General features: G+C 45.0%; 1 protein-coding gene across 1 annotated transcript; it reads right to left on the reverse strand.

Annotated features, from left to right (window-relative positions):
- Window positions 1–477: 477 nt before the first annotated feature.
- Window positions 478–64,361, reverse strand: LOC142791138 (oxytocin receptor-like). Its single transcript, XM_075885434.1, has 2 exons — window positions 64,230–64,361; window positions 478–2,984 (listed from the first exon to the last, which is right to left on the reverse strand). Exon 2 carries the CDS (start codon window positions 2,752–2,754, stop codon window positions 1,297–1,299), a length of 1,458 nt encoding a protein of 485 aa, XP_075741549.1. The 5' UTR covers window positions 2,755–2,984; window positions 64,230–64,361; the 3' UTR covers window positions 478–1,296.
- Window positions 64,362–144,179: the final 79,818 nt, after the last annotated feature.

Genomic DNA, 144,179 nt, shown 5'->3' on the forward strand with positions numbered 1-144,179 from the left:
AACTGATATTCGAAAAACAGGAAAGTACTTACAGCTGATGTCACTCAGTATGTGTTGCCAGTTGGGCGATGTTCCTAGGTTTCCGGTAATTTCACGCTGTCAAACATACCTGTGCCACACGGCGCTTCAAAAGGGCTCAAGGTGATTAATTATGTAAGGTTTGAATTGTTATGCTAAGACAAAGGTTCAAGAAATATTGACGCGAAAATTCAAAAGTACCCACCATCAACAGCACTGCATTTTCTAAAGTATATTCCACGTCATTCAATAAAGAAAGCAAAGACAGCACACTGACCTTAACAATAAAGTGTGGCAGTTTGGGCTATTTGGTATGACATGACGATAGTTATAGCGCGAGAACAGAACGACGACAAAAAGACAGAAATAAGACGAGCACTCTCCTTCTTGTCTCTTTGTCGTTGTTCTCTTTTTGCGCTTTAATTATTGTCATGTTAACAATGAATTTCTGAAGACAACTTTCATATTTTATGATAATGACCACGTTTCCAAGAACGAAAATAGGAATTAAGGTGTTAGCACTATTTCAATTAGTCCAAGTTCCTGAAGACATCACAAATCTCTTGAATTTGTAGTGCTGGTAGTTTATTTCATTGTTAAAATATGCGTATACGCCCCCTGGTGTCGCAAAGGTACTGGTTGTCCTGACAGAATTTTCACACAGCAACTGTACATTTCTAAAGATTCAGAAAGTGAGTTTACGAAACTATGGATGGTAAAATAGAATGACAAAGTGTAACAGGTAAAATAGAACTTCTAAAATATGCCAAAAGTACGCCGGCTCGAAGATACTGAGTATGTGCAGCAAACATCCCGCTTGATTCTCGTAAATATTTCACATTGCAAACGTTCCCCATATTCCTAGACTTGAGAGCATATGCAGCTTAACTATCTCTTGTTCTTATATGTGTGTTTTTTATTTCGACCCGTTTTACAAAAGGTGTGTTTTTCAAGCGACAGCAATCACCATCAAGGTGATTTATTGACGCACTGCCCATAATTATTGCTAAACCGTATAGTCGGGAAAGATATATGAGTAAGATCGGTTTTGTAAACACGTGAGTAAACATGTTAGCCAGTAATTTAACACTTCGAACATGTTCATTGAAATTGAACACTATGGAATAGCTGTTGCTGTCAATTACCAGGCCGAATGGTCCCGCCACATTTCTTATGCTAAAATGAGAGTAGGCAAATTCTTTCTGAAATATTCTGTTATGAGCTTTCGGCATTCAACATTTTGGAAGTAGATGAACACCTGTGACCAGCCTACACTTTTCACATCTTTTCCTCTGGTGTTTCAAGCTCTCTGCTACTTCTGCATTTTTGCTCAGACAGATGCCCTTGCGCTGTTATCAGTCGCTTACGGCGACGTGTAGGCAACGTCGAACAAGAGGTGCGGAACGCAATGGTAGTGCGTTTCGAACCGGAAGAGCACGTCAGCCTACGCCATAAGCCACGCACTCGAGCGTCGCAACTGGTACCCGCCGCTCCACCATTGAATGCCAGGTACACGTACGGGTTGACGGCACTATTCGAGGCAGAGATGACGCCGAACACGGCCACCATGTTGGGTCCAAGCGAAACGTCTCGCGCGAAGGCCAGTATCACCTCTTGAATCATGTACGGCAAGTTAGTCACCAGGAAAGCCACGAATATCACCACTGCCATCTTGAGTGTCCGCAGACGCGCTCTAGGCAGCGTGCTTCTGTTTGATGTCTCGTTGAAAGCCATCGTTGTGTGTGATGACCTCGACGTTGGAGTCGTAGTAAGGGTCATGCGATTGCTTCCTGGCGTTCTAGTATTGGAGGCGGCCATCTTCCGCATCCTAAATAAGATGCTACTGTAAAGTGCCACTAGCGCACAGAGTGGGAGGATAAACACAAGTGTGAACACGAAAGCCATGTAGATCTGTCGGACGGTAGTGGTGGTGTCACGATAGATGTAGAAGACTGAGGCACAGTAGCACTTATCCCGCACCACTACCACCCGGAACACGAATAGGTTGGGAAGGGAAGGGAGCAGCGAGAGCAGCCAGCAGACCACAGCCACTGAGCGAGGTCTGGGAGCCAGCACAAGTGGCTTACAGATGGCGTAATGGCGGTCCACCGCGATGCCCACGAGCATGTACGTAGATGATACCAGCGCGAACGTTTGCATCACCTTGAATGCGCGGCAGAGCTCGTCTCCGGCGATCCAGACTCTTCCCATGATCTCCCACAACAGCTGCGAGTTCATGGTGACCACAGTGACCAAAAGATCGGCTAGGGCAAGGTTTAAGAACAGTATCTGAGCCTTGAAGACCTTGTGGCGCCGTGACGTCAGGAGACGGTAACACACGACAGTGTTTCCGACGAGAGACAAAACTAACATGATGGCGATGAGGGTGATTCGCAGATTGCTGGTGTACACTGGGCCGAACACTTCGTCCGCCATGAGCGTCGTTGTCGTCGCCGCCGCCACCAGCGTCGTGTCGTTATCGCTGTCGGGAAATACTGTGAACGCGGGAGGCATGAGGGCGATAGTGCCGTTCCAAAGGTGGAGACTTGTCCCATTCTCTTTAAGGCTAGCCGCAGCGTCAATGAAGGCCGTGAAGCCGGAGTCATTAGACCTGTACGCAGGCGCGAGTTTGGATGAAATCCCCGTCGTATTGAAATTTCTAGTCACTCTGCTTAGGAGGACAAGAGAGGGGATGCTGTGGATTGCTGACTGGCCTAGCCTTGCAATGCACGGCATGCCTAAACTTTTCAGGTGATAAGCGACGAGTGTATCTTTGTGGGTCACTGCTTGTGACCAGTCCTTCTCTCTGGTGCAACATGAATGATGAAGTTGTGGACGTTCTTGTCGGCATCATCGCTCGGGATTTATAGCATATTCTTAGATAACCAATCTGTTTTCTTGCATTCAGAAGTCATGGCCACCACAGTAGGGGGGAAGGGCGTCTCACTTGCAATGTCCAGAAGAATCTGAAAAAAACAAAGCAAACAAACAATTATATATGAATAATCCCTCTGAGCTAGACCGATAATTAACTACACTTATAACATATTCTTTCAGTAAAATGGCTGTAGCATGAATCTTCTCGAACTTAAGTCTGTGGTTAGAGCGGAAAAAATATAAAGGCTTTATTATGACCATCTCTACGCCTGGGATAAGTTGGTCGTCAAATACGAATGGCAAGAAAAAATCAAGCAAATCGAATTTTCAAATTTCACCATATGACACAAGTTACAAGGAACTCGCGCATATTATGTATTTCGTCGAAAGCAATTTAGCCAGCAAAAGGCATTTCAGAGCTTCTATAGAAAACTTTTATGGAGTATGTCATAATTTGACACAGTGTAAGGACGAGATATACGTCTGCTTGTTGGTCTTGGGGGCTTTAGCAGTTCAAGTCTTTTGTTTTACTCCCATTACATCCATGCCAAGCACAAGGTAGCGATCAGTTGTCTGAGACCTGGCTACTGTTTTTCTCCTCCTCTTCCGCCTTCTCCTTCTAAGTTTGGCACGCAAGTTTTACTATTTTGTAGAGCAGTTGATCCCCAGAACCACAGTGTAACAGGCGTGGAAAACGAAAATGATTGTCGCATTTTTCTGAAAATAGTTTACTTCAGCATCGACCACTTAGCGTCAAATATATGAAAGCCTATGAAGTAAATCTTTATTAGATCTACATGGTCCGATAGTGCCCTCAGTTGAACGAGAAATTTAAAGCGTATGTACCATATTACTCGGGGAAGTATATTTTTCTAGCAATATTATTTTTCATGGGCCTGCCAAGCTAAACAGCAGCTTTCCGAAATAAAAGGCACACTGTTTCAAGCAGCACGATGGTTTTAGCTGTAATAATTCATGCACGGCGACACACTCAGCGTATAGATCAGTACAGTCTCCACGTCATGATCTTCTATATAGGCCGACATGAGAATGGTGTATTCTCCACAACGACTTCTATTCATCGACACCGCCACCTCAACGTCACTGGAGTATTACGTTACGGACGGTGGCTGCAAAACCAATCGACTAAGCTGCCAAGCTTGGAAGATCGTCTTTATTGATACGCTGCTTCAGACGAGCGCAGCGTATAAATGCTCGCTCGTTGCTACTGCTACTTAAATTAGCAGTTATGTTTTTATGTTAGCATTCGTCTTTCTATAGACATGGCATCCCACAAACGGCGCAAATGATTTTTCAATTACATCCCATGTTTTTAGCTTTGCGAATGCAACACTTAAGTGATACTCCTACAAAGTCAAAGCTTGATGGTGAGAGCTCAATCACTTCTCTAAGCAAACTTTTCATCGACATCGGAACAATATTCATTCACTGAAAAGTTTCATAATAGCGCTGTTGTAAGAAACACGTGTGCGTTAACAAGGTAACAGACAAATTTCTATTTTCAACCCCCCGCTTTTCAGGATATTCACAGTCACATTCGCTCAACCTTTCGCTCAAACCTGTTCTCGTGAACGTACAGCACTGCACAGTCAAGGCATTCTTTTCTGCCCAGGTGGCCATGAGAGCATGCCTGAATGAGCAAGACAAGTCTCTACTGCGAATTCTGGGACCCCATGTTCGTGTGAAAGGTCATGTCACCTTATAGGGCTACCTCTGAAAACTGCCTCTTACAACACAGAGCGAGCGTGTTATTCTCCCTCGACATCTCCCGTCTTTGCAGCACAATTCGTGACGCCAGCTCTTTGTTCACGTGATGTCAGGATAAATTAACCTCTCTATTGGTCAATAGGTGATAGATATATGTTGGGAATTGCCTTGTTCCCATATTTTCTGTGCAGTAGCACGCCCGTCCTGCCTTGGCTGGCAGGACATCGTGCGCTATAAACTGATTTCACTTCGTTTTCTGCGTTTACGACTGCGCAAGCGAAGATGACATCGTCTAGTTCGAAGGCGCAAAATCCTCACTGGCTCAGTGCAGACATTCCACATGTTTTACGAACAAATAAGTGGAGCGTAAGCTGGAGCGCTTGTAGGAAGGGTAGCGAGAAAGAAGCTACTTTCTCGCCTTTGAACTCTGTGTGGTTTAGTAGCCCTGTAAAACCAACGTAACAGTTCATTTTGGATAGCTAATAGTTTTTTAGGGGTGAAGCTTTCTAAGGTCGAAGGTTGTACGTTTTCCACGTTAGCTTGTGCCGCAGCCGCCGCTGACGGTGATGCTGATGACGATGAATAACAAGCGCGTTCCAGACCGCACGTCCTCTTTCTGCCATCCCGGCATATCATATCCAAGGCACCAACTGTAAGCCACGACGATGGCGATGAAGATTATGACGATTATGGTCACGGACAACGACTGACTTGTGCGGCAGATGACGTCTCGATATGCTCTAGGATACATTTCGCATGACTGTAAACAACCAAGCTCCACAAGGAAAATGTTCCCAAGCCTTTCCTTTGCCGACTTCAAGCTAAATTCGATACCACAAAGCAGTAATAGTAAAAACAGAACAAAAACAGCAGTTATGAATAATAAAGACGCATTGTATATAACGGTACATCGCTTGGCACTCAGTTACATGCCTGATTGGCTAAAATCACGGTTGATGTGGTAACACCGAACAATCCCATTTCTTCACCCACTCAACATCATTGATTTCGTGAATAGGCCGTGCTTTCTTTGTTAAAATTCCTTGCCTTCTATAACTATCAATGCCCTGGGTATATGCCTAACGACAATTAAGCATCGTTCGGACTAGTTTTATTTGCGGTGTCTGTCATTGTGTATATTACGACCCTGCTTCTATTAGCCACAGTTTCTGCCAACAAATCGTGACTTTCCTTGACGCTTTACTGTCGCCATATATCAACAACTGGGCGTCCTTGAAAAAAATCTATTTTGCTTCCGTAAGAGCTATTATCGATTCGTCGAATTGTATTGTAATTTGTATGTGTATTTGGTAATAACATCTCAAGAGCTTTGATGAGTCTGAAACGTCCTTTCATTCACGTCTCTTTCCGTTAACTGTTGCTATTCCCAGAGGTAAAAGATGGTAACTCTAAGTGCAATACACGCTATTATTAATCTGAAGCAAGAAAAAAGTTGTTGCTTACGAGCCGAGCAAAGCATTCATAGTAATATCTATGCATGCTTTGCACAAGCATAGTAATATCTGGAGCGGCCTAACTAGAGCGGACCTTCCTGCTGACACTTCGCTACATTCACTCCGCAATGATTGAGTGGCATACTGATTGAACATTGTACATGACTGCGGCGACGTGGCCATCTCCATTAGAGAGCGTTCCGAGTAATGCGCGCAGCACGCCATTCTTCACGGTGGGGCTGATTTATGCCTCACGAGCCGGTAAGGACAGGGCATCCAGTCTTCAGCACTCTGGCATTGATCAAAAAGTCCAGGCCGCAGCTGCAATCGGGTCACGCGAACCAACTCCTCTTGCACTCGTCTGGGAGTGGCTGCGTGTTATTCCAGTCTTGCGAGGTTAATAGACTGGAAACCCCCGGTCTGCTTGAACGACTCAACGACCCCTGTCCCTAAGTGCTTCGCTTCAAAGCCCAAGCCATCGGCGTCAATTCTGCGCCGCCAAGCGAGCCCGTAGCGCGCTGAGTTCTTATCTCAGGGTTCCGCGTACGTATGTGCAATATCGCTCGGTAACTTTTGTTTTTTTACGTCAGGTTTGTGTTTCATTTGTTTACTATCACGTCATTGGTGGCGCGTCGTGTGCGTGAATATTTCTCATATTTTCGTTTTCCGAGTCAAACAGTTAATTGCGATAGCATCTTTAGAGCTCCCGGAAGCTGGTTTTGTTCTTAAAAAAATACTGTGTGAGAGGACTGGACACAAAGAAAGATAACAACAACAAACGGGCGCAGCCTCAAAACTAATATATTTAAAAAATCAACCTTTACTAGGTGCAGCAAGGATGATCTGTCATGATCATCGAAGAGCAGGAAACTAGTTTCCTGTCTGCTCCTGCTTGTCGTTTCTTTCTTTGTGCCCCGCCCTTCTGAAGATGATCACGTACTAACTAGCCCCACTTTCAACGTTGATTTCACTCTGGCTTTCAATCAATTTTAAAACGTCGTAGTCATAGTACCTCAACATTCTTAGCTATACCGCCAGACACTGCATAAGAGAAAAAATGGCAGCATATCCACGGAGTGAATGATGAAGAGTGGGGCGAAGCATTCGTCCGTCCATGCGCCCATCTGTGTGACCGTCCATGCGTCTGTTCGTGTGCCCATCCCTGCGTTCGTTCATTCATCCGCCCCTGCGTCCGTTCATGCGTCCATACATGCATCTGTCTGTGTGTCCATTCGTCCATCTATTCAACACTCCAAGTACCACCATATCGCATCTTTTTATCATATATTCCCCATATAGAGGCACCGCCATTCAGTGGACATTCCAAGGACTAAATGAGAGGTGGCACGCGCACACTTTCTTACGGCTTGCGCTTCGGGTCTACTTTCCACCTTCAACCACCTTGAGTTCATGGTATATACTAGTTCACTGTATTCATGGCACTGCGGCCCAATGCTCGCTAAACCTTTCTAAAACCAAGGAGGTTACGCCCAGCGAGTATAACGTAGCAACCTTTTCCTGTCAGATAGTGCTCAATGTACATGCCAGTGGCTGCTAATGTGAAATGAGAGACAGGAGGATTCAGCTTTTAATTTCTTACGGCTAGCGCTTCGTATCTGCTTCCCCCCTTTAACCACCTCGAATTCATTCATGGTATATACTAGTTCATTGTATTCATGGCCCTGCGGCTCAACGCTCGCTGAACCTTTCTAAAACTAAGCAGGTCACACCCAGCGAGTATAATGTAGCAACCCTTTCTTGTCCGATAGTGCTCAATGTACATGCTAATGGCTGCTAATGCGGATCGCAGCGTGCGCGTTGACTAAAAGCCGAATGCTCCTGTCTCTCATTCCCCATTAGCAGCCATTGGCATGTACATTGAGCACTATTTTTTATTGTTAAACAATGCACAGAAGAAATCTCTCACCGGCACCTCCTTGGAGGTCAAATGTTGTACCTATTTCGGGTATGTGCCACTGGTGATTACGTACTACGAGGGACGCACAAGCCACGCCATAATGAGCTTCGCCCCTAAAACTGTTGTGATTTTTGCCACCACTTGCATAGGTGTCGCGAAAACCGGTGCAGTATTATGCGCAGTAAGTTTTGGAATGTTATGTTTCGTATTGCTCACAATTAAGTTTAAGTATGCTTGCGCACAGTCTACTTTTGGGGCGGAAGAAAAGGATAAGAAACAAAGTATAATGATGAATGTGTACAAGGCGATACACATTTTTAAAACAGTTTACGCTACGCGTGTAAAGCTGAGAATTGCCAAAGCTGGTTGATCTTGGGGGCTTCACGTGGCCTTCCTGGCTGATGCTAGGTCTTTTCGTGTTGACAAAGCAGAGTCAAACCACAGCCTGTTGCATGCCATGCACCATTCAATGCACCGCAAGTGTCCAGCACAAAATGAACGCTTGTCTTCTACCCGGTGACACCCTCTAGTTCATGTCTGCAGTGTCGTCTCTGCTGCCATCGTAACATAAAGCATCGCGTAAACATGTACAGTATATCATAGAAAGAGTTGTGAAAGAGAAGTGATAGTGCGGAGGAATGAGGTGAAGATTAAGAGGAGTAAAATGTGGAGAGAGTCCAGACTTCAGCGTTAGGAATAACACGCAAAGCTGCTTGTAGCGCCCCGATAGAAGCGCGGGCCTTTCGTGGTCCGTACTCTGCTCGCTTGGCTGGCAAACTTGGCGCGGCAGTTGCGCGGACTGTCTCAGTCGGTGTGCACGGTTGTTGAGCAACGGCGCAGGTGGTTGTTTAGGGCACGTAATGTTTTACCTCGATGTTCAAGAGCTTCACTACCTAAAAAAAAGTCTATAGTGGGGTCCACTGATAATTCTCTCATACTGACTGTCACGGAAGTGATGTCACAAAAAAACAGGCCTGTTTTCTAGCTTCCCCGCAAGATGGCGTCATTTTGCCTTTCTTTGAGTTCTCTTCACTGACCGTTTGTGGTAATGACACAATTTTGCCACGTTGTCACTGGGATTCTCTCCCGCGTCTGATTAGCCTGGCTTCATCGCGAGTGCACTTTAAACACGCAACAGCACTGTTTACATGCTGCCCGACGCATCGCTCGTAAAGCGCTGAAGAACATGCTGCAGCATTAGGAGCCGCAGAAAGACAGCGTAAACAATGAGTGAACGTTATGAAACAGACCGCATTATAGTAGCGAAAGACTAGCCAACGGGAAGCACGTTGTATTCCCGTGTGCCAAGTGGACGTTAGGAGCCGTGGCATTGACGTGAAGCTCGGCGTGTCACAATGTAGAGGGCTTCCAGATGCACTTGAGAGCCCAACAACAAGAATTTCGCTCGTGCTTCTGCCGCTGGTTAAAACAACGCCCCTTGCGAAGTGCCGCAAGAAAGCCGCTAACTAGCAAGTATTGAGCTTACGATACGATGCACGGACAGCAGCTTCTAGTTAGCTTGTGTGATTTGAGAGCGCCTGGGGGTTTCGCATTTACCATCCGCTGGGTTCAGTTTTTACACTCCCATTAATTGTTGGTCGTCGAAGTTATTCGTCGAGATGAGAGAGAATTTCGTCTATGTCCGTACAGGTTTGTGCATCTATGTTAAAGGCAGTCATGCCGGCACAAGAGCAATACTCATTACACAAAATTGGTGCTTCTTAACGTCCAGCATGGCTGCAACACCTTTTATGAAAGCCGGCGTCTTTGTGGTGTTATGTCTTCAAAAAGAGTTTAACATTGAAGTTTCTTTACAAGCGGAACAGTTTAAGCCTAACGAAACTCTGTCCCGCGTCGACAAGAAGCTCTCACCATCAGCGGTCAGCGCGCCTTGTCTCGACCTCTTCTTCATCTTCTGCTTCGCTGCCCGAAAACGTGGGCTTGGCGCGCACTCTCCCGCGGCACTGATTCGTACGGCGAGGGGGGGGGGAGGAGGGAGGACAAGAATAACAATAGAGAAGGCAGGGAGGTTAACCAAACACATGCTCGGTTTGCTACCTACGCTGAGGGAATGGGGAAGGGGGCATGAAGATGAGAGAAAGACAGAAAAAAGGATTGTCAGTCGATGGGCTGACGCGTATGCAGCAATGGCACTAGTCCTTTCTCAGTTAACTGCATCAATCCGGCGAGAGATACAAGTAGCTCGTATAGGCTCGGGAACGGGCCCAGAAAGAGAGAGAGAAACAGAAAAAAGACAAAAAGGAGAAGAAAGATATAAAGAGAAAAAAGGGAAGGAGACAAAAATGATAAGGCTGAGAGAGAGAGACAGAGATGAATAAGTCATAAAATAATTGATAGAAAAAAGGCAGAGAGCGAGATAAAGAAAAACAGACAGAATGAAAGAAAAATAAATACACAATGTAGTATAGCAAGTGGCCGGGAAAGTGAAACGAAGGTGTGCTGGAGTGACGTAAGGTTCAGAAGGAAGAAGGTGGCAAGAGGGTAAAAACATGCCATTGTCTTGCATAACAAAGTTTATCAAGAGGATCCGTGGGGAGACCAAGGTTGGATTTGCCTTCGGCAAGTTGTGGCGCTTGCTTGCCAACTACGTAGTTTATGCAGATTGCGGAGGCGGGAAACCGGCCCTAATTTTTCCTTTTATTAAGTTTTATCCAACCCTCGATAGCATTACTGCGCCAGCCAATAACGAAGCCTAGTGCTGAATGGACATCGAAACAACCAGGATGTAACATCCGCCGTCACAGGTATTGCTGTAATATGAAACTTCATTTGAACCGACCCCACTTGTGATGGCGGTTATGCGTGCTGATTAGTTGGCATGCAGAGTCCCGTCCAGCTAACCACAGTATACTTCTTCGCTCGACTTTGGCGTTGTGCATTCTGTGTGGGTTTTCGTGTGGTACAAATGCGCTGAGAATAACGACATTGGTTCGATTATTAGGAAGAACATTGCGTGGTATTGTTTGATTGTTCCTAAATATAAGACCATCTTTTATTTTTAAAATGATTGCTTTAATTGACGTTATATTAGGGCTAATGGACTGTTCAAATAAATGCCGCTTCCTATGATTGTTCCTGAAGCTGGTCTGACATGTAACAAAACTCGTAGGGACATGTGCCCTGAACGTTTCTCATAATCCGGGAGTGAATGAATCACACTGTATCAATGGATGTACTTATAAATTTGAAACAATAACATTTGTTTCTTGTTTTTGTTTTTTAGGGGGCTTAGTATAAGTGATACGCGTAATTGTCTCGTATTTCATCTTTCTTTATTCTTCCATGCAATGACAATTTTGCGTGGGGAGTCAGTTGGATACGATGTTGTGAACACAGTCGAGCATCTGGCAAGCTATATGCTTTCCACTGCTGTTCCCAATGCAATCACGTCGTCGTGCTGCCTAGACAAGCGCAATACTTCCACGAAGGTTGAACCAATGCAGCGGAGCTCGACTGTGCGATGCGCCAATTCTATTGAATTAACCGCGCGGGCCATGCACTCGCGCGTTTTTCGGGCTGCATTCTAAACTATGCGTGCCCACTAGCCAATGGTACGGCTTACTCATGCTTTCGTGTTTATATAGCAGCTCTAGAGCACCTTTTCACGAGTTTTTCGTCGTCCTGGTTGTTGACACTGGACGAACGAATGAAATGAGGGAGTAAGATAACTCTTTGTTCGGCGAGTTGGTGTTCGTTCTTAATTTAATTGAAAGCGCGAAAAAAGAAAGCAGAGCACAAGAGAGGACATGGGACAGTGACGCTCTGTTTCGTGTCCTTCTTGTGTTTTTGGTTTCTTTTTTTTGCACCTTCAATTCAATTAACATGTAAGGGATAATGAAAGGGAGCAAATGCAGAGCGCAGCACAGCTTGAGTAATAGCAGCAGTGGTTGCGATAAAGCTTTGGACAAGCTGCACATGTTTTTCGACGTTGTAGCTCCTCATACGTTAACGTTTACGTACATACGTAAACATATGCCTTTACGTTTTTGCGAAGCATAAATGGTGATGCTAGCTGCATTGAAACTATACTTAACTTAGGATTGAATTAGCGATCACTAGACTTTTATTCGTGTACAGTATCCTCGTATGCGCAAAAGGTTGGAGATATACAAGGTTGCTCCCACGATGGTGTCGACATCCCATGACACTTCGTGCAACCACAGTCATGAACACGTTAGTTTACGTTTAATGTCTTTCTGGTGAAAATGATTAAAAATAACTCATTCGTGATAACGCAGAAGCCAGGTTTCTACACCGGACGTACAGTGCACGATGTTTCTTTAATAACAATACTGTGACTGCTTGGTTCATTTTGATCCCACTAGATGGCGCCAGCTATCCAGTCATTTGGGGGTTCAAAAGCTTGCAGTTTCGATGTTCTAGACTATTCTACCTTTGGTAGTCTGGCTGAAACAATGTGATCACTATTGGCACTGGCACTTCGGCTTATGTTGAATCGACGGCTGGCGCCTCCGCAATGCGAATATTGCGGGTTTATATGAGCGAAGGTGGATTGGCGATTTAGGCAGCGAAACCTATGGGTTGTTAAAGTTACGCAAAGCTTCATTTTCCGTAAAGACCTGTGCATGCGCAGATTCCTTCTGGTATCCGTTAACGTAAAGAAGTATGCGTACAAGCTAGAAGCCCCCATTTAAGGAGCACGAGCGTGGTCTAACAGGCCGAAGGTGCATGCGTGCTGTCACTTTTCATTTGACAGTGGAGCTCTCTGAGGCCAAGGTGAGTACCTGAAGATCCGTTGTCTGGAATTGGCCGAGTAGGAGGTGAATTTTTTCAGTACTTTCTTTAGTGTGCTACTAATATAGGCTAGAACTAAGTAACATAGTGAATTTAGGTACGAATTATTATTGATGAGATATTTTAGAGATAAAGACTGTTTATTTCTCGAAATTCACGCACGTATTCCCGCGGACATTTTCGAAAAGCTTTCTTCTCGTTTGCCCAAATTCTTCACCGCGTTTATGTTCTCATTTATATTGTTATCCTCGGGTCTTTTTTGCTCTCTTTAGTTTCTTTGAGGTGAGCGTGGACACGCAGGCGTCTTTTCTTTCTTAACGACTCGAGCACACAACCTTTATTCTATCGTGTGCAGTTATTTCACTCTCTCAAGGAGAAAGCAACTAGCCAGTGTGTATTTGCATTGGGAAAATTTGCCTCGCTCCCGACAGGTGGCTTAATTACGCCTTTTCTGTCACGCTAGAAAAGAATATGTGGCCTTTTCACTTGTGGCTAGTTTACACAAGTGTTTGGCCCTGAAACCCAGGGTGCCCTTCTTTTTCATTTATTTTCCATATTTCTCCCGGGTGCCACGGGTTAAATATAGTCGCAATTCTGAAGCGCGAACACTTCACGAAAACAAGAGAAAAAAAACGTGTCCGTGCTCGAAGACGTACGGGACTTCATCTTCCACAGAAAGAAACACTGGGGCACAAAATAGGCTGCCAAAACACAGTGAACGAGAAAACCTGACTTCATCTGCCACTGAAAGAAAGACTGGGGCACAAAATAGGATGCCAAAATATAGCTAGCGAAAAAACCTGCCATGCACTTTTCAAACTAAATATAGAACCTTTACCCTCTCGAAGCATCTGCATTATTAAGCACTTCATCGGGTCGCTAAGACGTGCAGACACGTTACCGCGGGTCTCCTGAGCAAGGCTTTAAAGTATTTACCATGCACAAAGGAATCAAGAACCCATCTAAGTTGCCACCGGCTTTAAATGAACCCAACGCGCCGATATTTCGGAAAGTTCTTGAAATTAGCGTCGGCGTTAATGAAATTACCCCGTGTCGCCTTTACGAGACTGGAGTTCATACCACGGTTGAAAAATAAAATAGAAGGTGGGCTAAGGCGTGACACATGTCACGGCTTCTTCATTGATTGTAGCATTCTCTTAGTACGTACTTTTGCATCTATTTGCCGCTAAAGGTAACGAAAAATTCGTCACTTCAATAGAGCCGCGAAGGAGTAGCAACCTTCTAAAAATGAACAAGAAAGCAAAAAAATTCGCAGTTGCAAGCGATGCACAGAGATCGAAGGTTATCGACTTTGAGAAGCGTGCTTGCATGTAACTTTCATGAGCGAAGTACTCGAATGTGAATGCAAATGCGCGAAGGTGAAATGCACTTTGTCCGTCTGTACGTATACGTTCCGCCTGAGGACGTATTGCGCGAAGTTTCTCAATCCTGATGTCAAAATCGGTGCGCGTGTAACTAGTGAAAATGAAATACGTAATATTTTTCAGGGCATCTTTTATCGAGGCCTCAAGATTATAGAGTGAGCCGTCACCACGAAAGTCATCCATTAACACTTTGAATTTCAGCCAAAATTGAGGGAACTGGAGGACTTGGAGCAGGTGAAATTTTCTATCTTCAGAAAAGTTGAAATATGGTCGCCGCCCACGTTTTTAAATTCAAAAACCAGTTCGCTTTTCTGGTAAATGAGTGAGAAACCGATGTAAAGTCCAGGCAGCTAGTGCAGGCTGATCCGCGTAAATATGTAGGGCTTCCATCATTAAGAGCGCAAAGTTCATACTCCGAGGCAACGGATAGCAACTTCCTTTCTCTAGAGTGAACTCTGGAGCTTTCCCGTAGGAAATGGTAGGCATTAAAGTCACCAGTCATCCCCCATGGGCGTAGAGTCAATATCAGAATACCGTGTAAGCACTCACTGTGTAGGCGGCTTGATGGAGATACGTCAGCTCCAAGAATCTTGAAAGTAACCTTATTCTTCTTCACATTATTGCACACATATTGCTTCTTCGTCAGGCGAGACACCGTGTGGTGAGCATAAGTCAGGTCACAGCACATGATTACAATAACAGTGCTGCAGCCTCCATGGAAGGAGTATTTAAAGCACTCATACCCAGATAGTTTGACTGAAGCGCATATGTTCAGTTCGCAAATCACAATGATGAGGAAACGGTTCACAAATACAAACTGCTGTCTAAAGTCACATATGCGCGACTCAAAACTTTTGGCCTTCCACTAAATAATGGAAGCATTCTTGACTTCCTCTCAAAACGATGGTGCCTCGCTATCCACGGTTTTACCCTTCAGCTGCAAGCACCGGTTTCAGGGGGTCCAGTACTTGTGGTGTGCTCTGCGCAGACGGAGCCTTCATGTTGCTCAGTATAACACGCATGGCACTCATCAGCAATTGCAGCAAGCTTATCACTTATCGATCTTCATTCGTCGCATCAGTGGTTTGAGTGGTCGTAGAGGGCGGTGGGATTCTATGCGACCCCCTAGCAGGTTGACCTCGTAGAAGGGAGGTCCAATGTTCATGAAGTGTGACTGCTGTCCCTGTTTTCGGTTTCGCAGTATCCGTCTTCATTGAGTTCAATGTTCGTAGCGCAGCGGCTTTGAAAAAAAATGACATCTCTCAATCGGTAGAGCACTCTTTTTGCGATGTTATTCCGCCTCGAAACTGTCATCGGCGAAGTGTAGCGGCAGCTTCCCTGTTCGTTGAATTGCCCCGTACCTTATGCTTGAGTACCACGTGCTCGTTTCGCACCCGTGGGCTATCTTTATATGAGGCTTCATGAGCATCGTGGCAGTTTGGAGATCGCAACACAGTTGCGCCACAGGCGTCTTTTGAATGAAATTCAGTGCACTGTGGGCACACAACATTGTTTTCAGACACCTTTTACGTGTCCTATCTTGATGAAACACTTTTAGCATTGCAGTGGCTTCGGCACGTATCGACGTATTGAGTGCAAAATGTGGCCAACTTTGACGTGTGAGGGAAAGCTGTCTCCCTTGAACACATGCCTCAAGCAACGTCAGTTGTCGAGTCTGGAGACGTGCGTGATGTGAGTGCCTTTTGTAGCTGACTTTATTATTATTGGCAGGTCGTCAGCTGAGATCGAAAGATCGACATCATAAATGACGCCCAGAATACCGTTATGACCTGTAGCAACCATTGTCCTAACTTTAATGTTTCCGATAACTGTTATGTTATAAAGGCCATGTAGCACACTACGGTGCATAACGCCTACGGCAAGGACATTCTTCCGTGCAATGACCCTCGCGTCTTTGATCTCATTCGGTGTGGTTTCCTCTAGAAGCACAAAGAGAACTTGCCTTGCGGAGTCGCAAGCTGGACGCAGTGTCTTTGGGCATGAACAACATGGTGTGCGGCCAGCGCTATGGTGGAGTCTTAAAGGTGGAAACACTTGCCGATAATTCGACTCGACCATGAAGTTATCGTCCAATGACTAGAAGCCTTCTGAGTACAAATCAGCTGCCTCACTGTCCGTGTCGCTCGACACGTTTCCACGTTTTATGGTTGGAGCGTGACGTGAGGGTTGCCAACCAGGAACATTCTCAGGTAAGTCCTGAAGCATTACCGCAAGGAGGAAGCGATAGCTGCTAGAATTTGCTGGAAATCAAAATAAAAAATATCGAGACATTAGTAAAAGCGTTATGTGAAAGAATGATTTGTGTATAGAGGCTCATTAAACAATTTGGATTGACTCGCCCTGCTCGTAATCGATAAATTCTCGTTTTGTGAAACACCAAAGTGATCTTGCGATCTCTATTGAATTCCTTCGCACGAATTCGGTCGACATATTCGTAGCTCCTTCTTTATCTGCGGAACAGCTGATGCAAACACTAAAAAAACGCCATGTTGCGCAAACTGACCTCATGTCGAAACACCTCGAAGTTACTCTAATGAGAAGAAATAAAGATAACAGAATTCACTGGTGCGATTAAAAGCCTGCTTTGGCGCTACGGAGTCTCCTAAAGAAACCACGAACCAGGGGGACAACCAGCAAATACTCTCCGACTTTACTGTACTAGGATCACTTCATTTAAGAGCCCACGAGGTGCCCCACAGCATCAGTAACACCTTGACGTGATGATAAATTGGTCCCACCTTGCGTGAAAAAGTACTCCGAACGGCTCTAACCAGTGTCACGTACGCAGAAAATGTGGGAACTGTATCTACATTCGCAGCGTACAAAAGCCACGCCTGAGAGAATGTTTTGTTTTTGCGGATTTCTTCTGGCAACAATGGGAGTGAAGTACGTTTTCTACGGTACGCCATGGTTAAAATGCAGTGCACGTAATCTCGTTCCCTATTGTACCACATGGAAGGAGACACTTGGTGCTGACGTGAGCTCATTATTCACCGCGCGTGCGGTGCGGCCAGCGATGTGTGTGAAACTACTTCTAAGAGGCGTTGGTCTCAAAGCAGCGCTTCTCCGCAACCGACCTACTTTGCGCACTCATTGAAACGAGGTACCATCTGTCTTCGCGTGTTCAAACCAAGATGCGATTGTGAGACGTTTCGTTGGGGAGGTAAATACAGGTATCATTTTGACTGCTTGGATTTCTCTTCGATGTGGACTTGAATCTAAGTACAAAAGCTTCCTTTTTTCTGTCAGTACTTTTTCTTTTAATTTTTTTTATTTTTCAATTTTCCCATCATTCGAACACGACTAACACGTTTCACTTGGTTTATCTCGGTTTGTCGTGTTTCTTAGAAAATTGAGAGCACAGGTGATACTAGTTATGAAGAAGGCCCGCACGATTTTCACAATGTTGGTCTAAATTGCATTCTCTATCTGGTCAACTATATTCAATAAATTATGCCTGGAATACTGCGTACAGTCTGCTTGAGCTTGGTTTGGGTGATCCTGGTGTTTCCATTTCTCGTACTATATGCGTGCATCCCAAAACCTCGCAGTTGCTGCAGTTGTCAGACCGGCTCACTACCGAGGACTAATTTTAATGTCGAGCCCTATGTGATTGCCGGACTCTGTCGGTTTAATATGTTGGAGCAATCAGATATTTGCATAAAGTAACTTACTAATACTATTACATAACACTGCAGTAGCTTCCAGGTTCCTGTGGCATGGTGACCTCATCAGTAACTAACATGTCGATAATGTATGTGATGAAGCGAAAGGAACTAGTTGGTTTATGTGGACTGGTGATGCCCTAAGGGTAGGTAAATGCTACAAAGAACACGGGGCGACGCTAAACAGAGTGAGTGCTCGTTCTGTTAAAGAGGGTCCTGTGTTCTTTATTTGTAGCGTACGTATATTGTAAGCGCGTTGCCAAGTGAATGCTGATAACGCTGCTAAGAATGGTCATGAATATGGCGTGCACGACACAATCGCACTATCGTGAACTGAGACAGCAGCAACAACTTACATGCTGTTGCATGATGTCACACACTCTACGCGAAATACCCCTGGTTTCTCACGTATCTCCTTTCACCACCTCTACTCGTACCACCATCTCCGAATTCCATCACAACTACCGCAAGCCAAGACAGCCATTCTCGGCTAATGGTGGCTTGTACTGTCTTTTACCAACCACCTTTCCTTGCCGTATCGGGATGGCTGAGAGCACTGTCTGTGACGTTTGTAACCATTATGACCACGAGTAAACCATTGAACACATCATCTGTCATTGTCCTCGCTGCCGTTCCTCGTGGACAGCTTCCCTTGGCAGCGTTAGCAAGCCTTCAATATTAGACACTTTTTTTGGCTATCAGTCTTAGAATTCCGATGCGTATGATCTTTGCTACGCACGTGTGTGCGTGCGTGCATTTGTGTGTTTTTTAGTGCGCATGCGCACGTGCTTGCGTGTGTGCGCGTACGCGTGTGTGTTACAATAGCGGATTACTTCCTGTTTCAAATCGTTAGTTGGACGGAAATCCGTCTCGTCAGGAACAGACGTGGAGAGAATTGAAACAAGACACTGACGAGAGTAACTAGAAGAATAAGAATGGGGTGGAGCACATTCGGCAGGCACTCTCAAATTATGACAAGTAGATTGCCACTGTCCCTCAAAAGGAAGGTATATAACAGCTGTATCTTGCCGGTACTTAGCTACGGAGCAGAAACCTGGAGACTCACAAAGAGGGTTCAACTTAAATTGAGGACGACGCAGCGAGCAATGTAAAGAAAAATGGTAGGTGTAACCTTAAGTGGCAAGAAGAGAGCAGAGTGGATTAGGGGACAAACGGGAGTTAAGGATATCATAGCTGCAATAAAGAAGAGGAAATGGACATGGGCCGGGCATGTAGCACGTAGACAGGATAACCGCTGGTCATTAAGGGTCACCAACTGGATTCCCAGAGAAGGGAAGCGGGGTAGGGGGAGACAGAAGGTTAGGTGGGTAGATGAGATTAAGAAGTTTGCGGGTATAAATTGGCAACAGCAAGCACAGGACCAGGTTAACTGGCGGGACATGGGAGAGGCCTTTGTCCTGCAGTGGACGTAGACAGGCTGATGATGATGATGATGATGATGACTGACGAAGGCAAACAAGGCTGCCATACACAAGGCTTCCGTGCGAGGCCGAAACGTCTTGTTCCTATGAAATGCGAATAATTTTTTTTTGCGAACAGCTAACACTTTTGGCATCCACTTATCTATCTATCTATCTATCTATCTATCTATCTATCTATCTATCTCTATCTATCTATCTATCTATCTAAGCAGTGACGTTTGGGTGCTCTTTTTATCACCCCCTAACTTGGCACAGTGAACCAAGACCAGTATGGGAGGGTGAGCTGGTTTGACGAATATGACACGCTGGTCAAGACATTAATAATGTTACAATCCCGTCACGTACGCCATCAAACACTGTCTGCCAAAGAGCTCGTGCCTGAAGGCTCTCTAAAGTATATGCCTTGAGAATATGCCTTGGCCTACCACGGTGCACGTCCACCTCTGGCACTATAGAGGAGTCCCACACCTACCCTATACAGGTTCACACGTCCTGTGAGCCTCTTCGAGTGCACCTTCGTCTGCTAACCCGACATGCACAGCACCCGTTGTCTTCGCTACAAGTGGACCGACCAGGCTGTACCTATTCGCGATGCCTCGACACGCATAGGCACATGATCCCTTCAGGCTTTGCACCGGCCGTAATCCCTGCAGTGCCTCCATGGACATTGACTAAACCGCTGGTGTGCCTTCACATACGTGGAATTTCGTATAAGTCGCGTGTTTCTTATATTACCCTCAAGCAACTCACCTTGGCACATTTAGATGACCGATACAGTGACTCTGTGCACATTTACACCGATAGATCCGTAACTTCATCCGCCTCAGCTGCAGCCTTCGTGATCCCTCAACTCAGTATTTCCCGACAGTACAAATTAGATCATAAGTCATCTTCGACAGCTGCAGAACTTGTTGCTATACAAGAAGCCATAAAATTTGTGAACGACCAAGCACCGCGTAAATGGACGATTCTGTCTGATTCAAAATCAGCGCTTCAAGCTATCCATTCTTGCTCAAGAAGAGGCCAATTTTACGAGTTAGCGTTAGGAATCGTCCAAGCATTTGACCTAACACACAGGAGCGGTCACTTAATTACACTCCAATGGATTCCTGGACACTGCGGCCTGGTTGGCAACGAAACAGCCGATAGCGAAGCAAGAGCGACAATATACAACGATCATATGTACGTCAAAGTACCATACTCGCGAAGTGACATCAACACATTGTTGAGATCACTTATGCGCGAATGCGCTGCCACTTACTGGTCGCTGCCAGATCACCGGAACAAGCTCCTGCGAGAAATGAACCCCGGTATGACTTTTCGTCTTCCAGATAAAATCAGCCGACGACATGCTAATATACTGCACCGAATTCGCCTGGGCGTCGCCTTCACTCGCCACTACACCCACCTCATCGGCCGTGCGGACAACCCGCATTGTGAACGCTGCCAAGTGCGTGAAACGATAGCTCACACATTTTGTGACTGTGCATTATACGTGGCGCAAAGAAAAATGCTAACTGCAACGTTGGCACGCATTGGACGAACACCATTAAGTGAAAGCCACATATTGTCAGCAATGAACGACCAAACAGTGTCAAAAACTGTTTCAAAGGCTGTTCTAGACTTTATAAAAAGCGCTGGACTAGAAACTAGACTGTAGGGTACTAGGCTAAGTGGCTACTGTACATACGCACTACTTCTTCTTGTCCCCATCATCACCCTTCACCCCTCTTTCCTTCCCCTTTCCCTTATCCCCTGTGTAGAGTAGCAGGCTAGAGCGAACTAGCTCAGGCCGACCTCTCTACCTTCTAATAAATTCTCACTCTCTCACTCTGCCAAAGAGCGGCACATATCCGCGGGCGTGTATGTGCCACCGGTATATATGCAAATATATACCACAGCTGATTGATTGACAGTTAAAATCTACCCGGGAACGGCGAGTACAAGCATGGCCCGTTTTAACGCGTGAGCGTTGAGAAAAACCTGACATTGGCAGCGTTGTCCCGACGAAGGCAAAGAATAAAGGTAAGGGTCCCAGCAGGAATCGTAACCAAGCATTCCGCGTGGCAGTCAACCAGTCTACCACAAAGCCACGCCAGGTCTCAGAAATACTTTTCAAATAGAGCCTAATGTTGGTCATCATTATCATCACCATAATCATAATCATCAGACTGAGTACACCCACTGCAGGGCAAAGGCCTCTCCCATGATCTCCCAATCAACTCTGTCTTCTGCTTTCTGCTGCCACGTTATACCTTAAAAGCGTACTTGCTTGATTGAGTTCGTATCTATTTACTGTCCGTCTAGTCCTTCATCCCAAGTGGTCGTATTTTAAGCAGCGCGAAATAAGGTAACACGTTATACCTGCGAACTTTGTAATCTCATCGGCCCACCTAACTTTCATTCTCCACCTTCATGTGTTTGCCTTCTCTGGGAGTCCAGTCAGTTACCCTAATGACCAACGTTTATCTGCTTACGTGCCACGTGCCCGGCTTATGTCTTCTTCTTGATTTCAACTATGATATCATTAACCCCGGTTTGTTCCCTGACCCACTCTGCTCTCTTCTTGTCTCTTAAGGTTGCACCTATTATTTTTCTTTCCATCGCTTGCTGTGTGTGAACCCTCTTTCTAAGCCTCCAGATTTCTGTTTCGTTGATAAGTACCGGCAAGATGCAGCTCCATTCCTCTTGACGGTTAATGGCGGATTACCGTTCATGATTTGAGAATGCTTGCCGAATGTGATCCACCCCATCTTTATTTTTCTAGCTATTTCACTCTCATGGTTCGGCTCCATGGTTACGACCTGTCCTAAGTAGACATATTCCTTTACAACTTACAGCTTCTCTCCACCTATCTCTAACTGCTGTTTTTCGCCGAGACTGTTGCACGTTACTTCAGTTTTTACTTCAATTTTCAGACCTACTTTTCTGCTTTTTGTGTCCATTTCAGTATACATAGGCTGCGATTTGTCCCCTGAGTTACTCATCAAGGCAACGTCATCAGCGAATCACAGGTTACTAGGATACTCTTCATTGACTCTTATTCTCTACTCTTCCCAATCTGGGGTCCTGAAAACCTATTCTAAACACGTGAATAGCGTTGGGGAGATTGTGTCTCCCTGCCTTACATCCTTCTTTATTGGGATTCTGTCGCTTTCTTTATGGAGAACTATGGTGGCTGTGGATGTAAGGTATGTAGATTTCTCACAGTATGTTTATATAGGGTTCTTAGAAGCCCTGATTCGTTAGTGTCTGCATTACTGCTGATGTCTCAACTGAGTCAAACGTCTGCTCGTAATCTATGAGGACTATGTAGAGTTTGGTTATATTCCACGCATTTCTCTATTACCTGATTGATAGCGGGAATATGATCTATTGTGGAGTAGACGTTAGGTTGCATCCTCTAACCAAATGTACGTTAAACGTTACCTGTGGTTGCAGTGCTGGCTGTCCAATTTTACAAAAATTACATATGTACTCAAATTATACAGCTGTCACATCGGCTTAACGTCAATTGCAGCTAGGGGTCATGCTCTGAAGTTGATTTTTGTAGCAGTGTCTACTACCCTCGCGAGCACCAGCGCTTTATGTCAGCTTATCGCTTCTGGTGTTGTTAATACTCATGTTCCTGTTGGCACGTTGCGCAAGTGCAAAAAACTAGTTAAATAAACATTGGCAAGTTTTTAACACATGCCTGTGCCTGTAGCATTCATACATATATTTTGCGTGATTTCATAACGTGTGGCTCAACGAAAAAACTATACAGCATCGTCGCTTTCCGTCCGCATTTCGCATGGTAGATGGTACCTGCGAAATGTTTTTGGTTTTATTATGGTCAGTGTCTTGTTTCAATTGTCTTATTTTTTGTTTAAATCTGTAATGCACCGTGCGTAATGCCGTTTGTTGTTGCAGGCATGTTTTGCACATTCCTTTATTTTACTTTGCACTAAAGAAGATTTGCTTCTTCTTTGCTACAGAATCGAAAATTGGGCTAGTTCGATATGCAAGATATAACTGCAGTTTGAGAGTGCGAAAAAATCGAAGAAACAGAGGACAAGCGCTTTCTCGCAAATAAAAGAGCTATTGGAAAGAGAAGAATATATAAGTGAGCAATCAATACAACGCATGCGTTGACATTAATCCCCTGCTTATACTTCTCCTTGCAATATTGTTTTTTTTTTATTGCGAGAGAGTGCTTGTCCTCGGTTCCTTTGTTCCTTCGCGCGCTGAACCCTTTGAGACGTAAAGTGCACAATTGTGTACAACACTCGTTTTTGCAATTTTCATCAAGTATAGGCAATGAAAGAGCAAAGTATATTCTAATACGGAACAATTGAACCTCTTTCATAATAAATTTGTTTTAATTCAATCTAATTTTGCAGTGTACTGGTACATATGGTCACTCTTCTGAAGACACTACCCCGTTCGATGAGTGGTGTGACGTGCCGCTTCTTACGAGCAATGTGAAAAGAGGAATTTTTCTTTTCTCAACATGAACATCACCGTAAATGAGTTTGCACTTTATTCCTAGCCTGAGATATTATTCTATCTATGCAAAAAGTGGGCATCTATGACTTCAGGGTAAAGGGGTATTTTTTTTCAATTTAATTGCGGTGAGTTGCTATAAAACTCATAAATTCAAGAATGATCCCATTATTCTTGTTACAATAGAATACTGAATGCCTTGAAGTAACGCAGAAGCAATTTGACACATGTGCAAACAGTTCTCCATAGATAGCGTCTAAAAGGGTTAAACTGCAGTTATACCTTGCTCCTTCTTGTTGTGCCGTCAAATGCTTTTACTACTTAGCCCTCTTTTTTGCACATTTTCTCGTGTTTCTCGTGGTGCTCCTGCTCATTCTACCCTGTCACGTTGTTGCATTCAAGTAAGATGACATCCGTCGCTTCATCACCGTCATACAATCGTCATGCTGAAGTCATTTGCTTCGTAATCACGCCGTCGCTTTCATACCACTTGTGGTTTTGTGTGTGTATGTGTAATCACGGGTTCTACATTTTTTTTTTGGATTTGGGCACTACCTAAGGAACCCCAGGTGGTCAAAATTTCCGGAGCCCTCCACTCTCATAATCATATGGTAGTTTTGTGACGTTAAACCACACATATCAAAGCAATCATTATTTATTTTTTAATTTGCTCTTCTCCTAACTGAATCAAGGCGGTATGATTGAATGGTTGACGGAACGAACAGATAGGGCCTACATAATTGCTATACGTGATAACTGTTTCTCGTAAAAAAAAAGAAACAACAGAAACGGCTTTTTATTTTTTTTATGGTGAAAAAGGCACGCGCTATATAGTATGAACGTTTCCGCAAGTGTGCGCCTCTCGTACTAAGTCCTGTACTGCTGAGCGAAAACCAGAAATTGGAAAGATGAACAAGTGCCTCGTATATAATGGAACTGAATGCATCTTCACAAATTGCTCCACAGTGGGTCGTCGGACGAAATGCTCGTTGTATTTCACGTAACGTGAGGGCCCGCTATTCCACGCGTCCAGTCCACTTGCCCTCTTCTCATCTTCGTTTTCTATATAATGATGTGGGTCGATTTGTGTGGCCGTATAACTTTATGCGCACGATGTTCAGAACGCACTTTGCGTGCCAGGCGCAACTCCGCGTGCGACCACACACAAGAAAGAAGTTGGGGGGGGGGGGGCTATAAATAAAAAAACATGTGAGGATAACGTCTGTGCTATCGCTCAGTGAAGCGTTCACTGAGGGCACCACCATTTTCGCAATACTGTTTCAGGCTTCTCAATTTTTTTATTTTATATGCAGTCGCACACAAACGAGTGGAGGTAACATTGAACATCACATGCAACTTATTGCTTTATATCACCGTCTCCCCACAGGGAGCCTCACTAACAAATAGCCTCAGAGACACGCTGGATCGAGGGGACGGTCTGATAAATGTCCAAATCTCTACAGTGGACAGCCTGTTTTGGAGCGCGGCCATCAACGCGATATGTCATGCCGGCAATATCTTTTATATCTGTGGCTTAATCTCTTCTTGCTGAACTATGTTTCTTCTATAAACAATTTTCCAGTGGCTTTTAGAGAGATCACGTCGACGCGCTTTCGGTGATCAGCGGAAAACTCCAATTATTTCAGGAATCGAAAATAAAGTACAGATAAATTCACATGCAAAGTTCCCTGCGTGAGTTCGGGCAGTCATTATGTTTAATGATATATGCCCAGCATCGTGATAAGCTACAACTTTGTTCGACAAAAAATTCTGGGGCGTAAAAGATATTGTCAATGCCGTCTTGTGAATGCGGTTTCAAGTGATAAAACAACCCCGATGTTATATTTGGGTACGCTCTATCGAAAGGGGGAGGGTAATGCATATTAGCTTTGACAACTTCGGGTTCTCCAAAGCGCAGATAAATCCAAGTATGAAAACCGGGCACGGGACTAGATATAGCTGATACTGGTCGCGGTGAGAAGACATCTTTTAGTAGTGTAACGACTGCCCATTGATGGAACGTTTCAATGTTGCCTAATGGTGTCGGGATTTTGTGGCCCTAATTGGATTTTAGAGCCCAGCAAACCAGCTGCTTGTGTGAGGCCACGTCCGAGATAAATACCTCGAACTTCCATCGTTCTAATGTTGGTGAGTTGCTATTCGTATATGATGGCTAGTACTCAGACCACCTTTATAGGTTGCGTTGTAAGACTGCCGAGGTTCCAACGCAGAGGTGCACATGTATTCAGGGGAGAAAATGCCAGTGGTTCATGAGAGCGAGATGAATATGATAGAAAGGTAAGAGATTGGAGCCGGCACCAAGTCTCACACTCGTGTTCAGATACGCGTTAGTGGAGAAGGTAGTTGATGGCTGGCGATAAAGTGAACAAGAACTCTGTCGATATCACGAGCTACTGATTGATTGATTTATATGTCGGGTTTAACGTGCCAAAACCACCATATGAATATTAGAGACGCCGTAGTGGAGTGCTCCGGAAATTTTCACCACCAGGGGTTCTTTAACGTGCATTCAAATCTGAACACAAGGGCCTAGAGTATTTTCGCCTCCATTGAAAATGCAGCAGCCGCAGCCGGGATTTGATCCCGCAACCTTCGGGTCAGCAGCCGAGCACCTTAGCAACTAGACCACTGTGGTGGGGCCGAGCTACTGATCTCCAACATAGCTCTCGTCACGCGCGCTGGTGATTCGGTCGGAGCTCGTACGCATGCAGCACTCGCACGTGCACTGCGCTTGTCTTCGCTTGCTGTAACGGGGCTGTCAACGTTAGTACACGATAGTCGCGGCTGATGGATCCACCGGCCGTGCCGTAGCCAACGTAACACTTAGTTCGCGAGGCCTGCAAGGCACAAAGTGGTGCGAGCAGCACTTTCTGCGTCAATGAGGAACGGCATTGGCATACCACTGCGGATATCCAAAATTTCCAACAAAGTAGACGTTGTCCAAACACGAAGCTGTGCTCAGAATTTGCATTAGGCAGTACCATAATCCTCGGTAATTTTTTTCTCTGCTACAACGTGCACTTTCCTGATCAATTTTGTATACGTTTCTGCGCGGCATAGTCTCCCGTTGTTCCCGTTTCTCTTCCTTTCTTTCCCGCCACATACTTTGCTGTTAGTCGACTGTATTCCCAAAGAGTGCAAGTATACGTTCGCTCCGCCAGCAGGTGTTCTCGTTTTGCACGAGGTGAATTCGCGCGGTGCATCTCACACGCACGCCACGTTCGTCGCATTATTCGGAGGACGTGGTGAACGTTGTGCCTAAACTGCAACATCGCCTTTCATGCTTCGCACTTAATATGTACACGTTTCGCGTACTCTGAAACTGCAGTTTCGGCGCTGCAGCAAATTATTCCCTGGCAAAATCCGCCCTATACAGCGGCAACTACACACCCACTTCATATTTTGTTTCGTCCATCGTTGCCGCTGCATTGCGCCCGAGTACTGTTCTTCGTGGTGGCACTGTTTGTTTGTTTTTTTGTGCTCGTCCACGGCTCACAAATCTTGTAGATTAATGGTAACCACGTGCAAGTGTTGAAGTATTCGCGGGTGTTCTACAGCGCTGGTGCACGTCTAAACCTAAACCTTTTGTCTATGTGGTTTTGTCTCAGTCAAGCATAAATATGCAATTTTTTCCCTCTTGCTCATTGCTACTGCTAGGTGCTACGCTTGGATAAACGTAAATGCCCATGTGTCCATACACGTTCTTTATAAGTACATTTCCAGCCTTGATCTTCCCAAGAACAATTTGCCTTGCAGACGCGCAGGCTAATAGGGAGTTGGACTGGAGTATGCATTACGAGATGAGTATAAAGTATGGAGTACGAGATGATGCGTTAATCATAACGTACTACGACAGCCGTGTTTCGATGGGAATAGAATCCGTAAATGACCTTTGAGCCCACGTAAAGTAACCCCGGAGGGTCGAAGTTAAGCCCTCTGGTATGATCTCCGCTATACTGTATTAACTCTATCGACGAATGAGCTTTTGTACTAAACTCAATGCAAAGAGAACGGTCTCGTGTACCCTTCACGAATCCAACAGACAAAAAAAAATTGCTTTTCGACACAGGCGATGCTGTGTGAATCCATGTCGTAGCTTTAAGTGGCATTTTTAGCTATGACTTTTTTTGGGGTAGAACTGCTTACTTTTGGGGCTAACGTTTTTTTTTTTTGTTCCTATTTGTTACGTTTTCTTTGCACCAACAACCACGTGGGCAGTAGCAACCTTCACCGGACATCTTTCCTTCCCATTCATCATTCATCGGGTCACTGACCTTCAGTGAGTGAATGAGTGTGTGTGTGTGTGTGTGTGTGTGTGTGTGTGTGTGTGTGTGTGTGTGTGTGTGTGTGTGTGTGTGTGTGTGTGTGTGTGTGTGTGTGTGTGTGTGTGTGTGTGTGTGTGTGTGTGTGTGTGTGTGTGTGTGTGTGTGTGTGTGTGTGTGTGTGTGTGTGTGTGTGTGAGTGTGTGTGTGTGTGTGTGAGTGTGTGTGCGTGTGTGTGAGTGAGTGAGTGAGTGACCACATAAACCCTCTTCTAAATCACTCCACAGCGGCAGTACTTTACAAATTTGTTCTCGAAAAACACGCCATCACCCACATAAGCAATAAAAATGAACACTGCTCTGACCGGCAGCCTGGAAAACGAGCTTGAACAATACATACTGGTGCAAAAGTTCATAAAAAAATGAGAGCGAATCTGTGCTGCTGGATTATGTCGGCAAAATGTTCAGCACTGAATAGACAAGGACATTCTTCTGCGAAGTTCTGTTGCTGCCTTAAATGGTATGTCTTTGATCAAATGTAATGAGTTTTGCTCTTGTGAACAATATTAATGCAAGACGTATCTGTGACAATAGGCTGTCATTTTTATGGCTTCTCCGATATACAATAAAATGTGCCCTGGATGAGACATCCCGACCATCTATTCTTGCATCGTTCCTCCGTCCTACACACCCTTTGTATGTATAACTTTGCGAGGATTTTTGCTTGAAGCAGTTACATTTTGTGCATATGCACCTTCATTATTCTAGGAGTTTGCTGTATACAGCTCGCTACGCTTCTAGACTATAGAAGCAAGGACGACTAGTATTATTGTCCGTTTGACCTTGAGCTTCGCTATTTAAAGGCCTATTTCATTTGTGAAGTTGTCTGTGCCCCACTGTACAAAGTAGCTGAAGATGTATGTTCTCTTCGCGAAGTAGCGCAGTTCAATCTCTTCTGCGTAGAAAGAACAGATTTGTCATTTCTGCGTGAAAACGACAAGTTTCAAAACAACCAAAAGAGAGTTGCTCGAGCGATCGCTAATGCATGTCGGAATATGGCGTGCCACGCTTATAGTGTTCAGCAAAAACCACGTCGAATGGACGCAGTCGCAAGCATCCAGCTGTCGTAGACAGCAGTGAATGACTGGGGCGGGAAGCCAAGGTCACACAAGCAGATATTTATAACGGAATGAGTGGATTCGAGCACGGAAACGTTTCTTGTTGCTACGCTAGATGTTGGGTGAAGTTGCAATCTGCCCTAAGACGGCTCCAACTTTTCTTTGTAGTGTTGCGAACATGTTCAGTTTTGATAAATGTACTCGCTACGTGATGTTTCGAAGCCTGATTGAACGAGTACTGTAAAGCAGCCTGTGCGGAGACTTCGCCTCGCATAAGGATTATTGCACAAAGACTTTTGCCTGGCTAGTGAAGCCTAACTGGTCCTTGCCAAAGAAGGCGAGATCAGTGCTCAAACTGCTTAAACTATCGACGTTCATAAACCAGTGACAATTTTTTGCTTAACAATCTCCCAATTCAATCAACGAAAAAACATCCTAATTACACAAGAATGCGCAACATCCAAACGCCCTGCTGACATCTGTAATATAAAATTATGGGCACCTTGAACACTAGGACCATCATTAAAGCTACTTCGGCAGATAAACAGGATCAAAGCTTTTTTTTCTTCATTCTCCTGTGTAACTTAAACAAAACTTGTTAGCCGAACGCCAGTATAATATCCTACAGCTATATCAAATGTATAAGAGCGATGTGTTAAACGGCTACGCCCAATCCAGCATTAAGGTGCCTTTTAGCTAGATTTATTATATCTTTATAATTGCCCTAATCCACAAAAGAGCTCCCACTTTTGTTATTGGATATTTTGTGGTCAAAACTACGGATGCGGTGCTTTTACTGCCTAGATAATCCAACTGTTTGTTCAAGACAGAGCAAAAGAGACTCACTTCCGCTGATTCTTCCTTAAGGACCTAATTTTGAGATAACCCCATTATAATTTGTTGCGCTGCTACGCACGCATGCATAGCATACGGCTGAAACGTGACTACAAGGAGGCAGTCAAGGCGTCGTTGCCGATGCTATTCGTGACCCCTTGGCGCACCAAGTGTGGCATAAGCAAAATTACAAGAAGATGTATTGTCAGTATTCATTCACTTTGCTTTGTTGGGCTTTACTAGCTCTTTCCTGTCTTGTCGTACTTCAACCATTGTTGCTTTTATAATAAATCGATTGATTGGCGTATCAGTATATAGTAGCACGTAACTAAGGTGGTTATGGACATGCACGTGTGGAATGGAGAAGAAAAAAAATGCCAGAATATCCACGGAGTGAATGATGGGGAGTGGGGCGAAGCATTCGTCCGTCCATTCGTTCTTGCTTCCGTTCGTCCATGCGTCCATCCACCCGTCCGCGCGTGCGTCTGTTCGTGCGTCCGTCCCTGCGTCCGTCCCTGCGTTCGTCCATGCATCTGTCTGTGTGTCCGTTCGTCCATCTCCAAGTACCACTATCTCGCATCTTTTCATCATATATTCTCCATATAGAAGCACCGCCATCCAGCGGACATTTCAAGGACTAAACGGGAGGTGGCACATGCACACTTTCTTACGGCTTGCGCTTCGGGTTTACTTCCCACATTTAACCACCTCGAGCTCATGGTATATACTAGTTCACTGTATTCATGGCACTGCGGTCCAACGCTCGCTAAACCTTTCTAAAACCAAGGAGGTTACACCCAGCGAGTATAACGTAGCAACCCTTTCTTGTCAGATCGTGCTCAATGTACGTGCCAATAGCGGCTAATGGGGATCACAGCGTGCGCGTTACCTAAAGGCCGAATGCTCCTGTCTCTCATTCCCCCTCGGCAGCCATTACCATGTGCATTGAGCACTATCTTTTATTGTTCAACAACGCACAGAAGAAATCTCTCACCGGAACCACCTTGGAGGTCAAAATCGTAAAGACCGCTATTTCGGGTATGTGCCACTGGTGGTTACGTACTACGAGGGACGCACAAGCCACGCCATAAGGAGCTTCGCCCCTAAAACGCGAGCTGCACGGCTAGCTGTTTCCATCACACTCTGACCCTTGTATCAATAAAAAATCGCCAGAATATGTCTTGTTGTATCGCGGGTGACTCCAGTGGCTATTACCATCCAGGCCACATTCTCTTGAAAAGAAATGCGCAACGACGAAGTGTGTAGGTACCGTAATGTTCGCGTTCAGTCTGTTTCACATGCCGCTTTTGCAGTGAAAAAAATTGTTCTGTTCGCTCCATTTGCTTTGTTTGCAACCGCTGCTAATGGCGGTTTCGTTTCACATGAACTGCAAATGATCCGAGCTTCTCGCTCTGCGACTTGAGCAGCGAGTTCTTGCTCCCGTTCTTTGTGGCACACACGAATGTAATGTTATGAACTGTTCATTATGATATTGTTAAGCTTCCATTAATGGTAACAAAGGGCCCGCTTGTTTCGCCATTTAAGAACACTTTGCAATCTAAATTCAATTTAAAATGCACAGCATCGCCATTACCAAAACAAACACGTCGACCCAATTTCAACGGCTTGGCTGGCACGGCTCTATTTAGACAGATCCCGATCAAAAATCGCTCCCGCCGCTGCGATCAAAGCGAACAATTTCCAACATTCTGGTCACTCGTGCAGACCACTGTGGTGGCAGTGAACTGCCTTTTTTTTTTGTCGCTGTAAGCGAATTCGCAGCCTGAAAATTGTTACTTTCTGGGTCGAGTGAAACGGCCTTTTCTCTTTATCCCGACTATACACACATACTTCTGGGCCCACTGTTTAAAGGGGTTCTCTCAGGCATAGCAAACGCGAATGTAGCTGTGGTATTCTTAGCTAATAGTTGAGGATGGCTGTTTTTGACTACTTTCCACACAGCTGCTCAGTGGGCGCACAGCATGGCGAGGTGAATATTCGAACGTGTCCTTTAACAGTTGAACCTGCTTTGCAGCTCTCTGCTGGACAGAGTTGTTAATACCGCTACTATTGCTGAGCCGCAACCGATTTCACATAATCACGGATGCTTCGTTCTTTTTTGCTTGTACATAGCCCAGGGCGCAACGCAAATAACGGCACGTTACGTATGGAAGACTTCTTGTATGTAAACAGACCAGATGTCATATACAGATGTAAATATTGATCCTACGGAAAACGTGACTTCAACGCCGAAAATCGCGTACTTATTTCTGCTTGCCCTACCAGAAAACAGTAAGCTGCTTACTTAGCAAGAAAAATAGGAATACTTGAATACTTAAGGAAGGATATTAGGGTTCTTGTTTTTACAAAATATTGCTTCATCGTAAAGAATTTGCAAGCCGTTACGATTTACGAAAAACTTGAGCGTCTTTGCTTTATTTTGTACTTTCTCAATTTTTCTGAAGTGCTTATTGGTTATTTTACTTTATTTCCAGGCAGCTTAGGACATTCAAAGGCCCACTTAAACGTTTAGTCAAAGGCGCCTTAAAAGGGTCACTCGACCAAGTTGCATGCTCTGCAATTCAAACTTTTGTAAGGTTTTCGTCGCCGGCAAGAACTCTTTTTATTGATTTCGGACGTGATAAGTGGCGCCGCCCTTCTTCCTGGCGGCAAAATGCTAGAATTTTTTCTTTCGGTTTTTTTCGCAGACATGAAAAAATACTGACACGGCTTCAGGAAATCGATGAGCATTGCTCAAAATTGAAAATATAAGTCCCAAATTTAGAAATCTCAGCGGAAACTACGATAATATAAAAGTATAGGAAAAGATGGTCCTTCTTTAGGTCAACTTCTGCAGCATTTTGATTTTTAAACAAAGCAAATGCATGCTGTGGTCCCCACGAGTAGCTTTCTGCGGGTCTAGGTAACCGCTTTCACTTCTGTTTTATAACTCACTGTGGATTTATCAAACGCGGCATGTGTATCAGCAGCTGTGGGGCCTTTATATTTCTTGCAACTTTCAAATGTGTATTTCTGTTACTTGGTCTTCTGACTTACTATTTTAGGGGTTTTCGTTTTTACATATTTATATTTTATTAGGTTATGCGCTAATTTGTGTTGGTTGTGGAGTGATAATTTATAATATATGTTTCAAATATGCCTTATACTTCTTGCATTAGGCTGTCGTATTTTAAAAAAAACAATCTATCCATTTTTGTTCCACTGCATCTGAGCAAATGCAAGGGTGGAGGTACTTTAGTCAAGCAGAGGTAATCTGCCTTTATTCTCTTCAACCTAGGAAACGTTTTGCCTAAGTAAGTTGAATTAATAATTATTTATTGAGAAAAAACTTGAGAGCTTCATTTGTTCCTCTGTATTCGCCTGAATAAGGCGAAAGTTCTGAACAACGTAGACTCGTAGGTTTCTATTTGCGATCCTTACGTGAAAATGTAAACAAAAAAGTACTTTGCTCCTGCTACAAGCGGAAGGTGGGAGGCGCCTGCAGGCCACTCTCTTTATTTTTAATTTATAGCATCATGTATCTACTTCATAGGTAGCATGCTTATTGCAGTTCTCGAAATACCAGAATATAGGCGATGTGGTCGCACGGCCAGCATCTAACAAAATGTTTTTCTCGTGAACGACGCATTGGCAAAATAATTTTGAATGGTTGTGAACGTACATTCTTGATTTTATGTGTGGTATGCCGTCTGCCCATGTCTGACTAATAAAGAAGGCAAATGTATCGAGAGGCTCTATTTTTTTCACGAAAGTGTTTTATACGGGGTGCAACAAGACTTCACCGACGCAATTCTGCCTTGTATGTGACGTTGGTAAAATGTACACTGACAGATGACAAAGAAAAATATATAAGTAAAAGTAGAACGTACCACCAGAAATATAACTTGCAACTTCTTGATTCGTGGCGATAAGCGTTTGGCGCATCACCATCCACGTGCACGAGGCTTCACAAATGCAATTTATATCCCTCACGCACTCTTGCACGCCACTCCATGTTGGTGGGGCTGGGGCAAGGTGGAGCGAACTGGTGCTGCCGCCTGGTAGCGGTGACCCTGTGCCTTGATACTAACAAGGACACCTAGGGATCTCTTCTGTGACGACGCAGTCCTAGACGCAATTCGTCTTAGTGCATGGCATGTTAGTGCAAGACGTGTTAGTGCATGGCTGCTCATGGTCGCAGTCACACAGCTTTTATGTGCACCAGCAGTACTCCTCCGCCGCCTACCGCTTCGAGTGTTATAGCACCGATTAATCATATATCGACGGGGGAATGTCGTGTCTTGGGGGGGATGCCATAGAGAGATGCCAACGAAACGCCTTCGCACGTCCATGGCTCAAGCCACGAACGTATGCCTCCCGTGTTACTGAATCTCAACATAGTGTATTAATGAGCACAGGCGTAGGTTACCCTATTACTCCGAAGCGTACGCCGTGCATTTCTATCCTCAACAGACGGCGCTTCGAAGAAGTGCATGTCGAGTACCAGTATATATTATGTGCTTGCCCATGCAACCTTTGCGCGGTATTTACGATATGCCGGATCTAGGTCTATGTAAAAACTTCAGCTACCACAACGGTTAAATCGTCATCATCGGCTTTAGTAGTCGCGATAGAAATTTGGCACTGTTTGAATGAAAATGCACCCACCTTGACCCCAAACACCAATAGACATGGAACAAGCTTTCATATATGAATACACAATAAATGATTAACTAATTCTGTAGGAAAAAAACACGCTTCGTTTTCGTGTTATGCCCATCTCTATAACATAGAGATCAACCATGTCTTTTTTGCTTTTGTTAGACATATATGTACAAATGCGAATCAAACCTTTAATGAAACCAGAAAAAACATAGGGAGCATTAATTGTAGCTTTGTTCTTCTTGTTGTTGTATCGTGGTAATTATCAAAACAGGAAAAATCAAGTTGTACAAAACAAATAACACCGGCAGGTACCAAACCAGCACCTTCGTATTACATGTGCGATGCTCTCACTACAAGTTTTACTACCACGTCAGTCAGTCCGTTCATTCATTCATTCATTCATTCACAAAACTTTATTAGTGTTCTCAAGCCCGGTCTTTTCAGACTAAGCGGGCGGCCTTAACGTTTTTACTGTCCCGCCGAGCCTTATGACGCAATCGGGGACCTTCTGGACCGCTCGTAACTAGTCCCAATTTGAACCGGTTCGCACCACCTTCTGCCAGTAAAGCCACTTTTCTGAGTGGTCGGTGAGAGTCGCGGGACAGCCCGCCAGCATGTATCTCATTCCAGTGATGCCATTCCACTGGAGTCTTTTTTTTTTCACTAACCAAGACATACCGGTATTCATAACATCGAGCAGTTTATACTGCTGACAACATATCGTAATGAGCAGTACGAAACACGTGCTCATTATCCTTCGTTCATCGCTCCATCGTTGTCTATACATTTTCCTTTCCGCTTATACCTTATGGTTAAGCCATTAACCGAGTTTCTCCAAGCAAGGGACGTGTTTTTGTGCCACGTGTAGAAGTGCGTCCGCTCGCCGTTAGATGGAAATCACCAACTTTGATACCACCGCGTCTCAAACCACCAGCTTCAGTGCTTTACGAGGTTCAGTTTTTTTTTTCTTTTCTTTCGTCATCATTTTTTGTTCATGTTATCCCAGCAATACCGAACTAAGAGGGAATAGCGGAACACCTGCAGTCGGCCATACCGTGCGCAATCAATACGTCGAGGTACAAGGCCCATCTGCACACGTTTACTTATGCTGACCACGCACCAAGTAGCAGTGAATGCTAAAGAAAGCACCCCAGTGGACTCGTTGCACCATGGTATCAAGACCTTGTACCAGGTCGAAGTTCTTGACACAAGGCGGTGGTGCCAAGTTCGAATAACGTTCCCTCCGTACTGTACTACATGTCTAGAATGTGGACACGTCAGTCCTATGGATGTTCGAGAGAGCGGCAGGCAGGCGGAACGCCCAGCCACTGAGTGCACCTATAAGACCGAAAAAAAATAACATCTTAGTGGGAGCTCGCCATCTGGCGGTGGAATCGGGTCACCGAACACAACGGCAACCTCTGGGGACCTCTGCGACCATCTGCCTAGGGTGCCATGAAATCGTTGTGTAAGCAACTGTTAAAGAAAGAAAGAAAGAAAGAAAGAAGGAAGGAAGGAAAGAAAGAAAGAGAGAAAGAAAGGAGGAAAGAAAGAAAGAAAGAAAGAAAGAAAGAAAGAATAAAGAAAAAAGAAAGAAGAAAGAAGCAAAAAGAAAGAAGAAAAAAGGAAGGAAGGAAGGAAGGAAGGAAGGAAGGAAGGAAGGAAGGAAGGAAGGAAGGAAGGAAGGATTCCCTTTTTTATAGCGTAGCTACCCTTAAAGAAGGAAATAAGGAGAGAAAGAAAGAAAGAAGGGGAGATAAAAAGAGAGGGAGAGAGATGGATGGAGAGATGGAAACATTATTTTTATTGCATTGGTGAAGGAAACCATCCAAATTCCGTTCAGGTTACTGCAGCCTTGACAGAAAAAAAACTAGAGAAAAACGAAATAAAAAACACAGACGATAAACCGCAGCTTGGCGCAATGAGAAAAGGCGAATGTGGCTTAAAGTGCTAGCTTATGACTGCACCCAGCAAATCTAATCATTCTTGCATGACTTGTGGTGGCACGCCTGGTTGCTACAAAAGGCTAGTCGCCTTTTGTAGCAACCAGGATTCCGCTCTCCATTGGTTTTATCATTGTTTCGTGCATCGCATTGAGCACTGTTTAGGTACGGCCTTTTCATAAAGCATCACTGCTCCACTGTCTCGTGAAGTATCAGATACCTCTGTGCTCCTTATGCGTGTACTAAAGTATAGTTGAATATTACGAGGGGCTCGTTTCCGGTATGTTTCAAACGAACAGACAGTTCTGCCAAGGATGTCATAGGGACTTCACTTGCGACTTCTTATCGTTCTTAACTGTTTTGTAATGATTCTAACGATTGCCCTCCATGAACTCTGTGTATTGGTGGAAATATATATATATATATATATATATATATATATATATATTATCATCAGCCTGACTACGTCCACTGCAGGACAAAGGCCTCTCCCATGTTCCGCCAGTTAACCCGGTCCTGTGCTTGCTGCTGCCAATTTATACCCGCAAACTTCTTAATCTCATCTGCCCACCTAACCTTCTGTCTCCCCCTAACCCGCTTCCCTTTTCTGGGAAACCAGTCAGTTACCCTTAATGACCAGCGGTTATCCTGTCTACGCGCTACATGCCCTGCCCATGTCCATTTCTTCTTCTTGATTTCAGCTATGATATCCTTAACCCCCGTTTGTTCCCTAATCCACTCTGCTCTCTTCTTGTGTCTTAAGGTTACACCTACCATTTTTCTTTCCATTGCTCGCTGCGTCGTCCTCAATTTAAGCTGAACCCTCTTTGTAAGTCTCCAGGTTTCTGCTCCGTAGCTAAGTACCGGCAAGATACAGCTGTTATATACCTTCCTCTTGAGGGAAAGTGGCAAACTACCTGTCATAATTTGAGAGTGCTTGCCGAATGTGCTCCACCCCATTCTTATTCTTCTAGTTACTTCAATCTCGTGGTTCGGCTCTGCGGTTATTACCTGCCCTAAGTAGACAGTCTTTTACAACTTCAAGTGCACTATTACCTATATCGAAGCGCTGCTCCTTGCCGAGGTTGTTGTACATTACTTTCGTTTTCTGCAGATTAATTTTAAGACCCACCTTTCTGCTCTCCTTGTCTAACTCCGTAATCATGAGTTGCAACTCGTCCCCCGAGTTACTCAGCAATGCAATGTCATCGGCGAAGCGCAGGTTACTAAGGTATTCTCCATTGACTCTTATCCCTAACTGTTCCCATTCTAGGCTTCTGAAAACCTCCTGTAAGCACGCGGTAAATAGCATTGGGGAAATTGTGTCCCCCTGCCTTACACCCTTCTTGATTGGTATATATATATATATATATATATATATATATATATATATATATATATATATATATATATATATATATATATATATATATATATATATATATATATATGTATGAGGAGACATGCAGAGCCCGAAAACATGCATGGTTTTTTCCTACGTTTCATCCCGGGACCAGCCTTTATCAGGCTTTCAATCGGCACCTCCTCTTGGTAGTATCTACTCGAATGAAGCCATGCCTCACAGGTAATTGAGGCACTTTTAGATATTTCAGTCCTCTCGACCGCTTTCCCTGGAACTCCGCTCGTGTCGTCCACCATATTGTTGCGACTATATCTACAAGATATTTACAGAGTGATATTGCCGGACAGTCAATATGGTCGCTGCGTTTTGACGGAATACGTCGTCCATCTCTTCTTCCCTCCCTACAGCTTACAGCTTAGTGGTAACGGTGACACATCAACAATATATATATATATATATATATATATATATATATATATATATATATATATATATATATATATATATATATATAATTCAAAAATAAAGTGGACGAGAAATCACCCTTTCAATCCGTGGGATCCGATCCCACAAACTTGAAATTACGCGTGCGACGTTCTAACATTTCAGCTTGCAACATAAGGTGCTCCTTCATCCGTTTTTATTTGTTTTTTTTTCATCTTGTACCTATTTATATGTAATACCTGAGAGTGATCTTTTTGTCATCCTCTGGCGAAGAAAGGTTGTTCCACACTCGCCTCCTAGGCCAGGGTGGCGCTGGCTGACACTACTTAGGGCCCGACGTCAGCCGAAGCGTTGTACCAGAAAAAAACCTTTCGCATGTTCGTCCACTCAAATATTTATTCACCAGATTTGCTGAAGAGATTGACCTGAAGATATGTATTTCATTCACTAATTTTCACTATTCCTTCCTTTCTTTGTCTCTCTTTCTTTCTCTGTCTTTCCATATATTTCTCTGTTTCTCAATATTTCTATGCTATCTTTCAATCTCTCTTCTCGTTTTTTTCCTCTCAATCTACAAATTCTCTGTTTCTCAATCTCAATTCCCTTTTACACGCCTTACTGTCTAGTGGGAAAATCGCCTAGTGGGAAAATCGCCTAGTGGGAAATTCGCCTAGTAGGAATATCGGTCGAGGACCGTCTACTTAGATATGCGCACATGTTACAAATTGAAGGACCCTTAAGCTTCGTCTTCATACGTTTGAACATGATACCGGTATTCCTTTCCTAGTGCGTACTTCAAACACTTAGTGTATGAAATCTTTTCGAACTTCCTATGCACCCACTAAGCTATCTCAAGGGTGCCGTAGCACGTGGGCCTTTTGTAGTGGGTGACTGACTTTAAACTATGACGTCATGGTAATCGCATGTTCTGACGCCCCATCGCAATGTACACTTGTACGACGCATTATTACGGCACTATTTAATCTATTGTGAAGCATGTATACAGGACACGTATGTTTATCAAGCATGAAAGTTACTTCCACTTCATTTCAAAGCAGAGGAAGTTATTTTCACTGTATTCACGAGCAGAGGCGTGGCTGTGTGGTAGAAAACATTCTTGCCATGCAAACCACCCAGGGTTTGATCACACTCTGACTCGAAATTTATTATTCATTTTATTCACATCTCTCTCAATTTTTCGGTGATGCGAAAATGCTCGATTCTTCTCCGTCTCACAAAAATGATGATTTGTTCACAATGAAAGACGCCAACGCCGACGCTGGAATTTCGCGAAACCGTGCTCTTTAACGCTATCACGTTAAAACCCCAGGTGGTTACAATATCCCGAGATCTCTACTAATGCATCCCTCATAATTATACTGTGGTGGCTAAGGTACTCGGCTGCTGACCCGCAGGTTGCGGGATCAATTCCCGACTGCGTCGGCTGCATTTACGATGGAGGCGAAAACGTTGCAGACCCATGTGCTCATATTTGGGTGCACGTTAAGAACACCAGGTGGCCGGAGCCCTTCACTACGGCGTCTCTCATAATCATATCGTGGCTTTGGGAGTGTGGTCAAGTTATCCATGTACGCTGACGACATCTGCGTCTGGGCATCTGGCGTGACAAGACCTCAGGTACGCGCAAGACTTCAGAAAGCTGTGACGTTGGTATCAGTGTACCTCAAGAACCAGGGTCTGAAAATCTTGCCAGCGAAGTGCGCATTAATTGCTTTTAGTCGAAATCCAATGAGACCATACGCTATATCTATCGACGGCCAAGTCATACCATATGCCAGGACGCACAGATTTCTAGGCGTATTCATTGATAGAGACCTCTGCTGGGGCCCACATGTGGCCCACTTGAAGAAGAGGCTGACAGAAATTGCTAACTTATTCAAGTATCTTGGAGGAAAAACCTGGGGGACTTCAGTACATGCAATGATGCAATTGTACAAGACGCTTTTTCTTGGCTATTTGCGCTAAAGTTTGCCTGTGCTGACCAAAACCTGTAGAACCAGCATTCAGACTCTCGAAAGCATTTAGGCTATGGCTCTGCGAGTTTGTCTGGGGCTACCGCGATGTTCATCAACAGCTGAGACAATCGAGATCGCTAATGAGTACCCGCTCGGCTACCGCGATGTTCATCAACAGCTGAGACAATCGAGATCGCTAATGACTACCCGCTCAAGATGCATATCATGGTGGAAGTGCTCAGAGCACACGTGAGGCATCTTACTCGTGCCCCTGCCCATCATCTAGCTTCACTGCCAGAAGCCCAACCTCGTGCCTCATTTTGCCAGACAGTCTTGTCATATCGCACACGCATTCCTACGGGATATACAACTCCATCCAGAATTTCAACTCCCCCATGGAGTATGACCTATGCACATGTTGAACTCACGGTTCCAGGCATAGGGTCAAAAGCCCGGCTCTCGTCTCCAGCGCTAAAGCAGCTTTCTCTTCTCTTGTTATATGAGAAGTACAGTGAGCATACTCATCTATATACTGACGCTTCAACTAAAGTGGATGGGTCTGCAGGGTCGGTGATCTTTCCTGCAACAGCAACAACGGTGAAGTTTCGGTTATCCCACCAGACATCATCGACAGCTGCGGAACTTGCTGCTCTACGTAGCGCGATTCAAATCATTAAACACCAATAAGCCAAGAAATAGAGCGTGTTCACGGACTCTAAGGCAGCACTACAGTGTTTGATATTCGCCTTACGCCGGGGACCTCATGAACAACTAATGCTGGAAATTATAGAGCTGCCCCACCACCTCTTGGACGAAGGACCCAGAATCACGTTTCACTGGCTTCCAAGCCACTACGGCATATTGGGCAACGAACATGCCGATGCAGCTGCTCGATCAGCACACGAAGAGAGTGAAGCAGAATCTATACCATTTTTAAGGACTCATGCTGCAATGACAATCTGAAAAATCGCTAATGCAGAATTAAAATCCCTGTGGAACGCCGAGTGCTTACGGCACACGCGACTGCATAGACTGGACACGTCTGGTCGACTCCGGCCTCCGTCTGGACTCTCTCGAGTCGAGACAACGGTGCTTTGCCGACTATGGCTTGGTGTCGCCTTTACCAAAGCTTTCGCCTTCCGAATCGGCATGGAAGACAGTGCTGCTTGCGGTCATTGCGGCAGCAATGAAATTATAGAGCACGGTCTTTGTCACTGCCCTCGTTACAGCGTTCAATGACGGCAACTAGCTGCTGCGTTAGCTCGCCTAACGACAGACCTTTGTCTGAACAATCAGTGCTGGAAAGACGACATGATTTGTGTGCTCACAGAAAATCAGTGAAGGCCTTACTGAACTTTTTGCGTGGCAGCGGCCTATTGTATAGACTGTAGCAACTCAGCCCCCCCCCCTTTTTTTTTTTGCGCGCGCGTCTATTTCCCTCTTCGCTTTTTTTCCAATCTTTCTTCCCCATTCCCTCTTTTCCTAGTGCAGGGTAGCAAACCGGATGCTCCATTTTCTGGTTATCCTCCCTGCCTTCCCTATCGGAAAAAAAACGAATGGTGGGCATGGTGGAAACCACCACCCACCATTATAGTGGATTAGTGTAGTGGGTGAATGGTGGGAAACGCCCACCATGGCGCATGGTGGGTATGGTGGGTGCTGCAGTGCCGGCAACACTTGAGCGCGAAATGACGTCATAATCACCGTGACGAGCTGCCACAAAAAATAAAAAAGAATTCTATAAAAACAGTATAAAAAACACCCGTCCCGTAAAAACGAAAAAAACACAAGGCGCCACGGAGGATTGAACGTGCAACCTGCGGATTCCCATTCGAAGACGCTAACCACTGCGCCACACCAACATAATGTTGTACGGGTGTTAAATACTTAGTTGGCATACAAACTTACGGTTCAACTTATGTTTGTTGTGTACACAACGTAGACAAGATCTACACCTTCTACTAAAAATTGCACATTTATTAAACACAAGCAACTGCGGCCTGTAACGATTGCCACTATGTTAACGGCACTAGTGCAATTGTTTTTTTTACAATTCACAACTTCAAGAAAAAAACCAAGTGAACTGAGGAGCAGCAACCGTTTACCGGCGGGGTCTGCCAAGTTTAATATCCGTTTCGCGCTCATTCTAAAGGGTGACATCTGCTCACGCTTTATGACGCCTCTAGGCTCATTCCATAGATACGACCGCCTAATTTATTTGATTGAGTATTGGGATGCTTTTCGCGCAATGTATAGGGCGGTCGCGCCAGCGCAATGCTGTAGCTTTTTCGCTAAAGCAACTTCATAACGGCTTAGCCAAAACGAATGCAGTGTGCCGGAAACATTACGATTCATGTTGGTTCACCAAGCATACCAATTGCCACGTCTGAGTTCTCGTACAAAAGCTAGAGAAGTGCCGGAGAGTGCGACCGGCGGCTGTCGGTGAGAAGACAATTACGTTCTCTGGGAGTGCTTTAATCGCGTCGCATCGATGCTTGTTGCTTCTTGAGCGGACACCATACACAATGAAAAATGCTTCATTTAGGTTAATTGATGCCCTGGCTGCGCTGTATTGTCATACTTAATCGTCGAAATCGTGTATTCTGAAACCCGGAAGCACGGATAACACAATTGTACGGGCTCGGTCGGTAGGCCTAACTTTGATGGAAATCATGGTGGTAGAACATGTAGTGTACTGATCCCAGATTGGTACACTATATAAGTTGCCCGCCATTATAAGCACACCCATCATCTGCTTACTGCTTCCCAGCATTATCGCAATGGTGGGCAGAGCTTCTCAGCTTGGTACACCATGTGGCCCACCATAACAAGCAGCACCCATCATCTGCTTAGTGCTTCCCAGCATTATCGCAATGGTGGGAAGAGTTTCTCAGCTTGGTACACCATGTAGCCCACCATAATAAGCACCACCCACCATATGCTTAGGGCTACCCAGCATTATCGCAATGGTGGGAAGAGTTTCTCAACTTGGTACACCATGTAGCCCACCATAATAAGCACCACCCACCATATGCTTAGGGCTACCCAGCATTATCGCAATGGTGGGCAGAGTGTCCCATTATTGCCCACTATCTAGCCTCTGCTTTCCACCATCATTTCCACTTCACCCATCATCTGTACACCATACCACCCAGTATGCCCCGGCATAACCACCATATTTTCCACTACGTCCCACCATAGCCATCATAATTTCCACAATGCCCACTATTATTTCCACCATGCCCACTATTATTTCCACTACGCCCACCATGTTTTCCAGTATCCACCATGGCAATTTTTCCGATAGGGTTTCCCTCAGTTAATTCTCTTTCTGGGATGTTAAGCCCCACAAATCAATCATAATTATATTGTGGTTTCGGGACGTTAAATTTTATCAATAGATATGTTATCCGAATAGGTAAAATGCTCCCCTTCGGTGGGAACGCGGGCTCGAATACCACCTCGTCAAGAGATACTTACTGAGTGACAATTCGTTTTGTATATTGTTTCTATCTTCTGTTTCTTTTCTGTCTTTCTTCCTTCGTTGTTATCTTTTTTATGGCTTTCTTTTTTTTAGTCCTTCTCTCACCCATAAGTATTCTGTTTTCTCCCTCATCAGTATTCGGTTTTCTTACCCATCAGCGTTCCGAGCATGAGAAATTGTGGCACGCGTTCTGGGAGCCAAACAGAAGATGAAGACGACGAAGATAAATAAAATTATGAAGGGAGCGTGAGCCCTTTTCTGATGATGATGGCTAATATTTTCACGTCACGGACGAACGCCTAACCTAAGTGGCTCCGCTGTTAGAACGCCTTGATTTCGCAGACACCCAAGCAATGGCACTGCGTTGGCATCCTTTCCTAGAATTGCTACACGTACATTACGCTTGCTTGTCCGAGAAGCCAAAGCCGTACCTCCACTGCATGCCTGTACGACTTCCGGTAAACTCAGCTGCGTGATGCTCCTTCAACCGTGTTGCCACGCCATGGTCCCAGCTGGCTGGGCTATCTTCTAGAAACAGGTCGAATACGTTTGCATTGCTAGCGAGTTTGGACTGCTCCCAGTGTGCCGTGCTCCATGCAACGCAGGTTAGCTGCTGCTTAGCACACTTGGCCATTTCGCGCGTTCGCACCAGTGCGCAAGCGAGTCGAGTGAAAACGAGCGCACGTTGACGCCAGTGCTCGATCTAGCGATTCCTGTTGCGTGCTTTGCCCGCTCTGTGGCTTGGGATTCGTGTTGTCTGAAGTTTGTACCCTCTTTTCCGGTAACTTTAATACGGAGCACACAGTGCAGTGTTGATGGTTGTACGTGTTGGCTAGGTGCTATACGTAGATAAAGACATTGAAAATGAACTAGTAACCTGAAGAAAATGTTAGATGATCGTTATAATTTAAAAGTGAAAATTGAGGGACGCTTAAGCGTGACAGCAACATCTGTGCTTCGACACTCGCGAAAGCGCGCGCGCGCGCAAACACACACACACACACACACACACACACACACACACACACACACACACACGCACACACACACGCACGCGCACGCGCACGCGCACGCGCACGCGCACGCGCACGCGCACGCGCACGCACACGCGCACGCGCACGCACACGCACACGCACACTATCACCACCCCAGCACTAGCCAGCCTTGGATACTCTTGCTTCGAGAAAAACCTGAAGTGTGCGGCAAGGAAAAATATATATAGAAACAAAAAACAGAGAAAAGTAAAAGGAAACAAAGAACCGTGAAAAAACACACTGGATCACCCAGGAGCACCACGCACCGAAAAATCCAAACATGGCACGTATATTTTCTGAAAGAGTTTGGTAGGTGTGCAATAGTAATTGTTTACATTATACCTTTGTCTTATGGACAAAATTACGTTCGTCAGACGGACAGCCAGCTTAAGGTAAGACATCAGGAACATTGCCAAGAAGTAAAAAAATATTGTGGAAAATGTAGATACCAGCCCCCTTTTGAGAAAGCAACAGTTCTTGCGTCTTACCCTAACAAAAGCTCTAGAATCATAACTGAAGTCGTAAGGAAGTTGCGCCAGCAAACAGTCGATATCTTTGTCAGGAAAATAACCGGATTATTTGGATTCTTCTGCACGCGGTGCTCCTTGATGATCACGTATGTTATACTTTGTGGTTCATTCTTTCCTTTCTGTTTTATTTGGGTTTTGTTGTTGTTCTTTATTTTGTTTATTGTTTTGTTGCTTTTTCCTGTATAAGGGTGTGATCTCATTTTTTTCTGTTGTCTATATATGTGCGCATTGCTTGAATAAAAATGAGTAGGAAGCTAGCTCTGGTCCTCATCATTTCTATAGATATGAGTGCCTTGTCTACATTTGTCACCAACTACTTTACAAATTTTACGTTACCGCGTTAATACTGCCGGCTGAAGCCAAACAAAAGTCAGCAAATGGCTCGGCTATTCCAACGTAGCTATCCACGTCACAAGTTACAGGCGTTTACGCGAAATGGAACGTTGGGAAACTGTGGCATTGCGTTTTCGCGTCTAGAAATCGTTAGGCCTAAGCCACCCGTTTACGAAAGCCTATATAGACGAGTTGCATTAATGCCAGCAGCATTTGCGGAATCCCCGAAGTGTTCAACCAACACTGGGTTGAGCCGCCATTGTGCTCGAAAACAAACTTGAAAAAAAAACGAAGAACGTGGCACTCGTGTGAATGAAAATAAGTATGAATGTTAAATAGACGTCTTATTTCGATGTGAACATTCTGTCTGATCCAGGTGATATGCTTGCCGGACAAACGCACGGAACTGATCGTGCACAATGGCGACCATTGGACTGTTTTTTTTTTTGTACATACGTACAAATGGTATTGCAACAAGCTATTTTCGCGGCTCCTCTATCACATCACATACGTTTAAAAGTGAGCGTCCATGTCATCTTGAAATGTCGGCAGCAGACAACACCCCAAAATGCAAACGAGCAGTGCAGATGCTCCTGTTGCCCAATAATTTGGCCTTAGTAAAAATAGGTATGCTTTAACATTAATATGCTGACATCCGAAATCAGGAGAAATTATATCCCAACTATGTCTCCCGGGAAGACCGTTGTATTATTTAAAAAAAGTGGTTTTAATTCTGAGTTAATTGTGTACGAGAACATCCATGATCAGTCGTTCATGGTTTTTCAACCCATGACCACTAAGAGCTGTGCACATTAAAAAATGCAGAAGGGTTCATTTCTCTCTATCATATATATATATATATATATATATATATATATATATATATATATATATATATATATATATATATATATATATATATACTTTTGTGTGTGTGTGTGTGCGCGCAAGAAATAGCGAGAGGGAGCAAATAAGGAGGAGGTAAGGCAGACAGTTTAAACAAATGGGCCGATAAAGCACGTAACTGGGCGCTTAAGGAATGGTGACTCAGTTTTCTATTACCGTGATGATCAGAAGATCAGAAGGACGCATTTCCGAGATACGTCTTGATCATATCGCCTTTTTGCCTTGTCTATAAACAAGAAAAGTCCTGTCGACGCCTGAGCAACCACAAAAGGAACAAAAATTAAAAAATCCAGCATCTTGTTTTATTTATTCTTCCTTTCGTTCTTTCTTTCTCTCTTTATTTCTTTCTTTTTCGACAGAAAAGCATTATCATAGATAGCTTCCAGCAGACTGTGTGCGGGAGATTTATCGTCACGCACACAATTACAACGACGCTCTTGGAAACAGGGCTCGCTGTTCGTTCAGTACCGCTGCAAGGTGACGAAGAGGTGCATGCATAAGTCGCAAGCGCTCGGTTTTAAAGCGAAAACCTTCGAAAGCAACGCCCATTACAATGTTCCCTAAGATAGCATGCTTTCCTTCTTTCTCGCTCTAGCGAAGAATTTCGCATCAAGATTCCACTCCACTCATATATTACGTCGCACGGGCGACCGCATCACAATGTTGCTGTAGGCTTAGACATAGAGCGCATAGAAACACAGAAATAGAAACAAGCGCACTTCAATAGACAAATTCCTTCGCTCGGCTGTGGCGTGTAGCCTCCAGTTTTTGGAACAGCCTCATGAATTTCCGAAATGCCACACAAGGTCATTCAGAACTCTACGTTGGTGAAACTTTTGATTATTCTGTTTTTTGTCTCCTAGGAAAATTTTCTTCTCTTTGTATGTTCGAAGCGCGGGAGGATATACTTTCATACGTGCATTTTAAAAAATTTTCTTGCCTTAACTTCGGCCCTTTATTTCCTGCCACAAGCCTACAGCGGGCTCATGGTGTATGAAAACAAGAACAAAAAAATGAAAGCAGCACTTTTCGAAACCACCGAATAGGATGGTAACACAGAACAACACTATGATTCAACTTTTGATGCTAGCGGGTGCTATGTCTGTTCATGAAGCCACGCGCGGCCATATTTGGGCTTACGCTGTCTTCTTAAGGATTTGCCGCAAGGCATTCGCCTAGGCCTCCATATCAATAAAGTCTACCTTTACCCAGAGAGCCCCCGAAATACACCACGGCAGATTTGAAGTACCGCATTACATAAACAGAGCCACGGTTGCTTTGCGCAATGCCTTCATGTTTTAGTACGTGCTACAGTATATATGCTATGGCGCACACTTCCGATTTAAATAACATAATAGCGCAATGCGTTTTTCGTGAAATGTCATATCTGTGTAACACGCCTTGTTTGTGCCAGCGCTATGGAGCTACAGCTTATATAAGAGTGTAACTAGTGCTGTAGCTTTTTTCTGAGATACATGGAATAATTATATGGTTGCTTGGTGGTTTAGCAAAGAGCTGAGGGAGCAAATATGTGCGCAAGGTACTCTGGCGTCTTCCTCTTTGCGCCAACGTATAGCGGCCATTCGAACAGTTGACAAACGCTCCACGGTACAGGTTCGGCAGACGAGGTGTTTTAGCCATAGCGTTTCCCAACTAGAGGGAACTCTGGCGCTAGTGTCTATGGGAGCTGCAAGGTACGGCACTTCAGCGAGCATGGGAAAGATGGGTAGTACACACATCTGTCTAATCTTCGTACATCTGCCCTGCTTTTGGTTCCGTGTGTGATCGTGTGGCTTGGAACTGTTTTTTTTCACGAATAAAAATGAGCGAATGTTCAGCGATTGCACTTCACCACCTCATTTATTTAGACGTACTTTTCCGAATCGGGTCATGAAGTTTAAAGGGTTTGTTTTTTTCCTTCGAAACAAAACCGAAACACAGCAAAAAACGAAGCCACAAGTACAATTCGCCGCCTGCAAGTATGAAGACTAAGCAAATGTGTGTACTACCCATCATTCCCATGGTCGCCGAACGATCGCAGCGACAGAGTCCCCTCTAGTTAATTTTAGGAAACTCTATGGTTGTAACACCGTCAGAATTGTTTTTTTTTCTGTAGCGATTATTTTAAACGTGGAGCTGAAGTGAACAGAAGAAAAACTATCGTCATCATGAGCTGGTTCGTGCTGTTCTTTTTTATCTGCTTCGCTCCCAGAAAATGAGCGCCAATTTTTACGGTGTGGTATACAATCACTCTCGTGGTCGAAATAATGAATGCAGAAAAAAATAGAGGGTAAGAGAGAAATAGACAGAAACAGAAAACAAAAAGATAGAAAAAACACAAAAAATGAAGAAACAGTGATAAGCATATGAACACTATAAAGAAAGAGATGGAAATTAGATAAGACAAACCATAGAGGCAAAAACTGAGATAATCAAGGAAATGGAAACAAAACAGAAAAAGTACTCCGAAGGAAGAAACAGAGAAAGAGAGATGGAAGAAAAAGAAAGAGGGATCGAAAAAGAGGAAGATACAGGTAGATAGGGGAATACATAAATATAAACTTGAGATATGAAAGTCTAAAAGAAATAAAAAAATCAAATAAAAGAAAACACGGCAGGCCTTCCGGCACCACATTTCTATCATGCTTAGAGGCAATTGTGCGAAACTGCCTGAATCTTCTATTTTTTAAAACCTTTTTCAAGCCAAAAGTGAAACCAAAGTTTATTACACCCTTGTTTTCTAAATTGAATTGCTTTGTTTGTCGCGTTCACCTCATATGTGTTCGTTGAAAATAGGAAAAAAGGGGAAACGGGGAAACCAGCTGCATTTAACACAATGTTTGCAACACGCACTAATTGCAGTGGTTCATTATAGCAACATTTCACAAAGCTACGCATCTCACTTTCATGACTGGTTCTCTCAGTAAGTACGCCTATAGTATTGATAAGCAATGTTGCATGCGCCGAGGTTGAAATGTGTGACTGCATGGTTCCTTCTGTAATAAGGTCTATCCATGTTGGCTTGTTTGCTTCTTTTTTGTAATGCCGGGAGCCGGTGGAATGCTATAGTACGGTGATTAGCAATTTCTGCCTCATTAAGAGGCGTTAATATTAATGGTATTACAAGCCAAAGTCACGACACGCTAATGAGGCATACCTTGATGGATGACTTCTAAGTAATTTTGACAACATAATATCCTTCAAAGTGCACCGAAATGAAAGTGCATGGCAGGTTTTTTTTTTGTTCCCCATTTCGTCTCTATGGAAACGCAGCTGCCACTGCCAGAAATCAAAGCTCTGTCTTGTATAGTGTTATCGATTAGCAGATTTAGAGTGACCGCGAAAATTAGCGCCACAGCACTCCACTCTGGTGGAGCGAAACAAGAGGAAATCTATCAATGGAACACACCTGCTCCCTCAGAAGCAAATAGCAGAATCAGAATGGAACGCGATACGCGCGTCTCTCTTCCTGCTTCAGTGACCACGCTGCTCACAGCGACGCTACGCTAGCGAAACGTCAGCTCCGACTTGTGGCGCAACTCACGCCAGCGGATGCGACGAAAGTTGGCAGCGTTTCAAGGCACAAGGTGCTTGCGACTTCCGGTCGGATCCGCCGATTTTCGCGGAGCCGGAAAAGTTGCTCCGTGGTGGGCTTGGAAAACCTGCGCCCCATATCGCTGACATCATGCGTGGGCAAATTGATGGAGCACGTGGTTCTCAACAGGCTTCAGAATTATGCGGAGGACAAGGCCATCTTTCCCCCAACTATGATAGGTTTCAGGGCCAATTTGTCCACACAGGATGTCATGATACAGGTAAAACATGATGTATTCGATCCCGGGCATGGCACCGGCACCAAAGCTGTACTGGGGCTTGACCTGAATAAAGCTTTCGACAATGTTTCGCATGAGGCAATATTGAATAACCTATCGGAAATTGGCCCAGGGGTCAAGACATTTCGCTACATCAGATCATTCTTGGAGGGCCGAACCGCAGAAATTTCAATGGGAGATATCAAATCGGACTCATTCGCGTTGGGAGGCAAAGGGACGCCGCAGGATTCAGTTTTGTCACCGTTCGTGTTTAACATCGCCTTAATTAAAATACCGCGGAGGCTGGAGGAGATACCGGGACTCAGACACATATTTTATGCAGATGGTATTACTCTATGGGTAACCAAGGGTAGTGACGCGCATCTGGAAGAAACACTACAACAGGCAGTTAATATTGTCGAAGAGTTGGCAGGGGAGGCGGGACTTTCATGCTCTCAGCCCAAATCCGAGCTCTTTGTGGTTCGGGAGAAACCCAGAGGGCTACATGCAAGACACTATATTCCGCCACCGCCGTTAGAGGTAAAGGTAGGGGGTAGGCCGGTAGCTGAAGCTCAAACGACTAGAATTCTTGGCCTATATCTGCAAACTAACAGGAAGAATAGGGTGGCCCTTTAAAAACCTGAGACCACGGTCAATGCTACTGTCAGGCTAATCAGAAGAATCGCTAACCGTAAGAGCGGAGTTAAACAAAAATAACTCTCTAAGCTGGTACAGGCGTTTGTGCTCAGCAGGATTACTTACGCGACACCTTATATGAAGTTGGATGCCGCAGAAAAAGATATGTCGAGGCTATGATCCGGCAAGCTTGCAAGGCAGCGCTTGGGTTGCCTAACAACGCGCCTACAGAAAGGCTGGTAAAACTAGGGGTACACAACACCCTGGATGAATTATGGGAGGTGCATCTGGTGATGCAGCACGCTAGGCTTTCGACAACCAAAGCGGGCAAGATCATATTGGAAAGGATTGGCATTGGAGCAGAGGCTCCCACTGGGGACACTGAAATTCAGGTGTGGCGAGAGTTACATAAGGCCCTGTACATAAAACCTTTGCCCAAAAATATGCATCCGATTCACCATACGCAGCGCAGGCAGGCAAGAGCCAGAGCTTTACACGTTGAGTACGGCGAGTACAAAGCGGCAGTCTATACAGATGTTGCGGAATATAAGGACAAAGACGCTTTTGTGATTGTGGTGGTGGACAGACGGGGCCGCTTGGTCGCCTCTGGATCGGTCAAAACCCGCTCCTCGGAAACTGCAGAAGAAGCGGCAATAGCGCTAGATATAACTAATTTGCAGTCAGGTTTGGTTTTCAGTGATTGAAAGACAGCCATCCGAAATCTGGCGAGGGGCAGAATATCGGCGACCGCCGCACGATTTCTGCATGGGGCCACGGGACGAGAAATTAGAGAAATAGAAATAGTCTGGGTACCAGCACACTCTGGGAAACCTGGGAACGAGGCGGCTCATCTGAATGCCCGAGGTTTCGTCAGCCGGGTAGGTGAGCTGCCAGTTCCGGGGAGGTCCGCGAGAGATGGGCTGGTGTCCTTTCATGACATAACGAATCATTATAAACTAGAGCGGAGGTTTTATCCGCCCCCACACAAGCGGTTGACTAAGGCGCAGGAATGCGTCTGGAGAAAACTGCAGACGCGATCTTTTCCCAACCCTTACGTGTTCAACAAAATGTACCCGGAGGAAATTAAGCCGCAATGCAAATGGTGTCAGGCTGTGGCAACATATGATCACATACTTTGGGAATGTAGCACAGTGCCGCCGCCGGTGGATATTATGCGTGATCCCTCTCTTGAGGGCTGGGAGGCCGTGTTGACCAGCTCAGACCCAGTCGTCCAGTTAAGGGTCGTGGAGTGGGCCACACAGGTCGCCGCCAACCTTGGGTTGATGGCCATCTAACACGAAATCATCCTCAGTTGCTTTCTGACGAAATAAAGTTTTTCCATCAATGCTCCATGGAGTGGATCTCGCAACGGAGCTGTTCCGCATCTGCCAATGGAACATGCAGGGAGCAGCACTCTCAATCTGCCAATGGAATAGACTTGCTCTATATGGACCAGAAAAAGTATCACCAGAAGTGCTCCAAATCTGCGATTGGACGACAGCACTACATTATTATCAATGGAACCTCGCGGCCACTATGCTACCTGGACACAGGTCGACAGGTGTTAGGGGTACACATTTACGCAGGTTACAATAACATCATTCACGCAGACCATTATATAAAGAAAAAGATGCGTTAATGCACGTACGATGGTTCTGGAAGGCGGATGAACACATTGACATTGCAAAACAAGCTTTGAAGGGAAATGACGAACAACCTAGACAACGTCGTGCACTGTATGATAGCACACATCTGTTTAAATAGGCAGCTTTTGTGAACACAATGTTTTTTTTTTCTTACGTTCATTGACAACATTGCTACAGCTTCGTTCTCAGAAAGACATTTTTACAACCCAGTGATGGCATTCTGCGCAAGTTACTTAAAACTTGACTTCCACGCAACATCGTCGACTCTTTTTGTGCCCGTTTCAAAAGGTATAGAAAATTGATTGTTGTGTGAGGTTTAACGTCCCAAAACCACCATATGATTATGAGAGACGCGGTAGTGAACGGCTCCGGAAATTTTGACCGCCTGGGGTTCTTTAACGTGCACGCAAATCTGAGCACACGTGCCTACAGCCTTTCAGCCTCTATCGGAAATACAGCTGACGCAGCTGGGATTTCATCCCGTGACCTGCGGATCAGCAGCCGAGTTCCTTAGCCACTAGACCACCACGGTGGGGCAGGTATCGCAAGTGTTGTTTGCTTCAGCTTGAAAGTATGGGGCGGACCAAGCTTCGGCTATTCTGCCTCACTTCCTATTACTGAAGATAATTACATTGCCAACAACTGCATTGCCGTCTTGTAAAATGAAGGAACAAAGGGAAGAAGGAAGAAGGCTGGTGAACAAGAAAAACTTCTGGTTGGCTACCCTTTACTTGAAAAGTAGAGAAGGGGAGTTGAAAGATGAGTAAAAAGAATGAACGCGAGGAAACAAGAATAACTTGTGTAGCGATGGCGTAGTTCCAAATCCTGCGCTAAACGCAATTCCACTGCTGTGAAACCAGAGAAAGTGCGGGGCACAGGCACAATGAGATAACCATTGTTAGTGTGTCCCCTGCTCCGTTTACCAAATCACCCATGAAGTTCATGCTTGAAGTAAGAATGTGACGTTTCCCCAGCAGCAGTAAAATTTTGTTAGGAGGATTCGAAAACTATGTGTACGACATGCGCGATACTTTTTGTCGCTTTATCAGCATCTTTCTTCTTACGGCAGTTGAGATGCGTGTCAGATGCAACAGATTCCATCAGGTTGTTTCCCCTTCAAATGTGGCACCATAGAAACGCTTCTGGGTAGAATGGTCGCGCGTTTGGAGAGTTGGTGGCGAATCTCCTGCGCAACGCGAGATCCAGCGACACGTTTCCAAAGCGTTCCCGATATAAACTTACTAAATAATATAATTGCTTTCTGGTTTTTAGAGGCGGAGAGCTGTGTCCGTCCCTCGGCAACCGTACGCTGCCCGCTGCACATGCGTCAACTCTCCCCCTTTCTCCTCGTATGAGCGCGAGAAGTTGGAATTGAGGAGTTGGCAGAAAACGGCCTCCACTTCGTTTCTCCTCTGCCGTCCATCTTTCCACCATAGCTGTGCGCTCGTATATAATGCTACGCACCCTCGCTCTGTTGCACTCTCTGGCAGCGCTTGGTGTTCACTCTGCAGCACACACGGTAATACACACAAATGGGAAGGAAGGGGGTAACATAAGCGGTGCACAACATATGCACACCTCCACACACAAATTGAACATACGCGGAAACATAGAAATAGAAACACAGGTGAACACCAGTGCTGCTTCGCATCCCCACATAATTCCGTTTAGTGGGAAAAGTCCTAATTTTTATTTCCGATATATTATACTACTTTAGACCCTCTTCGTAGATTTTATTCTGGTTTGCAACACTGCTAGCATTTCTTTAGGCTTATATCGACCATTTGATTTTGAACAAAATCAAGCCACATGAGACCTATGGATAGACGACAACCCGGGTCCCTCAAGTGCTACGCACTTTAAAGGCAGTGAATTCACTGAAGTTTGCACAACCGCACCATTCGCCTCTCCTAGAGACTTCAAAAATAATAAATATCTCCATAGTCTCCGCAGAGTATTACCCACAAGTATAAGTAAACTCGCGAAACCTTACTTCCTTCGAGAAGCTGTCTGATTCTTAGCAACTATGTCGGCATTATTTCTGCCTATGTTGTGGCTGATATATAAAACCCATCGTTTCATAGCCCGCCATACTAGTTAGCCAGGAAGTGCAGGTAAGATGGAAACGATTCTTTCGAGTGCTCCGCTGCTTCTCATGCTTGATACTTCCTTGGCAAATAAAATGAATACGGAGAAATATACAGAAGGGTGGAAATGCGAACGAGGATATGCAAATGTTTGCTCTCCGCTGCACCTGGCTGAAGATGAAGTGTCCCTTGACTTCTGTACACCTGCGCGTTCTTCTACTGCTGTTTCGTGGAGCTGAGCAATGCTAACTTTAGATCCCACGGTTGCTCTCCCGTTTCGTTAAAGGACGCCTTGATAGTGGTGTGAAAATTGCAATACTATTCACCGTAGTTCAAATACCACTTCATGGTTCTTGTCACATTTTTAATTCTCCTTATTTTTTTGTATGTTCCTCATACCTTCGAGTGACAACAGAAACAAAATAGATGGAGGATTTATTCGACTAATACACTGAGAGTTTCCTGAATTATATTTACATTACTCTCTATACATTCATACCTCTTATATACTAAATGGGGTTGCTTCCAATTGCTTCATTCACAGCGCGAATGCCCCGGCTGCTGAACATAGCCGAGTGCGTGTGGCTTCCTGATACTGAGCAGGTTGCGGATTCATTTTTTTTTTTGGAACGTTGGTCATGTTTGGATGGAAGTATACGACGTCTGGTCAGTTGGCGTGCCATGGCTTCCAATAAGTGAAATAGCTCAACAAGTTGAGGACACGCAGGAAGACAGGCGACGTAAGCGCTTATATTACAGCTCTTTTACCGCAGAACTGTTATGGTCGATGTTCGCCTTGCATCATAGATAGAAATTTATCATCATCGTGAAACTATATGCGCTCTCTCTTCGTTCTCTTCTTCACCACCTGCCTCTTCCTGTTCCCCTTCGCTTCCAGGACATCAGTGCCCATTTGTCCGGCGTGGGATATGAAAACGGATGGTCGAGACTTGAGAGAACAAGTATTGAGGGAGATGTTAGATAAATAAAAATAAAGATAGAGAAAGATAAAAATTCGTGGCGAAATAAATGCTTTTGGTGCGGCAGCACTCATACCCATGTCCCCTTGAACCGATGGCGAGCGTTTTAAGGACTCGCATAACCAGGCGCGCTAACAGAGAGTAACATAACCCTGTATGCTATGCTAAGAAAATGCAGGGGAAAAAAAGGAACTGGGGGCGAAGAATACTATCTGGGAGGTAAAAGGGGAGGGAAAAGAAAACGTGGAGAGAGTGGAAGGGGGAGAAGACATCGAAAGAGAAATACAGGAAAAAGATAGAGTGTAACACCTAGACAGAAAAAGGGAACGAAAAACACAGACTAAACAAAGATTTGAAAAAAGAGGTTGAGCGTAGCCACGCACAGTGCAGTAAAGCTAGGCATGGGGGTAGCGCATAGCTGCGAGGGTGAAAGCCTAGCCAGGCCAGGACCAGCAAGGAGGTGCCTACCAGCTCTGCTGCGATCCAACCTTGCGCCAATCATTGCAAACTGCGCGAATTTCTTTATCTATCTTAGTCTTGCTGCGCCTTCTCGGGTTTCGGAAAAGACAGTTGCTAAACTAACAATAGGCGGAATCTTGTGTCCTCCCGGCAGCCAATATACCACGTGTTCAAATTTAAGTTTGGTGTTTTTTTTTTAAGTCGGCACGGGTAAATATACGAAAACAACCTTTGCAGATAACTCATGCATCTATGTGGATACAAAGTGAAATAATAGTTATCACCGTCAGTCGCCCAATAAGCTAAGATTTATTGATTACCTTTTAGTGACAGCAGCGATCATGCATGTTTTAAACTGAAGTTCTAAAGTACGTTTATATACAATGCAGTTCCAGTTGCAAGATTTCTTCTATACCATGTTTGTGAACCAAGTTATTTCACTGCAAAGTTTAATTCTTATTTGCATCATACCGCATCGAAGTCTTTGAAGATTGGCGCGATGTTCATCCCTGATGTGCCAAGAAAGAGAGAGTGAGTGAGAAAGGAAAGGCCAGGAGGTTAACCAGATATTGGCATCTGGTTTGCTACCAAGCGCTGGGGGTGGGGAAGTAGGGGCAAGAAAGAGGGGTTAGAGAGAGGGAAAAAAACGCACGCGCACTCCTAAAAAAAGAAACGAAAACACACACTGGAAAGGCGTCCCAGCTACAACCGTTCAGCAAGGCCGGTCGATCGCAAAAAGTGCCGCAGCGCTTTCAGGGCCCTCTTCTGTGAAGTCACATCCTGACGATACTGCAGAATTTCCTGCTCCGACAGAGGCTGATCATCTAATTTGTTGAGTTCCCTGCGAAGGCATAGTCGCCACCTACTATACGCTAGGCACTCACAAAGAACATGTTGAATGGTTTCCTCCTTGCCACAGTGGCCACAGGCTGCGGTGTCGGCCATCCCGATGCGGAACGCGTAGACGTTGGTAAACGCAACGCCCAACCACAGCCTACATAACAGGGTCTGGTCTGCTCGGCAAAGCCTCGACGGGACTTGAAGACTTAGCGTAGGGTCAAGCGAGTACAGTCGGGCATGCTTGAAGTGCGGCTGATTCCATTGCGATGTGGTTTGCCGGCGAGCAAGTCTGCGGAGCTCTCGTGCAGCATCCGTCCTAGAAAGTGGTAGTCGCAGTTTATGATTTTCTGTGTGGGCTGAGCGGGCAGCTTGATCGGCCCGTTCATTGCCGATGATTCCGCAGTGACTGGGCAACCACTGAAATGTAATTTGGTGCCCTTTCTTAGTCAGGTGGTGTATAATCTCTGCTATCTCTAGTACCAGCTGCTCGTGTGGTCCACGGCGTAAGGCTGATAGTAGAGACTGCAGTGCCGCCTTCGAGTCGCAGAAAATAGTCCACTCGCGCGTAGGCTGATCAACTACAAATTGCAACGTGGCACGAAGTGCTGCCAATTCTGCTGCCGTTGATGTTGTTGGGTGAGATGTCTTGAATTTAATTGTCGTGGCCAACCTTGGTATCACTACTGCTCCTGTAGAGCTGTCCGGCTGAACAGATCCGTCAGTGTAGATATGTGTGGAGTCTTGATATTTCTCATACAAGAGAAGTAGTGTGAGCTGTTTAAGAGCCGGTGACGACAAATTGGCCTTTTTCTCGACGCCAGGTATGTTAATATTAATTATTGGTTGAGCGAGGCACCATGGCGGAGTCACAGGTCTAGCGACAGGAGAGAACGAAGTTGGGATCGACTCACCATGTGCGGTCACTGTTTTGCAGTAAGATGTGCATGGTCGGACCACTGGTAGAGAGGCTAGGTGATGTCGAGGGGTTCGAGCAAGGTGTCGTATATGTGTCCTCAGCACTTCCACATTAATGTGGGTCTTGATGAGGTTGTCCCTTGTGATGGCGATAGTCGCCGCTGTTGATGCACTTTGGGGCAAGCCTAAACATATCCGGAGTGCTTGAGCCTGGACACTTTGAAGCATTCGTATGCTTGTTTTACTTGCGTTGGTTAACACAGGTAGGCTGTACCGGAGGAATCCAAGGAAAAGAAACCTGTATAGTCGCAAACCTGTATAGTCCGGACAGGCCGCCATTGGAACCTGAACTTGGCCACGTTTAACGCTAGAACCTTATCTAGTGAAGGAAGTCTAGCTGTACTATTCGAGGAGCTAGCGGGTGTTAAATGGGATATAATAGGCCTCAGTGAGGTTAGGAGGACAGATGAGGCCTATACGGTGCTACAGAATGGGCACGTCCTTTGCTACAGGGGCTTGGCAGACAGAAGAGAACTGGGAGTGGGGTTCCTAATTCACAGAAACATAGCTGGCAACATAGAGGAATACTATAGCATTAATGAAAGGGTGGTAGGTATCGTAATTAAACTGAATAAAAGATACAAAATGAAGGTAGTACAGGCTTACGCGCCTACATCCAGCCATGAAGACGCTTCAGTTGAAAGCTTCTATGAAGACGTGGAATCGGCAATGAGTAAGGTAAAAACACAGTATGCTATAGTGATGGGCGACTTTAATGCAAAGGTAGGGAAGAAGCAGGCTGGAGACCAGGCAGTAGGAGATTATGGCATCGGCACTAGAAACGCCAGAGGAGAGCTACTAGTAGAATTCGCAGAACGCAATAATTTACGGATTTTGAATACCTTCTACCGAAAACGAGAAAACCGCAAGTGGACATGGAGGAGCCCTAATGGCGAAAATAAGAACGAAATAGACTTTATAATGAGTGCACACCCTGGAATCGTGCAGGATGTGGAAGTGGTTGGCAAGGTACGATGCAGTGACCATAGAATGGTACAGTCTCGAATTCGCCTAGACTTGAAGAAGGAACGACAGAAACTGATACGCAAGAAGCCAATCAATCAGCTAGCACTGAGAGGGAAAGTACAGGAATTCAGAGTGTCGCTGCAGAACAGGTACTCGGCTCTTAGTGAGGAAACCAACCTTAGCGTAGATACAATGAATGATAATCTGACGAGTATCATTACGGAGTGTGCAGTGGAAGTTGGAGGTAAGGTAGTTAGACAGGACACTGGCAAGCTTTCGCAGGAAACGAAGAACCTAATTAAGAAGCGTCAAATCATGAAAGTGTGAGTACAACAGACAAAATAGAACTGGCAGAGCTTTCGAAGTTGATTAATAGACGTAAGGTATGCGATGTAAGAAGGTATAACATGGAGAGAATTGAACACGCTCTGAAAAATGGAGGAAGTGTCAAAGCATTGAAGAGGAAACTTGGGATAGGCAAAAGTCGGATGTATGCACTAATAGACAAAGAAGGCAAAATAACTACCAATATGGATAGGATAGTTAAAATAGCGGAGGAGTTTTACAGAGATCTGTACAGTAGCCGAGACAACCACGACCTTAATACTATAAGAACTAGCAGTAACCCAGACGACACCCCATCGGTAATGATAGAAGAAGTCAGAAAAGCTTTGGAGAGCATGCACAGAGGCAAAGCTGCTGGTGAGGATCGGGTAACATCAGATATGCTGAAAGATGGAGGACAGATTGTGTTAGAAAAACTAGCCACTCTATTTACGAGGTGTCTCCTGACGGGAAAAGTACCAGAGTCTTGGAAGAACGCTAACATCATCTTAATACATAAGAAAGGAGATGACAAGGACTTGAAGAATTACAGGCCGATCAGCTTGCTCTCTGTAGTATACAAGCTATTTACAAAGGTAATTGCTAACAGAGTAAAGAAAACATTAGAATTCAATCAACCAAAGGAACAAGCAGGATTTCGAACAGGCTACTCAACAATTGACCACATTCATACTATAAATCAGGTAATAGAGAAATGCTCAGAGTATAACCAACCACTATACATAGCCTTCATAGATTACGAGAAGGCGTTTGATTCAGTAGAAATATCATCCGTCATGCAAACACTGCGGAATCAGGGCGTAGATGAAGTATATATAAACATTCTGGAAGAAATCTACAGGGGATCAACTGCTACCATAGTGCTTCATAAAGAAAGCAACAGAATACCAATCAAGAAGGGTGTAAGGCAGGGGGACACAATTTCCCCAATGCTATTTACCGCGTGCTTACAGGAGGTTTTCAGAAGCCTAGAATGGGAACAGTTAGGGATAAGAGTCAATGGAGAATACCTTAGTAACCTGCGCTTCGCCGATGACATTGCATTGCTGAGTAACTCGGGGGACGAATTGCAACTCATGATTACGGAGTTAGACAAGGAGAGCAGAAAGGTGGGTCTTAAAATTAATCTGTAGAAAACGAAAGTAATGTACAACAACCTCGGCAAGGAGCAGCGCTTCGAGATAGGTAATAGTGCACTCGAAGTTGTAAAAGACTATGTCTACTTAGGGCAGGTAATAACCGCAGAACCGAACCACGAGATTGAAGTAAATAGAAGAATAAGAATGGGGTGGAGCACATTCGGCAAGCACTCTCAAATTATGACAGGTAGATTGCCACTATCCCTCAAGAGGAAGGTATATAACAGCTGTATCTTGCCGGTACTTAGCTACGGAGCAGAAACCTGGAGACTCACAAAGAGGGTTCAGCTTAAATTGAGGACGACGCAGCGAGCAATGGAAAGAAAAATGGTAGGTGTAACCTTAAGAGACAAGAAGAGAGCAGAGTGGATTAGGGGACAAACGGGAGTAAAGGATATCATAGCTGCAATAAAGAAGAGGAAACGGACATGGGCCGGGCATGTAGCACGTAGACAGGATAACCGCTGGTCATTAAGGGTCACCAACTGGATTCCCAGAGAAGGGAAGCGGGTTAGGGGGAGACAGAAGGTTAGGTGGGCAGATGAGATTAAGAAATTTGCGGGTATAAATTGGCAGCAGCAAGCACAGGACCGGGTTAACTGGCGGAACATGGGAGAGGCCTTTGTCCTGCAGTGGACGTAGTCAGGCTGATGATGATGATGATGATGATGATGATGATGATGATGATGATAGTCGCAACATAGCAGTTGTGGACATTCCCCAGTTCTTTCCAGCGAAGAACTTGAACAAATGACAGATGCCTGTCAATCGCCTTTTCATGTATGATACATGTGAGCTCCATGAGAGGTCTCTGTCAATTATAACACCTAGGAACTTGTATGATCTGAGGTGACGTATTCTTTCGCTGTTTATCAGAACGCTGTAGTTATGCATTGGTTTGCGCGTAAATGCCACTAGTGCACATTTCTCAGAGGAAATTTCCAGACCTCGTTGACGGAGGTAAATAGCAACTTGAGTGGCAGCTCTCTGAATTCGCGCTCGCAGCTGTAGACGTGTTACTGCAGACGTCCAAACGCAGATGTCGTCCGCGTACATTGACAATCTGACAGTACTTGGCAGATGCTCATTTAGAGCTATTAGCGTCAGGTTGAATAGTACAGGGCTAAGTATGCCACCCCGGGGAACACCACGGTGGCTGTAGTGTAGCGAAGTGTCACCATCCTCGGTTCTCACGAAAAAGGATCGCTCAGAGAGATAGCTGCGTATCCACTGAAACATCCGACTACCCACTCCTACCTCCTTGAGAGCGGTGAGGACAGCTTCATGTGTGACGTTATCGTACGCCCCTTTAACATCAAGAAATAAAGAAGCGCAGAGACGCTTACGGCCTTTTTCGTGTTGCACGTAGGTGACCAGGTCTATGACGCTATCAATTGATGACCGGCCACGACGAAATCCCGTCATAGCGTCCGGGTAGATGTTGTGATGCTCCAGGAACCATTCTAGCCGTCCAAGTACCATCCTCTCCATCACTTTGCCCAAGCAACTAGCCAGTGCAATTGGGCGGTGCACTGATGTGCCAAAAAACTATAGCTTGCTATGGCCAGCTGGTTTTAATTGAATTAGTAACAGCTATCTTTTTCCTATTTCTTCGACCTGTTGTCAAATTAGATCACGTAAACAACTGCCGCGGCACATCGGGGAGAAGGTTTGCGTCAGTGCTGGCTGTTTTGCATACTTAATTATGCAAACCGCATTTAAACTTTGCAGCGGGATATCTCGGAGCACCTACACGTGAGATGAATTCTTCCAACTTCAACTGTGTACAAGGGCGACCGCCACCAACTTTTCGATATAAATATGCCTGCTTGCTACAGTCACTAAAAAGTTAATAATTAAATATCAGCTCAGTGGCTGGTTGACAGCAATAAATATTGCCCGAGTTAAGAAGCATGGGCTAGTAAGGCTGGCTTTGAACTCCGTCAACAAAGCAGTAGCGATTTTCTCGGCAATTGTAAATGATAAATGACCGGAAATTATTTAGGTTGCAAATATTTTTCACAAAACTATTCCGTTTAAGCGTTCATTCATTTCTACAAAATATGCGCATGTGCAGGTACGCCATCAAAATTACGGTAATTTTGTTAAGAGATCAATATAGTCCTAAATGCGGAGAGACTTGACGATGAAATCTCAATTTCTGTTTAATTGCACGTCAATAAATGCCTTTACCATGTGCCACACAGTTCTGCACCATCACATGAAATTGTAGCTAACTTTAGTTCATTAAAATACTGCCGAAATAGGGCGCACTTGTGCAAAATATTCTTGCTATATTAGTACTTCACTTGAGGTCGTTGTTCTCACTAAATGTATTGTTTGAGACACGCGGGGTTGAGTCCTGGCCACGGTGACCGCAATTTCGATGAAGGCGAAAATGATCGAAGCCCGTGCACTCAGATTTAGGCGTGCGTTGAAGAACCCCAGGTGGTTGAAGTTTCCGGAGCCCTCCACCACGGCATCTCTCATAAATATGGTAGTTTTGAGACCCTAAACCCTAAAGAATATTATAATATTGCATATTGGGTCACATATAAATACTAGCCTTATTTAAATTGTTATTCGGGGATCTTGCAGTGAAGGTGCATTGAGTGAAATTCCCGGAAATTAGGTAACGGGAATGACTGTTTTTACTGAGACGGTAATGACAAAAGCCACCTTTAATGGGGGGTGATGTAGGGTGTTAACGTTATCCTTTTTTTTCTTCTGTTAGTGTAAAGACCAACATATTTTTTTTCGTTAACGCCTACAACGCTGCACATGAAAGTTTTGCAGTGACTACAGATTTTTATTTTCTTTATGGAATACCCTTTCTCCTATTTTATTTCGCCCTTCTTGTTGCCGAGGACAACTACTGTGCTTTTGTTTCGCCACATCTTTTCTTGGCTCACTCTTTGTCAGCAAATATTGTTTAATTAGTTGTCAAATAATGCACTTCTCAATCGCCATTCACCATCCTTGAACTTTCAGCTGTTCACAACACGCTGTCACTAACACCAACAATGGTCTTGTAACGACGCCTTCGTTTTGTTTCACAACAAACTCCATGTTGCACAAGAAGCATTGCGAGGCTTTAATTACCCACTAATTTTTACAAGACTACAACGATATACTCATTTAAAGCAATGTGTCTATAAGTATAACCTCTCGTAACCAGATGGTGGGGAACAACAGAGGGCTAAGCTAGTCGACACGTATTTACGCTGAATAAGCTGGGCTTGCAAACGCGCATGAATTAGAGAACTCAAACCCACAGTTCTTAGTGAGTGTTTGCGATGTCTCAACATCTGCCTTTTATCCGTCTTTGCCCACCCAGTCTTTCATATAGTCTGTTCTTGCAAAAAATGTACAAAATAACTTTCTATTCGGGGAAAGCATGCAGCAAGAGAAAGTATTCCAAACCATTTACACTTTCTCATATCAAAACAGCAAGAAAAGTCGCTACGCTGCATTATAATTAGTACTGTTTCAACGCACTCATATGTCCGTATCTCCATCGTAACAAAAAAAAAACACGCTAAACGACAGAATAAATGCGGCTCATATCGCAGTGATGGGACATCCTAAGTTTCGAAATGGCAGGCAACGGTGGTTCAATCGGAATGGGCCGTGCAAGGCAATTCGAAGTAGTAGGATGCTCACCAGGCACAAAGATGCCTCCCAGAAACGCAGCACGCAACACGCGGCGAAGCCAATTTCAACGCCCCATCCGTTTTCTGGCGAACGGCTCCTGCTTTCGGTCGCCTTCCGCATGCCACGCCGCAGGGAGCAAACTTCTCCGCTTCCGCCTGCAAAGTCCGCGCACCACGGTCGCACTTCCGGGAGTATAGAGGCGCGTCGCCGCCCACAAGCGCTCGGCGAAGGGCAACAAGGTCCCGAGAGCAAGCGCTCGGGATGTGCGGTCGCACGCGCCTCGCCCAGCTGCGCATGCGCGGGCCTCTGCTCCCCATTTTTCTCTCCCTCTCTCTTCCTTCTTCTCTTACCCACACTGCCTACCGCTCGCCTCTATTCCCGCAGATCTGCTCTGTAGCGCTCTCACTCTTTGTCTCGTTTATACCAGTTATTTTTGCTTTAGAAACGCCCCTCCCAACTCGGCAACGCGCCGTCGAAAAGTTTCACCGTAGTTTAAATTATCTCACACTGCCCTTAACGCATCCGGATCATTACTAAACTGGGTGAGTTAGTGGAATACAAAAGAATAATGATAATGACACGCTGGGTTTCACGTGCCAAAATAGTGATATGAATACGAGGCACGCCGCACTGGAGGACACCAGAAATTCCGGCCATCTGGGGTTCTTCAACGTGCTCTGACAAGGTACATCACATGGAACACGGACCGCTTACACTTCACCTCCATCTAAAATGCGACCGCCACGATGCCTTTGTGTCAACCGCCGAGCACTGTAACCAATGATGACGTACAGAGACGAATGGATGCCTGGCAATGTAATAATAAAGCAAGGACGAGGACTAGCAAGCAACATATTTTAACACCCGGTCTATTACTTTCTATTTGTTGTGGCTTTTCTTGTCACCGCTTGCAAGTACACCCTAAAACCAAATTATTATCTGTGTTAGGACCACTGTCAATCTATGCAAGTGGTTCTCAGCCATGAATATTTTAAGACACCTTCTATGAACCAATTGAAGTGATGAGATGCCCCTCGGAATGAGGGGAGAGAGAAAAAAAAGAACGGGGTTATAAATGGAGACGACAAGCAGTTTGAAATATGTACCTCTTGTTTATCCTTGGCCAACAATGGACGAGCTAAAGTTCAGCGTCGATTAAATCTCAACAACTTGCTTATAAGTTGCACTGTTTGTAGCCGCATTGAGCTTGTTCACATAGCTATGCTTCCTCATCGAGTATGCAAGCCTAGAAAATGTTCGCTCGTGCACGTATGTAATGGAAAATGCCAAGAAAGGCTTTGCAGCCACCTAATGGAGAAAGAGAACATAAATCAACTCGGTGTTTATACAAACCTGTAGTGCGGTGAAGCAAAGCAACAATCAAAAGGGGCAGCTTTTACGGAACAGTGTGCCTTGGTAAAGGTGTGCCTTGTTTTTTTTTTTTATTGGTTGCGCGGGCTCTCGAAATTGGCTGCGTAGACCACCATTTGAGAGCCACTATTCTATGTGAAGACGCACAATCAAGCGACTGTAAGACAAAATTTGCAATATCTGTAGCTCCCTCTCGAGAATTCCTTCAGTAAGCTTCCTTGACGAAAGGTTAGGCGATTTTGTATAACCTGATTGATTAGCTTCGCAGCTCCGAAATACGAGTATTTGAGAACACAAGAGCAGAAAAAACTGGAGCTCTAATTTGGAACCGAATTTATTACAAAATAAGAGCGAGGAAGGAAACTAAATTAAGTGTCACACATGTGCAGGCGCACAGTTACGCAGATGGCTCACAAAAACAACAATGTCACAAAGGTGTAACAGCAGATTTTTTCAATGTAGTCTGTTTGCTCTCCGGCAGAGTCAGTGAAGATTGGCTCACAGATGGCTTGTCTTTCTTTTGTTTTTTTTTTACAGCGAAAGCTGTTATGAGACCACAACTCGGGTCACGCGCAGTTGTCCGTCGCCACCAAAAAGCACCAAATACACAGTGGGGCTCAAAACCCAGGTCTGCTGGGTGCCAGTCCAGTATTCAAGCACTCAGCTACGCCGCCGCTTGTGACTTATTGGCAAACGTATCACCAAAGACACAGTGGGGCTCGAACCCAAGTCCACTGGGTGCCAGCCTAGAATTCTACCACTGAGCTATGCTGGTGCTTGTGACTTGTTGGTAAACTCGCCTTAGGCAGGCTTGATATCTGGAAAGGAATCGCGTTATTACGACTTATAAAGCATTTTAAAACAATGAAAGAAGAATCAGTCGTCGCACAATGCGCATAGCGTAACGAGTGGGCCATTCAGAGCTCCAACCCATTACAAAAGCCTGTTCTTGTTCCCCTAATAACTGTGGTGCATACCCACTTCAGTCATAATTCCTCATCGTCGTCAGCCACTACATGAACAATTGGCACGAAATTCTCTGCAAGTGTTTAGCGGATACCACGCTTCTCAGAAGATTGTCGAAAAATAGCTTAGCAAATGCTGGCCAACTACTTAAAAGTTTGTTAATAATGCCCTAGTAGGTATCAACCAAGTTTGTTTGCAGTGGTTGTCCAATGAGTGTTTTGAAAAGGCTCTGAAAGGCCGCTCTTCTGGCTTTCGCTGTGACTGTGCTACACCTTCCTCGCAGGCCTGGTGTTTTTTTTTTATTAGCGATGCTTCTAGAATTTCCCGCGTTAGTTGATTATCCTGCCTAAAATTCACAGGAGTGTCAGATTGCCATGACTACATTGCCGTTATTGCCCAAGTGAACCTGTGCTATCTGACAATTCTGTCATTTTCAGGCGTGATAATATTGTAACGCGGGAAACTGTAGAACTCATTTCAATAAAATAAAAAAGGAAGGTGAGGCATGTGTCAGCCAACTTTCATTGAGTCCACTGGATTTTGAATACACTCTATTATGAAAATTTCATGCCACACCACAGTTACTTTGTCATGTTTTGTGGGCCGTCTGCGCAAGTGGGCACACATTTATGATCTGTATTTAATTCAATTTTCCGGTCTTTTTTTAATAAATTCAGTTTCACATCAGTGCTCGTGTCGTCTGCTATATTTTGTCTGTCCTCGTTTTCCGGCCCTCGGAAGCTGTTGCATCATGAGCCGCTGATTCATTATTAGTCGTATACTCAATACCGTTGTCGTGCGAAAAAAAAATTAAATGGCTAGGCCGGAAGATGTCTACACGACAGAATACGCGAACATCAACATAACGTGGCGAATGCTTACAAACAATGGATACCTGGGCAGACACCGAAGACAGTGTGAATATTAAACAACTAACGCTAGAAATCATTGAAGCCTGAAAGATAAAGTACCACAAAGGCACGTGCGTGAGCTTCTAGTTAGTGCGGTTATAAGAATATCTGTGGTTCAATGTCCCAAAACTACGATATGATTCTGAGAGACGCCCCCCCACTGGAAGACTCCGGAAATTTTGACCGTTTTGAAGGAAGAACAGCAAGAAAGAAGGCAGGGAGGTTAATCAGGCACATGATTGGTTCGCTACCCTACGCTAAAGTGTGATGAGAAATGGGAGTATCAAAATGACAGAACGAGAAAAGAAAGAAAAGGAAAAGAGAGGATAAAAGTGTCTGTACATGGGCTGACGCGCATGCATCGGTGGTACTATGCAAAAGTCAAAGGAGTCAACATAGGCACGTAGTCTTCAGAACGCGTAAGAGGGTTTTGACGGCCTTGTGAGCCGACGAAAAACGAGGATGGTAGTGTTCTTTAACGTGCACTGTATACGCGCCTCAAACATTTCGCCTGCTCCGAAATGCGACTGCCGCGGCCGGAATCGCACCCGCGACCTTTGGGTCAGCCGCCGAGCACCTTTACCACTAATTCACCGCAGGGCACCTCCTCAATGTTGTTAACCGACGCAGAAATCGCTTACGTGTATGGTAATTCAACGTATTGATTGAGGTTTTATTTTGTACTTTTACTTCTCTTTTGCTTTATTCGTAGTCGCAAAAAGTTACCTGTATAAGTAACCTTTCGTGCCACAAACTCCACTTGTCGCAAGCGGTGTCTTGTCGCAATTTGCTTAAGAGCGCATTGTGTTTTTAGAACTTTACAGGAGAATACGCTCTATCACACGTGACTTTCCCGAGAATACGTTGGTTAGGCAATTTCCAACTTTCTATTTATGACGCATCAATGCTTCCCTGCTTACAGCAGATACCCGCGAACTACAAAAACATAAATACTACCCAAGCGCGGCGTGGGTATAATTTCGCTAATGTTGCATATGCAAAGACGAAAATACGCTCTGTCTATCACACGTGACTTCCCCGAGAATACATTTAGTCGGTCACATGTAATTATCAGTAATGCCGGTAGCAACTCTGGTACCGTCACGTGCATCGACGACACCAGATTCAAGGCTAAAATATATGTATTGCAGCCAACGGTGAAAGTCAGTACCAATCCACATTTTCTTAACAGTGCTGCAAAGATGTATAGCACAAATTAACGAGGACAAAGCACGAGCGCCATCATTAGCGGGTAAGCGCTGTCATTGTGCTTTTTTTATGTTTGCAGTTTCTTGCGCACAACCATACGGGGCCAACGGATAGCGAAGTTGAAGAGTAGCAAAGCAAGCATTACTTTTAGATTTTAATTGGAGTAAGAATTGTGACATAAAAAACAAACGAATTAGTGAATATGAATATTAAGCCGCCGCTGCTGATGAGCGACCCCACATCCTTTTCGCCTTACGCTCCGTGGGAAAGGCGGAAGAAAAATGTAAGAAAAAATGAGAAAGGGGGGGGGGGTCATGGAAAGAATCAGTACGTAAATGTAAATAATGCACGAAAATTATACGGACACGAATCTTCTTAACAGCCACTTTGAGGCGTCGACGTTGAAAACGAGCACAGAAACGATATGCAAGGCAAGTCCCACAATCGCGTCAAAAACACCTCACGCAAACCACTACATAAAAAAACCAAAAAGCAGTAGTTGCTGACGCAGAGAATATGCGACGTCGGTTCCATATACAGGCAATGTCGTTTGCTAGGGATTAGCGGGAGCCCTGCATGTGTGCATGGTGATATGGCTGTATCCGAGCCAGCCAGCAAGCACTGCAAGGCGGCACTTGTTACATGAGTTCCCGAGAGACATCATTACACGAAACCAAGAACATAGGCTACAAAATAAGCTGCAGGGGGATTTAGTGTCGTAACGATGTTCAAAAAACAAATATGGAACGAAAGGTTGACTTAGTGGTGTCATACGAGACGCGACACTTTTCTCTAAATGGGAGGTGCTTGTCATCTCTGCTAAGTGGAGGACTAATGAGCGGAACTCGCTCGGTTGCTCTGCACGCCTTTTTACACCCACCGAATCAGGCAAAATATAGGAAAAAAGCAGGATAAAAAACATGGGTGCGCGTTGTAGAAGCGTGAAACAGCGCTGGCGTAATCTGGTCGGGATGGGGAGGTCGTAGATACAGCGAAGTACTAACGAGCGTTAAGTGTCGACGCTGAGGGACAGGCGGAAAGAGTGGTAAACGTAACGTGACACCATAATAATTAGGTATGGGTGATTTCCGGAGCTTGTACATACAAGACGGCTCTCGAATACCCGAGTCCCGCTGGGCAATATACCTTAAGAATCCTCTCCGATAGGTACGGGGATAGCACTTTCATGTCCTGGAGAAGGCGCACATATATAGTCCTGGGGACGCTGTTGGGGGTTGTATTTTCAAAGAGCTACAGCAGCCGGAAAATGAAGCCGCAATTTGCGTGAGACGCTTCGTGGGGCAACCGGAGCCCATCTATATTATCGCCGCTGTGTTTTTCTTTTTCCACAATACTCAGTAACAGTTTCAGCTTGTCACGTTGTATGTTTCTTTTTATCCTAGCTTGAACTTTATACGACCCCTTTTCAATAAAAAAATGCGCCGTTGGGCCATTTCAGGACTTGTATTTTGGGTCTTGAGGCCGGATCGCGGGTAGCTTTCTTTGCTGTTAGTACTTGTGCGTTGCAAAGCTCAAGTTGTGAATGGCGTTAGTAAGGGTAGGTTTATCATCAAGGGAAGCTTCTTGCGACGTATGATATGGACACCACCTCGCAACGAAGGGCTTCCAGTTAGTCTTAACCATTTCGTGTTCAAAATTGGCTGAAAACCTCTCTGCAAATACTTACCCGATGTTTGGGTTTTGTCTTTATGCTGATAAGATCATCATGGCCGAGAATCAAGCCGACAATCCCAAACCCAGCAGCAGTATGGCAGACTTACGGGTGCCCCATCTTCATCCTTCCAGATAGAAAAAATGCCGACGAACTTTTCGACAGCATGACCGAACGCCTGTTGCGGTCCATTGATTAAAGTACGTCACAGTTCTTTTGTGTATGTGTCTGTTCTGATGAATTGCTTGATTGGGCATATTTACATATTTGACTTTCAGAACTATGAAGCTGTGAAAAAAGTTCTAACAAAAAAGGTGGAGATCAGCTTCCAGCACGTCTGTCTGGTTAGGCAATTTCTAACTTTTTATTTATGAATCATCAAACCTTCTCTCCTTACAGCAGGTACCCGCGAGGTACACAAAAATAAATACTACGTAAGCATGGCGTGAATATAATGTTCTCTAACGTTGCATGTGCAAAGAATCATAGGATATGGCCGTGTGAAATCTCTTAACAGGGCACCAACCGTGGTATCTATATGGTGGGCCATGTTTGGCTAGCGGCAAGCCAAGCGATAACAACTACGTCTGCTTATCGCTGTCGTGAACCGCCGCTAGTGAAGCATATCGTTAATACGCACGTAACGGCACGCGCAGGTGCGCGAGCTGGCATATCACGTGGTAATCTTTGTCTAAGTAGTAGGCATATATAGTAACAACAAAAACACTGTTACTTATTCGACAGAAAGCTAGAAACAGTTTGTAATCGGACGTTTCGGAAACTTGTCTATAACTTTCTCACTTTAATTTTTCCCCGGCTTTGTTCTTCGAAAGATAGTTCATTAAACAGGCCTCATTGAGAAACTAAGCAGAATACTTTGGTTGTGAGGCTTACTCTATGCCGTAATCGGCAGTGCATTTGTCACATTGTCATAGAGTGGGTCGGATAACTGTCACAAAAATTATGTGAGAAGAAATGAAATGTGTGGTGAATCCCAGCAATTCATCGCAACCCCATCCATGGAAGATGTATTGCGTACTACGTGTGAGATAACCTAACAAACACGTGGCCTACACGTGTACTACGCGTGCGTTTTTTTTGTCTGTTTGTAAACAATCGTGCAGTGAGCCACTGCGAGGTCCTGGTTGTCTTCAGGTCCGATAGCCCCACTCAGAGATCGAAGCGACACTTGCCGCGCTTTCAAGTGCTGTGCAAAATAAAAGCACGAGAAAACTTGAAAACCAAAGCCGCCTTCTCTTCTTTTATTACTGACCACAGGCAAACATTGAGTACGTTATCTCGGAGCCCCACGTATTGGCCTTGTTAAGAAACAAATAGTGAGCAAAGAAGATGCACACGCTAACCGTCCTATCGGTGATATCACAAGCTATGATGCACACGCCTCCTATGCACTGTCGTTCACGCGTAATAGTACACCAACACCATATGCGTCTCCATATTCGTCAAAACACGCCAAGCCCTCAACCATGAAAACTTCAGCACCGGCGCAGAGGGGTGCCGCGACAAGAACGCGAAAAAACTCGTCCGACCGAGAGAGAATATGTCAAAGAGGCGGAAGCGTGTGATATCCAATCAGTAAACGCACTTTCCCTTTCACCATCTCGTTCTCAGTATGTAGGTATGCGCAACCAACACTGACGACCCAGTGACATGTGTGACAGGATAAACAGCACTCACCACAACACAGGGCCGATCAAACTCTCATCGATATTGCTCTCACAACACGTTCGTTCAAGATGCGGCGTTCCGACTCCGCGTTGGTTCCTATAGTATCGAAACAGTAAACATACACCAGCCATGCTTGCTTGTTGGCGCATTCCGTGTTTATGCTCAACACAGCGCACCCTATTCGATTCTTTGTATGTCGTTCAGTGCCGTGCAGGCTGACTGCAGTTTCGTTTCATTATTATTATTATTATTATTATTATTATTATTATTATTATTATTATTATTATTTTTAAACGATTCTGAGGCTGGCGATAGTTGGTGATTTCGAAATGACTATGACCATCAGGGAGATTTTAGCGGGTGCATAAATCTATTTAGTCCGACGGCAGCTTGTGTGTGTGTGTGTGTGTGTGTGTGTGTGTGTGTGTGTGTGTGTGTGTGTGTGTGTGTGTGTGCGTGTGTGTGTGTGTGTGCGTGCGTGCGCGCGCGCGCGCGCGCTTCGTTTAGTCGAAATTGCCGCCCGCCATAATCGAGAATCAACCTACGCCCAGTACTTAAATAACAAAAACAGAAACGATGGGAGAGTTTGTATCATCATCATCATCATCATCAGCCTGACTACGTCCACTGCAGGACAAAGGCCTCTCCCATGTTCCGCCAGTTAACCCGGTCCTGTGCTTGCTGCTGCCAATTTATACCCGCAAATTTCTTAATCTCATCTGCCCACCTAACCTTCTGTCTCCCCCTAACCCGCTTCCTTTCTCTGGGAATCCAGTCAGTTACCCTTAATGACCAGCGGTTATCCTGTCGACGCGCTACATGCCCTGCCCATGTCCATTTCTTCTTCTTGATTTCAGCTATGATATCCTTAACCCCCGTTTGTTCCCTAATCCAATCTGCTCTCTTCTTGTCTCTTAAGGTTACACCTACCATTTTTCTTTCCATTGCTCGCTGCGTCGTCCTCAATTTAAGCTGAACCCTCTTTGTAAGTCTCCAGGTTTCTGCTCCGTAGCTAAGTACCGGCAAGATACAGCTGTTATATACCTTCCTCTTGAGGGATAGTGGCAATCTACCTGTCATAATTTGAGAGTGCTTGCCGAATGTGCTCCACCCCATTCTTATTCTTCTAGTTACTTCAATCTCGTGGTTCGGCTCTGCGGTTATTACCTGCCCTAAGTAGACATAGTCTTTTACAACTTCAAGTGCACTATTACCTATCTCGAAGCGCTGCTCCTTGCCGAGGTTGTTGTACATTACTTTCGTTTTCTGCAGATTAATTTTAAGACCCACCTTTCTGCTCTCCTTGTCTAACTCCGTAATCATGAGTTGCAATTCGTCCCCCGAGTTACTCAGCAATGCAATGTCATCGGCGAAGCGCAGGTTACTAAGGTATTCTCCATTGACTCTTATCCCTAACTGTTCCCATTCTAGGCTTCTGAAAACCTCCTGTAAGCACGCGGTAAATAGCATTGGGGAAATTGTGTCCCCCTGCCTTACACCCTTCTTGATTGGTATTCTGTTGCTTTCTTTATGAAGCACTATGGTAGCAGTTGATCCCCTGTAGATTTCTTCCAGAATGTTTATATATACTTCATCTACGCCCTGATTCCGCAGTGTTTGCATGACGGATGATATTTCTACTGAATCAAACGCCTTCTCGTAATCTATGAAGGCTATGTATAGTGGTTGGTTATACTCTGAGCATTTCTCTATTACCTGATTTATAGTATGAATGTGGTCAATTGTTGAGTAGCCTGTTCGAAATCCTGCTTGTTCCTTTGGTTGATTGAATTCTAATGTTTTCTTTACTCTGTTAGCAATTACCTTTGTAAATAGCTTGTATACTACAGAGAGCAAGCTGATCGGCCTGTAATTCTTCAAGTCCTTGTCATCTCCTTTCTTATGTATTAAGATGATGTTAGCGTTCTTCCAAGACTCTGGTACTTTTCCCGTCAGGAGACACCTCGTAAATAGAGTGGCTAGTTTTTCTAACACAATCTGTCCTCCATCTTTCAGCAGATCTGATGTTACCCGGTCCTCACCAGCAGCTTTGCCTCTGTGCATGCTCTCCAAAGCTTTTCTGACTTCTTCTATCATTACCGGTGGGGTGTCGTCTGGGTTACTGCTAGTTCTTATAGTATTAAGGTCGTGGTTGTCTCGGCTACTGTACAGATCTCTGTAAAACTCCTCCGCTATTTTAACTATCCTATCCATATTGGTAGTTATTTTGCCTTCTTTGTCCCTTAGTGCATACATCCGACTTTTGCCTATCCCAAGTTTCCTCTTCAATGCTTTGACACTTCCTCCATTTTTCAGAGCGTGTTCAATTCTCTCCATGTTATACCTTCTTACATCGCATACCTTACGTCTATTAATCAACTTCGAAAGCTCTGCCAGTTCTATTTTGTCTGTTGTACTCGACACTTTCATGATTTGACGCTTCTTAATTAGGTTCTTCGTTTCCTGCGAAAGCTTGCCAGTGTCCTGTCTAACTACCTTGCCTCCAACTTCCACTGCACACTCCGTAATGATACTCGTCAGATTATCATTCATTGTATCTACGCTAAGGTTGGTTTCCTCACTAAGAGCCGAGTACCTGTTCTGCAGCGACACTCTGAATTCCTGTACTTTCCCTCTCAGTGCTAGCTGATTGATTGGCTTCTTGCGTATCAGTTTCTGTCGTTCCTTCTTCAAGTCTAGGCGAATTCGAGACCGTACCATTCTATGGTCACTGCATCGTACCTTGCCAACCACTTCCACATCCTGCACGATTCCAGGGTGTGCACTCATTATAAAGTCTATTTCGTTCTTATTTTCGCCATTAGGGCTCCTCCATGTCCACTTGCGGTTTTCTCGTTTTCGGTAGAAGGTATTCAAAATCCGTAAATTATTGCGTTCTGCGAATTCTACTAGTAGCTCTCCTCTGGCGTTTCTAGTGCCGATGCCATAATCTCCTACTGCCTGGTCTCCAGCCTGCTTCTTCCCTACCTTTGCATTAAAGTCGCCCATCACTATAGTATACTGTGTTTTTACCTTACTCATTGCCGATTCCACGTCTTCATAGAAGCTTTCAACTGAAGCGTCTTCATGGCTGGATGTAGGCGCGTAAGCCTGTACTACCTTCATTTTGTATCTTTTATTCAGTTTGATTACGACACCTACCACCCTTTCATTAATGCTATAGTATTCCTCTATGTTGCCAGCTATGTTTCTGTGAATTAGGAACCCCACTCCCAGTTCTCTTCTGTCTGCCAAGCCCCTGTAGCAAAGGACGTGCCCATTCTGTAGCACCGTATAGGCCTCATCTGTCCTCCTAACCTCACTGAGGCCTATTATATCCCATTTAACACCCGCTAGCTCCTCGAATAGTACAGCTAAACTTCCTTCACTAGATAAGGTTCTAGCGTTAAACGTGGCCAAGTTCAGGTTCCAATGGCGGCCTGTCCGGATCCAGAGATTCTTAGCACCCTCTGCTGCGTTGCAAATCTGACCGCCGCCGTGGTCAGTTGCTTCGCAGCTGTTGGGGACTGAGGGCCGTGAGTTATTTGACGTAAGCATGTGGGAGGTAGTGGCCAGATACTGCACCAGGGTGGCCAATCCTTCTCTGGTGAGGGAGTGCGTTCTCGGCGGTGTTTGCCGGTGAGGCCGCACCCCAGGCCTCTTAATGCAGTTCCATCAACACGCGGATTTTTTTTTTTTTTTAATCCGGTTGGGAACTGCGCGGTACCGGGATTTGAACCACGGACCTCTTGCATGCGAGGCGGATGCTCTAACCACTACGCCATCGCCGCAGTCAGAGTTTGTATATTTATATGTAATTTGAAAAAAAGGTTTGGTGTACATCTAGTCGATTAATAAGGGGAGCACTTATTAAAATTGCATATTCTTTTGCTTGCTAGTTAACGTTTCAGCCGCGCACGGCTAAAACGCTTCCGACTTATCTACTGCATTTGCTCCGGCAAAACGCTGCGTTCAAGTACAGCAGTGGCCGGCATGAGGCTAACAATACATTTCATGTGCCTGTAGTTATTTCCAAAAAAAGCTGGCTTATCTTCACTACTGACAATCATATATAATACCGTCTCGTTGTTGGGCGATGAACGTCATCAGTGAGATAGAAATTAATCAATGTTCACACTTTTCATATTAAATGCGAAGCATTTCTTGACAAACTTTGGCGACTTTGAGCGTATCTATCTATGTATTTATCTATCTACCTGTCTGTCTGTCTGTCTGTCTGTCTATCTACCTGTCTGTCTGTCTGTCTGTCTGTCTGTCTGTCTGTCTGTCTGTCTGTCTGTCTGTCTGTCTGTCTGTCTGTCTGTCTGTCTGTCTGTCTGTCTGTCTGTCTGTCTGTCTGTCAATCTGTCTGTCTGTCTGTCTGTCTGTCTGTCTAGCCGCCTACGCCTGAGTGTTCTCGTGATCCCCCTCCTAAATCTGCTGGAAAACAATGAGACGGTAAGATGGTTCAAAAATGTGACACATGGTCATGACATGAAGAATGTGACAATCTCGTCGCCTACGTCCTCAAAACCTTTCCGCTAGGCATGTGACATGCACCCGTAAGTAGGTATGTGCCACAGGTATGCGGGTATGTGCCACAAGGAATTGACAATTTATGCACAACCAGGGACGGCGAGAATAGGGATAGGTAGTTCTAACGCGAGAGTGTCAAGAAAACAAGCTGACATTGGCAGCTTTGACCCGACGAATACAAAAAATAAATGTCCGGGTCACAACAGGAATGAAACCCCAGCATTCTGCATGGCAATTAGGTTTTCAACCACAGAGACATGTGACGTCTCGGAACTGCTTCGAAGAAGGGCACTATTTAGGAGTATTGTTGGTGAAATATCAGTTGTGGTTGCAATGTTGACTATCGAATTTTATAAACATTCCCTATGTACTCCTATATACAGCCGTCACGTCGGGCTAACGTCAATTATAGTTAAACGCCATCCACTGAACTTGATTTATGTAGTGGTGGTCATCCTCGTGAGCCCAAGGGCCGCATATAAGCTTACCACTTCTGGGAAGAAGACGAAGTGATTCGTTTACGGAATACACATTGCTCGTCTTTGTGCTTTTCTGAATTTTTCGCTGTATTTGTTGGGTCTATCGCCCCATACATCGCGGTGATGGATGTTCAACCTCACGGGGCACCGTCCGAGTCCGCTTCGACCGCGGGGACTGCTTCGAAGAAGCAAGGAAGCGCGTCTAGTGAGTGAGGACACTGAGCTGTACTCCGCATCAAGCGACTAGTCCTTGGACGACGGCTTCCAACCCGTCCTGTACCGCAAGGCTAAACGATGGATTGTCAATGCATCTTCGGCATCAAGCACGACCACCGTAAAAACTGCCCCTCAGCGATGGCCTCACTCCATCCTGTTTGTGCCACTGAAGGCTACCGACACTTTACGCGGACTGAACAGGCAAGCGCTCTCTGTGTTACACGAGAATATTACGCCAAATGAGATCAAAGAAGTACGGCTAAACGCAAAAAGGAACATTTTGGCAATCGATGTGCTGAACCCATGTGCGCTGAACCCGCTTCAGAAAGTAAAGCAGCTGTGTAACATCAATGTAAAGTCTATAATACCAGCTGATAGCACCACTTCAACAGGAGTCATTATGACATCGCCACTGAAATTCCAAAATCGAATCTCTCAGTGCTGATAGAACCGGCAAATGAAGATAACGTCATTGTGAATGTCGGCCGCCTTGGTAACACACATTGTGTGAGAATTTCGTTCAAAGGGGACTGTCTCCCCTCCCATGTGAAGGTTGGCCACTTTGGTCACCAGGTCCGACCATTTATTCCAAAAACTATGCAATGTCATAAGTGCCAGAAGATCGGCCATGCGCAGGGTGCGTGCAGGAACTCTGAAGTATGCCCCCGATGCTCAGAACCACACTCCGAGGACAAATGCAGCGCAACTATACTAAAGTACCCTAATTGTCAAGGTGCCCACAGTGCATCTTCCAAAGACTGTCCACGCATAAAGAAGGAGTTTACTATTCTTAGACATATGGTGCGAGACAGCTCTACCCACAAAAAGGCCACGAAAAAATCTGGCGAAGACGATGACGTCACCGTCTAAGGTCTTCGCGAAGAACACAGCCAACTACAAGAAGTAAGTCAACGCATCTGGGAACGGCGCCCACTGCAGGGTACACCGCGGCGAACGCAGACGATGAAAGAGAAAAAACAAGTAGATCTTTCTTTGCTGAAGAGTGGCCGCCACTTACGCGCACGCGACTTGTGGAAGAACTGCATCAGAAGCCGCCTTCATCAGAGCAAGCTGCGACAACAGAGGAGCAGCGGAGCTTAGATAAGTAAGTGATTGCTCTTCTACGACCCACAATAAATGCCATTCGCCCGGTGTTAAACAACATGCGCACAACGTCAGCCAGAAGTGCGCTTCAAGTACTGGACGCTCTGAGTGCAGTACTGGCAGCTCTTGAGTAGATAGTGGCCCACCATTCACTGTCTTTCCGGGAAGAAGCCAAAAAAGACACAATTTTTCAGTGGAATGCACGGGGACTGAAATCACGAATTGCAGATTTTCGTCAGTTCGTTTTCCCCAATAGGTTTCCATCATCGTCATCTCCGAGCCAAATTTGTCGAGTGCTATCAGACTCTCCAGATACGTATCATTTATGTCGGCTTGTTATAGTGGAAACAGCAAGGTCCTGCTGTTTATTCGCCGTGACCTGACTTACATTCTTCGGTCTGTACCACCTGAAAACGATAACCAATAAATATGCTTAACAGTGAAGAAAAAGGTTCTTACTGTCACTGTTGTCGGTGCATACCTGTCGCCATCAAGTAGAATTGACCACAAAAGACCAGGACACATCCTATCATCCGCTCCTGGCCATGAATCATCATCGGAGACTTTGAGAGAGAGAAAGAGAGAGAAAATTTAATGCGGAAAGGCAGGGAGGTTAACCAGAAAACATATTCGGTTTGCTACCCTGCACTGGGGAAGGGGTAAGGGGAGACAGAAAAGTAAGAAAAGAAATGGGAAAGGGAGGAAGAGAACTGTACTAAAGTGCTTATTTGGGCCGGTTGGTACATGGTCAACGAAGTGAAAAAAACAGCGCGTAACACAGGACAGAGAAGAGACGGACGAAGCGCTGACTTACAACCAAAATTTTATTTCGTACAGGGGTGTATATATAGCACACGAAACTTGAAAAAAAGGGGAGAGAAGTCGAGTGACATGAAAGAGTAACTTTTGTTATGATTGTATGCGTATAACAAAAAACTGTGATTGCGCAATCATTCGCTTGTCAAATACGCCAATTCCCTGGTGAGGAGCGTTATCGAAGGTGCACTGACACACATATCGCCTTTCTTGATTATGCAGAATGCCTCATAAATCTCACGTGTCCTTTTATCTCTGTAGCGTCGAAGTATCTTGCATTTTTCAAACAATGCATGGCATCCACAAATGGAGCTGTGCGCAGCTAAGTGGCTGCCAACAGAACCCCGCATTAGATTGCGGTGTTCCCTGAGGCGGTCATTTATACAGCGGCCAGAATGCCCGATGTAACAGCGGCCGCAAGAGAGGGGGATTTCATAAATGGCACAAAAACAACATTCAACAAACTTGATTGCGTGTTTTTTATCACACACGCGAGGCCCTCTGTCCTCTCTGTTCACCTGAAGGCACATACTAGAGAACTTATTTCTGGCTGAAAAAACAACTCTGATTCCAGCTTTTTGTGCTACCTTTTTTTAAACAATGTGACACCTTATGCAAGTAAGGAATGACTGCTGTTCTTGAAAAAGAACTTTTGTCTTGACCACTAGTCGGTTCGGTTAGCTGTTTGATGTCTTTTAAGATACTTTCAGCTATGGAACACAGTATGTTATCCGGGTATCCTGCCTTGCGCAGTCTGCGCACCTGTGACTCAAAACTAGTACACAATGTGTGATGGCAAGATCGCATCAGGGCCGCCTTTAGACAGGATTTTGCAATCGCTCGCTTTACAAGTTTCGAATGCGCAGAACTGTAGGGTAGCAAACTTTTTTTGGAGCGGGGGGCATACTGCCAGCACACGTGGTCGGACAAAAAAACTTCAATGTCAAGGAACCGGAGTTTGTTAGCAATGGGGAATTCAGTGGTTAGTTGCAGTGAGCCCAAGCAAGCGCGAAACACATCAACAATTTGATCAGCACGTTGCTGAGCTTCAGGGTGGTTGGACCGGTACAAAATCAAGAAGTCATCAACAAATCTAAACACTTTCACAGCGCTCGTCAGTTGCAGGCAATTAATGAGAGATCTGTCATATTTGGCTAAAAGAATGTCACTTAGGATCGGGGCGAGACAGGAACCTATGCAAACACCTTCTTTTTGAATATAAAGTTTGTCATCATGCTTTATAAATGTAGAACGTAAATAAAAGGTCAACATTTCTAAAAAGTTTCTGACGCTAATTCCGCACGAGTCCTGAAATTTGACGTTCCCATAGCGGTCTATGCAGTCGCTCACCTCTGCGCACACCTGGTCCATCGGCAGGGAATAGTATAAGTCTTTTACGTCCACAGAAAAGAAGCTCACTCCTGAAGGGCACTCTTGTTGAAGAAATTCGGATACTATTTGTGGCTTTCTGATGAGGCAAGGGTCTTCCACAGGAAGAGAAGCACAAACACACACACACACACGCGCACTCAGTAGTGTCACAATCGTTCAACGAGGCGGGTCGCTCGCAGAAACTTCATCAGCGCCTTCGTTGCTTTCTGGCGTGAAGCTCGATCTTTCCGACATTCCAAGATTGACTGCTCAGAAAGTGGCTGGTCGTCGAGGCGAGCAAACACTGCTGAGAGGGACTGTCGCTGAGAGCTGTACTGGGGGCACTGACATAAAATATGTTCAATTGTTTCGTCATTGTCACAATGGTCGCATGCAGCGCTGTCTCTCATTCCGATGCGGCAGGCAAAGGCGTTCGTGAAAGACATTTAACGCCCACCAAACGCTATGGGAGAGCCCGAAGATCAGCGCAAAGGGTAGAACTCAGATAACGTTTGCTTCAAACAATGAGCTGTGCTTGTTAAATGATGGCAGCCCAACATTTTTACGTGGCCCTGCATACAGCAGCTGCCTTGACTTGGCTTTTGTTTCTCGAAGCCTCGTCAGATGTGCCGGATGGTTTGCGGACACAGAAACACATGGGAGTGACCACATTCCCACATATGTCAAGATCAGACGATTATCACCTTGCAGGGTACGCGAAACTATCCAAAGAGTGGACTGGGCCAAGTTTAAATCTCTCATCGAGGAACGCTGTCAAGAGAACACCTCATTGACTTAGAAGAGGTGATCAAGTCCACAGTGCAAGACACGGTGTGCACCCTACGATCCTCTTCGAGAGTAACCGAATTGGATGTGGGATTAGAATGACTTCGGGCTCTCCGACAGTGTGCGGAACGACGGTACCGACGCACGAAAGCAATCGACATTTTACGACTCGCTAGACGTTTTCAGCAGAAGATACAACGCCGCATAGACAAGCTGGAGTCACAACGTTGGGCAGCCTTCTGCGCGTCGTTAGATCCCCGCAAGCCTTTATCACACTTGTGGAGGACAATAAGAGGGCTCCGGACAGCTCCCATTCAGCGGTCTCCTTTCAAGGCTTTAGCCCTCTCTCAACAGAGATCGGAGGTTGACGTGGCAGAGGAGTTCTGTGCCAAATTATCCGGTCAGCTCGCAGATCCCAAAATCTCCACGCTCTCACGTGGTGGCACGACATCACGAGATCACCACATGGACCAATTTTCTTCTATGCATGAACTTAAAGCAGCACTGGCTTTGTGTAGACAGACATCAGCGCCCGGGCCTGATGGAGTATCATACAGAGCACTGTGTCACCTTGGTGAGTGTGCGAGGAGTGCCCTCCTCGAGATACACAATGATTCGTGGCGAGAGGGAACCCTCCCAGTTAACTGGAAGACCAGCCGTTTGGTTCCATTACTGAAGCCTGGCAAGTCACCATTGGTGCGCACATCGTACCGCCCGATTGCACTGGCTTGTTGCTTGGGCAAAGTGATGGAGAGGATGGTACTAGGACGGCTAGAATGATTCCCGGAGCATCACATCTACCCGGATGCTATGATAGGTTTTCGCTGTGGCTGGTCATCAATTGATAGCGTCATAGACCTGGTCAGCTACGTGCAACACGAAAAAGGCCGTAAGCGTCTCTGCGCATCTTTATTTCTTGATGTTAAAGGGGCGTACGATAACGTCACACATGAAGCTGTCCTCACCGCTATCAAGGAGGTAGGAGTGGGGGCGGTTGGATGTTTCAGTGGCTACGTAGCTATCTCTCTGAGCGATCCTTTTTCGTGAGAACCGAGAATGGTGACACTTTGGTACATTACAGCCACCGTGGTGTTCCCAGGGGTGGCTTACTTAGCCCTGTACTATTCAACCTGACGCTAAGAGCTCTCAATGAGCATCTGCCAAGTACTGTCAGATTGTCAATGTACGCGGACTACATCTGTGTTTGGACGTCTGCAGTAACACATCTACAGCTGCGAGCGCGAATTCAGAGAGCTGCCACTCAAGTTGCTATTTACTTCCATCAACTTGGTCTGGAAATTTTATCTGAGAAATGTCCACATGTGGCATTTACGCGCTAACCAATGCATAATTACAGCGTTCTGATAAACAGCGGAAGGATACATCACCTCCGATCATACAAGTTCCTAGGTGTTATAATTGACAGATACCTCTCATGGAGCCCACATGTATCATACATGAAAAGGTTATTGACAGGCATCTGTCATTGGTTCAAGTTCTTCGCTGGAAAGAACTGGGGAATGTCCACAGCCGCTATGTTGCGACTATACAGGATTCTTTTTCTTGGATTCCTTCATTACAGCCTACCTGCGTTAACCAACGCACGTAAAACAGGCATACGAATGCTTCAAAGTGTCCAGGCTAAAGCACTCCGGATTTGTTTAGGCTTGCCCCAAAGTGCATCAACAGCGGCAACTATCGCCATCACGACCAACCACCTATTCAAGGTCCACATTAATGTTGATGTGCTGAGGACACATATACGACACCTTGCTCGAACTCCTCGACATCACCTAGCCTCTCTACCAGCGGACCCACCATGCACATCTTACTGCAAAACAGTGACCGCATATGGCGAGTCGATCTTGACTTCGTTCTCTCCTGCCGCTAGACCTGTGACTCCGTCATGGTGTCTCGCTCAACCAATGATTAATATTAACATACCTGGCGTCCAGAAAAAGGCCAGTTTGTCGTCACCGGCTCTTAAACAGCTCACACTACTTCTCTTGTATGAGAAATACCAAAACTCCGCACATATATACACTGGCAGATCGGTTCAGCCGGACAGCTCTACAGTAGCAGTAGTGATACCAAGGTTGGTCACGACAATTAAATTCAAGACATCTCACGTAACAACATCAACGGCAGCAGAATCGGCAGCACTTCGTGCCGCGTTGCAATTTGTCGTTGATCAACCTACACGCAAGTGGATTTTCTGCAACTCGAAGGCAGCACTGCAGTCTCTACTATCAGCCTTACGCCGTGAACAGCACGAGCAGCTGGTACTAGAGATAGCAGATGTTATACACCACCTGACTGAGAAAGGGCACCAAATTAAATTTCAGTGGATACCCAGTCAGTGCGGAATCATTGGCAATGAACGGTCCGATCAAGCTGCCTGCTCAGTCCACACAGAAGATCATAAACTACGACTACCACTTTCCAGGACAGATGCTGCACGAAAGCTCCGCAGGCTTGCTCGCCAGCAAACCACATCACAATGGAATCAGCCACACTTCAAGCATGCCCGACTGTACTCGCTTGACCCTACGCTAAGTCTTCAAGTCCCGTCGAGGCTTTGCCGAGCAGACCAGACCCTGTTATGTAGGCTGTGGTTGGGCGTTGCGTTTACCAACGTCTACGCGTTCCGCATCGGGATGGCCGACACCGCAGCCTGTGGCCACTGTGGCAAAAAAGAAACGATCCAACGTATTCTTTGTGACTGCCTAGAGTATAGTAAACAACGACTATGCCTTCGCAAGGAACTCAGCAAATTAGATGATGAACCTGATATCGACAAGATGCAACTTCACAGAAGAAGGCCCTGAAAGCGCTAGTACACTTTTTGCGATTGACCGGCCTTACTGAACGGTTGTAGCTAGGACGCCTTTCTTGTGTATGTTTTCGTTTTCGCATGAGTGCGCATGCGTTTTTTTCTCTATCTACCCCCTCTTTCTTGCCCCTATTTCCCCGCCCCCAGCGCTGGGTAGCAAACCAGATGCCAATATCTGGTTAACCACCCGGCCTTTACTTTCTCTCTCTCTCTCTCTCTACCACTTCTGGTGTTGCTAACACTCAAGTTGCTCTTGGCATTGTTACACGAGTGTAAACAACTGGTTATATAAAAGATACGCGATTGTTCAAAAATATCTGTGCGTACAATGGTAAACCTCTTTAGCCTCATTTTGTAACGTTTTGCTAATTACAACACACTCATTTTCTCTCCACCTTCTTCGCATAACATTGATTCCTAAGGTACGTGTAATCTGCCAATTTTTTTAGGAGAGTTCATGCGTCCGTCCGTCCGCTTCACCCCACTCGCCAATATTCCTCTCGTGGATATTTTTGTCGCAGCGCCTCAACGCGTGACTTTTTGACGCGGTGCTGCTTCCCCTCCCAATGTAGAGAGGGGAGACACAACTTCGCCTAGCCAGGCGCCTTACCTCCTACATAGAAAAAGGGCACAGCGCCGCTTCATAAATCCACGCGCTGACGCGCTGCGGCGTGTACGTGTGGCCACGAATTTACTCTGACTTTTGCGAGTCATCCAGCTTTCTTTGCGTTCGGTCGCTAACACCCGCAGGATTCGGAATTCCAGAATATTTACTTTTTTCTTGCCATTGTAGCTGCTTCTTGAGCGTTAAACACGTGGTACAGGCGCAAAGCACATAACCCGCCTTTCGTATTTTGGACGAGTGCCCATTCCGAGCGACGCGTCAGCACGACGGATGCTCATGCTGCAGACCACCGAGAAAGAAGCTCGATCTTATTGCCCGTGAAGGAACTCGCTGCTGCTCTTTCAGACAAAAGCGGGGCGTCCCGAAGCCTGTACAAGCCGTAAACGATGTTGGGAAGCGTTTCGCCACACGAAGAGCGACGAAATTGCCGGCAAAGCTTCAAGAGCGCAACGAGGAGGTTGAGAGAAGGGCTGTCCAAAAAAGATACGCGTAATAGGATGCAGTGCTCTTCACGTATACTGCAGGAGGAGACTGAACTAGACACGCACCTGGTTCGCGGTGGGGAACAGTTAAAGGAACACGAAGGAGCAAAACGATTTCTGACGTATCAGTAAAGTAAAATTTTACAATTTCGAAAAGGCAACTCTTACCACGACTCTATGTTTGGTAAGAGGGAAAATGCGCGAAAGAAAATACAGGTGGAGACGCCACCTTGAGATGCCCGCACCAAGCACCATGGCATCATAAATTTTCAAGGCGTCTGCTGGGTCCTCCGTAGCTTCTATTCGATAAAAATGAAGTACATTGTCACCTATGGGCGCCATGGGTCTAGCATACGAAGTCTCAGAAAATTTAATCGAGCCAAAGTCGCGAAAGTACACAAAGTTCATTTTGAAATTTCTCACGTCACGCACGGACGTTACAGCGTTAGATGTTAAAGTGAAAATTCTACCTTGATTTTTTCCGCTAATAATGAATCTTTGATAATTACACGTAAATTATAAGAGTTCTGAGTGTGCCATTTCTCAATCGAAAGCAAGTCATTGTTTCTTTTTAGTGTCCCTTCAAGGAATGAAGACAAGTATAGGGTCCCTGTTCACAAGAACAGTTTTGCTAGTCACTCGTAAGAACGAATTTCAGCCGGTGCCGACGCAGGACGCTGGCTTAGTGAAGTATGGCATACAGGTTTAAAAAAAGAACATTTACGAATCTAAACCTTTGTGAGTTTGGCTTTTTAAAAATTGGCAGCATATCCACGGAGTGAAGGATGGAGAGTGGGGCGAAGCATTCGTCCGTCTATTCGTTCTTGCTTCCTTCCGTCCATGCGTCCGTCACTGTGGCCATCCATGCGTCCATCCGCCCGTCCGCGCGTGCGTCTGTTCGTGCGTCCAACCCTGCGTTCGTCCATGCATCCGCCCCTGCGTCCGTTCATGCGTCCATCCATGCATCTGTCTGTGTGTCCGTTCGTCCATCTATTCGACACTACAAGTACCACCATATCGCACCTTTTCATCATATATTCCCCATATAGAAGCACCGCCATCCAGCGGACATTCCAAGGGCTAAACGAGAGGTGGCACACGCACACTTTCTTACGGCTTGCGCTTCGGGCCTACTTCCCACCTTTAACCACCTCGAGTTCATGGTATATACTACGTCACTGTATTTATGGCACTGCGGCTCAACGATCGCTAAACCTTTCTAAATCTAAGGAGGTTACACCCAGCGAGTATAACGTAGCAACCCTTTCTTGTCAGATAGTGCTCAATGTACATGCCAATGGCTGCTAATGGGGATCGCAGCGTGCGCGTTGACTAAAAGCCGAATGCTCCTGTCTCTCATTCCCCATTAGCAGCCATTGGCATGTACATTGAGCACTATTTTTTATTGTTCAAGAACGCACAGAAGAAACCTCACACCGGCACCACCTTGGGAACAAAATGTAACAATTGTCACACACTACGACTACGAGGGACGAACGGGTGCCGCTATAAAAAACTTCGCCCCTAAAAGATGGTATGATAAAGATACAGCAATGGTGACACGTGCAGCGCTCGACGACTACTGACTCAAACTAAGAACACTCGGTTCCATAAGTGAAAACCACTGTGATCCGGCTAACTCATAAGGATCTACACATTGAGATCATGCAAGTGGTGCATAAGACAGCTTGAAAACGAACCAATTTTAGGAGCGAAGCTCCTTAAAGCGTGGGCTGAGCGTCCCGTGGTAATCGTACGTAGCCACCTCTCGTTAGTTCTTGAACCGGCCATAGAGGGTGGTACTTGTACATATTACACAATGTATATACGCTGAAAAATGCAAATGGTACGATACTAGAGGACGTTACATGTAGCATGATAAATAACAAAAAGCACAGCATATCCATGGAGTGAATGATGATGAGTGTTGCGAAGCCTCCATCCGTGCGTCCATCCGTCCATCCATGCGTCCGTGCATTCGTGCATCTGTTCATTCGTCCGTTCTCTTGTGCGTCCATCTGTGCGTCCATCTGCGCGTCCATCTGCGTGTCCGTCCACGCGTCCGTCCCTCCATTCATTCGTGTGTCCATCAGTTCATCCGTGCGTCCGTCCATTCGTGCATCCGTTCCTGCGTTCATTTTTGCGTCCATCCGTGCGTTCATCCCTGCGTTCGTCCTTGTGTCCATTCATCAGTGCGTTCATCCGTGCGTCCATTCGTCCGCGCATCCGTCTGTGCGTTCCTCCTTGCGTCCATCGGTCCACCCGTCCATCCGCCGAACGACAGACAGACAGACAGACAGACAGACATACACACAGACAGACGGACAGACAGACAGACATACACACAGACAGACAGACAGACAGACGGACAGACGGACAGACGGACGGACGGACGGACGGACGGACGGACGGACAGACGGACAGACGGACGGACGGACGGACGGACGGACGGACGGACGTGGCCAGCGGATGATTCACGGTTTACTGATAAATAGTATGATACGCGCAAGGCGGCGGCGGCTCACGCTCGAAGACAGAACCCCGATGTGCGAGCGCGCGAGAAAATAGGAATGGCGTCACAGGAAGACATTGGCGAGCGCGTGTTCGTCGGCGGCGCCGTACGCTAGGAGGCGTGGTGTAGTAAAATAAGAGCCGTTCTGGCGTGCGCGCGCGTTCAAGAGGTAGACGGATAGACAAGGCTGCACAGCAGCGTGCGCGCAAGGCGGCGGCGGCTCGCGCTCGAAGACGGAACCCCGATGTGCGAGCGCGCGAGGCAGAAGCGTACCATGAAGCTGCGCGGCGGCGCCGACAAGATCCCGGCGTTCGAGACCGGGAGGCCGAAGTGGCGCGGTAGCGGCATACGGACCCAGCTTCGCTCCACTCTCCATCTTTCACCCCGTGGATGTGCTGTCATTTTTTTCGTATCGTCATTGTTTTCTCTGGTGTTATCTCGAGTTATTGAATTCTTGAAATTTCGAAATGGTAGTCTTGCTTTGCAAAGTGATGCTGCGCCTGCTGTAACTCAAACTGAGGCTTTTTCGTGGATTGTGCAGTACCGTAGTATGCCTGAAACCACTAACCCTGCAATTACCCAGCATTCCTATGGCTTCTGTTAATAGTTGATAATCTCTCTTCTTTGAAGCTGCGTTGAAAACATCCACGTTACTGCAAAGCGTGCGGAACGCTTCAGAGGAGCGCACGTAACCATCATTTAGTTTGTACTTTTCACTTTCCTGACTTACTTCGTTGAAAAACTTCAAAGAACGGTTCTTAGCGACGATAAAGTGAAGACCCGCAGGGTATTTCTATTGAAACCTATTGAGCAGCGGAACCCAAGCGCCTCCAAACATGCATACAGTTTCGCGTAATTAGCTACCTTCCTTCAATAATGAACGTTTTTTTTTGCATTTACCATGACGTTTGCTGATGGAGCAAGCAGTCATGGGGTATTGCACTCAATCACATCCAATGCTCATGGACTTTTAAACTCTAAAAGGTGGTCACCCCAGGTAACCACTTTTTCTTCGTTTTTTTTTCCTCGTAAAACATGTGAGCACTGCGTGTTGGACTTTAAATGTCGCATATTTTAAAGCCTTAGGCCATCCGAAAAAGATGACACTACTTCGTTAGGGCTTCAATGCGACATGTTATGTTTGCTTTCTTCCGGTTGCCGTCCTCCTCAAAAAAGAGTTGCTTCCAATGCGGGCTTGTGGTGATGCATTTGAAAGAACTCTTTTGTAGCGCGAGGCGAAGTACAGAAAGAGCTAGAGCACTCTGTCCGCCGGTCCTTTCATGTTTACATACTTCGCCTCACGCTACGAAAGATTCTTTCAAGTTCTCCTCAAGGCACGCTAGACAATGGGTCCTGGAAGTGTTCATAGATATATAAGTATATCCTCTTCCCACTATGTTGATAGTACAGGAAAGCATATTTTATCAGTAGCTAATGCTAAAGACTATAGAAATTAAGAGTTGTACTTGCACCGAAAGTGACCAATAGACTTTCAATACATGGTGCTCACTTCAGGCGACCACCTCATATATTTTGAACTAAAATTGGCATTCTTTTTTGTTTCTTGCGAAGAAATCGTTTTCTTAAAAAGACTGCCATTTTTTTTTCAATGAAACTCTATTCCCCCCTCCTCGAATTAAGTTCTGTGCATAAAAGTGTTAAGGAATAATGGTGCCACTTCTATGAGAACCCATGCACTGCAACGACCTTGCATTATACAATATGAATTGAAAAGAACATATACTTCAGAATACTTTCACGTAGGCTTTCGCATATGTCTCCGATGCCATCCGTAATATGGGTCACCTTAATATGTAGAGGGACAGGGAATTTTCTCAACGTAACTACGCAGTAAAACCAAAATGAAAATGATTTTTTGAATGCTTAAAATCATGAAACAGTTTCTCTTCTCCCTAACATGTTCACAAAAATATCGCTCCTTGTGTTACCGTCAGTTTTTTTTTTCTTCTGGGGTCCATTGTCATTTGCTGCGCCACTAGGAACCTTAAGAAACGACCTACCATACCCAGAAGCCCATGAAGCCACTCTCATTGAATTCGCTAAAATAGTTCCTGAAAGCTAATCTCGGCAGTTTTTAGTCAACTTATCAAAATGAAGGAGGGGAGGGGAGCTCCTGGAATTGAGTGCTTTGTCGTCTGCAGGTGCTCCTTGTCATTGGCCGGTCATTTTCTCGGGCGATATATCGGGCGTAATGATTGACCGAATTTTTTCTTCGGGGCAATTCGACCGTGAAACGAGTTCGTGTGACTTCGGGTTCCGCAGAACATCTAGAGATAATTTTGTTTAACTAAGCTTTCATTTTTCTTTGAAAGTTGACAACAGTTTCATCTTCGACTAGCCCACCCTATACTACTTTTTAATCTCTTAAACCTGCGTCGAGCCTCGCGAGAAAATACAAAAGCGCGGTTTCTTTTTCTTCTTTTCTTTGAAAGATTATTCAGACACTGTTCCCACTCTGCATGTCATCGTTAAATACACGGCTTGCACCATCCAATTTTTTTTATTTTTCTTAGGCGCTTTTCCCCGGTGAGTCACGACGGCGACAATATTGAGTGAGAAATACTTGCGGAAAAGGATTGAGCATGCTTGCCGTGATAATTGCGTTTCTGTTCCGTGAGCACACGGCCAAAGTTTCTTCCAAAGATACCAAAACTTTTCTCTCCGCGTCGCCTCTGCCTGTATTTTTATGTTTTGCCGGCTCAATATATCTACCGGCTCTGTTTCAAACTTCGGGACAAGAAAAAAAAAGATAAAGGCCACTTTGTGGATATTCTTAAAAAACTCAAAACTGCAAGCTACAGTAAAACTGCAAGCCCAACACTATTAGTCTGTTTATTTTTCTCTCCTCTCCTTTTTTCTCTCTCCATCTTTTGGACTCTTTCATCCCTCCTCTCAGTGTAGGGTAGCATACCAGTCGCTCTAGACTGGTTGACGTCCCAGCCTTTCCTTTCTCTTTTGTTTTCTGTTTTTCTTAGGCCCCGCTGTGGTGGTCTAGTGACTAAGGTACTCGGTCGCTGACCCGCAGGTCGCGGGATCGAATCCCAGCTGTGGCGGTTGCATTTCCGATGAAGGTGGAAATACTGTAGACCCATGTGCTCAGATTTGGATGCACATTAAAGAACCCCAGGTTGTCGAAATTTCCGGAGCCCTCTTCTACGACGTCTCTCATAATCATATGGTGGTTTCGGGACGTTAAACCCCACATATCATCATCATTGGCTTCACGTGGCTTGAAGCTGCTTTGTCACGAAACAACAATGGGTTCAGCAGCTGTGTTTCATTACCCTTAATTTTTTAGGCTTGCCATTTAATAGGGTCACGAAGTTTGAAAGCGTTCATTCTTTTCTTTCAAACGAAACCGAAACACAGCAATAAACGAAGCCACAAGTGGGATTCACCTCTTGAAAGTATACGAATAATAGCCAAATCCGTGTACCACCCATTATACCATAATGGTCGCTGAATGATCACAACACCAGAGTCCCCTCTAGTCAATTTTAGGAAACTCTATTGCCAGTCTCGCATGTAATCAGGGTAGAAATGTGCCGATGTGTTTGGATCTTGGGATATGTTGGGATGTAATTAAAAAATGACCATCAATTTTGTTTGTGTGTTATATCGCGGGCAGACGCACAACAGGTGTGAAAAGGTCTCATTAGTGCCTCATACCTCGCAATTCGGATTTTCTGCGTGGCCGATAAGTTGGAGGTAGCGACGAGTTGACGCCACACCTAGGCGCAGTCCGTGCAGTTAGCTTGAGCTGCACCTTTTCGTAGTCGACAGCATATTAACTTGAATGTCTGGATTTTTGTTTCCTAAAGATGGCAGTGACGATTACTTGAATGTCAATATGCTATAGCAGTTTTGTGGACGAGAGCATGCGAAGCGGCGTTTGTGTCCGCCGTGAGAATAGAACTGGCAATATTGTAGCGCGTACGTGCACTATCTGTTCTTCCGAGTCGGCTTGCTCGTGTCCCATTTAAGCGTGAGAAAAAAAAACCTGTAGCTTAGCTCGTTTTTGGGGAGCGACAAATTCTTGTGGCTGTCATCTTGCGACGCAATAAACATTGATGCTAACGTCATTCCATGATTACTTGGACAAATGACGGGTGGCATTCAAAACGCCGAAAATCAAAAGGCCCAACTATCAGATTGCCAAAATTTTAAAGACCTAAAAATAAAAACACGAAAAAATCAAAGCGCCGAAAATTCTACAAAATCTAAATGCCACAGGTCTCTTTGAGCGCGCATCTAATTATAAGTACAAGAGTGTTCGTGAATTTCGCCGACATTGAAATTAGGCTGCTTTGACTGCCTTCACAAGCACACGACCTCGAGCATGGCAGAGCGGCACATATGCAATCTTTAACAGCGGCGAGTAAAACTAGAAACTCCTCGTTTTGCTACAGTTCAATGATAATGTCATTATTTGATCGTTTGTAGCGTGCTTCTAGTAATAATAATTATATTTAGAGTTTGACGTCAAAAAGGTCCAATATCATTACGACAGAAGTTGTAATGAAGGGCTCCCTAAACTTTGACCACTCGGTGTTCTTTAAGCTGCACTGGCATTGCACAGTACACAGGTCTCAATCATTTTGACCACATCAGAATGCAACTGCCACAGCTGGGATCTCACCCGTGACCTTTGGGTCAGCAGCCGAGAGCCTCAACTACTGTTTCAACGAAGCGGACCACCTCTAACCATCGAAGGTAAATATGACAATATTGTGCAAGTTCATACGCCTCCCTAATGTTGGTGAGCCAAACTGTAATATTAGACGGCCCGGGTTTGTATATGCAATGGGAAGCGCGAACTATTGCATCTTATAGAAAGTATTGCTGCGCACGTGAGAATCTTTATATTCCTCTGTTCCCTCGCGAGGTGGGCTGATGCCCTGCACATATCAGAGATTGTCGACTAAGTCAGCGCCGCCCAAAAGACCCACAAAGTGGAGAATAATCAAAACATGCAGGTCCCAACGCTGATTGATTTATATGTGGTGCTTAACGTCCCCAAACCACCATATGATTATGAGAGAAGCCGTAGTCAAGGGCTTTAGAAATTTCGTCCACCTGGTGTTCTTTAACATGAACCCAAGTCTGAGCTCACGGGCCTACAGTATTTTGGCATCCATCGAGAAGCACGTCCCAACGTGTGAGGCGTGTGAGCCTGAGTCATGAAGATACAGCACACCTAATAAAAATTTTTCACCGATCAATTGGAGGGGGAAGACACAAACGCGGCACACATGTTTTGCAAAAGTATTACTTACTGTAACAATCCACATAGTTACAAGCTGTTTGGAAAGGAATAGCCAGCAGTTGCTTATAATGTGCTTGCTAATAACCAAATGGTAACGAAGTTTCATAAGCAGTGTAGTTGTTCCGTAAACAGTTTGTCTTTTTTTTAATGAGAGCACATGCCTTATTCAAAAATGCTGCTTTTAAAGACGTAAAAAGGTTCATTCGTCCTAAACGAGTTCCATATATATTGTGCTACTGTAGATTTAAAGGTGTATACGAATCGTTTTTCAAAAATTTTTCAGCCTAAGGAGCTCATTCCTCACGTTCGATCACCAGTAAATTTGTCACTTATACTTTCTCCGTAATTACTTCGAAGTCAATGGATGCTACCTCGTTGTTACGAATGCATAAGAAAAAAAGTAGTGCTCATTCATACATTGATTGATTTGTGGGGTTTAACGTCCCAAAACCACTTCTGATTATGAGAGACGCCGTAGTGGAGGGCTACGGAAATTTTGACCACCTGGGGTTCTTTAACGTGCACCCAAATCTGAGTACACGGGCCTACAACATTTCCGCCTCCATCGGAAATGCAGCCGCCGCAGCCGGGAATCGAACCCGCGACCTGCGGGTCAGCAGCCGAGTACCTTAGCCACTAGACCACCGCGGCGGGGCTGCTCATTCATACATGGAATAAGGAACATTACACATGTTCCATTCTAACACCCCTTCTTTTCACAAGCTGTATTTTTGTGCTCGCACAATAAATCTTTGTTGGCTGTCAGTGCACTGATGCGTGCCGGCCAGATTTCCCAGGCTACCTTGATCGGGATCCCCGCCGATGTGGGCGTAGTCTGCCCGCACCTTCCCAACCTTAACGAGGTAGCGCACTCCGCCGCACGCAACGCAACAGCCCGTGTAGGAGACGATGGCCTTGTTGAAGAGTATGCGGACCGGGATCACCTTACGGGATACAATGAACAGACCAAGGCGTCCTACTTGGCCCGACGTTGCCATGCTCCATCTCGTGGGAATTTGTGCAACACCAAAGCAGTTACAGCTGCAAACAAACGCTTATCCCCATCCATTGCTGTATCCCTAAATATACCCTGAGTTCTATACCACCAACAACTGTAACGTCTGTGCTAACACACATGCTCTGGAAATGCGTGCCAAAAGCGAAGTGTATTAGTCCCTATGTTTTTCCAGTTAAGTGGGAAGCCTCTCTGGGGATTTCTAAACTCACCGACCAACTTTGGGCAGTGCAGCAGGCCCGTGAAGCGGCAGAGAGGCAAGGCTTTGACGTCCCAAAATGGGAGACCTGAGCCCAGGCCATTAATCTGCCGGACAATTAATAAAGTTTTCCATCCATCAGCGCCCATCCTCCTGCGTTGTTTCTAAGTCCGTATTTGCTTTTTTTTAATGTCTTCTTCAGGAGTTCCTCATCTCTCAACTATATCTCTCCTAGGCTTAGGAGCTTTTCTCAAAGGTCCTCCAATAACTACGATAGTCCTACCAAAAACGCACTAGAGCGAGTGCATTCAGCTGCAGGCTTTCCCTTTTCCCTACTCTCACCCTACACAGGTCTTACAACAAAATGCGCTTCACGAATCGGGAAAGCGTTGCAAAGTTTTGAGCTGCTAAGGTCCACCGAAAAACATCAAGTGCTGTTACATTTCCTTCTCGGCGCACCGAAAATTACGTATGCACACTCTCGTCTCCGAAATTCTTTCTTGTCTCCCGGGCTCTGACCGCGTATGTAGACAGTGGAGCGCGCAGAAGGAAAAGCTACACAAAGGCCCGCGAAAGTGTCGACGAAGATGGCCCTCTCGGGTGCCTTTAAGCTATGCCCTTCTGTGCTACACGAGCCGCGCAATCCCGGCACTGCGGGTATGAGATGATGGACCACACTTGAAGGCATGCAATGTGGCACGTTTGTCACGCACTCGAGACATATTCCAACGTGCCTCCCAACGCGGGATCTCCGCTTGTAAGACATGTGAAGCAGAAAACAACTTTTGAAAGGCCTCTGTCGGAATGCGCCTCCTTGATGGCACAAAAAAGAGGGGAAGGGGAGGGGAAATTTCAGCATGTTTTTTTTTTCTCGCGAAGCCACAGAAAAAGCAAAAAGAGAATGAAGACATTCTCGGGAAGGAAGCAAAGGAATTTCAGTGGTGTGGCGGGGTCGGTTCTTTGTGTGTGAAATGTAATGCCTCGAATTTTGCTGGTGCACGAGCAAGCATTAATGAACACTGTTCAAAAAGTACTAGAACAGGGCCCCGCCCCGGATTCCAAACTTTGCCATCTGCTGCTCAGGTGCATTCTCCCTTCTCTCTCTTTCTCTGTTTCTCTCTTGCTCTATCGTTCCTTACTTATTTTCTTTATTGCAATCTGCCAGCGGCACCGGCTGTGTGAGTCATAACGACATGTTCTCGCGAGGGAGATGCTGCACCGTTGGGGCTGGGATTGTTCTTCTCAGAATTGCCAAGATGGAACGAAGTTACGCCTAAGTGGGCGTCACGAAAGCGACGTCACATTATCGAGCGAGAGATCACTAGTTCGAATGCCTGCAGCTGTGTTCTGATGGCATGAAAAAAAAAAAGTTGCCCCGCCACGGTGGTCTAGTGGCTAAGGTACTCGGCTGCCGATCCGCAGGTCGCGAGATCAAATCCAGGCTGTGGCGGCTGCATTTCTGATGGGGGCGGAAACGTTGTAGGCTCGTGTACTCAGATTTTCATGCACGTTAAAGAACCCCAGGTGGTCGAAATTTCCGGAGTTCTCTACTACGACGTCTGCCACAATCATATGGTGGTTTTGGGACATTAAATCACAAAAATAAAAAAGGTTCATGTAGTGATAGTTACGTGGCTATGAGAATACTTCTTGATGTAAAAAAATGCATGCGAAGCCTTTACTATATATAAAAAAAGAAACTCTGCTTTCAAGTGGAACTACTCAGATTTGGGTGCACGTTAAAGAACCCCAGGTGGTCAAAATTTCCGGAGCCCTCCACTACGGCGTCTCTCATAATCAAATGGTGGTTTTGGGACGTTAAACCCTACAAATCAATCAATCAAGTGGAACGCTGTGGAGGCTAGCGAAACTTCTTGCTGTCGATGCGTTCACAATAATATTTCAGTGTTGTTGGTACTTAAAATAGAGTTTTGTTTTTGTTTTTAGCCTCTCTAGTAATCGAGCATGACTTGTACCTAACAAGCAAGCTATACGATTGTTGCTACATGGCTAGATTACTTAGCGTCCTGTTGTTTGCGTTCTTCTCTATGTTGTTTTGAAGGTGGTCGCGACGTGCCATGTGGACGTTCTTGGCTGGATCACGCGAGCGTTCACAGAGACAAGAGCACACGTTTTGCCGACCAAATTTCTCGCATTCCTTCCACAAGGTTACACCTGATGCATGAAGTGGATAGGGAGCGTTCATGTGCGTGCGTCTAGAGACGCGTGCACATGAAGTGGAGTACAGCTAAACAAAATTATGAAGTCTGCAACTCCATAGGAGCTGTATGCGTTTGCGCACGTATTAGACCGAGTGCTCGCACGTATACGAGCACTTGGTCTCTTTGAGCGTTCCAATGGATGTCGTAGAGCTGCGCCACTATGGTGAAGCACTAACATAGAAGCCCTAGTCATGCATTCTCCGAGATCAGAAAGTAGAGCATTGTTTGCAGCTGCAGCTTACATTTGATACCGACAGAGCTGATGGCAGCCAGAAAAGAACCGTTGTGCAGCTCTCTCAATTACTGATCTGCTGTAAAAGCATAGATAGCCTTGATTTTCTTCTCTATAGGAGATATCTCAAAGTCCTGCTGGGAGAAGTACACAAAAGAAAAGAAAACACTTAGGATATATGGAAAAATTCAACTGAATATATTCTGGAAACAAAAATTAGAAATCTCTCAAGGTTTAGACACAATGAAGAAGCCCCTGATAAAAAAGGCCAGTGTATACGTCCTTGGGGATGAAAAAAAGCGAGAAGGAACGTTCAGAGCATGTTATTTTTACGTCCTAGTCCGAAACAGAATCCAATCCACGGTTTGGCCTCGTCAGGACCACTAAAAGGTTTCCACGTGGAACAAACACTCTCTCGCTGCTACAAGGACTGTGTGATTCTTGCTACAGATCAAATAGTACAGAGGGGCCTACGGATACGAAGTGCGCGTAGTGTACTTGGAAAACAATAGCCACCGGCTCGGATGTTTGTCATGGTGTCTTTCTTCGCTATCGAAGTATATAGCTGCATTCGCGTGCCCTGAGAGCGCTTGCTGCTCGTCGTCTCATTGGCCTTCATGGTGAAGCCTCACTGAGAAGGTCAATCTCATTAATTCAGATAACCTTCCGATGTTCTGTTACCTTGGCCGTTTCAGCTTGTAAAAAAGCGCGAGTAACCCCTTGTCGTTTAGCGCTTGTTTTGTTTTCTTTGTTTTGGGGAATTCTTTCTCGATCCAAGTAACTTCTGAGGTTTTTGCCATAGAGGGAGTAAACTCATGTTAAGAATGATGTCTGCTCATTCATTTGGCTGATAAGGGGATGCGTTTTGATTGGTCAGTATGCGTCATGGTCGGTATAGGTCAGACATATTTGCGATGAAAGCGTTCTCATCTTTTTCCTCGTACAGCACAAGTTCTGGCAATAATTTTTTCAATCGTTATCAAGTCTATGCCTTGCGGTTGATTTAATTATACAGGGATCGAGCGGTAGCTTCCGGAACAAAGTATAAGGAACACCCAGTGGTCGTCACATGAATACCACAAGATTGTTGCTCTATTGTGCTGCAGTATGTCCTTACACATCGGTGAATGTTAATACATTCCAAATATCCGTTGTAACGCTAACGGCCATCACAATAGAATCACTATATAGATCGCCGGTGCGTTGAATTAGCCTGACAAAACTGGCACATTTGGCACCATTCGTTATTACTTATTTTAGAGCAGCGCAACAGGTGCGGTGAAGAGCCCCGCCGTGGTGTTCTAGTGTCTAAGGTACTCGACTGCTGACCCGCATGTCGCGGGTTCGGATCCCGGCTGCGGTGGCTGCATTTTCGTTGGAGGGGGGAATGGTGTAGGCCCGTGTGCTCAGATTCGGGTGCACGTTAAAAAAACCCAGGTGGTCAAAATTTCCGGAGCCCTCCACTACGGCGTCTCTCACAATCTTATGGTGGTTTTGGGACGTTAAACTCCACCTATCATCATCGTCAGGTGCGGTGAAGAGGAAATTTTTTTCTTGAAAATAAGGAGCTTGATAAGAGTGTTAAACAAAAATAGTTGTAATTGAAGGTATTAGATAAAACGGTTCGAAGAAAGAGTATATATAAAATTTGGCGACAGTCCCCACTCAGGGTCCAACACTCTAACGCATAACTACCCGAAAAAGGAGTATGGGAGCCCAATAGGTGCGCTGGATGAACGGATAGACCGTTGAGGAGCAACCACAGAGGCAAGCGTGTGGCGCGAAACCACTTAGTCTCCACTGGGATGAACAGCCCGGGCATTGTAGGCAGCGCGAAAAGCGTTGCCAAGGTGACCAGTCCTCTTCCTCCACAGTACACACACCACATACACACACACACTCACACACACACACACACACACACACACACACACATATATATATATATATATATATATATATATATATATATATATATATATATATATATATATTGTACCGAAGCATAGTGGCGCCAGCTCTGTGCCAGCGTGAAAGAAGACGTTGACGTCCGTGTGTGTGGCTCGTGCTTGCCGGGTTCCTGCCTGTACCAGCTTGTTGCGGCTAACGTTTCTGGAATAATAACCTGTGTTTTTACGCAACCTTGCTCGTTGCATTTGGTGGAAACGTGCTGGGTAACGTCCTGGAGCTCCGCAGTCGTAAGCTACCATCTCAGTCCACGATGACCGAGCGCGTCGATCCCCCACGAGGCTCTTCCACGCTACCACCCGTCATGTGTTCTGGTGTACTTCGTCTGCGTGACCCACCAGTATACAACGGCACTGAAGATCAAGATGTCGAGGACTGGCTGGCAGAGTATGAGCATGCCAGCGCGATTAACAAGTGGGATGACCCTGCGAAGCTGATTCACGTCATCTTCTACTTGACGGGTTTGGCCAACCTATGGTTCACCAACCACCAAGCCGACATCCCCACCTGGTCGGTTTTCAAAGAGGCCGTCACCTCGTTTTTCGGTCGTCCAGCCATGCGTAAGCTTCGCGCTGAACTAGGACTGCGGGGACGATTTCAGCGAAATGGTGAGAGCTTCACGAGCTACATTGAGGATGTGATCAGCCTCTGTAGGCGAGTTGATGCCAGGATGACGGAGGCTGACAGAATAAAGAACATAATGAAAGGCATTGATGACGACGCTTTTCATATGCTTGTGGCCAAAGACCCACAGACCGTCACGGCCTTGATTCAGTTATGTCAAAGTTTCGATGAGCTGCGCAAGCAACGAGTTTCTACACGTCGCGCTAATACGCAGACAGCTGATATTTCGGCCTTGGAGTGCAAAGGCAGTGGCCCCGACTACAGCGTGTTAATGCCTCAAATTCAACAGTACATCCGGGAGGAAGTTGCTCGACAGCTCTCTCTTGTCGCCACCATCAACGAGACCCCCACAACACTGGACCACTCACTTCGCCGTGCTATTCAGACGCAAGTTGCCGAGGCTCTCCCTTCGCCCACATCCCCAATATCAGTGGCTGCACCGCTGACTTATGCAGAAGCCGTCCGCCGACCTTCTGCCCAACCGCCGCTCCCTTCATACAGTCCAGCCACCAACTACTACAGGTCACCAGCTTCAGTTTATCCGGTAAATCGGCCAATTCCACCACCTCGAGCACCTGTCAACTCTTGGCGTACTCCGGATAACCGGCCCGTCTGCTACAACTGTGGTATTGCAGGACATGTCGCGCGCTACTGTCGTCGCCGTGGATTCTATTTTAATGATGTGCAGCATTCCGGCAACATACCTCGGCCATCAGAATCGCATGTGACACCTGATTCACATGACCCCCGCTCACGTCGACCAGACTTCAGCCGACGTCGATCTCCTTCACCCCGTCTTCGGTCTCCTTCCCCCATGCTTCGCCGTTCCAACCACGCCCAGGAGGAAAACTAACAGTCGCAGTTCCTGAGGCAAGATCTGCGCCACCGACGAAATTTCCAAGGCCTCATCTATCGCCCCCTAACGAGATTGCCGTGTTTGTGGACGGTTTCGCCACAACTGCTCTTGTCGACACAGGTGCCGCTATTTGTATAATCAGTGAAGTGTTATGCCGCAAACTGAACAAAGTGACGACTCCACTGGTTGAAATTTCTTTACGCACGGCGAGTTCGCAACACGTCCAACCTTCTGCCACATGCACTGCTCGTGTTGTGATTCAAGGAGTGCTTTACATCGTAGAATTTGTCGTCCTTCCGCATGCGTCTCATGAAATCATCCTGGGATGGAACTTTCTTTCCGCTAATCATGCGGTTGTCGACTGCGCTCGTGCTCAACTCGTTTTGTTTCCATTCAGCACGACATTCATAGATCTCCCTCGCTCACCCAAAAAGGTGATCGTCGCTGCTGACGTCGTCATTTCTGCTTTTTCGGTCACCGCGGTATCTCTTTTGTGCAACTCCGTTTCCAATTCAACTGCCCTATTTATGCCGTCACAAGAATGCGCTCGTCGCCGGAACCTTGTCGTCCCGTTTGCCGTCATAACACTTGCCGATGGCTCCAGTGCCGTGTACGTGTGCAATCCGTTCCCTTGTCCCGCTACCTTATTGCATGGCGAATGCATTGGGAGTCTTGACACTTATGATGACATCTTTCCTTTCGATGCCCGTTCTGATACGACACCGATGTCCGTGGATGCTGTCACAGCTGGCACCGCGCCCTCACTACCTGACGAAGACGTTCTGATGCGCAGCGTAGACACCGGCCTTACACAAGACCAGCGCAATCAGCTCATTCAACTACTTGACCGTTTCCGCGCCTCCTTCGACCACGGACAACCTCCCTTGGGACGCACGTCAGTTGTCGCTCACCATATCGACACCGGTCATCATACTCCACTTCGTCAGCGCCCCTACCGCGTCTCGCAGGCCGAGCGTGACGTCATCACTCAACACGTCGACGAGATGCTGCAACGTGGTGTTATTCAGCACTCACACAGTCCTTGGGCTTCGCCAGTGGTCCTCGTGCGAAAAAAGGATGGCTCCATCAGGTTTTGCGTGGATTATCGTCGACTAAACAACATCACACGCAAGGATGTTTATCCCCTGCCACGAATTGATGACGCCTTGGATTGCCTTCAAGGTGCGGAGTTTTTCTCTTCACTGGATCTGCGCTCTGGATATTGGCAAGTACCAATGGCTGAACCAGACCGTCCAAAAACGGCGTTTGTGACCCCTGACGGCTTATATGAATTTAATGTAATGCCCTTCGGTCTTTGCAATGCGCCTGCGACTTTTGAAAGAATGATGGACAGTGTCCTCAGGGGACTTAAATGGCACATCTGTCTTTGCTATTTAGACGACATAGTTGTATTCTCGGCGAATTTCGAGACTCATCTTTCCCGTCTGGAACAAGTTCTCCAGTGCCTTACGGCAGCCGGGTTGCAACTTGACTTCAAGAAATGTCGTTTTGGCGCCCGCAAACTCACAATTCTCGGCCACGTCGTTTCAAAAGAAGGAATATCGCCAGATCCTGCCAAACTGCGTGCCGTTGCCGAGTACCCCAAGCCTACTACCCTAAAGGAGCTTCGTAGTTTCATAGGCTTGTGTTCCTATTTTCGGCGTTTCATTCGCAATTTTGCCTCTATAATTGCCCCTCTGACTCAGCTTCTCTCCCGTAGCACGGACCTCTCTGGCTGGAATTCCCACTGCGATGAAGCATTCACGGCGCTACGCCGGCTACTCATCTCTCCGCCAGTTCTCCGCCACTTCGATCCCAATGCACCCACTGAAATTCACACGGATGCAAGCGGTGTCGGCCTCGGTGCCATTCTCACTCAACGCAAGGATGGCTGCGACGAGTACGTTGTCGCCTATGCCAGCCGTACACTAACGAAGGCAGAGTCCAACTATTCCGTCACGGAAAAGGAGTGCTTGGCTATCATTTGGGCTATAGGAAAATTTCGCACCTACCTTTACGGACGCCAGTTTGATGTTGTCACAGATCACCATGCCTTATGCTGGTTAGCGTCCATGAAAGATCCTACTGGCCGCCTCGCTCGTTGGGCTTTACGCCTTCAGGAATACGATATCCGTGTTGTTTATCGCTCAGGACGCAGGCATTCAGACGCCGATGCACTATCCCGTTCTCCACTGCCTCCTGACCTTGCCTGCTTATCAACTGCCATTTGCGATTCGTCATCGTTGAGCATCACTGACATGCCATCCGAACAGCGCAAGGATCCCTGGATCAATTCTTTGCTCGACGTCCTCTCTCACAGTTCGTCAGAAACGACTTCACGCTCCCTCTCTCGTCAAGCAAGACACTTTGCTGTCCGTGAAGGCTTGTTGTATCGCCGCAACTACGTGACGGATGGCCGTAGGTGGCTCCTTGTCATCCCTCGTCATTTGCGTTCGGACATCTGCGCTGCCTTTCACGATGACCCCCAGTGTGGCCACGCTGGAGTATTTAAGACTTACTCTCGCCTTCGTCTAAGATACTACTGGCGCGGCATGTATCGGCACGTTCGCCAGTACGTTCGGTCATGCACCACGTGTCAACGACGCAAGACGCCTTCTCACAGTACTGCTGGCCCTTTGCAACCCTTAACCTGCCCAGCGAGACCATTCGACCGCGTCGGAATTGATATTTATGGTCCTCTACCCAACTCTCTTCGAGGCAACCGGTGGATTATCGTCGCCGTGGATCATTTAACACGCTACGCTGAAACATCTGCGCTGCCTTCTACCACTGCGAAAGACGTTGCGTCCTTTCTTCTTCACCATCTCATTTTGCGACACGGTGCACCTCGTGAATTACTCAGTGACCGTGGACGCGTGTTTCTCTCGAACGCCGTCGACGAGCTACTCAAGGCATGTCGCACTGTCCATAGGAAATCCTCGGCATACCATCCCCAAACCAATGGCATGACAGAACGCTTTAACCGTACTCTTGGAGATATGCTTGCCATGTACGCCTCTGACGACCACACTAATTGGGACCAAGTGCTCCCTTTTGTCACGTACGCGTACAACTCTGCGCCACAAACAACCACTGGCTTTTCTCCTTTCTTCCTTCTGTACGGACGTGAGCCATCATGCTGCATGGACACCATTCTCCCTTACAGGCCTGATGTTTCCGAAGCAACGCCTGTTTCCGAAGCAGCTGCTTATGCCGAAGAGTGTCGTCAACTCGCTCGCTCATTTACCGCACAAGACCAATGGCGCCAGAAAACTGACCACGATTCCTCTGCGTCTATTGTACACTACAACCCTGGAATGCTGGTTTGGCTCTGGGTCCCGTCTACCCCTCCTGGTCTTTCCCCGAAGCTTTCGTCGAAATACCATGGCCCCTACCGTGTGGTGCGGCAAACATCTCCTGTCAACTATGAAGTTGAGCCCATTGATCCACCCTCGGACCAACGCTGCCGTGGGCGTGAAACAGTACACGTATCACGCCTCAAACCGTGCTATGACCCCCTTGTCGTGTCCTTTCCCTAGGTCGCCAGGTTGGCTCCTTTCTGCACGGGGAGTAATTGTACCGAAGCATAGTGGCGCCAGCTCTGTGCCAGCGTGAAAGAAGACGTTGACGTCCGTGTGTGTGGCTCGTGCTTGCCGGGTTCCTGCCTGTACCAGCTTGTTGCGGCTAACGTTTCTGGAATAATAACCTGTGTTTTTACGCAACCTTGCTCGTTGCAATATATATATATATATATATATATATATATATATATATATATATATATATATATATATATATATATATATATATATATTAATGAGATCTAACAAACAGTAATGCCAAGGAATGCATAGGGGAAGTTATTAGAACCAATGGATTGTAAATAAGAAGAAAGAAAAAAGTGGGTGAAAAAATAACCAGCCGTGAGCAGGAATCGAACCTATGACCTTCGAATAACACGTTCAATGCTCTAACCACTGAGCTATCACAGCGGCCTTCCCTCCGCCCACTTTTTTAGGTTTATATGTAAATTTCACCCACTTTTCTTATTTACATTCCATTGGTTCTAATAACTTCCCCTATACATTCCTTAGCATTACTGTCTGTTAGATCTCTTTATATATATATATATATATATATATATATATATATATATATATATATATATATATATATATATATATATATATATATATATATATATATATATGTGTGTGTGTGTGTGTGTGTGTGTGTGTGTGTGTGTGTGTGTGTGTGTGTGTGTGTGTGTGTCAGCAACCCCTTCCACCTCGGCCCGCTGTGTTAATCAACTTGACTATGCCATTCCTTCTATCTCACTCACTAATGGCAAGCTATATATATAAAACATTTAACACTGTCTTACTGTCAATTGACTTAAACGAAACATTCTTGAACAAAGCTTGTTCGTCTCCCTTGTAGTTATGCAGTACGAAAAATGTGACAGCTCATTCTACTGAGAAGTGCAACTAGCCAATCCCCCGTGGTGCGTGGGAGTTATATATCGAGGAATAAGCAAGCAAGCAAGCTTCTCTCCCCATGCAGCTGCTTCCGGCGTCGACGCCCACGGTGCAATGTCTGGGACAGTGTGAAGTGGATGTTTTGCAGAAGTGCATTGGAAATGTGCTTCCCGCTACCATCGCTGGTATAGTCGACGTCGAGTGACGCTAAGAAAGGAAACAACGGAAAAACAACGACGTAAATACTCTACGTGATTCGGTCTTTGTGATGCCACCCTGCGTCGAAAGCCTGCGGAACAGCTCCAACAGAATGCTAGTTGCGCTGAAGCAAGGCGGGCTCGCCTACGGGCCCAGACAAAGAAAGAACGCGCTGCTGTGCGTTCGAGAAATGCTGTTGCTCAACGCACATTCGACTGTTTTCAATGAATTTCGTATGGTTCCTAAATCTCCTAACCTTAACTTTGTATAGTCCTAACATTCCGACGGGTTGCTATGGTAATCGTTGCCTCAGCCTTGTGCCAAAACTGTAAATTTGTGTGTGTGTGTGCGTGGGGCGGGGGTGTAATGTTGACGTGACCCTCATAAAAAAAGCACCCTCTTAATGTAATTACGCTATTACGAATTATGTCAAGCTAACCTATAACGTTTTTAATCTGAATGAAGTTTTCGAAGTGCATACGTAAACAACCTCGATCCCGAGATGAAGAAAGGTTATCCATCATTCTCATCTAGGCACGTCTTTTCCTCGCAGTAAAGTAATCTAGAGAAACGTGGATGTGTTTTCCAAATGGCTTGACCACAATTTTGCGTCTTCTTTCAAATAAACTGGCTTCGGCTTAGAAGGGCGACGAACATTTCTCATTTCTTTATAATATCTTATGCATCTTTCTCGTTTGTCATCACGACGAAGAGAAGCACTCAACGTTATGTGGTTAGTAGTGGTCAACATTAGGTGGTCGACGAAATGCGAACTTTCTTGTCCACCCCTTGTCTCTTCCCGACTCTATTCACAACGTCTGAATGGTTTGTAGACAAAGTAAAAGAAAACATATGGAAGGGAGTAATAGAACGTTGATTTCCAAGTGATTCTGTCTGCTTAAAGAACTTACATCAAGAAAAAAATAGAATAGTCGTTGTCGTACAGCAAGTGGATGTGGCTTCCTCAAGTTCTTTTTTTTGTTACTTTGTAACCATTCGTACAATCTGAATAGCTAGGTAATGACCGACCGTCATCTTTCGCAAAGGTCTTTATTCCTCTTCTTCATTTGTATCACTCTAGAAGCTCTTGCGAGAAGTCTTGAAAGAAATTCGTGTCGCAAATCTGCAGGACTTCCGAGAGTGAGTTGCTTGTACGATGAATCAGGTCAATATGCGAACGTTAAGACTGCCCATTTGCACGTATGCGGAACAAATTTCTGGCAATTTAGGTGCCTTCCGGAATATGAAATTCGTAATGTTGGCCTGGAGTATCGCAATTATCATTGAGGAACGAAGAAACGATTAACTTTCTGATAAATCTAGGTAACAGCAGGATGCAGGAGAGACAGCTTGTCTCTATTTCAATGTGAACTTACTGTCATTTTCAGCATTTCTCGTAATTATGTCCATTTTGTTATAATTATAACTATTATTAATAATAGTTATATTACTCAGGTCCTACTTCCCGGAACAACAGTATGCTGATGAGAGACACAGTACTGCGGCGCTCTGGAAATTTTCATCTTCTAGGGTTCTGTTACGCGCACCAAAGTGTGAGCACACGGATGTCCTTTCTCTTTCGCCCCTGTCTGAATGCAGCCGCAGTAGCCGGAATTCCAACCCGCGTGCTCGAGCTTACCAGCTTGATTCCACCCATGCTCAAGTACCGCAGTCGTTCTCATTCTTCTTAAGAATGCCAGTTTCTTAATCGCGTAGCATAACTGTGGAGTGTTTTATGCCTCTTGGGTCACTGTTCATGCCATAGCCTCATTTATACTGTTTGTCTCATTTCATTGCGATAGCAATTGTATGGACACTACTGGCTGGATTTTGCCGTCACCGTGCAGGAAAAAAAAACAGAAAAATACTCTGGTGCACAACGCCGGACTTGGGTCCTCTCAATCGTGAATGCGAGGCGTTAAACACTGTGCTTCACCATTCAAACAGAAAGCTATTTATATCTGCTTATTATCACTGCTAATGGACACCTCGGGGGAAACTATCTTGTTTTTTCAGCATTACCAGCAAGATGGAACAATAGCGCGCGTCGCCACATCGTGAAGCGGCACGCACTCTAATCTCCCACACGTACTTTGCTTCTCGCGCGCCCTTACCTCGCGCGCCCTTATCTCGCCTTAAGGAGGAGTGGAGGATCATACGTCTTCGCTGGCCTCGGACCTTACCTTGGAACAATTCGGTTGTAGTTACCGGACGCATAAAGGTCACTACAATCATTGCAGTCTCCGTTTGCGAAAAGCGCGCCCTTTCCAAACACAGTGATGTAACAACCGAGACGCTTATTCGCGTGCATCTGTACTTGTGAGTACGGTTCGTGTGTCATTTGTGCCTGAGAAATGCGGGGCATGTTTCGATCTGCTGTCCACTTTCCATGTGACCTCCCAATTTGTTGCTATCACTTTCATTGCTTCGCCGTTGCAGCAAAGCTGTGACTTTTTTTTGTAGTTCAGAACTACTAGGATCACCCTAGGAATTCGAGATATAACATGTCACGCCATCTCTCAGCAGCGGCTGGTCACCTCTACGTAATTGAATGGGAAGTGCACGAAAAAAAATCATATCTCATGATCAAGACACGATATCAAAAACGACTCCTGGTTTATCATACTAGGCAATGACAAGAACATTTGAGGCCTAATTTCAATAACGTGCCACTAAGTTTCTTCCTTCCCAAACAATCTGAATATTTTTCCATGCAGCCTAGGGGAGTGGCACCAATTTTGACCCAATTTGGCCCCTTGAAACATCGATTGCAGAGCTTAAAAAAAGATTTCAAATACGACTGCCGGTTTTAGATTGCCCGATAAACAATCTTTTGATTGATATGATGCGTTATTTCGTAGCTAAAGCCATGTAGCTTCCCGAGTCGTTTGTCAACCTTATAAACCCTTTTCGCAATTTTAAAGCTGCCTTTTCAGCAATGTACCTTGAATGACAGAGAAGCCGGCTAACAATTAGTAAATAGCGTGTTGCGTTGTTTGCTTACACTCTGACGAGCAAAACGCGTACATGTGCGATCAAGGCCTCATTTCCACTTGATGAAGGGCAGGTACATCCGTTAATTGGGCGAATATGCAGTGCAGGGAAGCAAACTTGCGGAGTACAAAATGTGCTTATTTGTTGTTTTCAAGGCCCGCATTCGCATCACTGTTTTTACGAACTACTCGCGGCGCTCACAATGTTTTTCAGTGCATGTACTGTCTTGCGTTTACTTTCTCACGTATCACTCGTTTAAAAAAATCACGAGGCTTTAACTGCAATTCATGCAGCAGGTAGAGGAATAAGGGTTGCTGCAGCGAGAATAGAATGGGTCGTGAGTAATATCATTCGGAATAACCATATTGTGCAAGAGTACCTAAGAAGAATTCCAGATTCCCATTTTCAGAAACTGTCACCGATTCTTGTGTGTTGGTCCTGAAAATAGGCTTAGTCATTATTTGTGTGGTCACAATAATTGAGAAATATGGGCGGCTATGTGGATTGTGACTACGATGACAGCAATGAATAAGAATGGAGTAGACGGGAACTAAGTGACATTGAACTATTGGACAATCGCTTGGAGAACGTGAACTACACTACTTTGTCCCTCATCAGAGAAGTGTTTCGGATTTAGGCAGTGGCTGCGGTGGCACAATACGTGAAAAACCTGCCGTGTGTACAGATAGGTGTTCCTTGAAGGTGCGCCAGTCAAATGCGTATTTGTTATCGCCGTTTTACTACAACCGACGTTTTCCCGATCATGGGCTTCTCGGTGATCAGTGACTTCTGGTAAGGTGACTTGAGCTTCTGTTGAGGTCACATATTTCACGCCTCCACGTTTTGTTGTTGCCTGGATTTGAACGCATAACCAGCGTTGTTGCCCGTGGCAGTTGATGTGTTTCGTCGCTGAGCATATGGATTAACGTGCAATCCCCACCTTGGAAGAAGGAAAAATAATTCACAGTATATCCATAGAATGATTGATGATGAGTGGGACAAAGCATCCGTCCATCCATCCGTCCGTTCATCCGTCCGTCCGTCCGTCCGTCCGTCTGTCTGTCTGTCTGTCTGTCTGTCTGTCTGTCTGTCTGTCTGTCTGTCTGTCTGTCTGTCTGTCTGTCTGTCTGTCTGTCTGTCTGTCTGTCTGTCTGTGACGGACAGACGGGTGGAAAAAAGGACGGATGCTTCGCCGTGAATTCGCCATTTACTCCGTGAATATGCTCTCAATCCCCATATGAGAACTACTAATGTCATATAGTGATATTGTTTCTAAAGACATATACACACAACGCCATCTAGTGAGTGATTTTTGAAACTAACTAGAAGAGCCTAATACTAAAACATACTGCTAATACGAGGGAATGACCCACACGCTAAAGAGCTTCGCCCTTAAATACTGGCAGCTAGCATTGCACAATGTGAAAGAAAGAAAGGAAGAAAGAAAGAATGAAAGAAAGAAAGAAAGATTGAAAGAAAGAAGGAAAGCAAGAAAGAAAGAATGAAAGAAAGAAAGAAAGAAAGAGAGAAAGAAAGAAAGAAAGAAAGAAAGAAAAGAAAAGAAAACTGTAATACGTTAGGAATGCACTCCGAGATTCGCCGCCGGCGCCAGCCTTCAAAGAAACGATGCAACGATGCTTTTTTTTATTGTGTATTTTAGGCAGCGCAGAGGAATTTTTGCGACCAACTCTTTTCCCGTCATTTTTTTTTAGAACCAGCACAGAAGCGCTCCGACTTGAGCTGCAATTACCCCGGAAACATCATTTTCTACAGCTGACGCTATATGATGCAGCCCTGTCGGCGTCCCTACATTGATTGCTCCCGAAAGTTGGGCAACAGTAGCACAATCCTGATTTTAGAGATGAAAAAATCAGATTCTAATGCGCCTCAGTTGAAATGTTTTTCTTTCTCGCTGTTTTTATATGTCATTCTTTGTAGACCACTTCGTTGATTACATTCGTGAAGGCTATTCTAATTCGACAACCAACCGCAAATAGTTTCGGATTTGGCACGTCTCAAGGCCTGTCTGGGCCTTTTCACCAATCTTACTTAGTCTCTCCCATTGCTACAAACTTATGTTAGACAGATAAACATTTTGAAGTCCACATGAGCCGGACTGTCTGCGAAATAGCTTCGTAGTTGAAGTTTGTATCGTTAGTGTAAGGTCTGCGTCAATTTAAAGCTCTCGTAAAGTGTGTCACTCACAAAGTTATTGCAGTGTAATAACATTTTTGTTTTTTAGTCCGGTTATTCTTTTTTTCTTAAGCATGTTATGGTGACGGGGAGCTGATAGTCTTTCTCTCTCAGGCTCAGTATTGTTCGTGCATCCAAATTTCACAACGCACGTGACACAATAGCACAAATGATTGGACAATGCTGCGTGTTTGGAAACTCACTTCGCTTCGTTTACTTTTATTATTATCGCACGTTCCACTTGCGCTCACAACTAAGACTGCCAGAAAATGCTTTTGTAGCCTTGATGAAACACGTCTGTTGTATTTCGCTGCTCACTTGAGCAGTAATCAAACCTCCTAAAGCCTATTCTTCAGCAAATGGCCGAAAAATCAACCTATTTTTCGCGAAATGGTCCCCGCGCTCGCTCACAGCCGCCTTCGACTTTTAGATCTCTTGGCCGTTTCGATAATGGTATTTATATCAAACTTCGTATGACATAACATGACTGTATGAAAAACATATTTGACAAGTCATAACATGAAAATCATGACATGGATGTCATGAATGTCATGATTTACATTTAATGGCCTTGCAGCTCTTGCGGTGGGTTCGTTCACATGGCATGTTGCAAAACTGGTATGGTATGGCAGGATTGCATGCCAAACACAAGCGACCGACTCTAACTTAAAAATCATGACATGCGTGTCCTGTAACAACATGACTACATGGTATGCTCATGGTGCGCTCGCGGTCGTTTCACTAGCTTCACACACGCCAAATTTGGTATTACTTGACGTCAATGGATGACGAAGGTACGTGGCTGCTGCAAACATGATAATCACGAGATGTTATCATATGAGAACATGAGTACATGCCACAGTCAATGCGCCAATACATTTCGACGTGACGTGGGGCGGGTGCTCGTGGTCGTTCATTTCGACGCATCACGCCGGCGTTGCGACGCCAGGCGCCGGTCCTGCCATATACTCGCAGGTGCGCACCGTGCTGCGTTGCTTTGGCACATGCGCGTTTCAGCGCGTCCGGCGTTCCTCCGTCACGAAAAGAGGGAGACGCAGTGTTGTCTGGGTAACGCATTGGCGTGAAATGCACCATGTCGCATTTCGCGCCGGTTGCCGTTGGGCCGCGCCGACGGACGCTGACCGGGCACTGTATTGTCTTGCGACTATACAGTGCTCGCGTTTTGCTAACATAGCGTCACTGTGCCCATCATGCGCGCGCGTCAAAGCTATATTGGAGTAAAATGGGCCCTTCATGATGCGTTCGCGGCCGTTTTGCTAGCTCCACATATATCAAATTTGGTGTAACTTGTGGTGTCTCTAGCTCGGCAAGCGAGCGCCACGCCACGCTCTTAGAGTGAACGAACACAGTAGACACGGTCGGTACAAACCAAACAACAACATGCATTTATTTGCCTAATTTCAGAACGACGATATCGTCCGCCGAATTCTAATACCATGAATCATGATCAACGCTCTAGGACATTCGTACACAATATGACCATGCACTTCATGACAAACACAATAACACACCCAAGGCGGCGTCGCCAACGCTTGACTTACCACTAGGGCCCCCAGCGCGCAGGCCTGTGGTGCCACGCGCCGAGGACCCACGCTAGAGACAACCGTTCGCGGCAACCGCCACGCGCAGAAGAGACTCTCTCACCTCTCGCCCGCCACCAAGGCTTGCTTCCGCCATGGATCACCACTGGCGTTACCACTGCAACAACGATGATGATGATAGGGGCCCTCAACGCGAACGCAACGACATCTGGGGGATGATTTAGACTACAACCAAAAGTTTTGACGAAACCCAACGTTTCGAAACCGACTTGGTGTCTTCCTCAGGGGTGACTGCGGAGGCTACGTAGCAGCGGCGTCTTCAAAGCACTCGCGGGGTGGATAAGACCCCCCTCTCTCTCTCTCGTTTTGTCGTGGAGCGTAGTCCGTGTGTATACACTGAGGGAAGGGTCCCGAGAGAGCGGTTGATGTTATGGGCTGTCCTCTGTATGTGCCACGACAAGAGTAACAACCTTCTCCGCCAGTTCAGCTCCCTTTCAAGGATGGCCGTCGCTTCGAAATTGATCTGGTGATCCAACGTCTCAGCATGTTCGGCGACTGCGCTGCGCTTCTTGTAGAACTTCCGCACATCGTTGGCGTGTTGCTTCAGTCGTTCCGCTAGGTTTTTCATCTCGCCGATATACGACGAGGGGTATCGTCTTGGAGGACAAGGTTGTTACTCGAGTCGTGGCACATACACAGGAAAGCCCATAACATCAACCGGTCTCTCGGAACACTTTCCCTAGTGTATATACATGGACTGCGCTCCACGGCAAAACGAGAGAGAGAGAGAGGGGGGGTATTATCCACCCCGCGAGTGCTTTGAAGCCGCCGCTGCTACGTAGCCTCCGCAGTTACCCCTGAGGAAGGAACCAAGTCAGTTTCGAAACGTCGGGTTTCGTCAAAACTTTTGGTTAGAGTAAATCATCTCCCAGATTCATTTCCAACCAGGCACACTTCTGTCGAATGTTTACATTCAAGACAACAACATCTATCGCCCGGTTGTTGTAGCCTGAAACGTGGCTTTTGGGCAAGACACGTGCGCCACGCAGCGCAAACAACTTTACAAGAGGTGTCATTACCTTCACAAACTTGACGTTACTGGAGGACGAAAGTATATTACTGGTGCAAACAAGATAATCCTGACACGCGTGTCATGTAAGAACATGACAACATACCACGCTCATAGCATGTTCGTGTTCGTTTCGCTAGCTCCACATATACTAAATTTGGTATCACGCGACGTGAATAGATGACAAAGGTAAAAGAAACATTCAAACATGATACTCATGGCACGGAAGTCATGTACGACATCATTTACCTCCACCTCGTAACGTTGTGTTGATATTAGAATGACATATCAACCTTTCTCATTCGTGCTTCGCATATCATTGATTCCCGCTGGACGCGGGATCTGCCATTTCTTTTTCGAATAAAAATCACTGGATGTCATTTTCATCATTCCAACTGCTTCTGCATATCACATAATTATGTATTTATACATCTATGTCGTGTTTAATGACGCTTATTCAAATGTTATTACTTACAATTTATAATGAACATATGTTACATATCTTTATGTAAAGCCCCTGGTGGGCTTTTAAGGTAATAAGATGAAATGAAAATAAAATGAAGATAAAAAATGACCTAACCTGCACAGAGTCCCACTGGGATTGGTCACATCATATCTAGTGGGCAGGTTTTAGCTTGTTACCCTTCTGTGCAGAATTCTCCAGTGGTGGCTCAGCATGTTCGATTTATGATAATGATAAGTTTCTACGACACATGGCGAACCTTGGCATTAACAGCTCGGCTGTAATAGATGCACCCCCCTCTCATCACCCAATTCTGTTCAATGTAGCGTTCCGTTCTGTTCAGTGTAATGTTCTGTTGTTGCGAACAATCCGTTTGACATGAAGCCACAATAAAATTCATACGGAAATCCCCACGGATTTAATCGCGACTTCGTGCTACAAACAGGTCCATCTCTCTTTCGTGACCCTTCCACAATCTCGCGGAGTGCCGCATAACTGGTCTGCAATGTTCCGTTCAATCCGATATAGCTACAAATTATTCACACTGAAACACATTCTTTTCGTCGTGACACTCTTGTTTCTAGATCATTCACATAAAAACGCCCTTTTTCTTTTGTTCTCTTTAACATTCTAAATTGTAACTGATCTTTTTTAGCATAATGAGAATGAAATACTCTTATATCATTCTCACGCGCACTATGTAAAAATCTGCATGAAGCACGGATTCATATAGCCAGGTGCCAGGTAAGAATATTCTCAAAATATATTCGCAAGCAGAGGCAGACAATAAACACTGCGGACAAGGTCACACTGAGGAGAACTTCTTCTCGGCCTAGTTGGTATTGCTTGCTGTATGACATTTTGCCGCAAGTGAAAACAACACACAGAAGAAAGACACGTATACACGACGCCTGCCGTGTTCGTTCCTTTCTTGCGCATTTTTTTTTCACCAGCAGCAAAATGTCATGCACCAAGGTCACATTCTGGCCTGAAGAACAGCGCAGCAAATAATGTCTCTGTGAGCGTAGATCCTTGAAATCTAAAAGGCATTCCACCTACACCATCTCGAGTTCCCGTCATTAGATTATGCGTGCCGCCCGTATTAAAAAAGAACAGTATACAAAACAAGCGCTGCACCTTTCTTTGAAGGTCGAGGATGCTTCATATTTCGCTCGAGGACCAGAATGATATGGCTCTCGCTCAATGCTTCAAGACCTTTTGTTCTTTTAAAAGTTGTACAATCAATTGTTCAAAGAAGCATGCCTGCTGGTCGTAGAGAAAAAAATAACTATTGAACGAAATAACCAGAACGTAAAAATCCTCGTGCAATGCTTGGCTTAATTAAAAGGAAACTCAGACTGACTAGATACGGAACGATAGTTATAGCGCAAGAACAGAACCACAACACATAGACAAGAATGGCACGAAGGACATGAGCGCTATGTCTCTGTGTCGTCATTTTGTTCTCGTGCTATAACTATCGTAATGTCATACCAACTAGCCCAAGCTGCCACACTTCTTAGATTCGGAAGTTTAGGCTGGGAGCCACTCGTACGCTATGCGTCGCCATTTTATTGTCGTATAAGGTCGCTAACAAAATATATATCTGTTGCGACGGTTCTTACACATTGCGACTTAACTTATGAAGATAAAAAATGATACACCGAATGCCTGGGCCAACTTATACTCGCTGTCCTGACCATAAATATAAATTCGACCTTGAACACCCTATATATATATATATATATATATATATATATATATATATATATATATATATATATATATATATATATATATATATATATATATATATATATATATAATATCCGAGCTTAGGGTGGGGAAAAGCTTTCCACGTATTTTATCTTGAAAATAAAATGCTGTTAGGGAGACGGGCAAACATTTCGGAGAGCTTATATAATAGACAAGTATTGAACTTCGTTTGTTCTTTCCCTATCGGGTTCTTGCATATTAGGCTAATTGGTTTCTGTAGCTCGACCACCGATTTCTTGAGCTTGAATGTTCTTGAATGTACCAGCCACACACTAAAAAGAACGGTCTGCGTGGAGTCTCGCTACGTACGGAGCAAGAGGCTCCGTTTCTTCTTCGGCGCAGCGATTTTCTGCCCGAATGGATGGATGCTATGAGCCTCCCTTTTGTAACGGGGCGGTGACAGGTGTGCCACCAGGGTCGCAAAAAAAAAGAAATCAGTTTTTAAGGTTGTCTAATGCCTTGTCTACTTTGATTAGATCGATCTTAATATAAGGAAGCAAAATATAAATTTGTGGTCCATCTTTCTGCTTTTCAAGCAGAATGACCTCATTTTTTCAATATTTCTGTCGTTTATCTATATTTTTTGGCCATGAACACTCTAGTAGTCTCTAATTTGCTTCTATCACGGGAGTGTTCAGCTTTCCATGTTTGTTCCTGAAACCTAAAGCCTCATGTAGATTTGGGCCTCCCCGTATACCTGGGTGGATACTGCCGCATTCAATCAGAACATGTTCCATAGTTTCTTTAACTCCTCCATAGCATGTACATTGTTCCTCTTCTTTACTGAACCTCGCTTTATGACTACTCGTTCTAAGGCAACCCGACCTCGCTTCTACAGTAAAGTAAAAATTACAGTAAAGTAAAACCTCTCCCGCCTTATTCTGTTCTTGCGCTTTCGGTAGTTACTAAAAGCCGGCTTCTTTGCTATCGCTATCATCTAATAAATCATCTCCACCTCTCCGATTTCTCAATGCTCCTTGTTGTCATGTCACCCACACTGCCAGCCGTATATTTACTGGCGGGCCTCCTAGTTTTTTTCCTCCACTTTGTGTCCATGCTCTTCCTATACAAATGCCTGAACACCTTCCCTGCCCATCTTCTCTCCTTCATTTTCCTAAGCGTCTCTTAAAATCTCATTTTCCTCTGAGCTTCTCTTACTTCAAAGCCTGTACATCTGATGCATCCATGCCCTTACAGCCTCATTCATCGTATTCCCGTGAGCGTCCAATGCGAGACGTCCCACAGTCATTTGATTTACATCCATTCCTGATTGCACCGCTGACTTCATGCACACCACTGAGTTCCCAAATGTAAGCCCTGGAACCATTACGCCTTTCCACAGACCTCGAAGCACTTCGTACCGATTATATCCACTTAACGTTTTGTGCTTCATGATTGAAGCATTGCTTTTTCACTTCGCTGCCTATGTTTTTTCATGTACCTCAATATATCTATCTCCCTCATTCGCCTATACTCTGGGGTACTTGTACTTGCTTACCTTCGGTATTTCTTCGTCTTGTATTGAGACCGCCTTGTCTTTGTGATCATTTAATACGATCAATTTGCATTTTTCTACACTAAATCTTAGTCCTGAAGCCTCGCGTTTTCTTCCACATATATCTACATGCTACTGCATATCACCTTGACTGTCCACAAATCGGACAATATTGTCTGCGTAAAATAGACCTAAAAGTTTCTGCTCAACAATCGCGCCTCTCTGTAAGTGCGGCAGGTGAAAAAAACCCAATGTTTCTACCTTCGAGCACTCTTTCCATCCTGACCATGTACAGCATGAAAAACAGCGAGGACAAAGGACATCCCTGTCTCTGCCTCTCGTTAATTTCAATGCTGTCATTGCTACTTATTACTTCCCATTCTATGCAAACTGTATTTACTCGGTATAATTTTCTCAAAAGCTGTGTACAGTCGTTCCCTATGCCCTCTTCCTTCAATATGTCCCGTAAAACCTCCTGATTAACGTTTTCATAGGCCCCAGTGATGTCTATATAAACTACGTATAATGGCCTCTTTTTTATTTTAGATATTTTTATACAGAGAAGTCCACTAGGTGACCTTTTTCAACGAATCTGCTGTTACCTTTCGTGTATAACATAGTGTATCGTACCATTTAAATTGATTTCCTGGTTCATTTACCATATGTTGTTGCATTGTGATAGACTTCCTACCTAGCGCTTTTAGATGGCTCCAAAATATTGTCGTCGCGGCCTTCTTTTTTTTTCGAATCTCGGTCATCTAGCGTTCACTTTCACCTTTCGGGCCCTCGTCGCGTACCTGCGATTGATGCAAAAAATGCGGGAGTCACGTTTACTTTTTTTATTATTTGAAGGTACCTTACAGGCCTCAGGGGTGGGAGAATTGAGTTAGGGGGGCGATACACTAGATACATCTACGTATACGTATGGAGCTGGCAAAAATACATAAGGAAAGATACAATTGCAATATAATAAACAGAAATCATTATCGATAAATATATACATGTAAAGATGACGAACAAATGGAAACGGTAAGCGAAAGTGTGCGTTTATTGAGCACAAGAACAGAGCGGTTCAATGTCACAGCTGCAACAATCTTAAAACGAGTTCATGTTTTACAAAAAGAAAAAAAACTGACACTATGCGCGATGAAGATTTAAAAAAAACGATACATTTCATAGCGGCAATACAACGGGGTGAACTTGCTGCGTGAGGGGGAAAAAAACGCGATAGGCGGGATAACTGCCAGTCAGAAATAGCTCACCTGACGTATACAAACCATTTGCTTTGATGATGGTGTAGGGTGAAAACGTTCCCAAAATTCATCCTTGAGCTGCGGAAAGGCACCTACTCGATTCATTGGTATAATAAGCAATGTCAGTGCTAGTATATTTTTGTTCATTGCTAGGCACTCGCGCAATGCATCGCGCACTTCCATGTGCCTTGTATTGTTTGTATATTACCTGTTTCTCGCAAGTACAATAAGATCTGCTTCCCTAACAGTCTTGCTTTATTGAATACCTGAAACTGTACACAAGTAATGCAAATTTTTCAATGCGTAAGCATACGTGGGTAAAGGGTGCGCTGCAAAGTTGAGGCCGAAAAACTGGGCTGACACAGGGATCTAACAATTGAAGTTTATTGAAGCCCCACCACGATGATCTAGTGGCTAAGGTACTCGGATGGTGACCCGCAGGTCGCGGGATCGAATCCTGGCTGCGGCAGCTGCATTTCCGATGGAGGCGGAAATGCTGTAGGCCCGTTTGCTCAGATTTGGGTGCACGTTAAAGAACCCCAGGTGGTCGAAATTTCCGGAGCCCTCCACTACGGCGTCTCTCATAATCATATTGTGGTTTTGGGACGTTAAAGCCTACATATCAATCAATCAATCAAGGTTATTGAAACGAAGAACCAGAAAGGGGGTGGAGTAAGATACACGGGAATGGGCGCTGCAAGCAAACCACGTATGATCCTACCGGGGTGCTACACGTGTTTTTATCAAACTTTTGTGTCCTATTTTATTTGTCTCTGTAAGCGTACCACTTGTCTATTTGTAAGTGCTATATAACGTGTGCTAACGCATGCGCCAAACATCCTAGACATCATAATGCAAGCTTTCATGATTGTTCTTCTGATTTTGTCTTTGCTGTGAGCCAAAGTAGTAGCTTCCACGAAAATAAGTTGACATTTACAATCAAAGCAGTGTTGAGCAAGATTTTTTTCTATTGTAAGCCAACTACACAAATTACGGTGTTCTTGGAGCATTTTACTAAGGCACCTGCACATCTGCCTAATGTAAAATGCCCCACAGCACAAGGGAATCAAGTACATCACTCCTACGCTGCACTTGGAAATCTTTTGACATGTCTGACACTACATGCTTCTTCTCTGGCGTCACCTTCACAATTCTCAGTGTTAACTTTTCCACACAAGCCTACCAGTTTATTCAGCGCTGAGAAAAGCACTTGAACACCATGCCGGAAAACCACTTTTTTTTTTAAATCTGTGCGCTTTTTTATCGTGTAGGGCAGCACCACCACCGGGTTTTTACTTCGTTCTTTCACCATCACAGGGCTATTTATTGCCGTGAACGCACAGTAATGCGTAGATTTAAAGAAAGTGGCTTTCCTGCATGATATGCAAGTGTGTAAGGCGAGCATGGTGCAGACGGAGGGACAGCGTTACACAGGCTAGTCAAAGAGCTGCTTCGCATCCAATAAGTGCTTCAATGACTATGCCAAGCAAAGACAGCTATGACAAAAATTAATAAACATGCAAAAGCCATCTAAAAATACTTATTGCGAACCAATGCCCTATATTGAATCTCTCGTGTGTTCGCGCTCAAATTAGTTTTTAATGATCTACTAACCAACAAGTTTTTTTAGAATGTCTTCTAATAATTGGTCGGCCAATGAATCTCGAAGGATTGAACAGTGAACAATGCGTCTATTTGACTTTCTTTTCCATTGATGGTACGGCGTTCAAAACTTACAACACTCACATCAGTACATACGCTGCTATGCTACAGCCAACCCTAAAGAGTAATATCTTCTCGTTTTTCTGCCTAAAGAGAAAGGTAACAGGAAGTACAACAAGTTTATAAGATGCCCTACTGTAATGGGCGTCGACCATGTCCATTCTCGTGAAATAAGGTAGGAGAAAACGAGACAAAGTAAGCAAAGGCTAAAGCAGCCCTCTCTGCATTTTCAGACAAGAACAAACGTTTTCACATCACCCATATTTCTGCACGAGCATCGCTGTAGGTGGTGAGACATTATATCTGTGTGTCGGTATGAGCGAGTTATCGACTGTCAGGCATTTTTGCTTAAAAAGACGTCTCTGTTTTGTATTTTCGCCCCAGTGGCTTCAAATATCCACCCTGGTGAGAATATAAACAAAACTTGAGTGCAGTAAAGTACAATAAGTATAAAGTAAAACTTGAGCATTATTCGATCATGCGACAAATGTGAACTGCTACGGCAAACGACTTCACACTTCAACGTTTTTTAGGTGTTACTCATACATTGTCTACACCACGATGACCTTGTATTTTACGTCTTCTTCTCTTCTGTTATCACCTGTCCTCGGGTTTTTTTTTTCAGTGCAAATTATAAAGCGTGCGAAGTAATCTTTGTAATATTCCTAAAATTTTGTTTATTTTCTATTTTCTTGGTCTTTTTTTAATGAGAGGAGCAAACATTGATTGGTTGAAAATTAGGCAAATAACTAGAGCAAGTGGCGGCACTCTCACTTTGATTGATATGTGGGGTTTAACGTCCCAAAACCACTATATGATTATGAGAGACGCCGTAGTGGAGGGCTCCGGAAATTTAGACCACCTGGGGTTCTTTAACGTGCACCCAAATCTGAGCACACGGGCCTACAACATTTCCGCCTCCATCGGGCACTCTCACTTTTTCCGCGCCAGTTTGTTATAACCTTTTATATCGGAACTCACTTAGTATGCCCAATTTCGTATCGCTGAGCATGAACTATACATCAAGCTGCATCAGCTAAATGTAATAATTAAGGTGCAGTATAATGGGAAAAGCACGAGAACATCCGCAGACATTCGTGACGCCAGTGTGACGCCAAGAAAGTGAATGATGTCTCAACCTAAAATTATAAAAGCACACGCTTTGTTACCTGTGTTTCCCGCTTTTCCCATGGCGTTTAAATTGTTTGATTGGTAAACATTTCTGAACGACTCACTGAGTGAAAAAAAAAATGCGCTGTCTATTGTCTCATAAAGGAGCACCATGCCCATACACCTGAGCAATAAAGAAAGAAACATCAAAGAAAGGAAGGAAAGAGAGAACTGAAATTGAAAGGAGCACTATACGCATCAGAGAGAACGGCAAGAGTGTGAGTAGGGAACAAGAGTTCGAAAAGTACTTGTCCTTGTCAAGTGCAGCAAGAAGTTTCGCAAAGCTTTCTGGTCCTCAAATCGAGTTTCACTCTCTGTTTACGGGAGGTAACAAGTAATTAGGAAAAAAAATACAGAATACAAAGCTTAACCTTCCGGAGCGAAGTGTGCTCGAACTTTTTGTGCTCATTGACAGTTCCAGTATTTCGGACCTTTTTCTCTTACCGCTTTGATGACATGCCGTCACAGGAAGCGAGCTTTATATGCTTTTAAAAACTGTGAACGTCGAAAACTTTGAATGAACAAGTACGGTGCCTGTATGGCACTGAGACATTGTATCGCCATGGGCCTCATTAGGAACAGTGTTTCTATGCATTATATATTCTTACGTTCTATATTTCGTGCAGCCTTCTCTGCGTTAATTAAAGACGACACTGATGCTGAGTGCAAACTAGGGACGCACCCCAATTGCACTGCTAAAGACTTAATTGTGAACGTGTGTCGTAAGAGAAACTTTGCAACAAGACCAAGCTGTGCGTGGTCATAATGTGGCTAAAGAAAAATGAGAAAGCATCTGTGACTCTCATAACCTTTTTGCTAAAAATGAGAGTATTGTGGACGCATAACTAAATATTCGTACTCACTGTCATTCCATTATTAGGCGGTTCAAATTCCCAGAGCCCTCCACTACGGCGTCTTTCATAATCATACGGTATAGTTGGCACGTTAAACCCCACATATCAAATCAATCATTGCCACAATAATACATTGTCATATAGAGTGCAGGCATTTTTGTGATTCTGGCATATCAGGCAGGCGTTCAGGTGAAGATGTAGTCTTGAAGAAGACAAAACCACTTGTGTAGAACGTTAACTCCAGTGACACCTCATGTTAAAGATTTCTCATCGCTTGAATTTGCGTGTAACTAAGCTGATATATAGCTTGATTTGATTGTGAGCTTTCTATCTAAAATACTTTTCATAGAAGCCCGCATATTCATACTTCTTTCGCACTCTAGGAGAAAAGGGTGACAACATTTATGGTATATAATTTCCCATGGTACCCATGTCATTAGCTGAGCGTCTGTTAATCAATTGTATACTGTGACCACCTTGACTTCTGCGACGATGAAAGTCAACGTCTTTGGGTTGTAAGTGGGTAGCACGGCGTCCCGCTGCTCGCTGCCCACGACATTGCTGCAAACGTTTCTAATCAGCCGAGGGGCCTATGTTGGGCAATAGCTCAACCCGAGCTAGGACAACCATAGAGTGCACGTTACACAAACAAGCACTCGCATAGCGTCAAACCAGTCAAGCAACAAGCTCTTGCAGGTCGGTGTGCGCAACACAGTTGATGAGATGTGCAAGGCCTTTGTGCACCTTCACTCGCTTGCGTCTGGCTACGTCTCTCAGCATCTCTCTCCGTAAGTTGTTTCCGTTTTTTTTTTCTACAGCTCCTGTGCTGTATTCGAGATATAATACCTGTATTCTAGGTTCTTCAAGGTTTTTCCGTATTTTATTGTGGGATTTAGTTTTGTTTTCCCTGCGAAGCGTCGTAGTTGGCGCCAACAAAGGTGCCAACATTTTTTTATGAAGTACGTAAACCTAAAGACAAAACATTGTTCTTCTATCTATTGAGGTGCGTGAAAGCGTTGAAAGACGGCCTTTCTTTTTGTTTCCAACAGCAGTTTAGACATCTCTCCTGTCCGTGTAGAAGCAAACATGGGCGTCAGGGAAAAAAAAACTTCAAAGAAAAGTGATCCGCTCTTGATACGGTAGTTGACGCTTGTGCTTGTTCTTCGTGGTGGCTGACCGGCAACTTCGTAAATTTATTCCTCCCATAAATTACGCTCAACGTTTAACTTATACGTTATTACTCAGTAGAGGGCGCGTTTGTCAACACCTCCCCTTCGACTGTACATATTTTTCTGTTTGAAAATGATCATGCATAAATTTGCCAGGGCTTGAAATGCAACAAAGTCCTTTTTCTTTATCAATTGCTACAATACTGGTTGTATCAGGTTTAATGGAGGGGCGGTCACCACTGCATGGTGGCTGAGTATCTCTTCTCTCTCGCATCCATCTCAGTAAAAGAAAGAAAATGGGATGGTGATTGTAGCATTTTTCATTTAACTCAACGCATGCAGAAGCGATCGACAAACATTCTGAATGTCAACTGTAATTCGACGAATCACGTATTTGAGCAATACAGTAATATAGCTCACTTGTTTTCATCGCGCACATATTCAGTTACGTTTAAAATATCATACCGCGCGAACAATGCTCGTTCCACATGTTTTAAACTATGAGTCTAAGTTTTGACGGAAGCCCTTCTGGTCGAAAAGCAGTATAATAAATTTAAAGCAGGTTTGCTAGTGGTGCCAAGCCCCAAAAGAGTGCGCACCTGGGTAGCCTTGTATGTCTCCCTTCGGTATTCCCTTTCTTTCATCATTTTCTTTTCATTTTCTTTTTACGAACTTTGTCTTTTTCTCTTTACATTTTTATTTTTCTTCCTATTTTTTCTTTCTTTTTCTCTCTTTCTATATATCGCTGCTTTCCCCTCTTTTTCTATTTTTTATCTATGTTATGCCAAAAGACAGCGGCATACAGCATCCCGGGTCCTTATAGAGCTGAGCACTGAAAACTAAAAGAGGGATCAAATAAGTAAACAAATCTCCAGCCGGGGTAGACGAAACGTCTTTTTGTGTATACTTCCACTTTCATGGTTTGTGTTTCTTTTTATTTTAATGTTTTTAAAGCCGGATAAATTTTTATGAAGTGCATAAATTTTTCGCACTAGAATATCATATAACTTCGTAATAAACGATGGCGCAAAAAAAACTTATTCACTGACACTATCATTTGGTCTGTCACGTTTCCGCACAATTAGCGCAGTCATATGTTTCTTGATCTTGACATGCGTGAAATCAGCGGCACAGTGGAAGTCATCAAGTAAAAATGACGAAAAAAAAATGGGTGCGAAAATTCATATAAATGCAGCTTACGACGCCTAACATTTCTACAGTTGTAGTAATTAGCAGTGCATCCTAAGCTGCACAAATCTAACTTTGCGGGTCCTGCACTTTGCTCTAGTGTTGACGGGCATTTCATCGTGATATATTCATGGACGCAATAGAGGAATGATTGAACCCGGCAGTTTTAATCAATTCGACGTTTCGTATGATTTACGTGTAATCGTGGCATATCACATTGACACCGTATACAGCGTCCCTAAATTTGAATAGGGATAAACTTGGAGGAAAACAAACAGGGCAAAAACAAAAAAAGATTTCCAACTTGCTCTGCCATGATAGGATTGTGAAATAGCATAAAAACAAAGCAAAGAAAGAGCGAGAGAAAGATAAAAGAAAGTCAGAGAGGTCAACCAGAGGTTTGCTGTGCAGTACTCGGACAATGCTCTACTGCCTACATCGTCTCTTTCATTTTTTTTTCTTTCCTAAAAAGCAAACCAAGCATGTAACGGAATAGAGGAGGTGGTAAGAAAGAGGATTGCAGTGCATCTAATTAGCCAGCTGTTTCGTAAAATCTTTCAATAGCGTGCCAAACTGTGTGTGCTGCAACATCTGATTAGGTCAGCATGCAATGATTCACTGCTCTGTACGTACACTCTGTCGTTAATCAGCCGTCACAAACGAGAGCAACCGCTTCTGCGTGATGACAGTGGCAGTTTATATATATATATATATATATATATATATATATATATATATATATATATATATATATATATATATATATATATATATATATATATATATATATATATATATATATATATATATATATAATATTGTACATAGTGACACCGGCCAATAACTACTACGGTAATCACAAAGCAGCGCTATATTGAATTCCCGAGAACAGGGCATGCGATTTCATCAAAGGTAGCCAAAATGCGCAGTCAGCCTAGCCCTGGTGTCGAAAGACTACAGATGGTGAGGGAAGCCCAAAAAAGTGGTGATCCGGTCGATGCGCACGCGCGTGCTGGCGAGCTGGCGTGTTCTGTGAAGGTCCTGCGGAAGCACTTCAAAGCACGCAAAGTGTTGTTGCGCCATTTTTTTTCAGCACAGGATGGATTCTTGCACGCCGCCATCACGATAAAATTGAGCGGCCTTATTTGGCGCGTTTCTTGTCTATTGTGGCACAGTGGGAAAGTAGCCACGGTAATCATTCCCAAACCGCAGTCGTACGGCTGCAATGGCGTACAGAAAACAGCGCAGAAATCTCTCATTTCCTGCCAACGCAAACAAACACGCTAAACGATTCAGCCCTTTTCCACGTGGTAATATAAAGTTATTGAATAAAGAACAAAGGAAAGAAGAAATCAGTAAAGTAAAACGAAGTGAAAGCCATGCAGTGAATCAAAATAAAAAAGGTTTTGATTTTTGAATTTAATTTTAATTATTTAACTACGTCATAAAACACATTGCATTCGTGGTTTGGTGTGAAGGAAGAAAAAACTACATTTGACTGCCCAACTCTCCTCTTCACCCATAACAAAACAGTACAAAAATATTAGAGACAGTTAAAAGCGACAATGCAGAAAGAAGCACGCATGTGGCCCATAACAGGAAATATTTTCAAAAAAAAGCAAATCTGAATTGCATACAAGACTATTCATAACAAAGCAATGTATGAAACAAAGTGACCATAACATCAATCACCCAGCATTCATGAAAAACATAACCAGTGCATCCAATTTAACAAAGCAGTTTTAGGTATTACACGTAGATTGTCAATAGTTAATTTCCATTTATTCATCACACTTGGTGGATGCCAATTCAGGGTTACAAATCCATAATTAGTGCGAGGGCGTGGTACATGTCAAGTTTCCGTATGCCGAGTCACTCCATTGGCAGGAATATTGGCAGGATTAGGTTCCAAAGCAGGCAGTCTACGCGAAAGGGTACTTCCTCGGCGTATTTCTGATTTAAAAGTTGACAGAAGCTGGTATTCATAGTAACTAGCAATTCTTAATATTCCGTATTTTCCAAATACTGATTGATTGATTGATTTGTGGGGTTTAACGTCCCAAAACCACCACTTGATTGTGAGAGATGCCGTAGTGGAGGGTTCCGGAAATTTTGACCACCTGGGGTTCTTTAACGTGCACCCAAATCTGAGTACACGGGCCTACAACATTTACGCCTCCATCGAAGATGCAGCCGCCGCAGCCGGGATTCGATCCCGCGACCTGCGGGTCAGCAGCCGAGTACCTTAGCCACTAGACCACCGCGGCGGGGCGTATTTTCCAAATATTGGAGCAGTGTTTGCGTTATAGAATACACATTCAATACACCACAAAGCATTTTTTTTTGTAATGTGACCAGGTCATTTATTGATGCTTTGGAGCCTATAGACCAGATAATATGACAAAAAATGTAAATGAGAAGAAGAAAGAGCAAGATAAGAGTAATAGTCCCACCGGCCACTGCAAGAACAAGTAAAGTTATTTCCCTCGACTGACACAGCGCCGTAACCTGTGACCGGAGATACACCCCCGTATTCTAGAACATCCTTTCACACTACGCTCCACCTTCACTTGAGAAAGCCGATGGGAGCACCGTCTCTAGGCACGGCAAGTCACTGCGTATCAACGGTATTCTACTGCGATTCTTGAGTAGCGCAACGTCATTTTCAGCCGAGCGGTGGCACAGTGCTCAACTCTGTCAAGTGAAGTGTGGAAGTCGAATCGAGGAGCGTTTGTGAATACGAGGCTTAGAGTCGCTTCTGCAGCCCTTTTTATTAACATAGCTGAGCGGCTGTTGGACGAGTGTGGTACACGCCAGGTTGGGCGTGCCATGTTCGGTGGCTTTGTCCTTGAGCGAAGAATCGGCGTTCTTCACGAGTGAATAATTCTCGATGATCCAAAGAACGAAAATACCTGTTTGAGCCGGAACTGAACCACAACAATCTCTGTGGCCGAATGTCCGGACTCAATTTGAGTTGTTTCCAGAAACGCCAGTTTGTTTTACGTTATTTTTCTGTTCATTACAGGAAAGAAAACTTTTACAGTTACACTGACACTTCCGAAATTGTTAGTGAGGTTTATTTTAACGCTAATAATGGACACGAAAGCTGTCTAGAGTGCCACTAGAACATTAGTATTGTCGCGTGGTTCTGACGTTGACGCGAGCAACAGTTGGCGTGTCAAAGAAGAATTGATTGATTGATATGTGGGGTTTAACGTCCCAAAACCACCGTATGATTGTGAGAGACGCCGTAGTGGAGGGCTCCGGAAGTTTTCACCACAAGGGCAAGTTCTTTAACGTATAGCCAAACCTAAATGTGAAAAAAATTCCTTTTTTTGGCCGTACTTGTGGCTGGGAAATCAAAAATTAGACTTCATCAATACACACTAGCACTGATCCAGTTGCGGCGGCTGCATTTTCGATAGAGGCGAAAATGCTGTAGTCTCCTGTGCTGAAATTTGCGTGCACGTTAAGGAACCCCATGTGGTCTAAATTTTCTAAGCCCTCCACTACGGCGTCTCTTATAGTCATATCGTGGTTTTGAGACGTTAAACTCCTCATATCAATCAATCGATTAACACTTGCACTAATATAAGCGAACGAAGTGTCGGCAATTGACAATTTGATTATCACGAGGTTGCTACCTCTTTTATGCACCGTGCATTGCCCATCAAAATGCAATGATTGTGACTGCGTCCTGCGCGCAATCCTAACAAAACGATCTACTACAATCGTGGAGCTAATCGATCTCAGACGTGCGATCTCCGCCGAGTCTTTGAGAGTATAAACTGGCCGCATGAAAATATCACGCGTGACAATAAGCACCCTTCGTACCTAAATTATTTGTTCCTGCAGTATGTCTTTTGTTGATTGCGGAGGTTCAAATGCCGAGCTGGGACAGTTTTTGAGCGTGTTTCGAAAAAAAGACTCAATACAGGTGTCATGTTCAGTGGGGTGCCACATCAACATGCGTCATTCTTCTTAATATAATTTCATGTAATTATATGCCTAGCATTGTGATTTGCTAAGCGTTTCTCCTGCGAATAATCCGGACTCCCGTGAGTACGATAGCTGTGGTTTTACGAGTCCAAACAAGAATACGACAGATCCACGCAGTAGTTAGTGTGAGAAGAGGATGTACATTAGTTCCGACGTCCTCAGATTCTTTAAAGCATGCATTACTTGATAGCGTTGAACTCTTCCTTTGGAATGTTTGTGTCACCTTATTTAGTTGTGAGTGAAAAATTGCCGTTGGCCATTAGTGAAAAATCATGATAGATCCGAATAATAAAACATAGCTTAGAGCCGTAATCAAACCCGGGCCGCCTGCATGGAAAACAGACGCGCTCTGACACAAAGGTGCGCCAGTGCTTTAAACCATTTAACGATTAAAAAGTTGAAATAAACTCTGTAAAATTTTATATGTCGCGAGAGCTGGCATTTACATTTGCTGCATAGCCAAAGCGTACAAGCAGACTAGGTGTCACACCATGCGATTTACGCAACTATTGCTAATTTAAACGCGCTCAGGCGTAACTCATCATCAGCAGCAGCAGCAGAAGAAGAAGAAGCAGCAGCAGCAGCAGCAGCAACAACAACAACAACAACAACAACAACAACAACAACAACAACAACAACAACAACAACAACAACAACAAAAGAATAGCCAAAGTGTGCAGCTGCACAGGTCATATAGTTTCCTCAAATTAGCTAGAGGGGAGACACTGGCACTGCGATCGTTGAGCGACCATGGGAATTATGAGTATGACTTGGATTTGTCTATAGTCTTGAAGCTTACGGGTGGCAAACGCACTTGTGGCTTTGTTTATTCCCTTGTTTTAGTTTTGTTTCGAAGGAAAGAACAAACCATTTTTTACCTCGTGACCAGCTTTTGTGGTGAAGCATAACTGCCGAACATTTGCCGACTTTTGTTTCGTGACAAAGCAGCTTCAAGCCGCGCGAAACTAGAACGAACATAAAGTAAGGAGACTGGGCAAATCCATGCCATACCCATAATTCCCATGCTCGCTGAAGTGCTATGCGGTGTAGGTCCCATACTATCGCCAGAGCTCTTTTTTTTTATTTAGGAAACTTTATGGTATATAGGTGCGCGTGTTGCCTTACAAACGCGTAGTGTTTCACCAGTTTGCAAAAAGAACAACTATGGTGGATGCTATACTTCGCAACTGCACTTGCAGTAGACGCCCAGGAAGAGCTTGCAACGATAAATGTCACGCGCACACTTTCTTATCCTCCATGGTCGAGGTATGGCACGTGATTGGGAAAGTGATGCGGATGGGGCCCAGCATCGCGGTCCACTCTTAAACGCGAAGCTTAAGTGTCCTCTGACTTCTCGTTTCGGAAGAGATGTTAATGCTTGCCCAAGAACGGCTTTCGAAAGCCTGGCATACTTCCGGAACTATGCTTCCCACTGCAAAGAAGGGACGGCTCAATTTCGAGCTAATCCACGCGGAGCAAAGCCCGCGTACCGTCTTGCTTCTGGCTTCTGTGCGGCGAAAAAATGTCATGTGCAGCACTCCCAACGCCAGCACGCAGCAGTAAGTGAGGCTCAAAGTTTTCATATCCGGCATAGCTGGCGCCAAAGATCTTGTTGCTTCTACTGCATTGCGCTTTGGGTCACACTGTTACAAAGCTGTTTGAGGCTCGTTTCCTTTGTTTGTTGCTACAAGACAGAATTAGGTCATAAATGTGTTCGGCGACGCGTGCGAAATCTTTTTTTTTCATTTGTTAGTCGTTAAATGCAAATATTCACCAATGCAACATGGACCAACCAGCATATATTATAAATGATTGATGAGACGGATGAAAAGAAAATATATCTTCGTGTGAATCGGAAAATCGGGTTGCAGTGAATTGCGACGCGATGCCTCTGGTCAATAGTGACGGCCATAAAACGGTAGTGCAACAACAAAGCTGCATGTCTCACTCTTGTACGTTCCACGTCTCGACGCCATCTGCAACCGCTGCTTGTTGGTGGACTTGCCGCCAGCAACTCGTAAAATGGGCGAAACAGCTCACCGACTTCCACCATAATTATGGGGTGCAGCAGAGCCTTCCGTGATAGGAGCTTTAGAGCGTCGGCGTGTGCGTATGCGGGGCCATGGGAAGCCGACTCACAAGCTGACGATTCACAGAAGCAGTAATCACCAACTGCAGCTAATCTAGCACCACCACATGGGAATATTTGGACACAAGGAGCACAGCTGTTCTCAGCCACGGAGACGGCGGACGCCCTTTACCCTTTGGGAAATGGTGCTACTACTGCTACTACTACTAATATATATATTGTCACGGTACAACGCGAACAAAGAACAGGCACGCCTTGAGACAGCGAAAGCAGCGTGTTCTGAACAGCTGAGCCGCAAGATTGTCCTCTTCGTTTTCGAGTCAAGCCAGAGGCCCACTACCTATAGTGTCCGCTAAATCCCCCCATCATCGTTTTCGTTTACATGTAGACACAGGTCATTTTTTATTTTATTTTTATTTATAAAATACTGCAGGCCCAAATAGGGGCCCAAGCAGGAAGGGCAAAGGGGCACAAACAAACCAAATAAAGGCAGAGAAATTGCATACTCAGCAAAAAAATAACACTGGCATGTGTACAAAATATTTATTTATTGCCTCCCTCTCAAAGAGCGTCGACCCGATGCGAAGACAATAATGCAGTTTTTTTTTAGATGCGGAGCATCTAATACTCGAGGCTTGTAGTGCGGTGCCGTCCGCAAGCTTTCTCCTCCTTCTTCCACCATCTGTGCATCCCTTCCTCCTCTACACACCGCGCGCGCTTCACTCCTCCACCATCTGTGCACCCTTCCTCCTCTACACACCGCGTGCGCTTCTCCTCTTCACGAACATTCGCTAGCTGTATAATGTAGCGCGCATGCGCCGTCACGCTTCGAGAACATCGGCAGCTGACGCGCGCGCATGCGCCGTCGCGCTTCGAGAACATCGGCAGCTGACGCGCGCGCATGCGCCGTTTCGCTTCTCCCCCTTCTTGAACAATCGACAGCTGACGCGCGCATGCACCGTCACCCACCATCTGTGCCGCGCGCGCTTCTCCCCTTCGAGAACATTCTACAATTCTCCTGATTCTCCAGTGGACTCGCATGCGCCGTCGCGCTTCGAGAACATTCAACAGCTGACAGTGCATGTGCCGTCGCGCTGTATATATACTCAAGGTCAGCGCTCGCTCGCTCAGTTGCCGCTCGTTGGTTGGTTTGTACGGCGCGTCGACGTCCAAGGTCGCGGTGAAATGAATTCCAACGAATCCACAAACACAATGATCGACGTCCCTTCGACCAGCGCCGCCCTTTCGCATACGTGTGTACGTGTTCACTCATTTAACACTCCCTCCTACAACCACGTTAACCAATTTAGCCATCGACCCAAGTAAGTCGCAATTTAACACCCCATTTCACAACCACGTTAACCAATTTAGCCATCGATCCAAGTAAGTCGCACTTTAACACCCCGTTAACCAATTATATGCTCCGCGTCCTCCTCAGCGTTCCCCCGAGGGAAGCTGCGGGCAATTTTTTTTAATGAAAGTCTCGCGCAATCACTCGCTGACGTAAGGCTTCATGTGCACTACTTGAACGAGTTCAGGATGGTGCTGGCGACGCTTCGTACTACACGAACTGTCGGGAACGATTTCGCAAGTGACATCACTCAGTTGTTGCAGCACTCGGCATGGCCCAAAGTATCTTCTTAAGAGCGTTTCGGAAAGTCCTCGTTTCCGTACGGGTGTCCAAACCCATACTTTGTCGCCAGTTTGATAGACGACTGTTCTGCAGTGAGCATTGTAGCGGCCTGCATCGTACTCTTGCATCGGGCGAATCCATGAACGTTCAAGTTGTCTAGCTTCTTCCGCGCGTTCCGTAAACGTGTCGGTGTCTGGGTCGATGTCGTCACCTTCGTACGGTAGCATCAGATCTAACATGGTTCGTACTTCTCGCCCATGAACGAGGCTGAATGAGGTCAGGCGGGTCGTTTCTTGTTGGCCATGTTATACACAAACGTTATGTAAGGCAAGATCGCATCCCAATTTTTGTGTTCAACGTCTCCGTACATCGAAGGCATGTCTTCAATGGTTTTGTTAAGACGCTCTGTCAGCCCGTTCTTTGTGGGTAGTAGGCGGTGGTCTTACGATGCGTTGTTCCACTCAGCATCAGGACGTGATCCAAAAGAGCTGCCGTAAATACGGTTCCTCTGTCTGTGATCACGACGGTTGGTGCACCATGCCTCAGTACAATATTCTCGATGAAAAATCTTGCCACCTCCACTGCTGTACCTCTCTGGATAGTCTTTGTGTCGGCATAACGGATCAGATAAATTCGTTGCGACAATGACCCAGCTGTTCCCTGAAGTAGAAATAGGTAGTGGGCCCAAAATGTCCATGCCGATCTGGTAGAATGGAGCTGTTTGGACCTGCACGGGTTGCAGGAGGCCAGCTGGCTTAGTTGGTGGTGGCATGCGGCGCTGGCAGTCGAGCCAAGTACGAACATGGGGCTTCACGGCTGTGGTTAGTCTCGGCCAGTAGTACCTTTTCTGTACTCTGGCCAACGTCCTCGTGTAACCCAAATGGCCAGAGGTCACCTCGTTGTGGCATGCTTTGAGTACTTCAATGCGAAGGTCTGCTGGGATGACGAGCAGATAGGCGGATTCGGTCGACGAAAAGTTTCTTTCGTAGAGTACTCTGCCCCGTAGACAAAACGATGATAGCACTCTTGCGAAAACTCTAGGTGCCTTCTGAGATCCGCCATCTAAGTAGTTAATTAAGTCAAGCGATTCAGCGTCGTCCCGTTGTTTCTGCGCAATGGTGGTCGTGTCGAGGACACCGAGAAATGCCATTTCCTCCTCTTCAGGTAGGGTTGCCGACTTAATGGGTGAACGGGACAGACAGTCAGCGTCCATATGTTGGTTGCCTGACTTATGTATGACTACCATATTGAACAGCCTGAGACTCCAACGCGCTAATCGCCCTGTAGGGTCTTTAAGACTTGTTAACCAACACAGTGAGTGGTGGTTGCTAATTACTTTGAAGGGGTGGCCATATAAATATGGAAAAAACTTTGTAACCGCGCATACCACGGCCAGAATATATATATATATATATATATATATATATATATATATATATATATATATATATATATGTGTGTGTGTGTGTGTGTGTGTGTGTGTGTGTGAACTTTTCCCCTTAACGACTGCGAATATTATAAGCATTTATCTCTTTATACTTTATATTCGATCCTATAGCAATTTATTTCTTATTCGCTTAACAATTGTCAGCCTACGCTGCGTTCAAATACACTTAGTTCTTAGATATAACGTGCATGTATTCTTTACTAACAGGTAAATGTTAAGTTAAACAGTGAAAGCGAACGTCATTATCAATTGGCTCCTTCGTAAGACGTGCGTTCTCTTCCAGCTGAATAAACCTGAAAGTTAAGCTGAGAGGCTCGAAAGCTCGAAGCAGTTTTGCCCAGCGATTATTGCATATTAAAGACGCTTCATGTGAGGCCCTGTGAAGCTTTTCACGGCAGCTTGGTCTAAGCTTAGTTTACCATTTCATCAAAAATATTATTTACATGTCACAGCCATCGCATAGTGATCTTCGAGGGATTTGAAAAGAGCACAGCCTTTGTCAATCTTAATATGTCGTGTAGAATAGCAAATATTACGGGGTATAATCCTTTAACTTTTAAGAAAGATAAATCAAGACTCCCTGAATTGAGGCTGCATTAATTAAAACACGCATAAGGTCTTTCTTCAGTGGTAAACTGCAGAGTCACTGGAGTTTAGGTTAAACTGCGGAGAATCATTAGCGCTCACAGTTGCGTGAGTTGGTGTTGGTTCATAGTTATAAACGAAGGCTCCACTACGACGTCTCTCTAATCACATAGTGGTTTTGGTGCGTTAAACTCCACGTATCAATCAAAAGAAGAAAACCATGCAGACATGGGCACCGGACTCGCAACTAATTTTTATTCACGTCAATTCACACATGGTCCCAAAAAACAAGTGAAGCAGCACGAAAGGTTTGCCATGAATTCCTATTCAAATAATATATCTCCTTTTCTTGCAGGGCGATTGATGAAACGCTGATACATTAGTTAATATTAGAAAAACAATCGAGGCTGTGCACATTTCTAACACTATCTCGTGTATCAGCGTTTCATCTATCGCCCTGCAACGAAAGCAGATATATTAAATAGGAATACGCCACTATAACCTTTCGTGCTGTTTCACTTGTTTGTTTTTTTTTTCGTTTTTTCGACCTCGGGCCTTCATATACGTGTCAGTCGAAATGAAGGAAAATTAGTTGCAAGTCTCGCGCCCACGTTTGTGTGGTTTTCTTCTTTTGTATCCCGTGTTTTTTGCGCTGTTCGCAACTATGCGGATAATCAGTAAGAAATAATGAAAGATCAGCCCTTAGATCGCCTCGAACGCCCTTAAGAGTATCAATGAATGACCACTAAGCAAAAGGCTCCGAGGTCCAGCTAGTTTTGGTGAAGTATACCCTGGGCTATGCAGCACGCAGTGCATTTAGTACCCTACAGAATGGCTAAACATTTTGGTTCTGGCTAATAGACGAGCACTTGCTTGGTGGAAGAAAAGAAAGAAAGAAAGAAAGAAGGAAAGAAAGAAAAAAAAGAAAGAAAGAAAGAAAGAAAGAAAGAAAGAAAGAAAGAAAGAAAGAAAGAAAGAAAGAAAGAAAGAAAGAAAGAAAGAAAGAAAGAAAGAAAGAAAGAAAGAAAGAAAGAAAGAAAGAAAGAAAGAAAGAAAGAAAGAAAGAAAGAAAGAAAGAAAGACAGACAGACGCTGAGAAGGCGGTGGAGTACAAAAACATAGGGAGCTTTGAGTGGTCTAAAAGATGTGACCTCCATCACGCTCAGCTCCTTTTGTCTTCATCTATGCCGCTGACGAAAATGACCTTGCATAAAGAAACATGCCGCATTACCATTCTCACGCAAAGAGGTCCCTTGATCAAAAGGCTCTTGTTCTCACCCCGAAAGCATTGCCGGCGTAGGGCATTGCTGGCGTGTCTGTTCTTGTCACGTACGCTATCGTTGGAGGTTATTAATTTTGCGCTCGTTTTATATTAGTTTTTGGAGCAGAAGCTGAGTGAGATACTGCCAGCTCTTTATCACCAGCACTTTCATATTAAGCTCTCTGCGTTTTTGCATATTCTTTCTCTTTTTACGCTGTCTGCTGAAATGTTTATGAAGGAACGGTAAAGCATGCCCGAACTGAGTCCTCTAGTTCATCGTCTTTATCAAGAATTTAGAAAATCCCGGAAGTGTGACGTCAAAAAAAGAAGCCACTGATGCTCGCTGCAAAAAGGCTGAAATACAACGGAAATGGTTTTTGTAGTTCTTGTCGGTAGTCAAACTCTGAACCCGAAGAATAGATTAGCAGCTCTCAAAAGAAAGGCGGCGAAACGCTTTTTGGTATGCCGGCTGCATGTTAGCGGCGGCGCACAGCACGGAAAGCGAATGTTCAAGACACGCCGCGCCAACTCCGTTTTGTACAGAACCCCATGCAGGCTACTGAATTGAACCACGATCAACTATGCCGCGAAGACGAATACTTTCAGCGTAAAAGCAGTGAAGGCCTCGTTCAGTTGATTGGAAACAGCTAGCAAAGACAACGTTAGCACAGACTGGAACACGAAGAACGAGAACAGGACGACGCGCTGCTCCAGTCCTTTTATCATTGCCCGTGTTTCAGCTTGAAGTTCTTTTCTTCTTTTCTTATGTGATTCTTAAAGCGAAAAGAAGAGAAAAGTGAGCCCCGCAACTGTCTGCATCAAATTGCGATACCTCAACAGTAACTCACAAGGGATGGAGGTTAGGAGGGATTAAAATGATAGGATTAAAAGGTATATATAAAGAAAGGAAGGAGAGAGCGAGGCACAGGGACAGCGAGCGATGGAAGTAAAAAGATAGGAAAGATGTACACGGTCGCAGGAATCCTAAGCCGGGGCACCACACGGTGAGAGCTCTTGTCGGCGTCAGGAGATGGCGTAGGGGAAGCCCAGTCGGCCATAACCTGTGCTGTCGTCGGAGATGGTGGGGACACAACCAGCCGGCACGAAATCCAGCGAGCTAGTCTCCCTTTTCTTCAACGAATATGCGTTAACAATCTGCACTAACAATCTAGCTACACGTACTGATAGTTACAAAAGTTCAAGAAACCCTCACGAGTGTCAGCAACACCTTCGAGAGTTTTGCACCTTCGAGAGTTTTACGAAACGCGTCGCGTACGTTTGCCCGTCACGTATACTGTCACTCACTCTGTTACAAATACGGTCAAGCACTAAATTATACACAGGCTGATAGGTCGTTCTCTGTACAAGTTGCGTAGCTCTTCACTGAGAAGAACGCCCAAATTACCTAAAAGCCAGTCTTTTAACATAAAAAATGCGTTGAACCATGAACCAATATATTAGTAAAGAGAACTACGAAATCATTAGTTGGAGCGCTAAGAAATAATTACCATGTTAAGTTACTAGAGTTTACTACAAAGCTTATTTATACATTGTTCCCATATATTCTGCTTATTTCGTTTTGTGCACTATTTATGTTGAATTTAGTGTATATGTATCTATTGAGACCCGGTGATGATTAATTGTAGTTTTGAAAACTGTGGTGCGTCCTTTTTCTGTATTTCTGCTGTTTAAACTGGCTATACGTGAAGCATTTCAGGAATGCTTCGGAACATTAAATGACTGTTTTACACAGGCCCTATGATAAGCTGCGAATACTCTGCGAATATTCGTTGAACTTTTATGCGCCTGATTATGTTCTGAATTGCGAAAAACTTCGCCGCATTATCTTGAACGTACACCGAAATGTGGCATACACGTGCATATATGAATCTCTTTGTCACAAAAATCCCCAATCACCACCATGATCATCTTCTTTTTCATTTTCATCATCATCATCAGCCCGACTACGCCCACTGCAGGGCAAAGGCTTCTTACACGATTCGCCAATCAACGCGGTCTTCTGCTCTCTGCTGCCCTGTTACACCTGCGAAGTTTTCATTCTCATTCCCGGCCCTTGTCCATTTCTTCTTCATGATTTCAACTAGGATATACATAACTCCGGTTTGTTTCCTGACCCACTCTGCTCACTTCTTGTCTCTTAAGATTACGCCTATCATTTTTCTTTCCACCGCTCGCTGCGTCATACTCAGTTTAAGCTGGACCCTTTTTGTAAGCAACCAAAAACATCCAAATAGCAGACAGTCAAACTTGTAAGCAGCAGCAAATCTCGAGATGCAGATTGCAATAACGAAGAGGGCGCTATATTGAAACAACGAACTTAACCTTACAAGATGTACATTTTGGAAGAAGACCGATTACTTCTTTTATCACCACAGCCACTTCGCGAAACAGAAGGCTCTTTCTAGGAATAAGCCTTGCCTCTACACAACGTATTTTAGGCACCGCATACCCTGACGCGTTCATTAGTCATCGTTCTATTACGGGCTAAATTGGCAACATGTAGGATCCTCTGTAATCAAACGAGTACGCATTATCTTGGGGAAACGTCATCGCGTTCCGCTTACGCTCGTCCTGCAACACTCGTCATTTGCCGCATGATCGAGCGTGTTCATTTGTCAGCCTGACGGGGCTGGTCATCTGCTCTCCCACGCAAGCACTCGCTGCCTTTGCGGCGCGCTGCCCTGTTCTGGGAAATTTATGCACTATTCCTTGCTTCGAACGTCAGCCTTTAACAAGCCTCGTTAGTTCGTCAACGACTTCGTCAGGTGCAGTGATCACGCTTATATCGCGGCTTGTATACATAGCGAATGTGGAACCCTGGCGAAGTCATGTGCAGTCTAAATACGAAAACGTTCGAGCCCCAGCTCCACTTCGTTGAAAAAGCACAGGAAGAAACGTAGCAGAAAAAAATCAAAGCATATCCACGGGGTGAATGATGACGAGTGGGCGAAGCTCCGGAGATAATCATCGGTAAAATTACGAATCTTCCGTGTGTAACTTTCCCAGTCGATCAACGTGTGTAGACATCATGATACTCACTGTATGTGTATTTATTTATTTATTTATTTATTTACAGTACCTTACAGAGCCCTCGAGGGGCATTGTGTAAGGGGGGCGGTACAGATAATATGTTAGAAAAATATATATACATATATATCAACACATACATAGGCAAATATTGAATATAATAGAAAACCACGCGCTTTTTTATTTAGATTGCGCATTCTGGCATACGTCATCAAGAAGAAATCCCGAAGTGTGAACCATAAACATCGTTGCTTTAAAACGACAAAATACTTCGTGGAAACAGGCGACCTCCAGGTGTTGTTATTGGATTCCCCAGGAGCAATCGGAGTAGCGGACACCTTGTAAATACACAAACGAACAAACCGACTTTTTGTATACTACCGTGTGATGCTTTTGGCATTAGGCAACAACAAAGGTTTAACGTTTAAAAAAGTTTTAAAAACTTTCTGTTCAGCCGACCGGATTTGAACTTTGGTCTACCGAGATGTCAACGATCTCGCGGTGCGGGCATTCAACCGATTAGGTTACAGCTAAAAATGTGCACGGATTAATACAACGCAGAGGAATTCGCCTTTGTGATTGGTTGAAATCGGCCTAGCCTTCGTGCTGCTGCAATCAGCTTGTGAGATGGAGTTTATGTTGTTGCCAATGGATGGCGCCGACTACTCCTCTTCTTTTGCTCAACAGTTCTCGTCGGTAAGTAGACAACGAATACGGGGCTCTTCACCTCAGAGACATGCATAGGCTCCTTAAAGACACATAGTACAAAGCTCAAGCACCCGGTCAAAGTTCTCCGTAGAAAGAAAAACACCAGGTCTGCGTGGAACGCGCAGCAGTGCCACAGCAAAAACTGGCAGGGTGTCCTTTTGGAGCCTTTCTTTAACACTTTTTGGGTAGCTGCTGCAAACACACTTGCAGGGTACCCACAACGCCATTATTCATTGTCTGGTAGGCAGGCATTAACTGTGCCATCCTTCATCATTCTTCAGAGAAGCGTAGTGCCCGCTGCACATTTGCGAGGAACTTTGCGCAATTATTTGTGCTGTGGCTAGCCACGATGAATAATTATGCCAGAAGTGTTTCTTATCCGCACCATACCCCACAGTTGTTATGCCCCACAGTTAACAGGTGAGCAAGCTCAAGCTTTTACAAAGGGTTAGTTCATTCTACGACACACCCATAGCGCAATTCGAATTATTCGACACAAACACTTTATTGATCATATTAACGGAATTCCTATCCCGACATCAAGCTTGCCTAAGGCCAGCTTGCAAGGGATTTCCAATCACGAGCGTGGTTCAGTAACCCGTCATCATTCTCTACTGTTACTGATTGCATGAGGGTCTAAGGAATGGCCTTTTTAATTTAATAATGATGCACAGTATATCGTTCTCTCGAATGAGTTGATTTCACTGTGACACTGAAAGAAGACCAGCAAGACAGTATTTTAAACAAAGTATGTCAAGGTTTCTCGAAGTACTGAGAACAGATAAATGGTTTCCTTTATGGCTAGAAAAGGTAGAAGCTCTACTGACCATAAAGAAATTTTAAGGCATGATGAGTTTCAACAGTGCTTGATGGCCGTAGTAATTGTTTTGCCATATTTGTTGTGTATTTTAATACATTTACCTTGTCCTCCAAGTGTTAAGTTCAACAGGAAATACAAAAAAAACTGCGTGGCTCAGTAATAGAATACTTGGCTTGCGCACAGGGGTCCCGGGTTTCAATCCTATTGTGCTCTTGGTGTTTTTTTATTTACTGACAGTTTATTTTTCTAATTTCATGCGATAATGGTTACGGACACCAGCGGTGGTGGCGGCGGCTGCGGCGGCGGTGGCACCGGACAACTACGGCGTGCACGTGCCCCGCGTTGTGATGTCATAACAACTTTTGCTTAAAAAATATGTTCACGTAGCATAAAATTCGGTCGAACACAAGCATTGACACCATTGTTACAGTCGTCAGTCAAACAGCATCTGACTACTACATCATACCGCATACGACCAGCGTACGCATTGCTTTGGCAATAACCAAACGCTCACTCATTGAAGACTCTATTAGTATGCATGATGAATCGCAAGAACAAAACCACAGTTCTCTTTGTATTGAGCACTGCTTTTTCTTCTCTCTTAATGACTATTTCCAACAGCGAAGTAAGGAGCAAAGCTTCGTTGTTTTGGACAATATGCGAGAAAATCCCGAGTTTGCTATCACTAATGGTCAGCAGGCCTTGCACATATTTCTTCATTGTTAGACAAAAAGTACAGAATCTTCAATATTAATGGAGAGTGTAATGCAACCAAAAGAACTTGTGTGCGAACTAAAACACGTCACTATATGCAAAAAAGCAGCATAAAACGATGTCTGCAGTCTGGGCCTGCCAAATGATGTTATACTGCTGCACATTCATTATGATTTAGAGCAGCCGTCTTCGAAGCTAGGTTTACGCTTACACAAGCGTTCAGAAGTTGTATAAAAAGGAGACGCAAGGGAGATATGAATGCTCCGTTTTGGTAGATATATCGATATACTTTGTCATGGCAGCATTACAGGAGGAGAAACCTTTCACACCACGTTTGAATGTTCAAAAAGAATGCTGAAAAGAAAGCCATTTTTTATCATTGCCGACGAAAGCGAAATAAGCTGTCTTTTAGTGAGCTGAAAGACTTGTCGATAATAAAGTGTGCCATCCCAGTGTTTTTTTTTTGTTCGTACACAAATAAAAAATAGTACTCCGTAACAACAGCATTGTTTTTTTTTTGCCCCATGGACGTCAGGAGAAAAAGCTGTAGCTCCTAGAGGCAAAGATTGTGTCTATATGCGCACTTTAGAATTCAACCCATTCCCATGTTTCAAAGACGTCAACTCAGATTTTGCTAGCTTTCATTTTTTTTCTTTGTTCCCGACAAAAGGCAATGCGTTGACAGTAAAATAGAATGGCAAGTAAAAATATAACTTGTTACATTGTAAACGGGAAAAACTGTTAGAAGCCACTACATGCTCGGTAGCCATTTTTTCATGTTGACGCCAAGCTCAAGAACAAGCTATAACCTGTCAATATGTGCCAATATAAATACTACTTAATCATTTGTCATGTATGTTGCGCGTGGAAAAACCAGAGAACCAGATTTTTATTATTAAAGTTAGTTTTCTCTGTCCTCATGTGTTGTTGTTGTTGTTGTTGTTGTTGTTGTTGTTGTTGTTCTATTTGCTATATTATGTCTTTTGCTTTCGCTATTGTTAGAACAACTTATGAACTCTTTTATACCATTTCACGCACTGTCATTTGTACTGGTGACTCAAACAAAGGCTGTGTATATCAAATAGTTTTTTAGGGGCTAAGCTTTCTATAGCGACACCCGTTCGTCCCTCGTAGCCGTTGTAGTATTGTGTAACAAGTATAACATTTTGACCTCCAAGGTGGTACCGGTGAGAGATTTCTTCTGTGCGTTGTTGAACAATAAAAGACAATGCTTAGTGTACACGCCAATGGCTGCTAAGCGGTAATGAAAAACAGGAGCATTCGGCTTTTAGTTAACGCACACGCTGCGATCCCCATTAGCAGCCATTGGCATGTACATTGAGCACTATCTGACAAGAAAGGGTTGCTACGTAATACTCACTGGGTGTAACCTCCTTAGTTTCAGAAAGGTTTAGCGAGCGTTGAGCCGCAGTGCCATTAATACAGTGACGTAGTATATACCATGAACTCGAGGGGGTTAAATGTGCGAAGTCGACACGAAGCGCAAGCCGTAAGAAAGTGTGCGTGCGCCTCCTCTCGTTAAGTCCTTGGAATGTCCGCTGGATGGCGGTGCTTTTATATGAGGAATATATGATGAAAAGATGTGAGATGGTTATTCTTGGAGTGTTGAATAGGTGGACGAACGGACACACAGACAGATGCATGGACGGACGCACGGATGGCTTCACGGACAGATGGACGCATGGACGGACGCAGGAGCGAATGCATGGACGAAAGCAGAGACGGACGCACAGATGAACGTGCGGACGCATGAACAGACGCACGCGCGGACGGGCGGATGTACGCACGGGCGGCCACACAGACGCACGCATGGATGGACGGAAGCAAGAATGAATGGACGGACGGATGCTTCGCCCCACTATCCATGATTCACTCCGTGGATATGCTGCCATTTTTTTTATTTTATTGTTTACTGTAGGTTTGTTTCTTATTGAGTTGCTTTTTTTTTCTACGGCGCATGCCGTTCAGTTTTTTCTTTAATTGAAATCGCAACTTGACCTTACGATATAATGCTTCATTTATATGCACATATGCTTGAGCGTCTGAAAAAACCAATTTCTATATTTTAAGTTTGTTTTCTCGCATGAAGCATATAGATGCAGTAGAGCACCCTTTACAGGCAGTCAGCTAGCTTCGACGAAGCTTTTTAAGTGCGTAGGCATGACGGTACCGACGTGGACGCGGCCCGCCTCGGTCTGAAAAGACCGGGCTTCAGGACGCAAATAAAGTTTTGTGAATGAATGAACTCGTACCATCTACACACCTCGTACAAACTCTTAAACACGTTGGAATGATTAGCTTTCAGTACACGTGTGGCGGAAGCGATTGAGCTCTGTTTCGCGCTTTGAATTATTTTATAGCCTGGCAACTTAAGCTGCCGTGCGAAGCCTAAGGACCATGCCATTTTACACTCGGCATGTCCACTGCCTCTTTCTTTTGCTCTGACTATTGTTTTTTCGCGATAGTGATTATAAAAACACTCTAGACGAATAGGTTAAAAATAGTTTACAGTCAGGGTCTGCAGATTTTCATAGTGATAAAATGTGACTACATCAATTACGTCCCGCATGCCGCTGGATGTGGGTGTAAAGGAAGACGTGCGATGGCGAACAGAGAAAACATGGTGGCTTGGAGTGTCTTCAAACGCACAAAAAGAAACAAGAAAGTCGGGGCGGCAGCGTGCTGTGCAGCTAAGCGTATAAGAGGCTTGCACGGCGCGCTATCTTGCACGCCAGAAAAGCCTAAATCACCCGCCTACTTGTATTCGCTGTTTTGCCGTACGTCCAGTGTTGAAAGTTGCGTTATCGCAAAATAGCGTTGAAGCGAGCGGCGATGTGATGCGTCTCGCACGTTCTGAAAAACTGTCCATTATTTCAGCGTCGTGACAGCGTACGCTCTTTCTTTTTTTTTTCTTCAGTTCCTTCGTTACTTTTGTTACTGTGCGTACTATCAACAATCCAGAACAACGTGGGACGTAGGGACGTAGCCGCTTATATATCATTTACAGAACTGAATAAAGCGACAGCAATGTTGGTTGTTGTAATAATAGTAATAATAATAATAATAATAATAATAATAATAATAATAATAATAATAATAATAATAATAATAATAATAATAATAATAATAATAATAATAATAATAATAATAATGTCTAAGATTTTACTCATCAAAACCACAATTTGAGCATGAGACACGCCGCACTGAAGGGCTCCGGAAGCTTTGACTATCTGATCTTTTTCAATAATAATATATGGGGTTTTACGTCTGAACACGATGATATGATTATTATGTTAGAGACCGTGGAGGAGGGCTCTTAAAATTTCGACCCTCCGATGTTGTTTGACGTGCACTCACACTACACGGCTAACGGGCGTTTCGCCTCCAACTAAATGTGACCGCCATGGCAGGGACCGAACTCGCAACCTTCGGATCAGCGGCCAAGCACTGTAATCATGTAGGACGACTTCCACTTGGGAATGTTGGCGTAAGTACACAATGAAACAAGTGTCAAAATGTTCGAAGTAGGAAGTCCTGTGTCCTTTCTGAGTATTCACACTTATTAGTCATCATCACTTGTGTCATCATGCATCATGGTGTTGACCACCTCACGACCACGGTAGACAACATTGGTTCCAGGCGACCGAAGTGGCTGTTTGATGCTATCCGCTACTCATATTAATAATTGCTAGAGTTTTACGTGTTCAAACCGTGATATGATTACGAGGAACGCTGTAGTTGAGGGCTTCGATAATTTTGACCATCTCGTGGTTCGCAACGTGCACTGAAGTCAAGGTACACGTACCTTAATTATTTCGCTTCCATCGCAATTCGGCCGTGCGATCAGGATTCGATCTCGGAACCATCTGCTATTTCTCCCAGGTGACGTTTTGGAGACGCTGTACAGCTGCTGTCCAGTGTCTGTCAAGGATTCCACATGGACTTCTACAGTGGACATTGTACAAATGGCGGTGTTCTTTTTTCGGTTTAACTGAGCCTCTCTATGAGGTGTAAGACACGAGTTAACGTGTACCATTTTCGTAGCGGTGCGCTTCTCGGGTTCAAAGAA

This window comes from Rhipicephalus microplus, unplaced genomic scaffold, assembly GCF_043290135.1.
Source record: "Rhipicephalus microplus isolate Deutch F79 unplaced genomic scaffold, USDA_Rmic scaffold_145, whole genome shotgun sequence".
NCBI classification, from domain to species: domain Eukaryota; kingdom Metazoa; phylum Arthropoda; class Arachnida; order Ixodida; family Ixodidae; genus Rhipicephalus; species Rhipicephalus microplus.

Excerpts from the sequence above, each read along its gene's own strand:
- LOC142791138 (XM_075885434.1), bottom strand. The coding sequence starts at position 2,754 with ATGCCGTGCATTGCAAGGCTAGGCCAGTCAGCAATCCACAGCATCCCC.